This window comes from Phocoena sinus, chromosome 8 (genome assembly GCF_008692025.1).
Source record: "Phocoena sinus isolate mPhoSin1 chromosome 8, mPhoSin1.pri, whole genome shotgun sequence".
NCBI lineage: Eukaryota > Metazoa > Chordata > Mammalia > Artiodactyla > Phocoenidae > Phocoena > Phocoena sinus.
Window position 1 is genome coordinate 8,894,061 of NC_045770.1, and position 103,576 is coordinate 8,997,636.

The following is a 103,576-nucleotide window of genomic DNA, read 5'->3' on the forward strand; positions in this document are numbered from 1 at the left end:
TCTTGTCTCTCCCAGGTCTGGTGGATGCCGGTAGTCCTCGGCATTCTTCGGCTTGTAGACGCATCTCTCCAATCCCTGCCTTTGTCTGCACATGGCATTCTTCCCTGTGTGTGTACATCTTACAAGGATACGAGTCATTGGATTAGGACCCAACCCAATCCAGTGTGACCTCTTCTTAACTACCGAAAAGGTCCTACTTCCAAATAAGGTTACATTCTGAAATTTAACCCAGTACACCTTCTTTTTCTGCTTTTCTTCCTTCCCTTTCCCCCTCTATTATTTCTGATACGCTGCTAGGGATCCTATTTTGTTAGTTTAAAAAATAGTTTTAGGGCTTCCCTAGTGGCGCAGTGGTTGAGAGTCCTCCTGCCGATGCAGGGGACATGGGTTCGTGCCCCGGTCCGGGAAGATCCCACATGCCGCGGAGCGGCTGGGCCCGTGAGCCATGGCCGCTGAGCCTGCGCGTCCGGAGCCTGTGCTCCGCAAAGGGAGAGGCCACAACAGTGAGAGGCCTGCGTACCGTAAAAAAAAAAAAAAAGTTTTATTATCCTAGGCATAATAAATGCTCATGCAAGAATATCCAAGCAGAATAAAAGAGTATGAGATGAACAAAGTCCTCACACCATTCTTATCCTTCTTCAGCCTGGGGTAGCTACAGATGGTTTCTTGTGTATCCTTTCAGATTTTAAGAAAGAGCATATATCTCTCTATCCTTCTTAAAACACAAATGTGATCATATTAATTGTACTGCTTTGCAGCCTGCTTTTGTTAACATCAATATGTGTAGGGTATCCTTTCACATCAGTATATATAAATAGAGCTGACAAGATTTTACTGGTATGGGGAAACCTAAACATATTGTAGAGTTTATGGTTAATATTAGTAAATTAGTTTGGGGCATGTTAAGTTTGAGATGCCTGTTAGAAATCTCAGTGGTGTTATCAAATGGGCAGTGGGATGAACTAGTCTTGAAGTTCAGAGGAGCAGTCTAGGCTAGAGATATGAATTTGAGAGCCCTTCAACTCTATTATTTTAAGATATTGTTGGTCATTTTTATGTACCTTTTAGGTTCAGGCATCATTTGGGGGGGGATTGTTTCCAAAGTAATTAAATAAACTTGTATTGCTTATAAAAAAATTTGAGAGCCTTCATCAAAAAAATGCTATAGAAAGCCACAAAACTAGATGAGATCATCAAGGGAGATAGAAAAAAAAAGTAAACAGGTCCAAGGACTGGAGCTTTGGTTACTTTAATATTTAGAATTTAGGGAGTTGAGGAGGAAGCATAAAGAAAGCTTAGAAGGAGCCAGAGAGATAAGAGGAAATCTGGGAGAGTGTAGTATCCTGGCAACCAAGTGAAGGAGGAGGGAGGGATCTATAGTAAATGGAATAAGGAGAGCTAGAATGAAGACCAAGATGAGTCATTAAATTCAGTAATGTGGATGCCACTGTGACCTTGTTAAAGGCAGTTCTGGTGGTTGGGTGGAAGCAAATTCTGATTGGGGTGGCATGAGAAAATAGAAGCAAAGGAATTAGAGTTTTGCTGAAATGGGAAGATTTGTGGGGAGAAAGTTGAAAAAGAAGTGGGATCAGAAATCTCTTTTAATAAAATGGGAGGGAAAGCCTCCTGCTTCTGTGCTGACTGAAATTACCTAATAGAGAAGGGACATCCACGATTCAGAGAAGAGAGGGGAGCGTGGCTGGAGCAATGTCCTTGACTGGAGAGACGACGGGGTCTCGTGCACAAGTGAACAGTTTCACTTAGGACACAGATCGTTCTTCCACAATAAAAGCAAGAAGAGGGTACGGCGTCCAGACATGAGTAGGTGGAAAGATGTGATGGTGGGAGCCAGTGGGAATTATCTTCTTTTTGATTTAATTTAATTTACTTTAATTTATTTTGGCTGCACCGGGTCTTAGTTGCGGCATGCGAATTCTTAGTTGCAGCACACATACAGGATCTAGTTCCCCAGCCAGGGATCGAACCCAGGCCCCCTGAATTGCGAGTGTGGAGTCTTACCCACTGGACCACAGGGGAGTCCCGGGAGTTATCTTCTGATTGCTTCTCTATTCCCCATGAAATAGGAAGTAAAGGTATCAGCTAAGAGTGGGATAGGGGAAGAGGTGTTGACGGCTTGAGGATGGAGGTGTGTGTATGACATATTCATATAGGAGAGCAGTAGAGTTAACAACTAGGGAAATGCAACATAATCACCAGGCAGTGTTAGAGGCCTGCCTGGGGTTAGTGATCACGAATTTAAAGTGAGACCATTGTGCATAGTTTTGCACGTTTTCCAGGTACCTTCAGTGGCTTGGGTGCAGGTTCAGAAGAGGTGGAGAGTTGGATTTATTCTACTTGGTGGGTTAGTCAAACACACTCAGAGAAGTGAGGGTCAGATAGGAAAGCTGAGCATGTCTACAAGAAACTGACTCTGATGATTGACCGTGGGAATGTAAGCTGAGTAAGGAGGGAAGTAGGGCCATGAGTTGAAAAACTGGAGTGACAGTGAAAAGGAATTGAGATCAATGGGAAAAAAATAAGATTCATGGATTATCCTGGTGGGGCTCTAAGGTTTGTTGGAATTGGAACATCAGAAGAAGCCAATGGGAAGACATAGGAAATGACGATTGGAAATGAGGTTGCTTGAAATTAAGATCATGGAGTAGTTCAGTTACTGGTTATGACAAGGTCTACTAGGGTATGACCACAGGAATTAATGGCTAAGGTAGAGCAGACAACAAGGTGGTGAGAGGAGAGGTCAAGAAACTGAGCAGCAAAGATATTGTTCGGTGTTTTGTTTTTTGATTTTTGAGGTTATTTTTGGCTGAGCTGCGAGCATGTAGGATCTTAATTCCCTGACCGGGTATCAAACCTGTGCCCCCTGCAGTAGAAGCTTGTAGTCCTAACCACTGGACCAGCAGAGAATTTCCGAACAGCAAGAATATCGGATGGATCATCTGAGTGGTTATTAGAACCACCAAGAATTAGAGCAGGGGAAGAGTTGGTGAGAAACATTGAGCCGGAAGCTAAAATCTGCAAGGAATGAGGTGGTAGGACCCAGGAGTCGGCAGTAGGTAGTACTGAGATGGTGGGTAATAGAGTCTTATGACATTAGACTCAAATACGGGACATTTTCAACAACGAGGAGCAAGGAGTATATTGTTCCCCTTCAGGACCAGTGATACATGTTTGTGGCAGAAAACATCTGCCTCATTTTTATGTCCTTTAACAATTCTAAAGTTTCCATGATGTAGATCTTGAATACTTCTCATTTGTTTATTCCTATGTTCATTATTGTTGTGTTACAATTATAAACTGGACCTTTCTTTTGGACTCTTCCTAAATTCTTTATACCTCCCCCCCTTAAACCCTGAACCTGAGGAAGCCAGTCCAGTGAGTCTCTGAGAGCTATTTCATCAGCTCTGTACCTCCTGCCCATCTCCACAGCCACGGCCTTAGTTTAGATTCTCACCATCTTTCACTCTGACTATTGCAGACTAACTCCCTGCGTTCAGCCTCCCATTGGGAATCCATCCCCTACTCTGCTGCTTCAAGGAACTGTCGTATATTTGTTCAAACCCCATTTAGTAAGCAACCACCAAGTGCCAGTCTCTGATGTTCAAACCTGATCATGTCACTCGCCTACTTAAAAATGATAATGGCTTCTCAATTCCTAGAGGAAGTGCATACAACTATCGCCATAGATCATGTGTGCCTCTCCCAGATCTTCTCCGTTACCCCACCTCTCACCCCATCCCTCTGGCCATCTACATCCCACCGCCAAGCTGCCTTTTTTCTTTCACGGGTGGTGCTCTCTCTACTTCTGTACCTTAGCTCTTGCCATTCTCCACTTCCTTTTCCTGAAGTGCCCTCTCCCTTCCGTTCTCCACCTGCCAGGATTCCGTGCAGATTAGTGATTAGTGAAGCCCTCCCTGACTCTCCCAGACCACTTGATTTATTCCCCTACTGTACAATTTAACATGTGATGTTTAAATTATTTGCTCCATGATTAGCTTCCCCATAAGCTCCAAGTTCCCCTTAGGGAGCTGGAACTTATATCTGACTCATCTTTGAACCCTGGGTGCCCGACATGTGTAGCATAGCAGTTATTGTGAACTTACCATTGGCAGGGCTTTTCTCATTTAATTCTCCTAATAACTTAATAAATAGGTACTGTTACTACCCTCATTTTACAGATGGGGAGATATAGGCACTGGGTGGTTAAGTAACTTGCCCAAAGTTACTTAAGTGGCTACTAGATGGAGGATCCAGGATTTAAACTCAGGCTAATCATACACCTTGTGCTTGGTATACCACCTCTCTGTGAAAGACCTGCATCTGAGGATAGCAGAAGGAAGATTCCCCTGCCCCCACCCCACCATTCTTATGTATAATTCATAATTCTAGTAACAGAATGACTTCTACAAGCACATTGCTGAGTGTAATCCACTGAGACCTCCAGATCTTTTTCTACCATTCTGTTTTTAGTTCCGAAATCCCATAGTTCCTGGTACCTATCAGTATTAAACCTGCTGCTCTTTCCATTTGCTCATTTCTATAATTCCTGGAACTTTTGCAGTTTCAGGGAAGTCAGAAATGGACTATGTTTTTTATCACTCTTTGTCTCAATTTCCCAGCCTCAGCCTCTCTCTCTCTCTCTCCCCCTCTCCCCCCCTCCCTTTCCCTCTCTCTCTCTCTCTACATGAGCATAAAATTCACAAAGGAAGAGACCAATTAAGATCTTCAAATCCCCTGCATCCAACAGAGGATGTCTCATTTTTCAATTAAAGAGAAATATTCCCGTGCCTCTAATGATTTACATTCAGAGGGAAATGTTTTTGCATTAAATACATATGTGAAAGGTTCTCCACCTTACGTCACTGAGTCTTTAGTCTCTGTTCTTTGAGTTGCTACTTGTGTTCATAGATTTATTTGTATTCACCTCGAGTACTGGACCTATCTCCAGTGTCTTTCGGGACCCCTCTTCCCTGGAGTCCTTCCTTCCACTGCTCTACATTGAGCTTTGGTTTTCTACACCATAAGGGGCTCCGTTTAACCGACATATCCTGGAGCTCAATTCCTGGGAGTGAAGATGACTCCAAGGTCTCTCTGGGCTTCCATGGTCTGACCTGGAAAAGCCAGCATCATTGTGACCTCATTCCCCATCTACACATGTAGAGAAGTCATTATTCTGACAAGTCACGAGAACCTATTCTTCTTCTTCCTTCCATTCATGTGTCTCTCTCCTTTCCCCATGGCTTTTCTTCCATGTCTCTCTCTCTCCTTCCATCTTCCCTACCCCCATCCTGCTGCCTGTTTATTTTAAAGCCTTACCTCCTAGGTCCTGATTGCAAGGCTCATAAATATTCAACATTTCCTAGAAGCAACCTCTGAATGTTATTTCACCACTCAGTGTTGTTACCACATCCAATCAGAAATGGAGCTAGACTTTACTCAGGGTCACTTGCCTCCACCCCCTGAGCCCTGCGCTCTCAGCATGGGGGCCTTATTTTCCTCTCCAAGATCTTAATCATAAAGGGATGGCCCACTGTGACTTTGGAGCACTTTATGGATTCCAACCTTGACAAGTGCTGAGACCCCCATCCCAAATGTGAGAATTTCCAAATATTCCATCATGAGAGGGTTTACCTATTCCAGAGCAATAACCCTGGCATTAAAAGAGGAGAAGGTTGGGCTTCCCTGGTGGTGCAGTGGTTGAGAGTCCGCCTGCCGATGCAGGGGACACAGGTTGGTGCCCCGGTCCGGGAAGATCCCACACGCCGCAGAGCGGCTGGGCCCGTGAGCCATGGCCGCTGAGCCTGCGCGTCCGGAGCCTGTGCTCCACAACGGGAGAGGCCACAGCAGTGAAAGGCCCGTGTACCGCAAAAAAAAAAAAAAAAAAAAGGAGAAGGAAAGATAGGCACAGGTCTGGAGTTATAATCCAGGTAGAAAAACTATAAGCACTCTGCCTGATGCACAGAAGACATTCGGTAAATACTTTAGTTGTGTTGAGTGATTTCCAAGCATATGATAAAAGAAAGAAAGGAAAGAAAAATAAACCAAAATCTAAGCAATGGTTGGTTAGTTGTGAGGGACTATATGCAGTTTTTTCACCTTTCCTCCATTTAAAAATATTTAAAAATACTGGAAAATATAAAATTATCATTTTAAAGGTTTAAATAGAGGCAGGAGGGCAGGCAGATTACAGGTTGAGGACTCTCCTCAGGACAAAGTGTTCCTGCCTCGATGGGCACCCAAGCCCAGGCAGCAGCCAATCTCTTCTTTCCTCCATTGGTTTGGAAAAAGGGTCAGCAAACCCACAGCTCTTTATATTGGAGGGAAGGAAGGAAGAGAGATGTACGGACAGGAAGCAAGTGCAGGGAATCAGAGAACGGTAGGTCCCTTTGCAAATATCCTCGCCAAACCTTTCTTCTCATCCAGGCTTGGCTTGAATCCTTCCAGAGACAGGGAACTCAAAACCTGGTGGGATGCCTAGGACAAGATGGGCAGCTCCAACAGAGAGAATGGCTCTGGTCTGTAGATACCCGCCTCACCTTTGGGGCTTGGTTCTAGTTCTGCCTCTAAAGAATTGGTTGGGAAGTGGGTAGGAAGAGAAGTAGGATCAAAACCAGAAATGGAGTCCAAGAATTAAGGAAGAGAAAATCACTTGGTGAGATTCCAACATTAGTCGTGTCATTGGAGACTGAAGGCCAAGCTCATCTTTCAACACAGTCTTGAGCCGTCTCTGCCCAAAACCCACACGGGGACTTAGGTTGGCAGAGGTTGGGGGTAGAGTGGGTGGCAATGACTTGTGCCAGCATCCAAAGAAACAGCTTTCCAGCTCCCATTTCAGCACAGCTTAGGTGGGAGATGCAAGTGGGGAATATTCCATGGGGCTACTTCAAAAGGCCAGGGCTGCTGTCAGAGGAGGCTGTAAAAGTGTGTGTGTGTGTGTGTGTGAGGGGGAGGGTCGGTATGGGGACAGGGCCCATGTGTTTTGGGCTCTATTAACTAACTCCCTCCCATCCATCACAGCCTCTCCCTGGGCCTCCGAAGCCCTGGCAGCTGGGTCACCCCGGGGAGGCTGGGCTGAGGGTCCCTAAAGGGAACCAGGCTCCAGGCAGAGCAGCGGAGACACATGTGTGCCTGGCTGGGTTGGGGCTGGCGCCTCATTGAGAAGGGGGCTCTCCAAGCTGGGCTTCATTAGGGCAGTGGCACTAATAGGGGAGGGGGTGCAGGGGGCCGGGCTGACAGCCAATTACTTGCTCGTCTGCATTATGGATTAACCCATCTGGGTCTGGGAGATTGGCTCCGAAAGGGGCACAAAAGGGGGGGCGTGACCACAATCACACACTGAATTATCCAGTCTGAGCACAATTGTCCACCAACAAACAGGGCCTCAGGATGGGTGGCCCCCTTGGGCTCTCTCCATCCTCCACCCCTCGCCCCACAGGAAGAGCCAGAGATAAACCACCGCCTGGTTAAAAGGCAGGGTGTGGGATGAAGAGAACAAGGATATGCCATTCCAGAGAGGCGGGGAATTCAGGGGACAGGGGCTGGGTTTGAGGTTAAGCCAGAGAAGTCAGGAGCCAAGCAAAAGTTCTCCCAACAGACTTTTTAACTTCAGTCCCCTCTACTTCAGAGGCAAAACATGACTTAAACATGCCCATCTGAAATACTGGACAGAGTCAGAGAGCAGAGGGTCTCAGCTGAGTCTAGGGGAAAGGAATGGAAGGACTCTCAGAATCGGGTGTCTCACATGTCACCCATCACCCTTTCTGAGGTTAATTGATTCCAGAAGTGAATAAGGGGCTTTCAGATGGGGTCCTGGAGGACCCCTGCCCTGCTCTGGCATCTCTGATGCTCTCCCAGTGGGAGTGCCCTGCACCCTCCCCCATAACTCCTCCTCTAAGAATAAGCCCACCGTGCAGGGTGATGGAGGAAGAATGGGAGGGGGCGGCAGGCAGGGGGCTTCTCTCCTCTGGCTAATCCCCTCATTACCATCTCATAATCAGAATCACGCTTTCAATGTAAATGGGGCTGTTAAATATTGGTTTCTCTAGACACGAGCTCCTTTGGAGAAAATTATTGATGCTCCCTCTTCTGCCATCCCTGGCTGGCTCCACAGTGAGGGTGGGTGGTGTGAGGTGTTAGTGAGGGCTGGGGGCTTCAGAGCCTGGTTGGTGAGGAAGGTGAAGGTACCTGACAAGCAGGGGCAGATCATTTGTTTTTAGTTGGCCCGGGCAGCCTCCATGTCCCTGGTTCAGCAGAAGAAACTCATCCGGAGGAAACTGGTTCATTTTGAAGTCAAGAACTTCTTGACTGCAAGAAGTCAAGCTGATTGGCTTCTGGTACCAAATCACTTTAGACTGGAGAGCAACGTGGAGCTGTAGATCCCAAAGTGAGATTCCTGGGAGAAGGGAGGTGTATTCATTGGGCAGCTCTGGCATCTCGCCCTTTGCCCATTGCTAGAAACCCCTGGCGCGCCCCAGGGCAGTGACCTGGACTCCCTGGCCAGCCATTTCTAGATACAAAGCGCAACGTAAAGCTACGAGGACTCTTCACACGCGAAGCTTCGTGCTTGTCCTGCTGCAGCAGGTCCTGCGAGACAGCTATGGTGGTTATCACCCCAACCGGCGGATGAAGCTCAGGCCCGTCAGGTGACTCACCAGGTCCACATGGCTGCTCAACGGCAGATTCATATTGGAACATGGTTCTCCCGAGTCCAAACTCAGCCCCGTCCCTTTGTGCCAAGCTCTACCCTTTAAAATTGAGACTACTACTCCTATGCCACCGTGCGGACATGGAGACCATTTGGTGTGTCTGTAGTATGACCGCAGAGGTGTGTGCCTTGAGAGGTGGGTATGCAGAGCAGAGCAGGTCATTTTCTGCTCTGTTCTCCCACTATGGTTAAGACACAAGGCTGCAGACTGTTGGCGAGGCCACCACACTGCCTGTTGTCTCTCTCTGTTCAGGGGCCACATCCTTCCCAGCCATGTCTCGACCCTGGGTCCGAAACTGAGTATGAAAATAATAATAACGACAACAACAACAGTGGCTTCTCACATTTGCTTAGCATTTAACAGTTTACAAAGTCTTTTTCATGTGTTATATGATTAAATCCTCACAACCACCTTGCAAACTAGCACTATTGCTTACTGCTAAGGACATGAGCTCTGGAATCACACCGTAGGTTGACGTCCCAGTGCCACTTAGTAGCTGGGTGGCCTTGGGTAAGTTACCTCACGTTCCCTGCTTCTATGTCCTTCTCTATGGAATAAAGATGGTAAGAATAGAGCCTGCCTCCTAGAGTTTTGGGGAGCAATTAAGGAGATTATACATGCGAGCTGCTTACAGGAGTGTCTGGTACATATCAGTCAACCTTAGCCATTTTGAGGTGGGGTAAGGACTATAATCGCATTTTACAGATGCAGAAACTGAGGCTTAAAGGACTAAGTAACCTAAGTTTAGTCGGTTGGTAACGACAGAGCTGGTTATTAATTCGGGTCGGCAATGAAATCTGCAGGGGGTCTGGGACTCCTGCCCGACAATGAAGAAGGCGGTCTCCTGAGGTCCTTTGTTGGGTTTTAGACGGGAAGGGCAGGTTCTTTCTCTGTTTAGCGAGTTCGGGCACACACGGAGGAAGGAGAAGCAAGTTCTCCACGGCGGCGAGTGTGAGGCGACCCCTCTTCTCCCCGGCCGGAGGCAGCTTAGTGGAAGCCCGGGCACCACGTGGCTCGCGCAGAGCCTCGGCTGAAAAAGAGAGGGCGGGAGATGCCTTCGGAGGCCCCTCCCCCCCAGGGCCTGAGAGTGCTTCCGCTGCTCGGCTCCCTCCGTTTAGCTTTCTCCTCATTAACTCCCCGGCCTCATTAATCAGCCGCGATGAAATGCGCCCCCGGGAGCACTGCCCGCCCGCTCCGCCGTTTGGCGCTTTAATTATCGTCCCAGCGGGAGGAGGAGGGGTGGGCGACGTGCGCGCGCGTACACACACACACACACACACACACACACACACACACACACGTGTCCTCGGATGGACAAGACCAAGCCGGGCCCGGGTCGTGGCTCAGCCAGGGCAGCAGACACAGGCTTGGTCCCCAAGATGCTGCGTCAGCCCCAGGCAACCCTAGCCAATACTTGGCATCTGTCAGTGAGTTTACTGTAGTGGTGTCATTTGCATCAAGCCCCCTCCCTACAACGGAAGGGAGGACTTCCTTCTGTCCAAAAAAGTCCACAAAGCTTCATCTCTCTGGTCTAATTTCATTTACTAACCAAAATCCTCGCTGACCCGCCTACTGTGTGCTGCGCTTCTAGGTGTTGGAGATACAGACATAGCACCTGTCAGGCCCCAGGAAGCTCCCACATTGTCCAGGTGGGAGACAAGTGGAAGAGAAAAACGAACCTAACTTGAAAAAGAGAATACAAGAACAAAAACCCACACAGGAGGCCACAGAAGTGAAGAACAGAGCAGGGAATGCAGCCAGGGCCTGCCCAAAGCAGTTTTCCTAAGAAGATCAAAGCTTGAAGGGGACTTAAACTATAAGTGAGAGTTAGCTGGGGAAGGAGTGGGTGCTTAAAGAAGCAAATAGAAAGTACAGAGGACAAAATATAGACAGCACTGTGTGTGCAGAGTCCTGTGGGTAATTCAGTCTGGCTGGAGGACAAGATCATGACAAGGGGACAGCATGTGGTAAGACGCAGGTCATGGGCAGCCTTGTCTGACGTGCAAAGGAGGCTGACTTAGATCTAACCTAAAGGCAATGAGAAGTTACTGACAGATTTTTAAGCCAGAGAGTGACATGATTAGACTTATGGTTTGGAACACCTCTTTTTGATGAGCAGGATGAATTGGATGGGACAGGAATGGAGGCAGGGAGGCTAATTAGCAAGTAGGTGACTGATTGGGTGTAGAAGGCAAGAAAGAGACAGAGAGGAATTTGGGATAGCCTCAAGTTTCCTCTGCAAAGTGTGTTTTGGGAACTGGGAGGAAGGTTGTCTTGAGGTGTTTCAAGGTCTCTGACTCAGCTCAAATTAAAGGCAAGGCAGAGTCCAGCTGGTTCTCTCCTCTGAGGAGGCGACCAGGAGACTTGTCTTCTAGTCCCAGGTAGGTAAATTACTTCACCAGTTCTCTCATCTGTAAGATGAAATACAGATTGAATCTGGTTTACGAACTCACACCTGCAGTGTCCAGGGAGGTAACAGAAAAGATCTGAGCAGACCAGGAGAAGAATAAATGTCCAGTAACAAGGGCAGTGCCCTTCAACAACAGACTGCTCTAGCCATGTTGGAAAAGGGCTCAGGATTGCCAGATCATCTGCAGGAGAAACCAGAACTCAGAATTTTTAATATGGTGCCTCCTAATTTAACAATATCCATGTAATCCAAACATGCTTGGTGTGAAACGTATCTAATGTATTTAAATCCATGAGTTTATAATGATTTTTTTTTTTTTTTTAGCAGTACGCGGGCCTCTCACTGTTGTGGCCTCTCCCGTTGCGGAGCACAGGCTCCAGACGCGCAGGCTCAGCGGCCATGGCTCACGGGCCCAGCCGCTCCGTGGTATGTGGGATCTTCCCGGACCAGGGCACGAACCCGTGTCCCCTGCATCGGCAGGCAGACTCTCAACCACTGCGCCACCAGGGAAGCCCCCATAATGATTTTTTTTTTTAAATCATTGCTTACCTTTAGAGGATGCTAAGGAATTGGTTCATTATTTTGAGAAATAATAGGTAAAGGAAAAGAATCAAGCCTTTATCCTACCTTTTCTACTTGGATGTACCGAAGAGTAAACAAATAGTTGATGACAGGTTTTCTTTAGAAAAGTATTCCAGCTAATAAATGAAGATGGAATCACAGAATTAGAATGCCACAATTTGGCAATCCCTAATGAAATAATGGATCCAGGCAATGATCTTTACTGGAAACTGGATGCTGATATAACAACAACAAAAAACAGACAAGCAGACATTACTCCTGATACGATTACACAGTATTGCCTATGAAGTACTCTTGCAAAAAAAATATCAAGCATTCATTGATCAAGCCTTTATATCTAACAACCAATTTACAGGAAATATAGGGGCAGAAGAACGTGTTAAATGAAACCATGGGGATACATTCAACAAAATTCAAACTGTGGAAAATTCTACAGAACAAATGACCCAGTTTTGTCATTTGCAAAGAAAAAAGAAGAGAAAGATTAGAGGGGAACATCCAGTTAACAGACATTGCTCTGTACGGATTCATCTGGATCCTAATCTGAACAACAACAATGAAGAAAAATCATTGAAACAACTGGGGAAGTTTGAATATTGATTATATATTGGGAGATATATTTTAGGCGTGACAATGTTATTACTCTTATTATGTTATTTAATGAGACCTTACCTTTTAGGACTACTTTGAAATATTTCCAGAAGAAATATGATTTCTGACATTTGCTTCAAAATCACGAGGGGAGAGAGGTGGGGACAGATGAAGGAAGATTGTTTTTGAATGGACAAGTGCTGAAGCTGAGTGATGGATCCATGGGGCTCATTCTATTAGTCTCTCTAATTTTGTATATGTTTATTATCCAGAATATGCTATTATCCATAATAGAATGCTTAAAAATACTTAACGGGCCAAAATGTGTCTGTCGCCTAGATTTGGTCCACGAGCCGCCAGATTCTGGTGAGCTTCAGCTTCCACTCAACGCTACCCACCCCCACCACCACCCCGTGAGTCCGAACCCTCAGTGGTGGGCGCTTTATCTCTAGACCTCGCTGTCCCTTTTCAGGTCCTTTCCCAGAGGTGCCCATTTCCCAGGGAACGTAAGAGTGTGGCAAAGAGGAGCATGAAACAAAGCCATAAAGACCAGCGCGAGTTCCCTGGGACAGAAGACACCCCAGCATTAGGGAGCAGGGAGCTGGGTGTCAGGGGCCGTCACAACCTAGCACACTTCCTTTAGTTCCCTCCCTCCTCTATCCAAGTCTTCTACCTCAACGTCAAAGGTACACACACCTGTCCAGACGTCCCAGCTTTTACCTCAGCATTCCAAAGCCCAGACAAAGGCTTCCACTGCCCAGGAAAATAAAATAAAAAGAGGGCATCTCTCCCGGAACAGTTCGGGCTAGAGAACAGTTCGTCAACCTGGGGAGACGTAGCATTTGGGGCGCGGGAGGGGAGCGAGTGAAAGTCCCGTGATCCCCAGGCACGAATGAGGGACGGTGCTGGAGGCCGGCTAGTGCTTTTCTGTGCAGCCTCTGCTTCCTGCCTCCCCTTCCTCTCCTCCCCCCAGGCTCCCTCCTTGAAAGACCCTTTCCCCGGCACGCGCCGGCGGCGCTAGCTGCTCTTTTCGAACGGACGGGGCCAGCAGGGAGAAGGAGTTAAAGCCAGGCGAGCGCGCGGGGCGGCGGCCGGGCTCTGGGCGTGGAGGGGACGCGGACAATAGGCAATCAGCAGCCCAGCAGGGCGCGCGCTCCCCGGGCGCCGCCCGTCCCTCCCCAGACCCCTTGGGCCTCTTGTTGTTCCCTGGCTCCTCCTCCCGCCCGGCCTTGGGGGCCCAGATTGGCCCGGGCGTTGGGGGTTTGGCGAGGCTCGGAGCTCGGCCGCAACTGGACCTATGTCCGCGGTGCAGGCCTCGCCCCTCCGCCCTCGCGCGCTCCGGCCCCTGGGTCTGCGCGCAGCGATCTGGCGGCCGGCCCTCCCCCTCTCCCCCATCCTTCAACACCCGCTCCCCGGCCCATCGGGGTAATGAGCCGCCCTCGGCCAGGCCCCGGCCCCATTGTGTGCACGTAGGGAACGAAACCGGGTCTCCGCGGTGCGACGGAGAGTGACCGCGCGCGCGGCTGCGAGCCCCGCTTCACACCTGCTCCCCGCCCCCAGCCCGGGGCGGGCGCGGGTGTGTCCTCTCCCTCCCCGCGGGAGGGGTCTCAGCTGGGGCTGCACTTGGTAAAGAGGCCGTGGAGAGGCCGGCGGCGGCCCGAGGAGGAGCTATAAATTTGGAGCAGATGCGGCCTGACAGGCCCCGAGCCCGGGGAGGTGGGGGGAAGGCTCCGTTCCCGGCCCAGGCCCCATCTTCCCGTCTGCAGCGGAGTTAGACGGACTCCGGGCGAGGTGAGCCGGAACTTTGGAGGTACAGGAACCCGTCCCCCCCACTGCCACCTCCGCTTCGGCTGTTTGTGTACCCACGCGTGGGGAGGAGGACTGGAAGGCAGGGAGGTGCCGCAGGGAGGCGCCGGAATAAGCTTATTGCTTTCCCCTTAAAAAGAGTGGTTTCTTTGGAAGAGACTGGCAAAGTCTGAGCCCCTGGCTCTGGCCTGACACTTCTGGGCAGCAGCTAGAGAAAAAAAAAAAGCAGATAGTAGAAGCATGCTTCGGCTGTTCATTCCACACCATTTAAATGCCCATTTTGTGCTAAAAATGCAAGGTAGGGAGACACAGGCAGACGGGATGGGGGGAGGATGGGAACGGGTGGCAGAAAAATACTAAGGAATGATGCCTGCCATGCTGTAAGTGCTATAGGTGCCGCGATACTGTACATTTAAATAGCATTTCCCTTTAGTAAGTACAGTCCTCCCTGGGTATCCTCTGGGGATTGGTTCCAGGACCCCCATACCAAAAATCGGATACTCAAGTCCCTTACCTAAAATGTCCTAGTATTTGCATATAACCTATGCACATCCTCTTATATACTTTAAATCATCTCTAGATTACTTAAAACTCCTAATACAGTGTAAACACTATGTAAGTACATAGTTGCTCTCCCTCAGCAAATTCAAGTTCTGCTTTCTGGAATTTTTTTTTCTCAGTATTTTCGATCCACAGCTGGTGGAACCTGTGATTGCAGAACCAACGGACCCAGAGGGCCCACTGTAGTATTCTCTCCGTCCAACAGAAGAGGGAGCAAGGTGCCGAGTGCTGCCAGGGGTTTGATGGTAACTCAAACCATCAAACCATTCAATCCAGGTATCCCAACCCCAAGCGGGAGGAGGTGGGAGGGTGTGCTAAGGGGGCTTTCCAATACACTACACTGCCAAGGAGGTGAGGCGGGCCTGTCATGGATCTGGAAGGGAGTGGAGAGAGTTGAAACTGAGTGTCAGTAGCAGTTAACACAGCCCTGATTGACCTTACCTGGACTTGACACTGTGCAGCTACTTCTCTGGAGTGGCACGAATTGAAGGCTGAGTCCGTGTCGCAAGTCTGAAGGTCGTGGTACGGTCACCATTCTAACCTAGGGCGAACTGGGGGGTTAGTGTCCACAACACTGGTGCCAAGCTGAGTTGGCAAAATCCACTGGGTGCAGTGTCATATCCGTTTACAGCTGTTCTCTGCTTCCTCTGCTTCTAACACTCCATGGGGCTAACCAGATTGGCCTGCAGGAACCGTTGCTTCTTCCCTTCCCTTCCCTTCCATTCCTACCAGTCTCCCTGGTCCATACCCACATAGTTTTGTAGACTAATGGTTCTCAAACTTTGGCATGCATCAAAATTGCCTGGAGGGCTTGTTAAAAACACTCCCAGGGTTTCTGATTTATTTAGTCTGGGAAGTCGTAGGGCCTGAGAATTTGCATTTCTAAAAGTTTCCCAAGTGATGGCGGTGCTGAGGCCACAATTTGAGAGAGCTGACCTAGATGGAAGGAGAAATAAGGGCTGGTAAAAGAGGAAAGAACTGATGTGTGTGCAGTGCTGGAGAAGGTTATTGGAAGTTCAAGCTCCCCAGGGTCCTGGGGTATCTTCACTCTCTGTGAGGGGTAGATAGGCTATATCCCCAAGCAATTGTGGGCATATTCCAGAATTAGCCTAGTGTGTGTGTTTCTTGTCTGGAGACTTAGCACTCCCCCTAATGGACTCAAACGATTCTGCGCTCTCCTCAGCCTCCTAATGGAAACAAGAATTACCCTAATTTATTTTCCCAACCTATCTTGGTCATCCATTCATCTCTTTGTCACTAAAGGTGCAGGGATGTTATCTTACACATTTCTGTTTGCAAATTCATTAGCATGTTTTTTTTTCAAGGAAAGGCATTTTATTCTGATTAGCATGGTTTTGGGTGCTCAATGGTGACTCCGTGAATGAATGAATGCTTTCCTTCTTCTTTAGGAGAACCCTAACACCTACCAGTCCCCTCTTCCTCACCTTTGCTTCTCCCAGCTGCTCTAAAATACTCTACAGGTGATTTAAGATCCAGATATTTGCTGAAAAATTCTCCTCGACATGTCAGCATCATTATCACCAGTTACAAGACTTTGGCTGGGGGCAGGCAAGCCCAAGTCAGAGGCTGAGGATGGGTTTTGTAAAAATGTGACAAAAAAAAAAAAAGTATAGCAAAAGATTAGATGAGAAAAGCAGGTGGAATTTTATTTCCTACCACCAGGTGGCAGACCTTGCCCCATTAATGAGAACTAACCCTGGACTTGAAGCCTGGCCTAAACTACTTTTTTCAAATCAGAGCGAGGACAAAAGGCTGTTTCTCTACTTAAATGACTTGGGAGTTGAGGCAGGGAGAGCAGTTACTTGAAAATACCTTTGTAACTGCTGCTACTCAAGGTACTTGAGTAGATCCCTTGAGTTTCCTCAAGGGCTCACTGAGACATGCTAGTTTTTCCTTCCTGAAAAGAGGTTCACCCTCTTGTAGATGGAAGAAAATGGGTTACTTAACTAAGAAAAATGCCAAAAATGTAACTTCAAACCAGAGGTTTCTGGCGCCGCATACACACGTGGCAGCCCTGAACGGCTTTAAGCCCCAGTGCTTGGCTTCTTTTTCCCAGCCCCCATCTGGCAGTCAACCTCTATTTCCTACCACCCGATGGTTCTTTGTTCTCTTGCTTATACTGAATCTTCCTCAAACTAAAAATGAACGCTTTATTTTAACTCTAGAGTCCATTCCAGGGCCTTCTTACTGAATTCCAGTTTGCAGTCTAATGGGCACATGGATGGTCTGTAATCTACCCCTCCCTCAGAGGATCCTCAGTATGTTACAAAACCTAAATCATACAACAACTTGGGCAAGAGTTACAGGCTCACAGCAATAATATACATACATATGTGTTTGTGTGAAAAAAAATATGTATATATATAATGTCTTACAGGAAGGCTCAATGAATGTTTTGGGAGACAAGCAGGTGAAGATTCGGTTTTATGCACCTTTTTCTATCTCAGTTGTATGTGCAACAGATATTGAGAATAGAGTAGTATCCACCACAGTGCCAGGGTCAGAGCAGATCTATACCTTACATAGAAAACAGGAAGTTGTCTATACCATTGTTAAGGGTCTCTAACACAGGTGAGCCATTACCCTCAGTTCTTCGGCTTGCAGCTTCCTCCCTCCCTTGGGGATGTGCAAATCTCAGGTAATACTGACCATCTTAGTCTAAGTAAAACTTCACTGGGCAGTTCCCTACCACTGCAGCAGGTCCCTTGGTGGCCTAAAATGTTTATAGATATCTGTGCTAAAGACAGAGACTATGAGAAAAAAAATAATTGAAACAGTACATATTTGGTTGTTTTGGGGTTTTTTTCCTATGTGAATTGTTAACAGAGTCAGTCAAAACATATTTATGGCATGCCTGCAGGGCACATAGCATGGTACTTCACCCCTCATTGAAAATCCATTAAAACAATTACCAGGCCATGCTAGGAAACTTTTTTTCACAAAGGAATTTGCTTTAGTTGCTGGATTAGCAGGAACTAATTTGAGATGCAAAACTAACAACCCGCTTTGTACTAGGAAGCCCTTATGTAAACTGTCACATACTACAAATAATATATGTGTATTTATTCGTACCTGTGTCTGAGTATATGGACTTAAAAGCTACAAACCTAATGGGATAGTGATATAAGGGGAAAATAATTTTAAAAGTTAGTGAATCATCTTCTACTAATGCTGCAAAGTTAAATGTTTACCTGGGAGGTTGTGCCCTGGTTATAGGCCATTAACAACCATCAAAAAATAAAATCGTGTTCACATCTATCACACTTACGGAATGTCATATTGTCTTGACTCTCATACGAAGAAGCTAGGTTCAAAAAACCCCACTTTTATTGAGATACTGTTGATCAATGCAAATAGTGAGACTCATTCAAACCAACATTTGGTCTCTGAAATTAATTGATAAACATAAGGAGATTTCATAAGTTTGTTTATTGCTTTTCCCCACTACTAACTGTAACAACCTTTATTAGCCTGTGTACATACACACAGTTGGTTCTGTCTTCTTTCAGTTATTTGTTCAACAAGGAATTTTCATGACCTACTTAAGGCACTGAAACAGAACTTACCCCATATCTTGCAAAACCCAAGTTATCTAGTAGAGAGATGCAGTTTGAGGGAGTTGCGGCGTCTTGTTAATGGTGCCCAGTTGTAGTGGGAGCCCCACCATTGCTACTTCTGTCCCATGTTTCCAGTTCCAAATCTTCCAAATGGTAGAACTGTGGTGACTGACACAAGGAAAGTAATATAGGTTTAAAGCATAAGCTGAGGTCATACAGTCCCAGCATCAAAGTTTAGATTCATCATTAACCAGTGATCAGGTTTTGGAAAAGTAAATTAACTGCTCTGAGCTAAGGCCAAACATCTCACTTATAACGTGACAATAAGATAATGCATGTAAAATGTTAGTATAGTGTCTACCAGAATGCATCAGTGAATGGAAGTTCTCGGTATCCACCAAAGCTCTGTGAGAGTAGAAAACTACTTCACCTCTGATGCTTCAGGTGGCTTCTGGCCGACCTTCACCTGTAATCAAGAGAGTATGTACGGGGAATTCCCTGGTGGTCCAGTGGTTAGGACTTGGCGCTTTCATTGCTGGGGCCTGGGTTCAGTCCCTGGTCAGGTAACTAAGATCCTGCAAGATGTGTGGCCAAATTAAAAAATAATAATAAAATGTAAAAAGAGAGTGAGAGAGAGAGAGAGAGAGAGAGAGAGAGAGAGAGAGAGAGAGAGAATGTATGCCCTTGCAGTACAGCAGAAAGCTCACTGATCTGTCAATAAGCCAGGGTACTGCATCATGGGAACATTCAATTTGGGGAAAAGCTCTGTTTGGGGCTAGGAGTCATAGATGAGCAAGACTCTTTTCTTTTTTTCTAATTATTTTTCTAATTATTGGTAGGTTAGTTTGGAACTTCCAGAGATAGATGCTGAGACGAGGATTAGAGTGCAAGGAGTTTACCTGGGGAAGAGGACCACCAGTAGGGAAATAGAGGTGTTTAAAAAAAAGGAAGGAGGGCAATAAAGGGTGAGCGTGGGCAACTGGGGTTTAATCCCGTCAGGGAGCCCTGGGAGATGGTGTAGGACACACCTCAGAGCTACCCCACAGGGAAGAGCAAGAATGTTGGGATATTTATTTACCAACTCTCCATCATCGGTTAAGATCTGCTTCTGGGAACATTAACTGTTACAGGCACAGCCATGCAGCAGAACCCTGGAGGTCTACACTACAGTTTTCCCAGTGGAGCTTGCAAAAACTCTACATGGCATACACATGTACAACTAACACCACTAGCACCAAGGAATCTACTGGTCATAGGTCCAGGCAGCAAGGCCACTTAAACGGTACCCAGAACCTGCTACAGAGTTTGCTCTTGCTCTGGCCCCCCTCATAATGTGTGACCTTTAAAGTCACTAATACATAGATTGGAGTGGTATTCCCTAACATGGTATATGCTGTCTCCAAAATCCCAAGAAGCCTACCAGATCTACACCTCCATGTGGTAGGTGGCGCAAGGTACAGGAACTTGTCCTCAAGCTTGGAGTGGACCTCTTAGGCATGCCCCCAGACAACCGGACCCTAATAGCTACCAGGCACCCCCCAACCATTTTAGGGTGTATATCCTCCCTGCTGGTATTCAAGTGATCCAATTAACTCAATGCTATCAAAATAGGGGAACTTTTTTTTTTTTTTGCGATACGTGGACCTCTCACTGTTGTGGCCTCTCCCGTTGCGGAGCAAGGCTCCGGACGCGCAGGCTCAGCGGCCATGGCTCACGGACCCAGCCGTTCCGCGGCATGTGGGATCTTCCCGGACCGGGGCACGAACCCGCGTCCCTGCATCGGCAGGCGGACTCTCAACCACTGCGCCACCAGGGAAGCCCAAAATAGGGGAACTTTGTGGTGTTTCATGTCACATATACCAAGACAATCAAGGTCTCTGGGGGCAATAATTTGGAGCTACTGCGGGAAAGCATCCTTAAGATTCTCAGAAGCCCTTGCTGAGAGTCCTTTAGGCATTTACCTTAAATCATTCAGGAGTCTTACTTAACAAAGGTTCTCACAGCCACACCCTTGATTTGATTTTTGGCCTTGGACTCTTTCAATGCTGAGAAATATTAATGAGCTGGGAAAACGGGATAAGAGACAGTTATATCAGCCAAACCAGCAAATCCTTGTGCTTCTGCGTCTCCTCCAGATTCTGCTTGTAAATTGCATGGTGCCTTCTTTCACTCACCCTTCTCTTCCTGTGCGTTATTACACTCCCTTAGAAGAAACCAAATGGCACTTTCAACATTCTGTCTGGAGATCTCTTTATCGTATATTTTAAAGTTTATTAGGTACATTTCTTATCTTTCAAGTTTCCACAGGCAACATTTTGGCAATTATTCCATCATACATAACACGTGTTGTCCATTCTCCAGCCTCTAATAACTATTTTCTTACTGCTTTCTCAGCCTCTAGCAACTGTTTGTTCACCATTCCTCCAGGCTTTGCTAACAGCGTCTTTGGTGTTTTTCCAGCTTCTAACCACCAACTGGTCCAAGGGCAGAATTCCAAGAGCATGAGAGGTTAGGCTCTGGAACCCTTCTGCTACATTTTATTGCAAGCAAGCCCCAGGGCCATTCCAGATTCAAAGAGTGGGGAAAACAGATTCATCTCTTAATGGAAAGCATTGTAAAATATTGTGACAGTGTTTTTCAATATACAGCAGACATCTTTACACTAACCAGTGGATACGTTTTTAGAATAAATTCCTCAAAGTGAACTTGCTGAGTCAAATGCAAATATGCATTTGTAAAGTGTTGCCAAGCCCCCTTCACAGAGGTTATACCAATTTTGAATCTCCCCAGCAACACAAGAGGGTGCCAGATGAGGTTTCCCCAGATCTCACAGCACAATGTGTTATCCAAATTTTTTTCTCTGCCAATCTGACAGGTAAATATGACATCTTCTTGTAGTTTTAATTTGTATTTTGCATATTATGAGTGAGATTGGGAATATTTTATTTGCTTAAGAGCCAATTGTATTTTTTTTCTTGAAACGGACTACTCGTATGTTTGCCATTTTCCATTTGGTTTGTAGGCTTGGCTTATCATCTTTCAATGCACTCAAGAACTTTCATATGTTAGTAGTGTGATACAATTCTGGGACAGGCTCTCTCAAGTCTCTGAACTGAAAGTTTCCTTACATACCTAATTTTGGTCTTTCTGAGAGTAACGAATTCTCTCCTCCCCTGGGAAAGGCCAATAATATGAGACCATTATGAGCTCTAAGGGAATATGTGGTTCTCTAACTGGCAAAGACCTGGGTTTCTAGAGATTTTCCCCCAAATTTCACTGCCCCCAAAGAAGAAAGTCACATATGTGGAAGAGGATCCTGAGTCCTAAGTCTGGAGGAACCCAGTTGCCTTTAATTTCCTAACAAGGGCTTAGGCAGAACTGATCATAAAGATACCCCTGCTTATGTGTTATCATTGACTTCTGTAGTTTGTGGGTGCTACTATAAAGAGTTCTGTGTTGAAGTAGAACACCTGTGTTTGAGTCTAGTGACCTTGGACAAGTGTCTCCCCTTCACTTCAGTTTCTTTGCTTCTAAAAGGAAGATATTACCTGTTTAGAAACTCAGATTTGATATTTGCCAAGGTAAGTTGTACAAATATGTGGTGTTATGATGTTCACGTAGAGCCACTGGGTACCATCCAGGATCTAATGCAGGCTGTGGAAACTCAGTAGTTCTAAACCATCATTGCCTGCGGGACACCACTATTTCTCGCAACCTGAGATACTAGATATTGTTGCCTAAATTCTTCTAATGCTACTGTTAGAGCCAACCGAGGTTAAGAGCACAGACCTCCAGACTGCCAAGTGTGCCTGAGAGTAGGCACCAACTGCAAGTTCAGGGATCCCTAGGGCCACCCTTACTTCAGACCAGCTGGCTACAAATTAGGAAGCTTCCATGACCACCTTCAGGTTCTATCCTTTGCTACAATGACTCAACGGACTCAGGAAGTAGTTTTGTTATAATAAAAGGATACAAATTAGAGCCAGTCAAAGGAAGAGATACATATGGCAGAATGTAGAACTGAGAGGGTTCCAAATGCAAACTTTTGTGTCCTCAAGAATGAGTTTCTCTCATGGCTTCAATGTGTGGTAATATGCAGAATATTGCCAACATAAGAAGCTCATCCACACCAGTCCCTCCCATCAGGAAGCTTGCACAAGCCTCTTAGACAGCCTCATCCACCAGAGGGCAGACAGCAGAAGCAAGAAGAACTACAATTCTGCAGCCTGTGGAAGGGAAACCACATTCACAGAAAGACAGGCAAAATGAAAAGGCAGAGGACTTTGTACCAGATGAAGGAACAAGATAGAACCCCAGAAAAACAACTAAATGAAGTGGAGATAGGCAACCTTCCAGGAAAAGAATTCAGAATAATGATAGTGAAGATGATCCAGGACCTCAGAAAAGGAATGGAGGCAAAGATCGAGAAGATGCAAGAAATGTTTAACAAAGACCTACTAGAATTAAAGAACAAACAAATAGACATGAACAATACAATAACTGAAATGAAAAATACACTAGAAGGAATCAATAGCAGAATAACCGAGGCAGAAGAACGGATAAGTGACCTGGAAGACAGAATGGTGGAATTCACTGCCACGGAACAGAATAAAGAAAAAAGAATGAAAAGAAATGAAGGCAGCCTAAGAGACCTCTGGGACAACATTAAATGCAGCAACATTCGCATTTATAGGGGTCCCAGAAGGAGGAGAGAGAGAGAGAAAGAAAGGACCTGAGAAAATATTTGAAGAGATTATAGTCGAAAACTTCCCTAACATGGGAAAGGAAATAGCCACCCAAGTCCAGGAAGTACAGAGAGACCCAGGCAGGATAAACCCAAGGAGAAACATGCCAAGAGACATAGTAATCAAATCGACAAAAATTAAAGACAAAGAAAAATTATTGCAAGCAACAAGGGAAAAATGACAAATAGCATACAAGGGAACTCCCATAAGGTTAACAGCTGATTTCTCAGCAGAAACTCTACAAGCCAGAAGGGAGTGGCATGATATATTTAAAGTGATGAAAGGGAAGAACCTACAACCAAGATTACTCTACCTGGCAAGGATTTCATTCAGATTTGATGTAGAAATCAAAAGCTTTACAGACAAGCAAAAGCTAAGAGAATTCAGCACCACCAAACCAGCTCTACAACAAATGCTAAAGGAACTTCTCTAAGTGGGAAGCACAAGAGAAGAAAAGGGCCTACAAATAAACCCATAAAATTAAGAAAATGGTAATAGGAACATACATATTGATAATTACTTTTAACATGAATGGGTTAAATTCTCCAACCAAAAGACACAGGCTCGCTGAATGGATACAAAAACAAGACCCATATATATATGCTGTCTACAAGAGACCAACTTCAGACCTAGCGACACATACACACTGAAAGTGAGGGGATGGAAAAAGATATTCCATGCAAATGGAAATCAAGAGAAAGTTGGAGTAGCAATACTCATATCAGATAAAATAGGCTTTAACATAAAGAATGTTACAATAGACAAGGAAGGACACTACATAATGATCAAGGGATCAATCCAAGAAGAAGATATAACAATTATAAATATATATGCACCCAACATAGGAGCACCTCAATACATAGGGCAACTGCTAACAGCTATAAAAGAGGAAATCAACAGTAACATAATAATAGTGGGGGACTTTAACACCTCACTTACACCAATGGACAGATCATCCAAAATGAAAATAAAAAAGGAAACAGAAGCTTTAAATGACACAATAGACCAGATAGATTTAATTGATATTTATAGGACATTCCATCCAAAACCAGCATATTACACTTTCTTCTCAAGTGCGCACGGAACATTCTCCAGGATAGATCACTTCTTGTGTCACAAATCAAGCCTCAGTAAATTTAAGAAAATTGAAATCATATCTAGCATCTTTTCTGACCACAATGCTATGAGATTAGAAATCAATTACAGGGAAAAAAACGTAAAAAACACAAACACATGGAGGCTAAACAATACATTACTAAATAACCAAGAGAACACTGAAGAAATCAAAGAGGAAATCAAAAAATACCTAGAGACAAATTATAATGAAAACACGACAATCCAAACCTATGGGATGCAGCAAAAGCAGTTCTAAGAGGGAAGTTTATAGCAGTACAAGCCTACCTCAAGAAACAAGAAAAATCTCAAATAAACAATCTAACCTTAAACCTAAAGGAACTAGAGAAAAGAGAACAAACAAAACCCAAAGTTAGTAGAAGGAAAGAAATCATAAAAATCAGAGCAGAAATAAATGAAATAGATACAAAGAAAACAATAGCAAAGATCAATAAAATTAAAAGCTGGTTCTTTGAGAATAAACAAAATTGGTAGAACTTTAGCCGGACTCATCAAGAAAAAGAGGGAGAGGACTCAAATCAATAAAATTAGAAATGAAAAAGGAGAAGTTACAATGGACACCACAGAAATACAAAGCATCCTAAGAGACTACTACAAGCAACTGTATGCCAACAAAATGGACAACGTGGGCTTCCCTGGTGGCGCAGTGGTTGAGAGTCCACCTGCCAATGCAGGGGACACGGGTTCATGCCCCGGTCCGGGAAGACCCCACATGCCGCGGAGTGGCTAGGACCGTGAGCTATGGCTGCTGAGCCTGCGTGTCCGGAGCCTGTGCTCCGCAACGGGAGAGGCCACAGCAGCGAGAGGCCCGCGTACTGCAAAAAAAGAAAAAAAAAAAAAAAAAGGACAACCTGAAAGAAATAGACAAATTGGTATAAACTTCCAAGACTAAACCAGGAAGAAACAGAAAATATGAACAGACCAAACACAAGTAATGAAATTGAAACTGTAATTTAAAATCTTCCAACAAACAAAAGTCCAGGACCAGATGGCTTCACAGGTGAATTCTATCAAACATTTAGAGAAGAGCGAACACCCATCTTTCTCAAACTCTCCCAAAAAATTGCAGAGGAAGGGACACACCCAAACTAAATCTATGAGGCTACCATCACCCTGATACCAATACCAGACAAAGATACAACAAGAAAAGAAAATTACAGACCAATATCACTGATGAATATAGATGCAAAAATCCTCAACAAAATACTAGCAAACAGAATCCAGCAACGCATTAAAAGGATGATACACCATGATCAAGTGGGATTTATCCCAGGGATGCAAGGATTCTTCAATTTACGCAATTCAATTAATATGATACACCATATTAACAAATTGAAGAATAAAAACCATATGATCGGGCTTCCCTGGTGGTGCAGTGGTTAAGAATCCGCCTGCCAATGCAGGAGACAAGGGTTTGAACCCTGGTCCGGGAAGATCCCACATGCATCAGAGCAACTAAGCCCGTGCCCCACAACTATTGATCCTGTGCTCTAGAGCCCTCGAGCCACAACTACTGAGCCCGTGTGCCACAACTACTGAAGCCTGTGTGCCTAGAGCCCATGCTCCGCAACAAGAGAAGCCACCGCAATGAGAAGCCTGTGTACCACAAACGAAGAGTAGCCCCCCACTTGCAGCAACTAGAGAAAAGCCTGCGAGCAGCAGCAAAGACCCAATGCAGCCAAAAATAAATAAATAAATTTATTTTTAAAAAAATACAGGGCTTCCCTGGTGGCGCAGTGGTTGGGAGTCTGCCTGCCGATGCGGGGGACGCGGGTTTGTGCCCCAGTCCGTGGGGATCCCGCGTGCTGCAGAGTGGCTGGGCCCGTGAGCCATGGCCACTGGGCCTGCGCGTCCGGAGCCTGTGCTCCGCATCGGGAGAGGCCGTGGCAGTGAGAGGCCCGCGTACTGCAAAAAAACAAAAGCAAAAACAAAAACATATGATCATCCCAATAGATGCAGAAAAAGCTTTTGACAAAATTCAACACCCATTTATGATAAAAACTCTCCAGAAAATGGGCATAGAGGGAACCTACCTCTACATAATAATGGCCATATATGACAAACCCACCGCAAACATCATTCTCAATGGTGAAAAACTGAAAGCATTTCCTTTAAGTTCAGGAACAAGACAGGATGTCCACTCTCGCCACTATTATTCAACATACTTTTGGAAGTCCTAGCCACGGCAATCAGAGAAGAAAAAGAAATAAAAGGAATACAAATTGGAAAAGAAGAAGTAAAACTATCACTGTTTTACTATACATGGAGAATGACGTGATACTATACATAGAGAATCCTAAAGATGTCACCAGAAAATTACTAGAGATAATCAATGAATTTGGTAAAGTTGCAGGATACAAAATTAATGCACAGAAATCTCTTGCATTCCTATACACTAATGATGAAAAATCTGAAAGAGAAATTAAGGAAGCACTCCCATTTACCATTGCAACAAAAAGAATAAAATACCTAGGAATAAACCTACCTAAGGAGACAAAAGACCTGTATGCAGAAAATTATAAGACACTATGAAAGAAATTAAAGATGATACGAACAGATGGAGAGATATACGAACAGATGGAGAGATATCCCAACAGATGGAGAGATATACCATGTTCTTGGATGGGAAGAATCAATATTGTGAAAATGAGTGTACTACCCAAAGCAATCTACAGATTCAATGCAATCACTATCAAGTTACCAATGACATTTTTACAGAACTAGAACAAAAAATCTTAAAAATTGTATGGAGACACAAAAGACCCTGAATAGCCAAAGCAGTCTTGAGGGAAAAAAATGGAGCTGGAGGAATCAGACTCCCTGACTTCAGACTATATTACAAAGCTACAGTAATCAAGACAATATGGTACTGGCACAAAAACAGAAATATAGATCAATGGAACAGAATAGATCGCCCAGAGATAAAACTACACACTTATGCTCAACTAATCTACAACAAAGGAGGCAAGGATATACAATGGAGAAAAGACAGTCTCTTCAATAAGTGGTGCTGGGAAAACTGGACAGCTACATGTAAAAGAATGAAATTAGAACACTCCCTAACACCATACACAAAAATAAACTCAAAATGGATTAGGGGCCTAAATATAAGACTGGACACTGTAAAACTCTGGGTGGAAAACATAGGAAGAACACTCTTTGACATAAATCACAGCAAGATCTTTTTTGATCCACCTCCTAGAGTAATGGAAATAAAAACAAAAATAAACAAATGGGACCTAATGAAACTTAAAACCTTTTGCAAAGCAAAGGAAACTACAAACAAGATGAAAAGACAACCCTCAGAATGGGAAAAATATTTGCAAATGAATCAATGGACAAAGGATTGATCTCCAAAATATATAAACAGCTCATGCAGCTCAATATAAAGAGAATTACCATATGACCCAGCAATCCCACTAGTGGGCTTATACCCAGAGAAAACCATAATTCAAAAAGACACATGCACCCCAATGTTCATTGCAGCACTGTTTAAAATAGCCAGGCCATGGAAGCAACCTAAATGCCCATCGACAGACAAATGGATAAAGAAGATGTGGTACATATATACAATGGACTATTACTCAGCCATAAAGAGGAACAAAATTGGGTAATTTTTAGAGATGTGGATGGATCTAGAGACTGTCATACAGAGTGAAGTAAGTCAGAAAGAGAAAAACAAATATCGTATATTAATGCATATATGTGGAATCTAGAAAAATGGTACAGATGAACTGGTTTGCAAGGCAGAAACAGTGACATAGATGTAGAGAACAAACATATGGACACCAAGGGGGGAAAGGCAGGGGGATGAACTGGGAGATTGGGATTGACATATATACACTAATATGTATAAAATAGATAACTAATAAGAACCTGCTGTATAAAAAAACGAATAAAATAAACTTCAAAAAAACATTCAAACAAAAATAGAAGTTCATCCACATGCTTTGTATATTCAAGAAACAGGAAGAAGGCTGGTGTGACCGGAGCTGGGAGCAGCAATAGGAGATGAGGTCAGAGAGGTAACTGGATGGAAGCAGGAAGACCACTTAAGCAGTTCTCTAAATAATCTAGGCAAGAGATAATGATGACTTAGAACTAATACTACTGATATATTATTTCACTAAACTCCGTAGTTTACATTAGAATTGGTTCTTTGTGCTGTAGAGTTGTATGGGTATTGACAAATGTATAATGTCATGTATGCATGTGTGTATGTCAGTATCATACAAAATCGTTTCACTGCCCTAAAAATCCCCCCTGCTCCACCTATTCTTCCTCCTTCCCTTCCCGCCCAACCTCTGGCTGCCACTGATTTTTTTTTTTTACTGCTTCCATAGTTTTTCCTTTTCCAAACTATCATATAGTTGGAATCACACAGGATGTAGCCTTTCTGGTTGGCTTCTCTCACTTAGCAATATGCATTCCTCCATGCCTTTTCATGGCTTGATAATTCATTTCCTTTATCCGTTGAATAGTATTCCATTGCATGGATGTACCACAGTTTGTTTTTCCATTAACCTGTCGAAGGACTTTCTGGGTGCTTCCTGTTTTTGACAATTATGAATAAAGCTATTATAAACGTTCATTTGCAGGTTTTTGTGTGGACATAAGCACTATTGCTGGATTGTGTGGTAAGACTATGTTTAGCTTTGTAAGTGGTTGAGCCATTTTGCATTCCCACCAGCAATGAGTCAGAGTTCCTGTTGCCCCACAGCCTTGTCAGCATTTGACCTTGTCAGTGTTTTAGATTTTAGCCATTTTAATAGTTGTGTGGTGGTATGTCATTGTTGTTTCAATTTGCAATTCCTCAATGACATATGACATTAAGCATATTTTAATATACATATTTCCACCCATATATCTTCTGTAGTGAAGTGTCCATTCAGATCATTTGTCTTTTTTTGTTTGTTTGTTTTTTCGGTACGCGGGCCTCTCACTGTTGCGGCCTCTCCCGTTGTGGAGCACAGGCTCCGGACGCGCAGGCTCAGCGGCCATGGCTCACGGGCCCAGCCGCTCCGCGGCATGTGGGATCTTCCCAGACCGGGGCACCAACCTGTGTCCCCTGCATCGGCAGGCGGACTCTCAACCACTGCGCCACCAGGGAAGCCCAGAGCATCTCATTTTTGACTGGACTCAGACTTAGAAGTAGAAGCTCTCAGGGCGGATAGCCTCTGTCTCATGACAATCTGTTCCTGGCGTTTTTCTTTGGCCTCCTTCATTCTTTAGGCCAAAAGTTTAGCATATCCTGTAGGCTCTTCCTTATTCTTCTTAGTATGCTGTTTCTTCAGAGCAATACACCTATGTTTATGTTGCAGAACACGTGGAGTAACAGGACGCTGAATTTTAGGTGCTTTGGTCCTAGGTTTCCTACCTTCTTTGTTTAGGGGCTTTCTCAAAACGTACGGATGGACATCATGCTCTTTAGAGAGACTGAAAAGTTTGCAGATTCTCCAAGTTCTTTTGGGCCCCAGGCGACGAGGCACAGTAGTATCAGTGAGTCCAAGAATATCCTTCTCCCCTTTTTTTACGATGACCAAATTGAGAACACTCAGACTGGCATCCACAATGCAACCCCGTACAGATTTGTGCTTTCTTTCTCCAGTCCTCCTCGGTCTGTAACAGGAATGCCCCTTATTCAGTGGCAGGCAGACTCGGCCATTGGTCAAGACACCCTGCTTCATGGGGGAAGCTTGTTTGTCGTTCCCCCCACTGATTCGGACCACATAACCCTTCCATTCTTCACCCAGAGCGTCAGCAGCAACTTCCGTGGCCATATGCTTCTCATAAAAGGTATGAAGTTTTCGTTCATCGTCCACTTCATTGAGCTTCTGGCAGTCAGTGGCCGGGAAAGAGATGTTCAGCTTCATCCTGAAGCAGCCGACTGCCTCCAAGGTGCCACAAAAAGAGCAGTCTATTATTTTTATTTTTATTTTTTTTCAGTACGCGGGCCTCTCACTGTTGTGGCCTCTCCCGTTGCGGAGCGCAGGCTCCGGACGCGCAGGCTCAGCGGCCATGGCTCACAGGCCCAGCCGCTCCGCGGCACGTGGGATCTTCCCGGACCGGGGCACGAACCCGTGTCCCCTGCATCGGCAGGCGGACTCTCAACCACTGCGCCACCAGGGAAGCCCTATTATTCTTGATTAACAAAAAATAGTGTAAACATGTCTCTAAGTTAATTCATTTACTACATCATTTTTCTTGTCAGAATAATATTTCATGGAGCGAATATAGCAGTGTTCATTTAACCAGTGTTCATTTAACTGCTGGGTTTATAGATCCATTCTAATTGTTGGTATTGCACCCAGTGTAGAGGTGAACCATCTTGTAACTGAATCTTTGTGTGCAATCTTATTTTCTCAGTATACATTTCTAGAAGTGGAATAGCTAGATCAAGGGGTTCTTATGTTTTTTGAAGATTTTGTTATTTATTAAAATTGTTCTACAGAAAATTTCTCCCAGTTTACATTCTGATTAGCAGTACAGAGAAAGCATCTATTTCCCCAATCTCTTAAGTAGGTTTTATAAAATGCTTTAGAAATGGAAATAGCTTTCTTTTTTCTTCTGAATACAAAAATAACTCATGCTTATGCTATCATTTAAAGCTGTTTGCAAATTGAAAGCTTAAAAACAGTATTTCGTTCTTTTAATTTGTATTTCTTCGATTGTTAATGAAGTTAAACACTTTGTCAAGAAAAATGACTTTAGTCCCGTTTAAATAACATTAATATAATGGATATGTAATAAATGTGCCATGATAGTATTCATAAAGCATCATTTGAATATTTGGTATTCACATAGTACTTTGCTGGGTATTACCTAAATATGTATAGAAGAGTCAATCGCTAACCACTAAGAAATCACAGTCCAAGAAAATCAACAGTCAACAAATGTTTATTGAGTGTCTACTATTTGCCTGGAACTATGTTTTTTTATAACAACTTTACTGAGATATAATTAACATACAATGAACTGTACATAGTTAAGTGTACAATCTGATAATCTCTAACATATGCATGTACCTGTGAAACCATCACCACAATCACCTTGTTTCCTATCTCTTAGGTTCATTCTCCTTTGTTTTCTGATGTCCTTTGTCTTGAATACCACTGTTTCATATATTTTGTCTGGTTTTCTAGTTATTCAAGGGAGGAGGGTATATCTAGTCCCTACTGCTGCATCTTGGTTGAAGATGAAAGCATGCCTGGACTATTCTAAGTGCTGGATCTAGTAGAGGGAACAAAATGGACAAAATCCTTGGCTTCAAACAGCCTACATTCTAGAGCGGGGGTGGCAGACAATAAATATATGAAAAAACTTAATTTGCATAAATAAATGATTTCAGAAAATGTGTGTCAATAAAATAAGATGGTAATGTGATAGAGATGCAGTAAAGGCGTCTCTGGGGAGGTGACATTTGAGGAGATGACTTATGAGAAAGAGGCTGTCACTTGAAGAGCTAAGATAAGAGTGCTCCAAGATAAGGATATATGACAAGTCCAAGGGCCCCCAAACAGAAATAAGCTTGACTTACTTGATAGGACAGATACAAGGCCAGTGCAGTTGGAATGCATCTGAGATGGGAGATGAAGTTGGTGTGGTAGGTAGGCTGAGCTTAGAGTAAAAGGGTCCTGTAGGTCAGTGCTCCAGTTACCAACTGCTGCATAGCACAGAACAACAACAATCGTGAACCATGCTCATGAAGCTGGGGGTGCCTGGGGTGAGCAAGGCGGCCCTTGCTAAGGGTCTTGTGTGGTTGCAGTCAGGTGGTGGCTCAGGCTGGGGTCATCTCAAAGCTTCTTCATCCCCCTGTCTAGAGCCTGGGCTGTTTAGACAAATAACTGGAGGATGGAACATTTCTGGCTCCTGGGCACCCTCTCTCTCTCTCTCTCTCTCTCTCTGGTATCTCCACATGGACTTAGGGTAGCCCAATTTTGTCCATGGTGGCTAAAGGTTTTGAGAGCAAGTATATCAACAGAAACTGGAAGAAGCTTCAGGGTATTTCCAAACCTAGCTTTGAAGTCACACAATGTCACTCCCACCACATTTGGTTCGTCGAGGTAGTCACAAAGATTCACCCAGGTCCAAGGGGAAGGAACATAAATTCTTCTTATTGGAAGAGCATCACATAATGTGTGGATATGTTCTTAAATCACCACACTTATGACAAAGAGTTTGGATTATATTTTTACAGTGGGAAGCCATTGGTGGGTTTTTAACGAGGGAATGATACGCAATGATTTACAATTTTAAAAGACCAATCTGTCAGGATTATTTAGATGCAAAATCAGCATTCAAGCATCGATCGCATTATTATATACCAGCAAAAACAATTAGAAAATAAAATATGAAAACATAATACCATTTACAAGAGTGTTTTAAAAATACCAACTACCTAGGAATAAATCCAACAAAAAAATGTGTAAGACCTTTATGCAGAAAACTACAAACATTTTTTGAGAGAAACTAAAGACTAAATAAATGGATATACTATTTTCCAGGATTGTAAGGCCAATTACTATAAAGATGTCAGTTTTTCTCAAATTGGTCCATAGTTTCAATGCAATAGCAATCAAAATACCCACAGCTTTTCCTGTAGAATTTGACAAGCTAATTCTAAAATGTATATGGAAATGTGAAGGATTAAGAATAGCAAGCCACTCTTGAAGAAGGAGGAGGAAGAAAGAAAGAGGAGGAGGGACTTTCTGTACTTGATATAGACTTATCATAAAGCCAGTGTGACCCACTATTAAGGCAGTGTGATATTGCCACAAGGAACACAAATAGAAAAATGGATACATGGACCAATGTAACAGAAGAGCCCAGAAATAGACCCATGCACATATGGACGCTTGATTTATGTCAAAGAGACATAAATGCCTTTTTTTGGCATTACAAAAAAAGGAAGGAAAGGATGGTCTTTTCAGTAAATGGAGTTGGAGTAATTGTGTATCCACATGGAAAGGAGGAAGGAAAGAAGGGAGGGGGAGGCATATACTCTACAGAAGTACTTGCACATATGCACTGGGAGACATGTACAAGAATGTTTGTAGCAGCGTTATTCATAACATCCTAATTTAGAGACAACCCAAAGATTCAACAGTAGGATGGATAAATAAAATGTGATATGTTCATAAAACAGATTATTTTACAGCAACAAAAATGAATAAACTGCAGCCTCATAGAGAATAGATGAATCTTAGTTAAAAACATAATATTGAATGAAAGAAGCCAGACACAGAATACGTGTGATTTCATTTCCAAAAAATTCAAAACCAGGGACAACTTTTAGCGATGTATAATCAAGTGATAAAACTATAAAGAAAGGCCAGTCAGGATAGTGACTTTATGAGGGAGATAGGGGTTAACATTGGGAAGGGATTGTAAGGTAGGGCTTCTAACGTGCTGGCTATATTCTGTTTCCTGTCTTGGGTGGTGATTATACAGTATTTGTTTCATAAGTCATATAGTAGTTGTACACGTACGTTTTATGTACTCCCCTATATGCACGTTATATCTCACAAGAAAAAAGTTTTAAAATACCAAGTTCACTCTGGCTACTGTGGAAGCAGGCAAGTATGCAAGTGGGAAGTCCAGTTGTCCAGTAAAGACACGATGGAGGCTTGGACCAGGGTTGAGAAGTAGTCAGATTTAGGAAATAGTTTAGAGGTACAGGTAACGGGACTTGATATGGAATTTGAAGGGCAAAAAGATAAAGCAACAAACACACTGACAGTCATAAAACACAGCAAGAGAGTATGCAACAGAATTAACTAAGCTTCTGAAACAGAGAACATGAATGTGAAGTGCTAAGTCGTGTGAATGGGTATTAGATGGAGGACTTCTGTCCAACAGATTAGGGAAGGCTTCATAGAAAAGCTGGGAAAACAAACACTTGACTCAGATTGTGGAGGAAACGGTTAAGGGGTGATACGGTTAAAGGGAGTAGCATATATTTACAGGTGGAAGATTTGTATTGTTGTGCACTCTTTGGCCCATTATTTTATTTTCGAGACGTTTCATATATTATCTCTCAAATGAGATTTTATCTACTTATGACTACCATTTAGATCCACAATGAAAGGTGTAGCATATTACTTCAATCATAGTAGCCATTCCATAAATCCTGATTAAACCATGAAGTCTTGAACAAGTATATCGCACAACTTCTGGAACCCAGGAGCGGCCACAGGAAGCCAACACGATGATCACATGGTCCTGGTGGACTATATAGCAGTGCCTCTGTACTATGGAACACATATTAATAGCGTTTACATTATTGGCTTCGTTTGAACTTCAGGGTGTTAACGGAAATTTCATTATTTTATTTTTAAAATATTTTTTAATAGATTTATTTTTGGCTGCGTTGGGTTTTCGTTGCTGTGCACGGGCTTTCTCTAGTTGCGGCGAGCAGGGAATACTCTTCGTTGTGGTGCGCGGGCTTCTCATTGCAGTGGCTTCTCTTGTCGCGGAGCACAGGCTCTAGGCGCGTGGGCTTCAGTAGTTGTGGCACGCAGGCTCAGTAGTTGTGGCTCGCGGGCTTAGTTGCTTGGTGGCATGTGGGATCTTCCCGGACCAGGGTTCGAACCCTTGTCCCCTGCACTGGCAGGTGGATTCTCAACCACTGCGCCACCAGGGAAGCCCAGAAATTTTATTTTTGATACAAGATTTTCTCATTGGATAGACTGATGGGTGTGGGAATAAAGGGGGGAGTATATAGAAATAATGTCTAGAAACAGAAGTTTGTGGGAAGGGAGACTTCTCAGTCAACCCACTTCATCTAGGAAGGCTTCCTGAATGAGTCAGAGTTGATTTGAGAATCATCCAGAATTAACAGTAGAAGGAGGGAGGATTTTTTTTTCAGGCTTGTGGTAAAATGAGAGCGGGAGAAGCAATGATTTTAAAACTCCTTGCAGTTTCTGATTTCATTATGATTCTAGGCATGTCACTCCCATTCATACACCTCATGACATTAAAAAACTTACTGTTGGGCTGAATGATAGTGAATTTTGCTTTGATAGGTGTTTGAGCTTCCACTAGAGCCCTTAAGAGAATTGGAAATGAGAACACTGAACCAGAAGTGGAGAGAAAGCGACAAAGGGAAGATTCTATTAATGAGAGTACAGGCAAAGTGAGATGACAGCTAATGCTCATACATGTTTATGTGAACCAGGCACCATTCTAAGGGCTTTATCTGTATTAACACATTTATTCTCATGACAATACTGTGAGGTCATCCTCATTTTACAGATGAAGAAACCAAGGCCCTGAGAGGTTAGGCACATAAGTTGGCTGAGGTTGCAGAATTGGAATTTGAAGCCAGGTATTCTGACTCTAGAATTCATACACTTAACTGAGGTGCTAGACTATATCTTTTATTTAGTTATTTATTTTTGGAAGGATGTGAAATATATTTTTTTAATTTTTATTGGAGTATAGTTGCTTTACACTGTTGTGTTAGCTTTAGGTATACAGCAAAGTGAATCAGTTATACATATACTATATATTTTTCTTAGAAAAAGAGGAAGAGATAGCATAAATGTTGGAATTTCTTTGTTTCTTCATATTGCTAACATAAACTACAGTGACATTTTAATATGACATACGGAGACAATTATCTCCTCTACTTCAACCCTATTGCCTATTCTTTTGGCTTTCCAATGACAACCATGTCATTCTCTGGAGTGATTCTGAGTTTAAAATGTAGCTGACCTTAGCTCTATTTAAAAAAAAAAAAAAAACCTAAAATATATTTGCTATTTAAAAAAACATTGCATAGCTTATTCATATTTGAACAAAAAAATCAGCTAGGGCCTTCAAGTTAAAGCTCCAAGATAAACAATTCGATTTTTGGCTTTGAAGAATATTGAAATACCTTACAGTGATGTATTGGACTTGGGGCGTTAATGTTCATTAAACTGCAGCATCTTATGGAGGGTCCAGGCGCGCTTACCACTAATTACCGGAGGTCACAACAGCTGTCATACTTGACAGTTTTCTTTTTAGCCTCCTTACACTTGAGAGCATGAAACACTGTGGCAAAAACATGCAACTCCCAAATTAGGGCGGATGGATAATGGTATTGTAAAGTAACTTTTCTGCTGAGCTCGGCAGTTCCTACCTATTTAAGTTGTAGACAAACCGTGCAAGCGCAATAAAGACATCTAACTATTCTACAAATCGTCACACCCACCCAGATTAACTAGAAAATAGATCGGAACTGGAATCAGAGTTGCTCTTCAAATAATGCGCTTGGATTTCTTGAAAAGCTACGCCGCAGGAACTCTAACCCTGGTCCCCAAATGCTTTTTAAAGTCTTCCCCAGAAACCCTCCCCCGGCAGCCTCGGCGCCTTCCTAGCTGTGCCCTGCGCAGGGCTCCCCAGCCTCCGCCCTGGACGTCAGCCTCTGCACCCCGAGGCCAGTTCCGAGTGGGGAGCGGCAGAGCGGAGGGAGAGAGGCGAGCGAGCGAGCGAAATGGTCAAGTCCTCCTTAACTCTGGGCCCCCTCGCGGGCCTCACCCCTCCTCCCAGGGGCTGAGATTGGAGAGGAAGTGGGAAGGCTTCAATCGGTTCCTCACACCAGCGCCCTCATGCCCCCACCCTACTCCTCGGCTCGGGGCTTCGGCGCGCCTCACCGCCGCCCCTCGCCCCGGGAGAGAAGCGGGCGGCGCGGCCGGACTCGCGGTGAGAGGCCTGGGGCGGCAAGCGGCCTCCGCGGGGCCGCCAGGGCCCGCAGCCGTCCGCCCGCTGGAGAGCCAGGCCCGAGGGCAGCCCCGGAGTCCGCGGCGGCCGGATGCGCGGGCGCGTCACTTCCGGGCGGTGCAGCGGCGGCCGCTTGGAAGATGGCTGCGCCCTGTGGCTCGGAGCTGCCCGCCAACTCGCCGCTAAAAATCCCGAAGATGGAGGTGCTCTCCCCGGCTTCTCCTGGTGGCCTAAGCGACGGAAATCCATCGCTCTCCGACCCTTCCACGCCTCGGGGTGCCTCCCCGCTCGGGCCGGGCAGTGCGGCGGGCTCGGGGGCAGCGGCGTCCGGGGGTCTCGGGCTGGGGCTGGGGGGCCGCAGCGCCGCCTCGTCCTCGGTCTCCTTCTCCCCTGGTGGCGGCGGTGGCGGGGCTGCGGCAGCCGCCGCCGCCGCCTGCCGGGGCATGTCGTGGACGCCGGCCGAGACGAACGCGCTCATCGCAGTGTGGGGCAACGAGCGGCTGGTGGAGGCGCGGTACCAGCAGCTGGAGGGAGCCGGCACGGTGTTCGGCAGCAAGGCCCCCGGGCCAGCCATGTACGAGCGCGTGTCCCGGGCCCTGGCCGAGCTGGGCTACGAGCGGACCCCGTCCCAGTGCCGGGAGCGCATCAAGGTAACCGGCCGCCCGGCCTGGGGCAGCGAACCAGAGGCAGAGAGAAGGCGGGGAAGCGGGCCTCGGGGGCGGGGGCCGGTCTGAGCGCAGGGCTCCCCTCCGGGGCCCGGTGGGCGATTCGCATCTCCTCCGCCTTTTTCTTCTCTCCCTGGGAAGGGGGCTTTTTTCCAGATGGCCGCCAGCCCGTAGGTTTCCTGAGTTTGAAGTTGGGCGTGCCTGCCGCCGCCCCTCTTTCTTGCCAATTGAGGATGTTCTTGCGCTCTGAAGTTGGTAGTTTCTCATTGTGCGGCGGGCGGCGGTCCCCGTGCTGCCCGCGCCTCTCGCCCCCACCGCTGGGGCCCCTCGCTTTGTTCTAGGCCGGGGGCTCCTAGGCAGAGGCTTACCGGCCGGGGCGGGATGGAGCAAGGGTAGAAGAGCGGGGCCGCTGAGCCCCCAGTTTAGGAATTTTCAAGTGAGTGGCAGGGGCAGAGCCGTACGAAAGGCGCCTTCGGACGATGGCCTTTGTGTCAGTCGTCTTGCTTCCGACTTGAGCTTGCTTCTAACTCGAAGAGCGACCAAGTCTTGAGGTGCTTTGGAGAATTGGAAAGACTCGGTTGTAGCCAGATAGTGTATTGCTTTCTTGGAGTTAGGAGCACACAGTTAGCCTGGCTGGTAGTTGGTCTGGAATTTGGAGTGTGATGCTTGCAGAGTTAGGTTGGTTTGAGGCCCAGCTATGTTTCTGACTAAACTCCTTCTTGAAAGCCCGTTTTCCCCTGCTTTAGCTGTTGTGCCGGCTGCGGTGACAAGTAAAGTTCTCACTGTGCATCTGGCCATCCTTGTGTTAATTTAGGCTAGAAATTTCACCTTCAGCCGGGTTATCGTTTTGCTCTTGCTACTGACTTTTAATCTAGGAGTTCAGATTTGTAGTCTTGGCAGATACGGAGTTGTTTTTTAGGTAAGCTGGTTCCCTCTTCACAGTGTCTGCTAAAAGATTCTGGTAGGATTCTTTCTCCCAGTTTTCACGGAACTCCTTCTTGTTCAGAGTTACAGTATCTGTGTGCTTCTGGCAGGGATGACACTTTTTGGGGAACTCCTTGGCGGGTAGAAACCCAGTGAGAACTATCATACTCACACTAGAGAAGGAGATTGCTCCAAAGTTCCAGAGATCTTGGCTCAAGTAGTGCTCATCTGAGGACATTGTTGCTTAGAAAATTTGGTCCAGAGACCAAGATATTTCAAACCTATTAACTGTTGTTCAGGGAATTTGACACCCATTTCTCACTTACAAAACTAAATTGGTTTACTGATAACATGTACCTCTGGGTTCCGTCCCCCCCCTCCCCGCCTTTTTTGAACAAGGATGTTATTAAAGTGATGGTTAATAGGTAGGATTCAAGTAGTAGCTAATAGTAGCCACTGTTCTCTGAATCTCACTTGTTGTTCTGTTCAAGGTTAAATTTGGGGGAGAGTTTTTGCATTGTACTGTTTAGCATCTATCCATGAACTTTTCTTGAGTTTAGAAGTGCACTTTAGGTATTTGTAATTTTTCTAGCTTTATTGATTTTTGTCCATAGAAATTTCCCAATCAAAAGGAAACAGTGTCTTATCTAAAACTCACTACTTATAAATCTCACTGATGATAAAACTGTTTCTCAAATAACCAGGAGATCTTTAGTTGGGTTGCATCTTTGTCTGGTTATGAGAAACATAACCTAAAGCAAGGAAAGGAGATAAAGTGTCTCTGAAGAATTTTTAAAAGAGGATTGTCTTATCTGTCTCCAAACAGATAAGATCAAATTGACCTCAAGCTCTTAGACTATTTTGAGACTATATAGATGATGGTGATGGGTTCTCTGATCCACAGCAGCAGTTGGCAAGGAGGGTAGATAACTGTTTTTTGTTTTCTTTTTTAAGTGCTCTACTCCTTAAGTCTGATTTCAACCAAGGAACCAGACTTCTTCATTAACAATGTAGGTCTTTCCTGCCGGAATTATAAGCTCCGTAAGGACAAGTTCTGGTCTCTCTTATTCACAACAGTATTTCCAGTGCCTAGCACATAGTAGGCACTGGATACATATTTGTTAAGTTCACCAAATAAACTAAGTCTAGAAGGAGGATTTTGGAAAGTATAGAAATCTAGAGCAGTGTTACTCAAACTTTAACCCCAAAACATAGACTTTGAAACCCAATTTGAAAAAACTGCATTAAAAACTAAGCTCTGTCCCTCTAGGAGGCTTAATATGAATTATAATCTTAAGCATAGAAGGACATGTAGTCACTGAAATCATAGCTTTACACAATTATGAGGTGGATCCAAGTACTCCAGATTACATTTATGAAAATAAAAACACAACCTTAGAAAATTCTCAGAGAATCCCAAACCCCTGAAACAAATCTTTCGAGCCTAGTTTCAGAAATGCCAATTTAGAACAAGTAATTCAGAAATCTCCTTCACTTTATCGTGTTAATGAGAACTGCAAAAAGAAATTAAGTAATCCTTTTTGCTTTAGAATTTGAAAAATAGAAACAAAGTAGTGCAGTAAGATATGGACCTGGAAACACATCTTGTTTAGGCTAATGTAGCTCACTTAAGTGTGAACTCATGTCAGAGGCACCCAGGGAAGGAACACCATGTGCGTCAATTACATTTCTGGTCAAATGTATTTAAATATCTATCAAAATTCAATTATGTAGACCCAGTAAATAATTTCTTCTAAATTTGAAAGGAAGCATGATACATAGTAACTTCAGTTTTTCCCTGAAACTTGCCCTTAATCATAGTTTCAATATATTGTTGTAGCATCCTTCACCTCATCATGTGAAGGCAACAGCAAGCTGAGTCCTGTCCCAGCCTCTTCGCAGACCACCTTCCTGGGTAACCTTAAAGCACGTCACTTCCCTTCTCTGGACTGTGCCTCAGTCCTCTTATCTATACAGTGAAAGTATTAAAGTTTTAAATATTGAAATTGAATTAATGACTCTTGGATTTTGCTACCAAAGTACTATTTTTAAATACTCTCCAAGCGAATATGTATATTTCTAAGCACACAGAATATTAACTTAAAGTCAGATATAAACTTTTTTTTTATTGCTGCAAAGACTTTCATTTTGAAGTCTGACATGTCCTGTTATTGGTATTTGTTCAGCCATTTGGATAAAATGGATGTGTTTGAGACTGCCTTGCTACACGTTATTGTTTGATTCTAAAGTTTTGTTGCTTTTTGTTCGTTTGCCAGAAGAAATTTAGTCTCCTAGCAATTTCAGCCTAATTTTGGAGTCAGATTAACAAATAGGTGGTTTTCTGTTCTTTTCTGTAGACCTTGTCTTCATATCTCCATTCGCCAAATACTTGAGTGTTTACTGTCTGCTAGATGTTAGGACGAAGAAAAGAACTGTAATGTACAGTCCGAGAGCCTACAGTGCAGTTGAAGTCTGTAAACACACAACCAAAGTTAAACAGCTGTACAAGACAACACAGGGGATAGTATGCTTGATTGAGTGTCGAATGACAGAAGCAGACAATAAGTGTGATAACTGCAAAGGAGGGAGAGATCTCAGCACAGTCCATGCTGTAGTAGTTGAAAGACCTATCTAGACTTGGAATTCATGAAAGCATTCACTTCTGAGCCAGATGCTGTATTCACAGTTCAGTCAGCTAATCTGATGCACTGCAAAACCCATTCTCAAGTCCCATATTTTTGGGTGCTCTCCAAAAATTTGCCTCTTGAGGTTTGGCTTTATGTCTTTGAAACAGATGTGTACTTTTAGCTCTCCCTCAAGTTGAAATGCAAGGTGATTGTATGACCTGAAAAACTTGTTTTTGCTGGATCAATGCTGGTTGCCCATCAGGTAAATTTAAAAGTGGTAGGGAGTCTTCTGCCTAGCAAGCAAGATGATTAATCTTTTAGGGACTTTGCTTAGATCTGTTCATCATAATTCATCATAATCTTTGGAACAAATATTGTACTTTAGCAGACAAATCACAGTATAGTATATGTGGTCTTCATTTTAGCTATCAAGACTTGTCATTATTTGTCTGTGAGAACCAATAGGGCAAAGATAACTTGGAGCCCAAAGATACCATTGTCCCTGTTTAAGCATTTTAAGATTGTGTATCTCTGAGGACTCTTCTCTGGTGTTTGCAGACAAGACTTTCCTTCTGCGTTATCGTTGAAAGATTTTCCAGAAATACGGTATACCACTCAGAGAGTTCGTAAGATTTAGTGAGATTTGTCTCCTTCCATTTCTGTTATTCTGAAGTCATTGCCACCCGAAAGCTTGTGTGTTCCAGTGTTTTTGTCTGCTTGTGAATCTGACAAAGGCTTGATATGTATCCTAAAAGAATAGACCATCCTAGACTCCTAGCCACACATTTATATTTAGGCTTTCAGTTTTGGAGGTAAGGGATCTAGTAAGCACATGTTAAAACTGCATGAACAGGCAGGCATCTGAGTTTATTTCCTGGCATTTTGGGAAGCCTACTGAAGAGTGGAGTGAAATATTCTGGATCCTTCATTAAGAAGATATATAAAAGGAAAAAAAATTAGAAAATCCATAGTACAAAACAGTGTAGTTCAATAAAACTTCCTGTAATGATGGAAACGTTCTGTGTTTGCTGCAGTTCCGTGTGATAGTCACCAGCCACATGTGGCTGCTGAGCTTTTGGAATGTGGCTAGTGTGTTTGAGGAACTGAATTTTTAATTATATTTCATTTTAATTAATTAATTTTTAAATTATAAATAACTACATGTGGCTGCTAGTGGCTACCATATTGAACAATGTAGGTAAAAAGTTATTATTCAGAATATTAAAGAAGTCTTTATTTTATGAAAGGATTCTCTTGACTACACACTCAAACCTCCAAAAGGAGCTCAAAGTTTCTTCTTCTTGCCCTCCCTGTCTCTTTACCCCTGAGTAGGAGGAACCTCGTAGAAGTCAAGAGATATGGTCCACCATCACAGGAAGAGGAACTTTTCCTGTAAGGAATAAAGTATTATAACCTCAGTTGGCTGGAGCAAACCATGTCATATTCTTGGTTCTCTAGGACAGTGCTGTCCAATAGAACCTTCTGTGGTGATTTGAGTGTTCCGTATCTACACTCTCCAGCAGCCACTGTGCAGTAGCCACTGGCCACAGGTGGTGATTGAACACTTGAAATGTGACTGTGAAACCAAATTTTTAATCTCAATTAATTTAAATTTAAATAGCCATATGTGGCTAGCTAGTGGCAGTTACATTGGCCAGAACACCTTTGGAATAATGGTGATCAAACTTTTTTGCTTATGTACTCCCCAAAGAGTTTTGAAATCCGTGCACTCTTGAACATTTTAAAGCTGACATTAAAATTTTTTCGTCACATGTTTGAAAGTTTATGGGAAATTAACAGGATATAGGACATATTAAATCTAGTATAAGATGAGTAAGATGAGAATTGGCTGTAAAATTTATTGAATAATGTACCCTGAATCTGAAAGATTCACTCCAATTCTTATCTATAGGTTTTATCAAATATACGTTGAAAATGTTGACGATCAGACAGTATTACACTTACATTTAAAAATAAACAATATCGCTAACCTATATTCCTCTGGCTATTCTAAATCCAGCAGCCAAGCTTCATGCCTAAAAAATACATGCAAGACTGAGAATGACAGGAATCCCTAAGGTTTAAGGTGCCTTGATCTGTCATTAAAAAAGGCATATAGGTACCACAATTAAAGACCACTGCTTTAGAACTTTGAGCGTCTTTTCGATATCCTTCTTGGCAGATGTAGAGGGCCTGGGCCCTCGAATTCCACTGCCCATGGGAAACAGGAGAGAGGCGTGGAGCTTAACGGTTGGCTGAAGTCCAAGCACCTGGGGGAGGATTTGGAAATCTTACCCATTCCCTGTCATCAGACTCATCTGACAGATTCATCACAGGGTTTCTTTAAATACTAAGGTCTGAAATAAGGACTTCATTTTTTTTTTTTGTTATTAACCAGCAGGTACTCGAGTGCCTCCTGTGGGAGGCCCTGGAAATACAGCAGTGTACCGTTTACTGCCAAGGCGTCCGCCTTCCAGGGCAGGAGTCAGGCTGCTAAAGCGCCAGTACTGTGACCACGGCCCGGGTGTTGTGTGGACATTAGGCTCATGGTGCCGCAGGCACACACAGGGAGGGCATGTGAATTTAGGCTTTCAGGAGGTGGATCGTGAAGGTGAGGGGGGACTACACTGGGCAGAAGAGAATAGAGATGGATCACTAGTTGGGGTAAAAGCCCAGAGGCAGCATGGCCTAGAGTGGTGCAAACTGCAGATACAGTGAAATCTATTTTGTCCAAGAATCCAAAGTTGGAAGCATCCAAATAATGCAGTTCCAAACATTTTAAGTGATCAGCTATTTAAAAAGTCATGCCTTTCCGTTGAAGAACAGTTTGCCGTAGCGCATGAAGGTATGTTGTAGACACCATGAGTGACTGGTGGTGTCATCAAGGACCTCGTCAAAGGGTGGAGCCGGTAGTTTTGGGATAACTGCGGACATACCAATTCTAGAAATTTATATGTTTTGATAAATAACTTTTATAGTTTGAATTGCAGTTATGTAAATACCCATTATCTAGCTCATTCCTTAATTTATATACTAGAAAGAAAAAACAAAGCAATGCATCTTTTTGAACATACAAGAAGAAGAAATATATTTTACCCTGTGGCCTAGTACTCACATAACATACATATATGTGCATAAATATATACATGTATATGTATAACTGAAACAAATTTCACAAAATAATAATGCTTATATAGCATTTACTATGTGTCATCCACTGTTCTTAGTGCTTTACAAATATTAACTTATTTAACCCACATAATGACACTATACTTAACTGTGCAGTACTCTCTGGTATGTTCCACCCTATGTGAATGCAGATCTTCTAGCCCCAGCGCCTCTTGAGTAACCTAAGTCTGCAGCACGTGCCGGCACCTGGCAGGGCCTCTTTCTCCAGCCCCCACCCGCCCCCACCCCCCCGCCAGTGCTTTTCAGCATTGCCTCCCCTGGCACCCCGGCCCCTCTGGTACGTCATCTTTCCTCTACCCCAGCCACACTCTCAGTGTCTCCAGAAGTTCCCTCACCTAAAACAGGTGCAAAGAAGACCTGGGAGGATGGGGGTGACCGCACCCACTGGTATTGGGCAGCGGGCTTACTCCTTGGGGACTGGCAGCTCAGGGTCACGTTGGTCCCCACGTGGGGCACGCCCCGGAGGCGGCAGGATGGAGGAGCTGGAGGAACTGGGGGAGGGGAGACAGGTTAAAAACTCACATACGGGGGCTAGCGGCTCCCCTCCCCCGCTCCCACACACGGACGCCCGTCACTCTGTTTGCCCCTCCCCCAACCTTCACACTCAGTCTCTTGGGGGAGAGACCTGCCCGACCTCCCACGGGTGCCTCTCACTTACCCAGCACATTGAGTTCTAAAGTCTTGCTGCTGTGACCTCGAACAGTGCCTTGACTGTCTTGCAAGTTCACGGAACAGAGGTAGGGTCCGGAGTCTTTCTCCTGGAGGCCCTGCAGCTGCAGTGACACATTCCGGGAGGGCATGGGGTAGACCAGGGATGCTCCAGGTTTGCTTGATGTGACCCCACTGATGTGCGCCAACACCTGGTGGGCGGGCGTCACACCTCCCCATTATTACTTGTCTGCTCTGTGCCCAGGGCTCAGCTATTCCCCCTCCCCCAAACTGGGGGTCTTCAAATGCCCCTCACCTGCACCACCCCTTCTAACCTCTACCAGCTCTCCATTCACCCCTGTCTCTCTAGCTACCGTCTCGCCAACCCGGGTGCTCTGCACCAGAACAGGTCCTGTTCCCCTGGGCGCTGTCTCTTCATCTCCCACTTGGGGTGTTTAGAAAGGTGCCCGCAGCTCATTAAAATTGCCCAACGTACTGATGGGCCAGAACCTGCAGTTAGATAAGAAAGGAATGGAAGAGAATGAGGTGAGATCAAGTTGAGAGATCATTGTGCTACTTTAGACTTAAGGTATCAAAACTCCAGAAACATCATTAATTTGGAACAGGTCATGTCCCAGATATTCTGGTGAAAAATTTTATACTGTGTAGTTCTAGACAGGTGGAGCCTAGGGTTTGAGGGAAAGGGTGAAAGGAGGTGGGAAGCAGTAAGAAATGAGACGGGAGACATAAACACGAGGTCAGATGATGGGCTAAGGAGTTTGGACTTTATCCTAAATTATCAAAGAATTTTCAGCTGGGGAGTGGCATGGTTCATCTTAGGTTCCAGAACTGGCTGTAAGGTGGAAAATGAATTGGAAAGGGTGAGACTGGAAGCACAGAGACCATTTAGAGGCTCCTTGCAGTGAGCTAGACAGGAGGTGAAATAAAGCAGTCGCAGTGAAAACGAAGAGAAGAGAACGGATTTCAGATATACCAAAACTAGTGGAGCTGTTTCGGAGAATCAGAAAATTCTAATTTATCGGATTTATTAGATCTTAACCTGGCATACAACTCACTATGTACTTCTCTACCAACTCACCCAGAGGATTCTTAGTTGTAGTCCTCAGAGATCATCACAGTACCTCATAGCCGAAGTTTTAAGAATTGGTTCTTTTTTTTTTTAGCCTTGCCACATGGCATGTGGGATCTTAGTTCCCCGACCAGGGATCAAACCTGTGCCCCCTGCAGTGGAAGCGCAGAGTCCTAACCACTGGGCTGCCAGGGAATTCCCTAGAGTTGGTTCTAGAACCCAATGAGATCCAACTAAAGCACTGTTTTAGGGCAGTCCTGTCTGTTACATCCAGGCTATATACAGACTCTCTTGATTGAGATCTAAAATTTCAAATGTTAATTGTCATGCAGGCACTCTGAAGTCTGCTCATATCACTAGGATGAGGTGGAATAGCAGTCCCCTGTCCCCTACCCTTTGGATGGTTGTATCTGTGTAATGTTTACAAAATGTTAAAAAAAAAAAAAATGGGAGAAAAAACTTCTTGAGTTTCAAAAACAAAGACCAGTACCATAAAAAGCTTTAGATTTTAGACAGTTGTTAGGATTGCCCATTGATTATTAGGTAGTCTTTAATTTTATTTCTGTTGTGGGGATTATGCAATGCGTTCTTCTGCCTGCTGTTTACCATTGCAAAAACTCCCTTCAGTGTTCAAAATGAATGCTTAATGACTCTGTACCTCGTGTGCTGCATATGTTACAAATTATCTGGGGTTTGTAATCTAAGTGGCGTCTCCCCCATATTGTTCTGAATAATTGAAAAATGTCTTCATATTGGAATAAGGCATGTATTTAAATCTGTATAATTCTTACCTATTTGTAGTTGAGAGAGTCCTTGAGAGCCAATGGAAATACTTTTTTTTCTTGGCACCAATCAAGTGAGTGTTACCTTGTCACTTAGTGGGTGGGATGTGGTGTTATTTCTTAGTAAAATACAGACCTGTGTTTATTCTCAGACATCTTAGGAATAACAGCCATCATCTTTTTATATATGTGTTCTTGGCTGTATTCATAAATTACATTTTTTGAGCTACCAAATAATACTTCATTCAATATAAAGTGATACAGTAGAATGGAAGTTATTTACCTAGATATGTTTTCTAGTTGCATTTTCTCAGCCTGTGTAAGATGACTTTGTTGTAATAGCCTGAATTTTTGAAACTCACAATGTTGTTTCTCTACTATCTACCTTCAGATTACTTCATTTATCCAAAAAGTCAATTATGTTTGTACTTGATATTAATAAAACCAGAATAAAGTTCATACCTACCAAAACCTGCTTTTATCATTATTATTTAAAATTTACAAATACTTTTCTCTAAATGGATAGAGCTGGTTTATGATTTAGAAAGAAGAGTGTGATAGGTCAAAAAGTACCTTGACCTTATATTTGACCTCTCAACTGCCACATACAGTCTTAAGGAGTTTTCATTTATTCATTCATTTAGTGAAAATCTATTGAGCCACTTCTGGGTGCCAGGTACTGGGAATACTTCAATGAATAAAACTGAAAAAAAACCCCACCTGTCTTCAAAGAGCTTATATTCTGGTAGAAAACAGTATATTTTAAATATGTTAATTCAAAACAACACAATTAGAAAACCGCTCAAATATGATATTCCTTTATATCAGCCTCATTGACCTTAGAAAGTTTGAGCTCTCTACCTTTCATTATGCATAAGAAATACATTTGCCTTGGCTTTATTAAGAATGATTTACATGATTTCATATTACACCTTCTTATTGTGATACGTTCAGTTGTCACTTTTACCCCTCCAAGCAGCAAAGTGCCATATTGTTGGTATTCATGCAGTCATTAGATAATAAGCACGTCTGTGCTGGTCCTGAAGGTGCAGTTTTCAGCAGAAATAGGTAACGTTCCTTCTCTTTTGTGCAAACTAGGAAACATGGTTAATAGTTGGGCTTGAGAAATTAGAGTTGTGCCAATTTTAGAACAATATAAAATATTTTTAATATAAATTACGTAAACCACATTACAAAATTAAGAGAAAAAAGCAAGGGAAGAATTTTACCTTCTCCACTGTAGCATAACTACATATCTGTGAAATGTTATTTTTCAAGAAGTGCTGAATCTGATTTTAATTCCAGTAAAATTTCCATGCACCAAAAATGAGAGGTCTACATGCTTTTTGTTTTATTGAACTCCAAGAAAATGTAAAGGTCATTTATACTTCTTATTTGATTCATGCCTGCCACCTGCTTCTTGCAAACAGGTTGCGCAGTGAGTGAGACCAAATCCTCACTCTGGATGGGTAGTTAGGATTCCTTTTTTCTCCCTTGTTTATGTATCAATGTGTTAGTCACCATATTCTTGCTAAGACTATAAACCTTTGAAAATGGTTAAATGATTGGCTTTTAACTATAAAAGAATAAATATGAAGTTGAAGCTGTGATGACAAAGCCAGGTGTTTATGAAACTTGAATAATGTGTGGCAAAAACATGTTTGTATAACAATGTTACTTAACATGTAACAAACCTAAATCTAAACTTTTACTTATAGATTTCACATGTTATTAAACATAACCAACTTTATACAATATTTTTTAAGTGCTAATAAAACTAAAAAACAGAAAAATCAAGTGAGCATTCTTTTAATATTGGATGGTGTAGTTCAGCTGAAACTTACCTGCTTTTCCAAACACGGTTCTGATACTGACTGCTACAGTAAGGTTCTTTTGAGTTTGTTATTCTTACCATGTGCTTAGTGATAAAACTTTGCTGCTACTTTTTCTCTACTTGAACTGACCTTTACATAAGGCACCTTGGTCTCCAAATGGTCGGACTATCATTTTTGTAATAATAACAAATAGTTAACATTTACTGAGTACAGGCTATTAAGCAAACACTGTTTTAAATGCTCTGCTTGAATTTTTTCATTTAACACAACAAATCTATGATGGAGGTACTGTTTTTAGCTCCACTTTACAGATGGAGAAATTGAGGCAGAGAGAGATTAATTTGTCTAATGTCACAAAGCTAGCAGGTGGTGAAGCCAGACTAAGGAGTGTGACTCCATGCTCTTAACCACTTGATTATACTGTCACCTTGTGAATTATCAGCCCCCCTTTATTAAAATTTGACAGTTGAACTAATATTTTGGCAACAATGAAATCATAAAGTCATAAATGCCAAAAATACCAAAATCACATAGCAACACCCAGATGGACATCATTGTGCTCATACATGCTTCTTGTCATAGAAATGAAAACACAAATTTAAAAAATTCTTGCAGATAATTCATGGTGTCCTAAGATTGTAAACACAGTGAGAAACATTGATTTGGAAGTCCCAAGGAAGAATTTAAAACAAATGTTGAAACATAAGGCTTTTATTGTAGAAGGCTCATTCAGTCATTCATTCAAGCCTTTATGTACATGATGGTATTTATTGGACTACCAGCTGCTCTTAAAGGAAGTAAGTTTGACATTATAGAAGGAGAAACATTTACAAAGTAGAATTACTTTTTGACAGTAAAAGTGGGTAAGGATGTGGCTTACCAAAGGAGGCCACGGAGTGTCCATTATTTTATGCCTGCCATTGTTCACCTGATGTGTAAATGATTTGGATACTCTTCTTGGAGATGATGAGGATGAGACACTGTCTTGTATAATATAGATATACAAATAAGGGAATATGCATATGAAGAAAGCTAAAAATAGAATCAGAAAATGAGAAATCAGAGTACAGGGAGTATAGCAGGTAAATATGGTTACTTCAGCTAAATAGTAAAACGAGCTATGAACTTCCCGGCAACCATGGCAAAAAGGTAAATACAGTGACTTTCTGTACTTTTCAATGTCTGCAGGAGAGAAGCATACCAGGTACTAGTTTTGAAAGCTAAGATGAATTTGCATTAAGGACACTCTGATAGTGACCTTGGATAAGCTCTTACCTTTCTCTTAGTTCTCTTTTCTTTTACATAGCGATGCATCACATATCTTCTGTGATATGTAATATACTGCCCGGACCCCTCCTCCAGGAATGAGACACTGGTGCATCTCCACCAGCTGCCTGGAGCACTGATTGGTGATGGCTTCTGGTTGGATTTCTCCCAGGAATTTCCCGTTGCCCAAGGTTAGGCTCCCTCTCCAGTGGCATCCGGGACCCAGTGATTGGTCAGTGCTGAAATACAAAGGTACAGCCTCCTTGCCTCAATCCAGGGCAACTCTGAAGGGTCATCCAGGTTCCATACCTCACTTTAGGATTAACCGAGGCCTCCGCTGCAACCGTGAGTTACTTCAACTCGTCTTTCTACCCCATCCTGCTCCTCGTTTGCTCATAAGTGCTGTTCTGAAGAGCCCTCTGCTCTAAGCCTCCTGCACGGTCTCCTCAGCGTCTGTTTCCTGGGACCCTCTCTTTTAGCCTTATTGTAAAAATTAGAAATAATAAGTGTAAGCTGCTTACCCCAAATCTCAGCACATGGTAGGCACTGAGAAAATGGTAGTTATGGTTTACTTTCTTTGCATGGGACATTGAGCCACCTGTGGAAATGTTTTGATTTTTGTAGAAGGTAAAGACATTTTTTCATATGGTGATTGCTTTTAGCAGTCCTCGTAAAGGTAAGAGTAAAATATAAAAATGCTACCAAATGAGCTATAAAAAGTGTTATGATTACCTGAATTTCTTTCTAACAACTTCCTAAATAAGTTCAGGTTGCCCAAGGACAGGCGCCTAAACTTAAAACAGGCTTATTTTCAGATTTTTCATAGAAAGTTTATATGTCAGGATGTGAAGATGTATTCTTTTCATGCATTTATTACCTATAGTTTATACCATGTAAATGCAAAAAAAAATTTTTTTAAACCCTTTTAAAGTAAGTTAATATTTACCAGGTTTTAACAGTCGACTGAATCTTGACTTAATGCTTGTACCCAGATATCTTGATGGAGGATTTCTAATAACCTTACTTTTTAGATGATTTTATCTTAGATGTCCAAATTACTTTTTTTCACAACCAAATACATAAAACTTACTAATGGGAAAAAATATCTGTATTGTAAGTTATCTTTGCATCACAGATGGGTAGTTTTTAGTAACAAAATAACTACAAAACAGAGAATCACATGGTCACCATATGAAAGGAATCAAGTGACCTATTTCAGGGGTGAGCCTGCTCTGCATAAACATTGGTCTCATGAGTATAAGAAAGTACCTTGCTGTTTGGGAAGCCATACAATGTTGTAATGGTAAAGGTCCGTGAGGATTTTTGGAATGTGTGTATGTGTGCACGTGTAATGCCTAACCTTTAGACACCGCTGATTACAGAACAGTCATTGCGTGATGCACGGTGTGTGTATGGCAGGACTTTAAAGATGAATGGCTGTCACTGCTATCCTAGATATATTTTAGGTAATTCTCTTGAGTGTGTTTTCTAGTTCTCACGTACTAATAAAAGTTACCATTTTAATATCATCCAAATACTACTTCTAGGTGGTGCCGTGGGATGGGAAGTACTGAGAAAAGATTCAACAGAGATGCTAATGTAGCAACGTCAGAGGTAATATAGGAGGTCAGATGAAAATAACCTCTAATTCAAGTCAGTGCTTTACCAAACAACTGATTTCTTTTCCCTTTTAGGTGGGAAGTTCTAGATACATAGTGTTATCTGACTATGTTTGATGACTGACTACCTGCTGCTTTTGTCTGAAATAGTTAAGTAGTTCAGTAAACCGTAATATTTTTACCTGTCTTGTTCTAAATGGAGAAGCCCTTGAAGATGTCTAGAAGGGTTCTTGTATCCCAAAGAAGCCCTTAAACATGACCATACATACTAGGTATAGATTATCTAGTATTGCTGCCAATATGAGATTTTGTATGAGTATCTGTATGATTTACATACAGAGTAGAGTTAAAAGCTTTATGGCCATATGAATATAGTTCCTTGAGCAACGAAAGGTATTTGGTTCTGACAATTAGTATTGTCCTCCTTGAGGGCTTTTTTCTTCATAATCTGAATGGATTAAGACCCTCAGCTCCTAGCATGGAGGAAGCTAGAAAGCTTAGGAGTTGATACTCAGTGAGAACAAAACTTCCTGAACGATTTGTTCTATGCAAGTATTTCTCCCTCATGAAGACATACTGACCAGTTATAGACACAAAAGTGAGTCGTTGATAGGCAGATTCGGGAAGAAGTGCAGCTGATAGGATTCAATCCTGGACAGTTCCCCACAAAGACCAAGGCTCCAGAGAGGCAGGAGCTCTTGGTTTCTGGTGGTCATTCTTCTATCTGACCCTGTTAAAATCCAGGAAGCAGTTGGATCCTTTTTCCTTTTCTATCTTTGACAGAACTACTGTCAAAGAATATTACATTCTTGAATATTTTATTTATTCAATTTGTAAGGCATAAGAAATAATAAAATTTGGACAGGGTTACAGAGCTCCCTTTGGCAGGTAATCCCGCCCACCCCCGCAAAGAAAGTGTAACATGGTAGATATTTAAAAATAGCCTTGCCCTCTGTTGTTAGTCCTCCTTTGTTACAAAGAAATTAATTTGCTTTGCTAATTATAACTGTAACTGTTTTATACCCTTTAGGGCTCCTACTTTTTTCAAACGGTTTTAGGAGTCCTACCTACCTTGGATTTATTGATTTTTATAAATATAATCCATCGTTGTGGTTAACCAGTGAGTTTCCTGATTTTCTTTGCTAAAAAATTTTTGATCTTCTTGGTAGTGATTTACTACTTTAAAATTACCTCAGTTCATTTAATAAATATATATTGAACAATCCTTATGTGATAGGCACTATTCTGGGCTCCGGGAAACAGCGAACTAGGTAGACATAACCCCTACCTCATGGAATTTACAATCTAGTGGAATAGCTTTCTTAGGATACAGTAACATTTTGTGAGTGGCATTTAGTAATTTTTCTATGCAAATGCCTTTTGAAGGAATACTCACTTGTCTTGGGGCCTCCACTCCGCATTTGTTAATTAGACCTAGATGATCTCTAAAGTTCTTCTCCATTCAAAACTTCTCTAATGTTTTGGAGGTTGGAACCTGGTTTGCTATCAGAGCTTTGGGCAGCTCCACCCGCTCTCTGTCAATCAGTGTATTACAGAAAGTTTTAGAAAAGAGGCACTTGGCAAGGATGGTGACACAGATAGGTAATTAATAGTATTAAGTGCTGCAGGAAAGTCAGATGAGTTAAGGACAAAGTTTGAGGACCGTTGTTCTTAGTAATTAAGAAGGCATTGCTGACCATGACAGTTTCAGTGGAATAACGGATCAGATTTTGATCCCCTTGAGTTAAGGATTGAATTAGTGTAGACATTGCCTATTCCTTTTGAGTCCCTTTAGTCTTCAGGCAGTGTTAAAATGGGGAAATGTTAAGGCTTAGCCATTATCCACTAAGGAAGGTAGTCAAGACTTACTTTCCTATACTTGTTTCTAGGTGTGTGCATTTCCCTAAGTTGTTACCTTAGGTAATTTATCTAGCATCTCTATTGATAAGTTAATCAGATAGTGAATGATCAAGTACTATGTGATACAACTGGAACAGGTGATCAACATGTTATGAATCATTTATTATTGTTTAATTGGCACTTCACAAAAAACATTTCTTCCCCAGCAGGTAGAAAAAAAGCGCTATATTTTTGTGAAGAGTAAGTTGATATCCTTGTATGCTTTTACTGATAGAAATTGTTTCTTTCAAGAAATGACAATTTTGCTAATTTACCTCTTAAAGCAAATATTAATGCTGCTTTATCTAAATGAGCAGGATACTGAGGAAACTGGAGAAGTTATTCTTGAACTGGCCCCAGTCTCCAGACTCTCTTGTGAAACCTATGACACAGACTAAGTCTACCTCATTTTTAGGGTTTCTGACTAATACCTATTATATTTTTTTACGGAAGAAACAACCACATGGCGTAGAGCTGAGTTTCTTAACCGAAGGTTCTTGTATGAGCTCTTCAGAGAGTCCATGTTCCCCATGACATTGTGTGGAACAGTTTTGTATGTGTGTTCTTCTGGGGAGGGAATCCAGGACTCAGAGAAGTTAAGAACCTCTGCTCTGGAGTGGAAAAGGAAAAGGAAATCTTAAGAATAAAAAGGTTTCTCACTTGCCAAAACTTCTGTAGCACTAAGAACTGGGGAGTGTGAAACAAGTGCTGTGTTTTTGGTTTTGGTTTTCCTCTTGGGGTTTTTGGTTGGTTGGTTTTAAAGGATTAGGTGATTGGCAAGTCAGTTTGCCAAATTTTAATGTACAGAAAACCTAAGAAAGCAGGTAGTAAAGCTGCTACTGGCCCCAGATGGATTTTACCTTAAGTGACTTCCTCATCATTAGTTACAGCTCTGTGTCAAAAATATATATAGCAATTTATACTATGTCCTTAATATCCCTCTTACTGTGCAGAAATGTTTTTACAGTTGTCTGCCATTTCAGGGTTTTTTTCCCCCCTGCATTTGTGCTCACAGAAAATAAAACTTAAGAAATCTTGAGTCTTTCTTAGAGATATTGAAATAAACTCAGTATTGTTCTGTTGCCTCGGTTAACTAAGAGCAACTAATTGCAACACAGTAAAGCAGTAGCTTTAGTTTAAAGGAAGAGGATAGATCTGTTTCACAAAGCTTCCTTTGCTTTGCAGTACACATCTGCTTAGGCTGAGGTACTGTTCTTAACACTTATAAACAGTCGCTGGAGATTTGCTCCCAGTGTAATTTCCCCTGTCTCTTGTGGAATATAGTATGTGATTTTTAAGATTTTGTTTGCAAATAAGTATATTCTTTATTTAATCATTTGGGTTAAAGAATTTTAAATTTAATCATATTTAGTTGGCAGAGGGTTAAGATAAACTATAATATGTAAGTCATTTCTCGTATGGCAGTTTGACAACTACATTTGAAAATCTGTTTCACTGCTTGTTTTTTCTTATAACACTGTTTCCTGCTGTTAGAACTAAGCTGTCCTCCCTGCAGTATGACTGTTTTCATCTGACATCTTAGACTGATCATGCCGGTGTTTTCTAAGCAACACGTTTATATGGCAATTATGCCTTATTTCCGTTCCTCCCTGTTATATACCCTGTTCCATCGATAGACAGTTCTGTTAGAACAGTGGTTTTGTCAGGGTGATGACTTTATGATTGTATGAAATGGGGCACATTTTGAGAAAATGATTGAGCCAGCAGCAGAATTGGTTGGCATGTGCTCATATGATTTATTTAGCTTGCTTCCTACTTTGCCATACCAGGGAGGAATTCTATTCTCCCCACTTCTTGAAAGTCAAAGGAGGGATTGGAGGACACTGAAACAAAAGAAACCTTATTTGTATCCCCAAACTAGCTTATATAATATCAGGAAGGGCTTTGATGAAACCACTGGCCCTACTTAAAGATCTTATTTTCCAAGCCTTTCATTATTTTATTTGCCCTTTTCTGAACTCTACAATTTCCCTCTCTTGTAGCTGGTTCGATGCCCAGAACTGAATGCTGTGCTCCAGCTGTGGCCTCACCGGTGCTGAATAGAGAGGAAGAGCCACCTTCATAGCTTACATGTGATTCCTCTGCTTATACAACCCAATACTGGATTTACTTACTTTGGCAAGATAGCTGCATTGTGCACTGTATTTAATGTTACGTGTACTGTAACCCTGGGTCTTTCTCTGCATTGCTGCCGTTAAACCCCCAATCCTGCCAATCTAAAACTCCTGCCTTTGTTTCCCTGCCCCATCCCCTACCTCCAGACTCCCCTTACGTTCATCCACAATGAATGTCATCTTTATTCTCTCATTTTCTTTCACTGTAATCTTAAACTTTGGCAAAACTTTCCCTCTGTCTATAAATTGTCAGTTGTCAGCCATCTGATTTTTCTCCCTGCTTTGGTAATGGGACGTCCTTCATGCCTTTCCTGTGGTACTTTTCCTTTCCTAGTCATTGAACACTTGGCACGGTGGATTTACCAAGCATTCACTTGGCATTTCTTCTACATCAGATCTACCTTTGGACTTCTCTGATCTGACCACGTGGTCAGGTTGTCTCCTATACTTTAGTTCTTCTGTTCAGATTTTTTTGACTTCTCCTGACCTCTATCCTTATAACTTCACTCAGGATATAGTATTATCTCATAGCTCTTGTCCCAGGGAGGAGACAGTAACACTGATTTACCACGGACATTCCTAACAATAAGGAAAGTGTTCTTCTTCACTGTGACTAGAATAGTCTTTAATAATTTCAAGCAAATTCTTTGCCTTCTGAGATCTTAATTTTTAAAAAAATGCTAGAGCTAAGTGACTATAACTTTCTAAGATGAGTGAGGTAAAGGAAGAAGGAAGAGAAACAAGGTTTTTGTGTTGAACAGGAAATGGTTCTCCAAGGAAGCTGAATTGAGGTTCTTGTTGGGTTTGGTACAGCTGTCCAAAATGGGAGGCAAGACTTCGTTTTTCCTAGATTCCAGAGCATTTTCTTAATCTAAGATTTACAGTAGGTGTTACGTTGGTTTATTTAGGACTGTTGACAGAGACACACAATCACTTAGTTATATGCTTTGGTTAATCATGTAGAGTGTGGAAAGTGTAACCTTTTCTGATTTATTATGGATGATAAGAATTGGAAGGTCTCCATATGTCCTTTTTATCCATTTCCAAAGTCCCTCTCGTTTATCTAAATACCAGTGTTTCTTTTTTTTTTTTTTTTTTTTGCGGTACACAGGCCTCTCACCGCTGTGGCCTCGCCCGTTGCGGAGCACAGGCTCCGGACGCGCAGGCTCAGCGGCCATGGCTCACGGGCCCAGCCACTCCGCGGCATGTGGGATCTTCCCGTACCGGGGCACGAACCCGTGTCCCCTGCATCGGCAGGCGGACTCTCAACCACTGCGCCACCAGGGAAGCCCCCAGTGTTTCTTATAGTAGCAGTCGAGCTGACGTTTAAGTTCTTGCTTTTTTTTTCTTAGTTGATATGTGCTATTTAAACAGCCTCTCCTTGGATCTGTGGCCTTTACTGAATCCAGAAGATACGTCTTTTGCATATTTATGTCTTGAGAGAGTTAAAGTCAATTTGGAAATCTTTCAACACATCAGATGCCTATCATATGCATTTAGGAGTTACCAAACATTTTGCATTCAGACGCCTAATAGATATTTTACGTATCAGCATATTGCACTATTAAAGTGTATTTCAAAAGTACACTACAAAGTAAGAGGTGGCAAGATCTGTTAGGCTTTTTTGATGAAATATAAAATATATCGTCTGACTATTCTTCCATATCTAGAACGCTTAGATATTTCTAGTTTCCTTATTCATAATTACACAAGCCAAGTGAAATTTTAAGCTCGATTCGGTGGTTTCAGAGAAAGTAAATCTTTTCTGTGGTTTCCCACCATATATAGTGTCAAAGATTGGTGGCTTTGCTTACGCCTAGGTCACGTCCTAAGTGTGGCCCCTTCCTTCAAAGGAATGTTAATTTTATTCCCTGACTTCTGAAATAACCCTCCATGACAGATCCAGCCGGGCTCTTTTGTGTGCTGAATGCCTTTCTCTAGGCGGCCAGTAAGTAGTGAGCAGTGGCATGGTTTCCATCTCCATTTATGGCCTTGGAAGGGTGACAGGGACATGGCTGGGACTCTCCATTTACGGTCCTTGGAGGAGCTGAGAAGAGTGGCTGGGGTGTTCTTGGAGGGCAGAAAGTAGACATTGTGAGATAAAAATAAATAGGAGATGTTTGCAATTCAAATTCCAGTCCCTGGGGGGAGGGCAGAGGGCACCGGGAAGGGGAGTGTGTAGGAAGTCAGATGAGATCTGCTGCAGGCATTTGTCTCCTTCCATTGGAAGGGTTGCTCATCACACGTTTCCCAGGTTCATTTCTGGTTTGTTCCAGAAAGTTGTGTGTTACGTACTTGTGACTCTCCTTTACAAAGAGAGAGGAGGAACACTAATTAAAGTGTGGCAGAAACCTAACTTCTTTAAGGCATCATTTGAGGCACCAGAAGAAATCTCCAGAAAGGGAGAATGAGGCAGGGGATAGGCTGGCTGGTTTTAGGACGGGGTGACTCTAGCCACTCCTCTGCTTTTGTCAGAGGGAGATCATCATCCGTGTCTTAGGTTTATTATTCCTTTTGCCCATCTGGATTTCTGGCCTCGAGGGACAGATCTGCAAAGTATTTGACAGAGTGTCTTCCTGTAGCTTATCAACTGCGATTTAAAGGTACTGAACTTCCGAGGAGGCCCGATAAAGATTATTCAGAGTTGTCTTTGTTTGGCGAGAATAGAGGACATACTGGCATATGGAGAGTCATCTCACATTCAGGAGAAATTTATAGTCCGGCTAATGTGTGTAAAGTAAGCCTGAGGTGGACTTGTTTGGCACAGCTGAGTTAGAACGTATTTGGAGGCACCAGAGAAAAAGGGTCTTGTCTGTCACGAAAATCCTCAGAGTAAAACCTAGTAGAGTGGAGAGGAGAGTAGAAGGAACAAAAGGAGACAGCGATGGGACAGAGGACGAATGTAACTAAACTAAATTTGGAACTAAGGCACAAGGACTGGGACTAAGTCCTTGATTTATCTTTTGAAATGTCGTGTAAGATAGTGTAAGATGTACCATGAAACTAAGGAAATCATCAGAAATACGCGTTAGAAGACCACGAAGCAAGTTGAAGGGTTGTGCAAGATAATAAAGCTATCCAGGTTTCATCTGTGGATTTGCATAATGATATTTGCTGTGTGCCACAAAAAAGAAGTGAAATAACACCCTTCCACCTCACTTCCCCCGCAAAAGGAAATCATGGGCTTCATTTGTTGGTGTGTTTGGCTGGCGGTTTGAGTTGGTAGTATAGACTAGTATTATCACTGGCTAATTTTTAGATGTAGGTATTAGTGTATTTCTTGATAATTGATGTCTGAGACTGGGAATCTGTAGCATTATTGATTTGATCTCTTTTAAATTTTAGCAACTTCCCCAAAGACAGAGTGAGTTAGTATAGATTATGGACTATGTAAGTAACAAGTTTTACCAGCTGATTTGTTTAGGCAATTGTTTTTACCCTGTATTCCTTCTTATCAAGGGTAAGGAAGGTTATATTCTTTGCTTTGGGAAATTCTTCTTTCTGTCCTCCCTCCCCTCACTTTTTCCAAATTCTGGGCACAAATAGCAGCTCTTTCTTTTCTGTGGCAGGTGTGCATCCTATTGGCTGGCTGGTATTTCTTGTTTTCCTTTTTTTTTTTTCTTACTCTTTTAAAATGGGGGTGGGGGTGTACAAATACGTGTATGGGACACATGCAATAATGTCGTAATGTTTCTTGTTGTTTAATGGATAATTAATTGCAAAGTAATTGTTTGAATTATAACATGTTTGAGTAAATGCTAAATTAGTATTTTTTTCTAATATAATCATGAATTTAAAATCTAGCATTCCTGTAACAATGTGTCTGTGTTTGTCTGTCTGTGTCTGTCTAATAGTAATTAATATCTGTGGTCCGTACCTGGAAGAGGAAGTACAGCTTTAAAGGAATAACAAAAGACTTTGTGTCTTAGACCCTTCGCAGGTGTTACAGTCGGGTGAAAGAACATGGTGTTGGGAAAAGAAAGAGCAGTTACACATTTGAACAGTTGGAACAGGTGTTTGGTCAGGGAGGATGGGATGCTCAGCCCTGCCAGCCTGTACTTATTAACAGTAGTGGCTTGTACCAGGAGCTGGAGTCAGATGGCAGCACTATGGAGGAGTATTCACAGGAGGACTGGGGAAACCACAGTCAGGATCTCCACGGCTATCCAACAGATCAGGAATTGGGTAAGAGAGCCAGTATCTATGTTGCTTGTGTGTGTGTGCACGCACACGTGCGTGCGCGTGCATATACATGTCTTTATGTGTGCACAGGTACTTCATATCTGTAATATCTGCTTATACCGTTCCCACCGACAACACCACGCATATAGCCAGTCTGTTTGGGCATCCTTAAACTACCAGCCTAGTGCTTAGTGACTTGGGTTCCACAAAATTCCTAAAGACACAGAAGAATTCCTAATTCTGAGCTGCACAAGGAAGCTCAGTGACAGGCTACACAATTAAAAATACCCTGCACCTCTTAGTTCTAAGGTGACTGCTAAGCGTGTTGACTCCTGGCTCGACTGGTATAGATATAACTGTCGTTTCCTTCCTTTATCCCCAATACTTTTATTCTTCCTGACTGTGATTTGCAAAAGGTCCCTTTCCAGGCTTCAGTCTGAACAGTCAATGAAGGGAAGCCTTGGTTTGAAAGGAGCTGATATTTGAACATTATCAGGGATCATACTCCTTCACACTCTGTAAAGGATCCCATCCCAACAGCAGCTGGAATGATTTATTCCCAGTCTTCACATTAAAAATGGAAAAAAACACAAACAAAACAAAACACACACACACACACACACACACACACACACAAAATGGAAAACAAAACTGGCCATCAAATCTAAACTTGTGTGGACTAATTAAGAGGGTATATGTAGTTGTTTTTCTTTTTTCTTTTCCATAAATGCTCCAGTTTTAGTTTTCATAATTTGCAAGTACTAATCAAGTTTCTGCTGCAACCTTTGTACATTCATAGCAAGTTGTGTAATGAGTGCTCACTTATAAGTAAATGTTCTTGCTCTCCAGTGAAATACTCAGGTAGCCCCCAAGGAAGGATAAGTAGGGTTGGTACTATAAATGTGCCTCCCTAGCTTAAGACAAAAGCCAATGGGCACTATTTTACAGAACTCCTGATGACAGAGAAATGCCTAATTCGAAAAAAAAAGGATTAAATGTTAATATTTCTTGTGAATGCTGTATCTAAAGGGATCTCTCAAATATCAGAAGAGAGAGGGAGCGAAGAGGTTATAAAACTGTAAGACTAACACAACGTAAGAGAGAGAATTGATGACTAGAAGAATAAGAAGGGCAGATGCTAAGTGATCACTACCTCTTAATTTCAAAACGGTACTAAGATCTAAATTACTTTGGCATCCTCTAACTCTGGTTTTGCTGGAGAGAGTTAAGTCACCTAAACCTTTGGGGAAAAAAATGACATGCATAGTATATATTGATCCTGATATTAGGGGAATAATTGCTCTCTAAAACCTACATAGAAAGTCTAAATGGAACAGAATTATTTTCATTCTCGTTCCTTTAAAAATCATGTTTGCCATGAAATTAAGCTTTAAGCTCCTAGCTAGAAATCCACTGGTGACCTTGAAGAATTTTATACTTGTAGAGCTGGTTTCTGATCTTGCATATAAATGTATGCATCTCATTATGTAAGAGTTATATTTATAAATCTGGCATTGGACAGTGTTTGACACTAGAATTAAGTTCTCGCGTTGGAAAGTATGGAACAAACAGTAGACATATAGCTACTTAGCTACATAAATGTATGCCACCACTTAGGAAAATATAACTTTTTTCAAAACCTCTGTTTTTCAGATGAAATACCTGTCACAAAGAGAACATTAAAAATAAAACAAGAGTCTTCTGAAGAAGCACAGTAAGTAGATGTTCCACCTTTCTACAAAGTGTATTTACCTAAATAATGACCAAAGTCTTGCTGTAATGAAGCATGCTATGAGAGTTACAGCCATGCCACTGAGAAAGCATGTCTAGTTGTTCTTCCTCATCTTTTTAGCCTAAGCTTTCCAGTGGTTAATCCAACATGTTGAGAATGTTGTATACAACAAGAAGAAATAAATATATGAAAATAAGCGTGTTTATGGTATTTTCCTGGGTGTGCATGTGGTATTTGGATGTTTAAATATGATACAGAGATAAGTCACAGGGCCCAGAGTTTGTCTGGGGTTAAGTGAAATGATAGGAGGGCCAGAGGGACACTTAAATTCCTTATAATATTCCATTTTGGGACTCAAAAAGCAAGTGCTTAGGAACTACAGGGGAGGCCCAATTGACGTAACTAGGGATGAACTCAAGCTTCACAGAATTGGTGTCACCAGTCTCAGACCCCCTGAACTTTTCCCACGGTTGGAACTTCAGAAATAGAACAGACAGTTCTCAGGAACTGTTTCAATAACTGGATCTAGTTCTCATTGTGCTCCATAGGTGTGAATAGCTCATCTGAGGCCTGAGCCCAGGGAGCTTCAGGCCGAGATCAGATCAGTGGGGCAGGAAACTGACAGGCTCTGCAGAAATGTCCTGTGTGGCTGCCTCTACTCCAGGTTTCAGCTCACGGGGTGAGAGGGTTCTAAGAGGCAATTCATTTCCCAATGCAACAGTTTCCTCCGAACTGTTCCTTATTGATGATTTAGGGCTATGACAGTGCTGAATAAAATAACTTCATTTGGGCACGGGATCTTTTCACTCTAGGTTTAGGTGGGATTAGCCTGAACTAGCTGATATAGCCTGTAGTCAGATACACCATCCTTCACCCACGAAGAAGAGTCACCACTGATTTATCCAATACCTACTGTATGTCAGGCATAGCAGTACGGCAGTGAGCAAAACAGACAAAAAGCTCTGCTCTCCATCCCACCCCTCCTTAGCCGAGTCCTCCTTGAGATCAGTAAAATATTTTAAAAGAGGACAGGAAGAATGGTAGCTAGGAAAGATAATTTTGCTTCAAGGCATTGACCCATGCAGAAACATGGTCCTATGTCTTAGCCTCACAAGCACCACAATCTAAATATTAGAAAAGTGATCGAGTGCCTTTGTGTACTCTGAGAAGAGAAACAATCTCCAGAAATGCAGTGATTTCATCCTGATGGCCACTTAGATACTTGAGTAGCTTTCAAGACAAACTAAAGTGTGGAGGATAAGTCCAGGGCAGTCTTTGGTTCAAGAAGCAACTGACAACAAAACATTAGCTCTTTGCCATCTTGAAAAGAAAATCAAGGAAAGTAAGAGAGAATGACTATGTGGAAGGTTCCCCAGTTTGTTCCAAAAGCTCTTCCAGAAGGTATGAGCATTTAAGAATAAAGTTTCCAGGATCTGTCGCCTTCCAAGAAGCTGTTAGCAGACCACCATTACACCCTCTTTTCTTGCCTGTGTTTGATTGTATGTGAGTGTGGTAGTTGAGTATTTTTGTAGCTTAAACGTATGATTGATGTCGAGTGTAATTGTTTGTTGCTAAGTTGATACTTAACAAACCTCAGTCTTCCAACATCAAAGTTGTACCCTACCTGAGAAATATCCTCATATAAATGTACGAATCATCATGAAGTATCCGTTGGAATTACATGAATTAAGCAGCACGTGAAACCAGAATTTCCCTGTACTTTGTCTTCTTCTGTTAACTGTCCAAATCAAAACTGAAATAATTTCTATACTTTTGCTTCCCTTTATAAAATATATTTTAGAAAAATCTCAATTCATTATCTGGAATTTTTTTTCTCTTGAAACTGAAGCTTAATAATGGAACTTTTTCATCTGAATTCTCGGATCTTAATTCTGTGCTAAACTGACAGTTCTTTTAAATTTGGGAATAGTAATGTATTTCAGACAAATAGAAGAAAATGTCCTTTTTTCATGTTTTTGTATCAGATCAATAGTCATAATCAGTTGTATATTTTCCTATGGCCAGCATGTATGGGCCAAACTTATTGAACTTTCAGAATTTCCAAGTTAGAAATGAATGTGTTCATTCTTTTAAGTGATACCTACTGGTTACTTTTCTAAATACAGCATCCTTCACCTGCTTTTGGTAGTTAGGTCTGAAGGTCATCATATGCACTATACTAGCCACTTTAAAAAGTACATGAGGGCTTCCCTGGTGGCGCAGTGGTTGAGAGTCCGCCTGCCGATGCAGGGGACGCGGGTTCGTGCCCCGGTCTGGGAGGATCCCACATGCCGCGGAGCGGCTGGGCCCGTGGGCCATGGCCGCTGAGCCTGCGCGTCCGGAGCCTGTCCTCCGCAACGGGAGAGGCCACAACAGTGAGAGGCCCGCGTAACGCATAAAAAAAAAAAAAAAAAAAAAAAGTACATGATCCTTGGTTTCTGAAATCCTGGGGTCTTACGTATCAATAGTTACTAAGTGGAATACAGCCAGACTTTAGAAGTTATGGAAAGCAGTTTTTCACTAGTTCCTAGGGACTTCCTAAGGGTGAGCATGTCTCAGATTTTAATACTATGATTATCTGGACTTGCACAGTCCAATATGGTAGCCACTAGTCACCTATGGCTATTTAAATGTAATTTAAAATTAATTAAAAACTTAATACCTCACTCACACTAGCCACATCTTAAGTGCAATGGCTAACGTATTGGACAGCCACAGACACAGGACATTTCCACCATTGCAGAAACTTCTACTGGACGGTGCCCATCTAGACACCTGAAGAATCTGACTTTCATTTCTCTTTCCAGGAAAAGAGACATCATGCAGAATATCATACAGATTTTGGAATCAGTACAGTTGAAATGGGAACTGTTTCAGAGCTGGACAGACTTTTCAAGGCTTCATCTCTCTAATAAACTGGCCATTTTTGGAATTGGTTATAACACCCGTTGGAAAGAGGATATCCGTTACCATTATGCTGAGATCAGCTCCCAGGTGCCCCTTGGCAAGCGACTCCGGGAGTACTTCAATTCTGAGAAGCCTGAGGGACGGATCATCATGACCCGGGTGCAGAAGATGAACTGGAAAAACGTTTACTACAAGTTCTTGGAGATCACTATCAGTGAGGCGCGGTGCCTGGAGCTGCACATGGAAGTTGACTGGATACCCATTGCCCACTCCAAACCAACCGGTGGGAACGTTGTTCAGTATTTATTGCCGGGAGGCATTCCCAAAAGCCCAGGCCTTTATGCCATTGGCTACGAAGAGTGTATTGAGAGGCCCCCCTCACCCCACATGGAGCGACATTCCCTGGACCCAGGAAAGGAGGGCCGGGTTGACTTGGAAACCCTTTCAGCACAAGCCTCACTACAGGTGGAAATAGAACCTACCCGAATTATCTATTGCTACCTCGGGATCGCTGAGGTCAGGACTCTGCAGCAATGCTTATTTTTACATTTCCAAGCAAATACCAAAACCTTCAGCAAAGATTGGGTCGGTATTAATGGGTTCTTGTCTCAGAACTGTATTGTGGATCCTGGAGTTTCCCCCAAATCCATCTATATCAAATTTGTAGAAGTAGAGAGGGATTTTCTTTCCGCTGGCTCTTTAGTTGAGTGCCTGGAAAAAGCCATTGGCTACCCCTTAAAGTTTAACAACTGAATGTCATCCTTCATAAGGATTTGGGCTCTTACCTCTCTCTTCTCTACTCGCATCCTGTTACCCAGACTGTCCCTCATCCGGATGCTGCCATCAGACTTCATGGAAACTCTTTCCACGATGGGGCCGGTACAACTAAGAAATCATAGTAGACTTTGGGCAGAAAAAACAGACCTCACCTGAAAATGCTCATTTTGAGCCAGCAAGCTATACAGCGGACTTGCATGGTGGGTCAGTTGTTTCTTTTTTAAAAACAAAAATCAATTTTTAAATGGATTTTAGAGCCCTGATGTAAACAAATGTAGGTACATTCCATATTGGACAAAACTTATACTTTGAGTTTCATATGAAATTGAAAAATTGTATTTTTTTCACGATGTTTCATTTTTACACATCTCTATGTCTCTATATAAGTATTATTTACAACCTTGAATAAATAAGCAATAGATAATGGCAAGTTAAATCTTGAGTCACAGTAAATAAGACTGTTTTTCAATATTACCCTTAGCTACTATTGTATATAATTTAGAGTTGCATTTTTTTCACCAATCAAGTGTTTTGCTATTCCCAATCAGTGTTGCCTGCAAAGACCTTTGTTTCTGTGATGTACCAACTTTACGGTTGTGCTGCCATTTAAACTTTTTTTTAAAAAATCATTAAAGTAATTCCTGGCCTCTTGGCGTACTAGTGGAGCTTTTTGTCGCAGAGTGTGGTCGCGCTGGCAGTGGGACTGTGCTCTGACTTTACTGCTAGGGATGAACACAACAGGGTAGGGCAGCTTCCCTTCCTTTCACTCTCTGTACCCCACTGACCAATGTCATTATCTCCTGTCAGAGTAACAAAGGTCATTGGACGTTTCATTTTGTGCTACTTTTTAAAAAGCTACAAAAGGATATTCCTTTTGGCCCTACGTACATGAATTTGTAAGAGACTCTCATTCCTCATCTTGACACTCAGTAATCAGGGGCAGCTCTCTCAGGAGCACAGGTGGAGAATTGATGTCATCATACTTCCTGTAAGAAAGGAGAGAAGATCTAATAGAAACATCCGAACAAAAATTTTAAGTGATCCATAGGATAGGAAACTGTAAGGTATCAGTCCATTAGGAGGGTAATCAGGTTTAGATCTTTCAGTGATTTCTGTGGGTCAACTAGCACTCCAGTTGGAGGTTAGTACTCTTGGCTAAGAACTACCTTACTAGTGGAGTAGTCAAGGGTCACTTTGGTCTCATGACAGGGACTTGTTAGATTGGTTATTTATCTTTAATGATTCCCCCAGCATCTCTCGGGTACTCTGCTTTAAATGGACTGCAAACCCAGGTAAGAGCTATAATTCTCCCCGTTTTTCTGTACTATTGAAGATAAAATTGCATCTTGATTGAAAAAATGTTCTTTCCTGCAACCTGAGTTGTCTTAAATCAGTGGTTTTTCTCATTCTGATCCCTCTTGGTTGGTTGACGCTTATTTATTTTTCTAGTGACTAGAGAGTTATAACCAATGGCATGACTTTTATTAATGTCATTTGAGTCTAGGTTTATGGAGTTGGCTGTTTCCTGATGTGAGCTGCTAAAAGTGGCTGCTAGTTCATGGAGAGTATAAATAAATACCCTGGACTATTTGAGTGCAGCACCTCTTCTCCCTGGGCACAGGCTGTAGGTGTGGGCTTTAGGAAATTCTCATGAGTTTGCTCTTCTTTGGAACTTGGAATTAGAGTCCTAAAGACCGAGGCTTCATTGACCATTCTGTAGCAATAATCTCATAATATTAGTGCCAAGTGCTGCAAGAAAAAGCATTATCACCAGGAGTAGTACATGGCATCCCCCAAACTTTGCCACTGATCAGCCCTGAAACTAACATCACGCTTCATTCATTTCTTCCCCCTATCCCGCTTTTCACTGCTGTTAGTTACTTAGCAGGGGCAGAACATTTGGGAACACTTACTGAGGATGTCTGAGGTCTACCTAACGTTACCGAGAATAGGGCATTGCTAGACCACTGTGAGCGGCACAGGGTGTATGGCAAAGCCTGATCCAATATGTGTTTTCACCATGTGGCTTGGGATGGGTGAGGGGTAGGGGCAAGAGGACAAAGCTGGGCACTGGGAAATGGCGACTTGGAAAGAAAGTACCTCCCTGATACTGAATATCCATTCTCTTTGGCCAGAACAATCTAGAAAAGAGGACAGCAGGGTGTCAGATAACTATATGAGCATTTCTAAAAACAAAAAGACTATTTAGACCTTAATGAAGCCTTATAACTGATTCCAGGAGGATGGAGACACTATATTCAAATGTAAGAATCAGCATTAAAAAATACTGTAGAGATAAAAGATGAGGTATGACTGGGAGAAACACTAGTGAGCTGCAAGTCTCTTAACATATGAAACTATGAACTTAGCTCCTGCACACAACCTGTTTATTCAGGTCACTCACAGATCATCCGCACTAACATTCCCATTTTACACAAGGGTAGAGGGCAAACTGCATCTCAGCAAAAACTTCCAGAAAGTAATAGAAGTGCTCTGCTCACTTCTACCACTTGACTGCCTCAGGGTCAGCAGAAAAGAAGTGGCTGGAGTAGGAGATAGTATAGAAAATTCTTTGATTGGGTGAGAGCAGTGGAAGAGTCCTGAAGGGACTGTTTCAGTGTCACATGGAGAGAAGCACTGCCTACAAATCTTTATTTGTATCTTTACTTGTGATGTTGTAAATTATCTGGGGTGCAAATTCTGGAAGGTTAGCTACTGAGTGAGTGCTGAGGCCCTCCCTGCCTTACGTAGCACTTGATAGGGATGAGCACAGCCTCTGTAATCAGATGCTTTGGTGCTCCTGGGATACAACCAAGAGCACTGTACTGCTGTTTTTGGAAGGAATTACTTATTTGGGGTAACCTAGGCCTGACCTGGAAATAAAGGAGGGATGTTTACAAGAGGTGCTTTGCAGTGAAGACCAAAGTAAAAAAGAAAAAAAGGAAAAAGTGTGTGATAGACTAGACAAACCAAACCAACAGCACCCTCCCCCCCATACATACACACACACACACACACACACACAATCTACTTGACAATTCCAAGTTTGTAGGTCCCTGCATAAGGATATGAGACTAGCAGTTACCTACTCCTGTTGCCTTTGCTGTCACTGAGCCGCCAAATACTAGATTCCAGGGGTTGCATGAGCAGTCTAGTGTTCGCATAGCCATCTCTCAAAGCCACTGCATGGCAGGTAGTTAAAGAGCAGCCAGGCAGGTCACACTAGGAAGAAGCAGCTGAGAGGGTCTACGGGGCGCTGTGTAGAAAAAGACCTTGGGCAGCGCTGGCTCAAAGACCACATTCAGTGTTAAAACAGAGCAGGGCCGTGTGGAGTAAATGGAATCCAGGAGGCCTGGCTGCTTTTCTACCCAGTCAACTGTCACCTAGAGCAGGCAGCGCCAGGGATTCGTTGTTATGCTTTCTGTCCCCGGTGACCTTTGCTCTGTGGTTGCGCCGTGCAGGGATGTTTGAAGCATCTTTATTTTGGCTGTCCGACCGAGAAGCCAGAATGGGTGCGTGCCCTTCTGTAAGAAAGCTGCGGCCGCCAGAGGGCGCAGAGGTGCCTGTGACCGGCTGGCGCGGGGAGGGACGGTTAAATTAAATTTCACCCCGAACATGATCTAGTCCCGGGAATTAAAGGATCAGAGCGGGCCTGAGGAGGGATGGGAGGCAGCGAAGACATGGGGATAAATAAATGGAGGGACTTGGTCCAGTCTACCTTCCCGCAGCTGCCCCCTCCTCCCCAGTCTGCATAAGGCAAAAGCCTTATGAGTTAAGCGGGAAGCCGGGATCTTGTTTCCTCAGTTTCCTGCTCAGCTCCTGGGGTTTCCTTGCGCCAGTCACTTCCCTGCTCGGGTTTGCGGCGCAAGCTCCGGGTGACCCTCGGGCCTTGGTTTTAGGGAGTCTCCGAGAACCTGCTGAGAGGCCCCGTCTTGTCCGGCCACAGGTGAACACGGTCCTCGGGTCCACCGCCGGCGCATCCTCCACCGCAGCCTCGGGGCCACGCGGCAAGTGCAGGGGTGGGCGTGGCCGCCTCCCTTCCTGAGCCTCTCTCCCTACCCGCTCCCGCGGCCCAACCCGCCCCTGGCCCTGGGAAATTGGTAGTTTCGGGCAGCAGAACCGGGCCCGCGCGGCCGGCACTCTGGACCTTTCCTGCCGCCTCAAGCCCCACACTGCGGAGCCCCAGTGGCCCCGGGAAAACGCGGCTCCCCTCCTCTCCGCTTAGGCTGAGAACGCGTTACCCCCAAGCTCGGAGCCGGTTGGTCGGGCGGGAGCCCCGGCCGCTTAGGGTGTCGGGTACGGGTGGCCCCTGGACGTCGGATAATCCCCAAACCTCCCTTCCTTCCTTGCTCTCCTTCCTACCCCACTTAGCGGAGGGGGAAGGCTATGGCGTAGTCTGAGAGTTAGGGCTCTTCTCTTCTGCCCTTGCCCCCGGCCGGCCGTGAGGGCGCCACGACTCACCCGACCCCACCCTGCGTCCTGACCCGGTGGAGGCCGCGGGAGCCGGCCATCGGAGCGCGAGGAGCGTCCCCCTGCGGCGGGTCACCCTCGAGCCCCGCCCGCGAGGACGGCGACCTCTCCGCCCCCTCGAATGCCCCGCCCCCAGTCCCCGTCGGTCCCCACCCCACCACCACCACACGCACGCAGACTCTGGCCAGAGCCGCCCTTGGTGTCAGTGGCCCGGCTCCCGCCTCCGCTCCGGCTGTCGTGCGGCCCCAGCACCTGTCGCTTGGTGTGTCCCGGAGCCGGCGACCCTGACTCCGTCGGGGCCAGGGAAGGCCATGGTTTCCCTGCCCGGGTCCCCTGCGACCAGCTTGCTGCGGTTTTTGTTCCTGGGGCTGACTACTCTCGGTGAGTGAAACCCTGGACCTGGAGGGGACATGAGATGGGAGGGATGAGGTGAATCCGACCCTGAGGGAGGTGGTTTTGGGCACTGATGAGGAACTGGGTGGGACAGGACTCCCGTCTCTGACTCTTTCCCTCCCCGACCTTATACTTCCCCCCACGCAGGGCATCACTTGTGTCCCTGCTGCGTTGGGGAACAGCTCCCACTTTGGGTGCGGTGTGTTTGTGGTCGGGGAGAGGGTTAGGGCACTGCCTGGGGTGAGTTGTTGGAACCATTCCTCACCCCCACTCCCCACCTCCACCCAGCAGAGCCAGATGAGCTGAGCTGCTGGATGAGACACTGGCTAAAGAGCTTAAGGACTTAACTCCAGCCCCCCTCCCGACCCCCACCCCACCACAAACTGATGTGCAAGAGCCCCTGGGGAATTCCCTGGTTCCCGGGCTTGACACACGCACTTCACCTCAATTCCCCAGCCCAGATCCTCCCACTTGCCTCCTCCTCCTGCTTCCTGCCCTGGGAATCAAGGGAGGTGCCCCCAAAGCACGACCATGAGGTCATTTGGGACACAGGAAATGGAGGAGTGCTTTGAATGCCTGGAGGAGCAGAATTGTGACCCCCCCCCAAGAGGTCCACCACCCCCATTGGCTCCCAGAGCCAAAGGGACAAAGGAAATAGAGAAGAGGGCCTTTGAGTCAGAGAGGAAGGGCCCCTCCTTGGAGCAAGTGCTTGAGGAGTGTTTGAAGGGCTCCAGGAGCGCCCAGGAGCTGGGGTGGCCCAGTGCAATATCTGGGAGCAAAGGACCCACAGGAACTAAGCTCATTATAAGCTGTTTCACATGCTGCCTCCCAGGCTTTCTTGCCATCTTTCTTCAAGGATCCCGAATGAGGGTGAAGGGTGGGTTTGTCCAGGTCAGCTTTAACTCCTCATTTCTCTCAGGTTGGAAGTCGCCAGGGCAAGTAAGACTTGGAAAGATGTAGAGTGAAATTCAACCACAGTGATGGGGCCCACCTAACTTTTACCCGTGTCTCCTTTAGCCCAGTCTGTGCTGCAAGGGTGTTGTGGCATGAAGTATTAGGGTCCCCAGACAAAGTGGGGCTCAAGACCAGACCACCAGCCCCTTGGTGGGGCTGCTCCAGGATCCCTTGACTTCTCAGGCCCTCTGTCCCAGCTTCAACATCAACACCTCTTTCCCTTCTGTATTCTACCCCCAACTTCCCCATCCCCCTTCCTGCTGGGGATCTCTGAAGAAAGGGAGAAAAATTCAAGTTAGCAGCTAGGGTGTCTTAGGCAGCTCTTCGGCAACCCGTCCTCTTTCTATCCTAACTCTGAGCCTCAGATTTCATACTGAAGACCCAGGCTTCAGCATCCCTACCCGGCCACCCCTGGGGGGCCACTGAGGGTTAAATGGCCCTCGGGATGGTCAGCACTTTGGGTGGCACAGGCTCTGTTGGGCTCTGCCCGACAGGGTTCTCCGCCGAGGCCCTTCTGCTCCCTTGCTCCTCGGTGGCTCAGCGATGCTGCCCCTGGGGCGTGAGAAGCCCGCGGGGGGAGTTTCTCAGAGAAAGAGGGAGACTAAAAATAGTAGCCCTGGGGAGCAGGCCCATTTTCCTTCTCCTGTGCTCTAGCCTGCCCCACGCTCTGGTCTGGCGTGGGCCAGAAGGGTCCCTTTCCTGGGCGGCTCCCGTCTCCTTCACTCAGACCCAACCACCCCCTTTGCCTCTCCCTGTGGCACCTGGGAGCAAAAAGGGCCGAAGAGTTGAGGGGCTTCTGCTCCAGCAGACGCCCCGGGCCAGGGCAGCGAAGCCTGGGGCCCTCTCCAGCTCCTAGCTGGCCTTTGCTCAGACCCCAATGTGTCCGCATTACTATTGATTTACCACCCCTCTACCTTTGGCAAAGTGACCTCGTAAATGCAGGACCTGAGGGAGGTCGCGGGGGGCCCAGGGAGGAGGAGGCTCATCCCTCTCCCGGGACCGCGGTCGCTTTCTGGCGGGAACTGTGTCTGGCCGCTGGGGGTGAGCGGCAGAAAGGCTGGGCCAGAGCCTGCACCACCCGTAGGCCTCTGTGCGTCCCAGCCGGCAGGCTGGTCCCGAGCGGGTGTCAGGCTCCTTGAGGCAGAGGTTGTTTTTGCCTGCAGAGCCTCCGGTCCAGCGGCGCCCTCCTCATTGTCTTCTGGCTTATCACCGGGCACAAGTTTCCTGCTTGGCCCACAGGGACCTGCCAGGAAATGGGGAGGGGGGGGCTAAGAAGGCCAAGGAATCGGGCTGGGGGTTCTGTAAAGACACGCAGCCAGGAAGCCACGGGGGCGGTGTGCATCCTGGCCGGATCCACTCCTGGGCCCTTAGAGGCCTTCAGCCGGTCTCTAGCAGGCTGGAAAGCCGGACCCGTGCGCGGCCGCTGTCCGAGCGGTGGCCCCCTGCTCACCACGTGGAGGTGGCATCTCAGACTCCAGGGCAGAGTGTTGAGGCCAAGGACTCAGGGCCTCAGTGAGAGCAGGCCCTAGGAACTAGGGCGGCCAACATCCTCAGGCCTGGCCACGGACAAGCCCAAGCTTATTCCCCCAAAGGGCTTTTGACTGGCTGCTCCGTTGCCTCTCCAAAGGGCAATAAGTGAGTGTTCCTGGGCGCCATGATGCAAGCTTTGATTCGACAGCCCCCTCCTTGAAACCAACACCCCAGGGCACCTCCTGAAGGTCAGTCACAGGCAGAGGCAAGCTCTGTACTTGATTGCTTTGTACTTGATTGTCAGGGGACCTTCATTCTCCTCTAGCTCTGCCAGGATTCCCTGCGACCGGCCCAGATCCCCTGGGCCCCAAAAGGGCCCTTGGGAACTTTCCTGGGGAAGCCCACGTGTGGGAACCTAGCGGGAGGCCGGGGAGCACGGGCCGTCGCTGGGCCGGGTTAGCCGCTGGGCCACTCCGGTTTCCCTGGCTCAGAGTAGTTCAGAAGGAGCCGCGGAGTTAAACGGTAACCGATTGACCCTCCCACCCCCCTCCGCGCATCTGTTTGAGAACACAGGAGATGGGAACGCTCTTGATCCCGACCGGCGCCTTCCCGCCCAGGAAAATTCGGGGAACAAGTGGCCTACGTAGAGTGTAGATAAAAAGTATTAACTCTTCCCTTCCTCTTGGATGTCTTTCCCTTCTCGCTGGAAATCTCCCCTCCTCCTCCTGGTGCGCGGAAATCTGTGCCTCTGGGTACAAATAAATGCGTAGACACGGGTCCCTATCCCTGCTGCAAGCCAGCGGGCTGAGGTTGGGGAGAAGAAGCGCTGATGAAATTGACAATGGGATCCCAGGCCAGCGGGCCCTGGGCAGTCTTCGAGGCCTACGGTGGCGGGACCCCGCGAGGTTCGTCCTCTCCTGCCGCCGCGCTGAGCTGGGTCCTTGGGCTCCGCGCTCACCCTCCTCGCTCTCATCCCCAGCGTCCCCCTCGCGGGCCCAAGTGGAGCTGCACGTGCCCGCCGGCCTCACCAAGTTGCGTGCGGTAGAGGGAGCGGAAGTGGTGCTCCCGGCGTGGTACACCCTGCAAGGGGACCAAGCTTCGACCAAGCCCAAGCCTTGGGAGGTGCCCACCGTGATATGGTTCTTACTGGAAGGGAAGAATATGAATATGAGCCAGGTGAGGGAAATCGTCTCGGCCGGAGGCTCGCTACGCCGGAGGTGGGGCGGGGCCCGGGGCGGGGTGGGGAGCAGGGAAGAGCGGGCAACGGTGGGAGGGGTGGCCAGGGGATGGCTGATTCGAAGGAGTGTCAGGGAAAAGCAAGGTCCACCTCACCGGTTCAATTTTTGTTTTGATCTTGGAGGCTTCCCCAGGTTTTTCCCAGGTTTCCCTAGAACTCGAGCACACCAAACACTGACAAGTGGAGAGGCATTTTACTTTGCCGGGCAAGGGGGAAAGTGAGGATTGAGGGTATAGGAAACAGGAAGGGTTAGAGCATGTATCACACAACTTTTAAAAGTTGAGCATCTTCCTGTTTTCACATTATCTGTGCTTTGGACATTGTCACAGGCCGCTTCTCTTTCCAAATGATTATCTGTCCCGCGGCTCCCATATAACCTCCTTGAGAGGCAAGGGTACATGTCCTCCTACAATCTCTCACCTATCTTCCTTCCTGACATCAGACGAAGACTCAGAGGCAAATTTACCCAGAAGCCAAGGAAACGTCATTTTCAGAGCTGCTTATTTGCCGGACTCCTTGCAAGGTCCTAGAAAGTGTGTTCAGGAGGTCATTTGATAAGTAGGGGGTATGTATGAAAGAAACTTAGATTGCAGGGGTAGGGCATGGGCTTATACACTGGGGGGGGGGTGGGGATCTTCAAGAAAAAGAAAATTTAAAAGGATATTTTTTCTCTTGGCTCTGCCCCTGCAGTCTAAGTTTCTTTCATACATTACCCCCTATTTACATTATCCCTCAACGATTTTACCACTTTCTAAACACCCCAAGTGGGAGATGAAGAGACGGCGCCCAGGGGAACAGGACCTGTTCTGGTGCAGAGCACCCGGGTTGGTGAGACGGTAGCTAGAGAGACAGGGGTGAATGGAGAGCTGGTAGAGGTTAGAAGGGGTGGTGCAGGTGAGGGGCATTTGAAGACCCCCAGTTTGGGGGAGGGGGAATAGCTGAGCCCTGGGCACAGAGCAGACAAGTAATAATGGGGAGGTGTGACGCCCGCCCACCAGGTGTTGGCGCACATCAGTGGGGTCACATCAAGCAAACCTGGAGCATCCCTGGTCTACCCCATGCCCTCCCGGAATGTGTCACTGCGGCTGCAGGGCCTCCAGGAGAAAGACTCCGGACCCTACCTCTGTTCCGTGAACTTGCAAGACAGTCAAGGCACTGTTCGAGGTCACAGCAGCAAGACTTTAGAACTCAATGTGCTGGGTAAGTGAGAGGCACCCGTGGGAGGTCGGGCAGGTCTCTCCCCCAAGCGACTGAGTGTGAAGGTTGGGGGAGGAGCAAACAGAGTGACGGGCGTCCGTGTGTGGGAGCGGGGGAGGGGAGCCGCTGGCCCCCGGATGTGAGTTTTTAACCTGTCTCCCCTCCCCCAGTTCCTCCAGCTCCTCCATCCTGCCGTCTCCGGGGCGTGCCCCACGTGGGGACCAACGTGACCTTGAGCTGCCAGTCCCCAAGGAGTAAGCCCGCTGCCCAATACCAGTGGGTGCGGTCGCCCCCATCCTCCCAGGTCTTCTTTGCACCTGTTTTAGGTGAGGGAACTTCCGGAGACACTGAGAGTGCGGCTGGGGTAGAGGAAAGATGACGTACCAGAGGGGCCGGGGTGCCAGGGGAGGCAATGCTGAAAAGCACTGGCGGGGGGGGGGGGGGGGGGGGGGGGGAGGGACGGGGGAGGGGCTGGAGAAAGAGGCCCTGCCAGGTGCCCGCACGTGCTGCAGACTTAGGTTACTCAAGAGGCGCTGGGGCTAGAAGATCTGCATTCACTAGGTGTGTGACTTTGTGACTCCTTCCTCATCTGTAAAATGGGGATATCAATAGCCCTGATTTGAACACACCAGCTATAAAAAACATTGGGGGGCAATTGGAACTTTTTTTTTTTTCAATTTGACTGAGATAATCGATGGGACAATTTTAAAATGGAGTGCTAGATGCTCTTGGAGAATTAGTCTTAATTTATCAGGTGTGGTAATGGTATTGTGGTTATGTCCTTCCTCATTTTTGGAGTTTCATGCTGAAGTATTTACTTTAAAATGTCTCCGAAGAAAGAGAAATGAAATAAGTATAGCAAAATGTTAGCAACTGTTGAATCTAGGTTGTGGGTATATGGATTTTTATTTCGTCCCTCTTTCTACTTTTCATTTGACCATTTTTATAATAAAAGTTTTAAAATTATTTTTACATAGAGCTTATCTCATAGGTTTGTTGTGAAACTTTTCTAAGTTAGTGCATGTGAAGAACTTAGTCTTTGGTGCCGAGCAAGCGGCCAATAAACTTTAACTGTCAAAATCATTAGATTACTTCATATATTCCTTTCAACACAATCAAGTAGGTCGTATGACCCCCATTTTACAGATGAAGAAATTGGGACCCAGAGATAGCAGGTCACTTTCTTAAAGTCAATTGACCAGTCTTCCCAAGGAGAAGACTGGTCAATTCTGGATCCTAGGTTTTCTAATTCCTCACTCAATGTCCTTTCTCTCTCACTCTCCGCCATTCAGAAATACAAGTAAAAATTGGATTTTGGTTTTTCTGGGCATCACTTCCTCTTTAGCCTCTTTTCAGATATCACTTGGGGACACTGAGTGGTAGAAATGGAGAGGGGTATTGAGCCAGCAGTTAGGCAACTGGGAGCAGAACCCAGCACACTGGCTGTCACACCTTTCCCTTCCCTCAGGGAACGGATAGCCAGGGAGTCTGTCCCAGGGAGTCAAAGAGGACATTCCAGAGGAGGGACAGGATGTTTTTTATGGGAAAGAGGATCCCTGGACTGACGGCTAAATTGTGTCCACAGATGCCATCACTGGGTCTTTAAACCTCAAAAACCTTTCCACTTCCATGTCTGGAGTGTATATCTGCAAGGCCCACAATGAAGTGGGCAGTGCCCAGTGCAATGTGACCCTGAAAGTGAGCACAGGTCAGTGAGGGGTAAGTGTGGTTAGGGAGAAGATTGGTCAATGCGGGGGTGGGGTGGGTTTGCAAGAGAGGGGAGGAGGCCTTTCATTATAACAGGACAAGGAGCTTGTCTTGGTCAAATGTTCATGCAGGTGCTTGGTCAGTGACCACTTTCTTCTTGACAGTCACCTTCTTCTTAACAAAGAGAGAAAATGTGTATGGTGGTGGTAGGGCAGTGGGGCAGTGGGGTTGGAAAGGGCCAGGGAATAAGCTGAGAGTCCCCCCTCTGACGGCAAGGTTTTTCCAGGGCCTGAGGCTACGGTGGTTGCTGGAGCTGTCGTGGGCACCGTGGTTGGATTGGGGCTCCTGGTTGGGCTGGTCTTGTTGTACCAACGCCGGGGCAAGGCCCTAGAGGAGCCGGCCAACGATATCAAGTAAGTGTCCCTGGTCTCTGCCAAGATGAGGGCTCTCCTTGGGAATTCAGGCAGCTCTCATCTAACGGAAGGTTGGGCGGTGGCTGAACCATCCTTCCTGTGGGCAGATTTTAAGGAGAGTTGAAGAAGAGGGGAGGTGAGAGTAAGACAAAGCATGTGGGAACTCTCCCCCTTCCCGCTTCCGGCTTCTGACCTCTTATCGCTTCTTTGATGACTAGGGAGGACGCCATCGCTCCCAGGACCCTGCCCTGGCCCAAGGGCTCAGACACAATCTCCAAGAATGGGACCCTCTCCTCTGTTACCTCCGCACGAGCCCTTCGGCCACCCCAAGGCCCTCCCAGGCCTGGTGCATTGAGCCCCACACCCAGCCTCTCCAGTCAGGTCCTGCCCTCACCAAGGCTGCCCAGAACAGATGGGGCCCGCCCTCAGCCAATATCCCCCAGCGCTGGGGGGGTCTCTTCCTCTGCTCTGAGCCGCATGGGTGCTGTCCCTGTGATGGTTCCCGCCCGGAGTCAGGCTGGGTCTCTGGTGTGATGGCCCAGCCACTCGCTGGCTGAGCGTCCGGCTTCTCTTTCCTACAGGGGTCACCCCTAGCACAGAGGCCTGAGCCTTGGGAGGGTGGCCGCCTTCCAGACCTCTGGTCCTCTGCCCCCACCTTTCTTTACTATGGGCAAACTGAGTCTCAGTTAAGACCCAAACTTCGAGGAGGTAGAAGAAGAGGACGTGGACCTAGGATTAGGAAGGCCCCTGCCCCGGGCTCCCTTAAGACTGCAGTGGGATGCTGCTGAGATTGCTACCTCCGCCTCTCACCCTCATCCCCCAGGGCCTGGTAGGGACTGCCAGTCAACCAGTCCTCCAGGCCCCCTTGGTCTGTACCCCGTCCCACCTAACCTCATCCTTCACTCCCCCCTCCAGCTCCCAGCGTTAATATAACCTGTCCTGCTGGTTTGGTTGGGTTTTGTTGGGGCAGGGGATAAGGAAGATATTTTTTATACTAACTTGAAATGCATGGTTTTGTTTTGACTTTGCAAACTTCAATAAAGATACATTGTGTTTGTGTGGAAAGTGAGAGTCAAATCACCTTTTCAAGCTTGGAATTCCCGAGAGAAGCTGAGTCTCAGGATGATGCAAAAAGGACCCTGCCCAGGCGGTGGACCCAGAAGGGCTTCTCCGCACAGCCTCCAGCTTGGCTTACTGGCTCGGGATAGCTCTTCTAGAGTCTTTAAAAGGGTCATTTGCTGTCAGGCAGTGGTGGAGAGGCACAGAGAGCTTGGGGCTGGGAGACCCTCACTCACTTTGAGCAGCAAGGGGATAAAATTGGTGACTCTCTGTGGGAGCTTGAGCGCTCACAGCTCAGGTGTGTGTGCGCTTATCTCCTGTTTCCTCCTCAAGAGCAGAGGAGAAGAACCTGGCTTCTGCTCCTCTCCCAGACCACTGAATCCTTACCTGTCTTTTTGCCCGTCCAGCAGTGACCCCCCTCATACTGGGAGGGAGCCAGGCACAGGATGTGGTGGCGGTGTGTCCACCCCAGTCCTGCCACACCTTTTCCTACCAAGGGTAGGGGCTCCTCCAGACCTCAGTTTCTCTGCCCGTGAAATGGGGTGGCTCTGGGAGGGGGGAGGGCTTGTAGTTTCCACGGAGACTCCTGCCTCAGCAAGTGGTGATAGAGGTGCCAAAGAAGGGATCTCAGAGGAGTAACTGGAAGAGGGGCTGAGGGGCTCAGAAGGAGCAAGGCTCTGAAGGGGGTGGTAGGGCCTTGGCCTGGGGCTCGAGCTCACAGTGTGAGACCCCAAAGTGGTGACGTCATTTGCCAGCTCCCAGGTTATCAGAATGCCTCCCTCTTCCTCCTGGGTCACTCTTTCCCTACAGAGCACCAGTTCTGATCTCTCTCCTGTCCTGAAGTGCCCACCCCAGGCCCAGCCCTTTCCCCAGGGCCTGACTGCTTCAGAAATTGGGGGGAAGGGGACAAAAGAAGGGAGTAGGGCTAGAATGATTCCTGTACTGGGGCATGGAGGAGGGAGGAGCACTTCCTTACCTGAGGGCCAGGCCTCTCCCCTTGTTTGCTCTGAGATAGCCAGTCTCGCTGGGGCCCGGCACCAGGAGGCTGCCCTGTGGGCACTCGCTACCTTCTCCCAGAGCCAGACACCCAGACGGACCAAGAGCCGGCAGGACGCGGCCATGGCCTGGCTCCAGGGGCCCTTCCTCTGCGGAGCCCTGCTGGGCTGGGTCTGCTTGAGTGGTAAGGAGGGGGCCAGCGGACGGCGGTGGGAGGGGGCGGGGCCAGAGCCCGGGAGAAGACGTCGAAGGCCGCTGGGAGGGTGGAGGACAGAGGAGGCCGCTGGGCCAGCAGATAAGTTGGGCCTCTCGGGAGGGTGTAACCACCACCCGACTTTTGTTTCCTTTCCCCGACAAGCACACCCTCAGACCGGGCCCAGTCTTGGCCCTTTCAGGTCCTTCCACCCAAAGAGCCGGTGGTGTGGGGGCTCCTCCCTCCTGGAAACCTCAGGCTTCAGGAAGGGAGGGATGGAGCGGAGGGAGTTGAGCCCCAGGGGAACAAGGACACCCCGGCCGCGTCACCTGAGCGCTTCTCCCGCCGGCCTTTCGGCCACTGCAGCCCCCGGGCTGGCCGTGGAGGTGAAGGTGCCCACCGAGCCCCTGAGCGCGCCGGTGGGCAAGACCGCCGAGCTGACGTGCAGCTACAGCACGTCGGTGGGAGACAACTTCGCCCTGGAGTGGAGCTTCGTGCAGCCTGGGAGGCCCGTCTCCTCGTCCCAACCCGTGAGCTGAGGGCACCCGCGCGGAATGGGGGGCCCTCCTGCCTTTGGCGGGCTTGGCCAAGAGAGGCAGGAACAGGGGACCCACCCAGCGTTGAGGGTGAGGGGGTCGGAGAGGGCGCATTTGTGGATCGGTATGCTTGGATGAAAAAGATCTTTCTAGATCTTCTTAGGAACGCAGTCTCCGTGAGGCTATATCACACATACAGCCCTGTGTATCCAGCCGCCTCCCCGAGTTCCTCCATGCAACCCCTGTACGTTAGTGCCGCTCCAGTGTCAGTTCGTAAACCCACCAAGGCTAAGCTGTTGTGATTAAAAGCAGGATAAAAATGCTGCCCCCTCCGGGAATATTTGCTTCCCCTCCCCCCAGACTGAGAGCACGCTTAGCGGAAAGCAATGACTGTAGTTCATTCAGCACCTGGGAAGGGATGGTATTTGGCGACGGATAGACCTCCCTGGTTCTGGCTACAGAGTATCAGCTTCCCTGGCGACCGTAAGGGAGGGGCTTCTAATACCCGCGTTGAAGAAGGACTACAGAGTTGACGCCAGGTGGCAAAAAGCACATATGTGTCTTCTGCTTCTCCCCAGATCCTGTACTTCACCAACGGCCAGCTGTATCCAACTGGTTCTAAGGCAGAGAGGGCCAGCCTGCTTCAGAACCCCCCCACAGGGGGAGTGGCCACCCTGAAACTGACTGATGTCCACCCCTCGGACACTGGAACCTACCTCTGCCATGTTAACAACCCGCCAGATTTCTACACCAATGGGTTGGGGTTAATCAACCTTACTGTGCTGGGTGAGGCAGGCTGGGGACCCACCAGCCACCCACATAACCTGAAAGATTGCACTGGCCCTGCTAAATCCTCCCCTATCCTGAGTTCCAGCCCAAGGGCACAACTGCACTGGGGATCCCGAAGGAAAATGCCTCCTTCCCAAAGTCCTCCAATCCTACCCCTGCTCCACCCTCCACAAAGAACGCCTCCTCCCTCAGTCGCTCCCACAGATAGGGATCTGAGTCATGCCCCAACAGCTCCATCTTTGGGGGAACCTCCCATTTGTAGCTGGGTTTCTGGCCCTCTCTAGGTCAGGAGCAGAGAGGGGGGAGTACCCATTAAAGGAAAAAGGGCCCCTGCCACTAAGCACTAACTTTGTGTTCAGAGCACCCATCTCACCCCAAACTAGAGAAGAAACTATTAAAGGGGCTGGAGATGTTTAGATGGAAAAGAGAAGACTTAGGAGGTGGTGTATGACAGCTGCATTCAAATATCTGAAGGGCTGTCGTGGGGAGGAGAGTTTTTTTCATTTCTCTTTGTGGGCCCAGAGGGCAGGTATTGGGACCAACTGGGATATTATACTAACAGATTTTTGGTTCAACATGAAGAAGAATTTTCTAACAATCAGAATTTCCAATAGTGGAAATCATTTCCCTGGGATGCAGTGGTATGTGAATAGAGGTGGGCCACTACGTGATAGGAGGTATTGAAGCAGGAAACCTAGCACTTCATGGGGCTGGGGTTAGAAGATGGCTAAGGTACTTCCTGTGATTTTTGCAGTGCCTCCCAATAGCCCCTCGTGCAGTCAGAGTGGTCAAACCTCCGTGGGGGGCTCTGCTGCACTGAGATGCAGCTCTTCCGAGGGAGCCCCCAGGCCAGTGTACAACTGGATCCGCCTTGGATCTTCTCCTACACCACCTCCCGGCAGCATGGTACAAGGTAAGGGCCCACACCACCTTCTTCAAGGAAGAAGGGACTCAGAACCTGGGCAAATCTGACCTCTAAACTCCACACGCCCATAGTACGAGTTCCAAGCTTGCAGGTATGAGACACACTGCTATACCTTTCCCCTGCTTCTTCCCTGGCTTCTGTTATTGTTCCCTCCTGTCTTCCTGTACAGTCTGTGGCTGCGTGGTCCCCGGAGCATTACTCAAGCTAAATGTACTTCTGATATCCTGGAAGAGAGCGGAAGGCAGGGGCATTCTATGATTCCCACTTGCCTATTTTGGGGGTCGGGATTCCTTTTAGATTTCTTGAGGGTCATGAGTCATTTCCAAACTTCCTAGAGAGGAAGCCGAGGAAGAGTAGCATGGACTGGCTTGAATCATTTAGCCAGTTTCTTCAAGGAACCATGTGACTGTCTAAAAGCCTTGGCTTCCCAGCCTCCTCATGCTGGCTCCAGTGCCCTGGTTCTCCTCCCAGCCCCAGCAAGCCCCTTTATCAATCCGGAGAGCCCCCCAGATCACCTCCCAATGTGTGCTCTTCCTTCTAAAGGGAAGGTAAGAAGCAGCTTAGAAGAGCATTTGGGTCAGCTTAGAGCCATCCAGAGGGCACAGTTTCCAGCAATCAAGCCCTTTTCCCCCAACCAAGAACCTGACATCAGCCAGTAGACACCCCACCCCAATTCCACTGTGGTTTCTGAACCCTTCATGTGTGTGCTGTCTCCCCCTTCCCTGAAAAGGCAGCTGTGTAGTGTGGGAAGAGCGCAGAAGTTGCAGTGGTTTTGACACTTCCTCTCTGGGTCGCCTTGGACAATTACTTTCCTTCTGAGCCAGTTTCCCCACTAATAGAATGAGGTTAGTCCCTTCCTGACAGGATTATTGTAAGATGAAATGAAATATGCTTTTGTCATAGTATAGCTTACTGTGAGTTGAATGAATGATGGAACACTTCCTCTTTACCCTCTAGATGAGGTGTCCGGCCAGCTCATTCTCACCAATCTCTCCCTGGCTTCCTCGGGCACCTACCGCTGTGTGGCCACCAACCAGATGGGCAGCGCATCCTGTGAGCTGACCCTCTCTGTGACTGGTAGGGGATGCTGGGCAAAGGCTGGGCTGGCAGGCCTGGGTTGGGGGTCTGCATGAAGCTATCTGAAGCACCAAGGAAGGTCTGCAGCTCTGAGGATCCTGTGTCTCCTAGAGCCTTCCAAAGGCCGAGTGGCCGGGGCTGTGATCGGGGTGCTGCTGGGAGTGCTCTTCCTGTCAGTTGCTGTGTTCTGCCTGATACGGTTCCAGAAAGACAGGAGGAAGAAGCCCAAGGAGACATACGGGGGTAGTGACCTACGGTGAGCAGGAGGGCTGAGGGCCGGTGCAGAGTGGGAAGAAAGGGCTTGGGTTAAGAGTTGGTGACTTCAGGGCTTCCCTGGTGGCGCAGTGGTTGAGAGTCCGCCTGCCGATGCAGGGGACACGGGTTCGTGCCCCAGTCGGGGAAGATCCCACATGTTGCGGAGCGGCTGGGCCCGTGAGCCATGGCCGCTGAGCCTGGGCGTCCGGAGCCTGTGCTCCACAACGGGAGAGGCCACAACAGTGAGAGGCCCGCGTATAGAAAAAAAAAAAAGAAGAGTTGGTGATTTCAGCCCTCAAACTCTGACACCTTTGTGGGGGGGCGGTCAGGGCACGGGGTGCTGCTCAGCCCTGGGCTTTTGTGGTAGGAGTGGCAGTACAGCCCGTGTAGTTGAGCGTGTGAGCGAAGTGTGCAGGGCGGAGGGCTTGGCTCATGAGCTGCCCTCACCTCCTCACACTTAGAAGAATTTTTACTCTTCACTATTTAAGGTCTTTTATACACATCGACAGGATGTGGAGGCCAGTTGTTTGTCCTGAGCACCCAGCTGAGTTTCGTTCTTGTGTGGGGGGCAGTAAGGAAAGGAGGGGCAAAAGCCGCCTGTCCTCAACTTCAGCTGTCAGTCATGGGGTCCAGAATAGGGATCAGAGCAATATTTCTCCAAGTGTGGTCCTCAGATTACTCGAACAGAAGTCACCAGGAGCTTGTTAAACATGCAGATTCAAGCCACTTCCTATTCCTCCTGAAGCAGAATCTCTGTGTGTGTGTGTGTGTGTGTGTGTGTGTGTGTGTGTGTGTGTGTGTGTGTGTTGGGGTGATGGGGCCTGAAATCTTCATTTCAACCAAAGTTCCACCATGATTCCTATGCAGAGTGAAAATTAGAAGTCCCTGGGTTAGAGGATGATGGTGCTCTGAGGGATGCTTCCAGCCTTCACTAAGAATTGCCTATGTTTATCAGGGAGGATGCCACCGCACCTGGGATTTCTGAGCAAACTTCTGTGAGGGCCGAATCTAACAATGGGCTCCTGGAGAGGCCCCCGTCTGCCAGCACTGTGACGACCACCAAGTCTAAGCTCCCTATGCTTGTCTGATTTCTCTCCCGATCCCTGAGGGGGAATATCAAGAAGTAAAGCCTTTGGGTACCATATTGTCTCCTTCTTTCTGCCGGTATAGCCAATTCCTCTAGGCGGCCTAGAGGGTGTTACCGGTAAGGGAAGGAGCGGGCTTGAAGTCCCAGAGGGGATGCTGTAGGCGGGAAGTCTGGTTGGTTCCGAAGGTACGTTCTAACCCAGGTTCCTCTCCTCCCTTCCCCCTCTCCACCTCCACTTTTTGGTTCGGTCAAAGGAGATTGTTCAAAATTTCGAACGGTGGCCTTGTGCACCCAAACTCCCTCCCCCCGGCACCCTCTGAACACTTGGACATTCCTCTTTATTGTTCACATTCCAACCCAGCACGGTCACATGCACACACGGAGATAAAAACCCTCCCGGCCACAGCCCCAGGAGCCCGTGGGGGCGGGGCCAGCAGGAGCAGGGGCGGGGCCGCGGAAGACTCCTCCTACCGAGCCTCCCCCACACTCGGCCTTTGCAGAAACAAGCAGAGAGCTGGCGAGGCGGCTCTCGGGGTGCGCTGGGGAGAGGGGAGGGCAGATTACAGGCAGGTGTGGGGTTGGGGTGTGAAATGGGGACTTCCGATCACAGCAAGGAGTATCCGACACCATAAAAACCCTCCTCCCCTATCCAAAGTTCTGGGACTAAGCTGGGACGTGAACAGCGCAGAGAGGCACGGCGCCCCCTTTAGCTGCGCAGAGATCGAAAGGACTTTTTTTTTTGGAGTGTTTTTGGGCAACGCTTAGGGCGCCCTCCGCAGAGCGCGAAGGGAAGCGCACCGAGGCTGCGGAGGCAGAGCAGCATGCTGGGTGCGGGGAGAGGTGGGAGAGAAGCTAAAGAAGGAAGATTTGGGAGCGCGGAGATTGGGGTTAGGGTCGAAGGGAGGGCAAATGGGGACCATACTAGACTGGAGAACTAACTAAAAGGGCACGGCCTTGGTGAGTCCTCGACGGAGTCTGCCTCGGTGAGGGAGTCTCTGAGGACGCAGAGAGGGCTCCTTAAGCTGGCAGGTTGGTGGGAAGGAGAGGATCACAAACACGGCAGGGAAGTCTCGTCACTGCGAAGGGGACGTGGCATCCATCTCTCTTCGGGAACTGAGGAGAGAGAAAGTCTGAGCACCTGCCCTCTCCCTGTACTTCCTTTCCCCTCTCCTTCCAGAACCAGGAACCAGGGCGGGGAGCACCAGGGAGCCCCGGTCACCCGGAACTGCCCACCCGGAGTCACTGAGCTGAAATGAGCCCGCGGCCGGTACGTGTGAGACGCTGGGTGTTTATGGCCCCCGGCCGGGCTGGTCAAACGCGGGTGACTGGGTATCTGTGTCGGTCCAGGTGCGTCCCCGTCGCAGTCTCAGGCGTCTCCAAGTGTCAGAAAGCCTGCAGGCGCAGGTGCATTTTCCCTGGCTGGGAGGAGGTGAGGGCGGGCGGAGGGAAGGGCTGGGGATTTGGTCCTTTCCTCCCACTCAGGGGTCCCACCCCGCTGCTTCGGAGTCGTATTCATTACCTTCGAAAATGCTCAGTTCTTTGGTCCGGGGCGGGGCAGCAGGCCGGGTGGAGAGAGAGAAACAGGTGAGCGCTCCAACCCGCGGCGTCCGCAGCCTCCTCCCACCCCCCGCACGTCTCAGATTTCTAGGTCCCCATTCCTGACTCCTTCCACACCCCTCTCCACCCCCCAGCCGCCCTCAGTCTTCCTTGCTCCTTCGGAGGAGGGGGTCCGGGGTCGGGAAGGAGAGCCTGCGGCCCGCCTCACCTGGCCTAGTCTCCGCTGGGGCCGCCGCCCGCGCCTCCCCGGGCGCCCCCAGCTCCGCCAGGACCCCCGGGGCCCGGGCCCTTCCGGCCGCGCTCTCCGCTCTTTATCTTCTTCCGCGCCATGTGGCCCCGGAAACTCGCCTGGATTTTGGCAGCGGCCGCGTTGGCACCCGGATCGTCCAGCGGGATGTCTAAAATGTCGTCGTCCGGCTTGGAGCAGGCGCTCTCCTGGGGGGTGGGGGGGGCGTCCTTGTGGGGTGACCGGGCCGAGGCCCCCCGAGGGTGGGGTAGGAGGAGAGTGTTGGGGGATTGAGACGAGGGCGACGCGGGAGTGGGAAGTGCAGAGAAGGGCTAAGGCAGGGCCTGTGTGTGTGTGTGTGTGTGTGTGTGTGTGTGTGTGTGTGTGTCTTCTGGGCAGCGGCAGGCAAAAAGGAAGGTTCAGGGTCAGGTGGACACAGTTGTGTTCCCAACTCAGGAAAGAGAAGTGCACGGTAGATGGGATACAAGACAGCCGGGTAGCCCTGAGTGAGCGAAGGCCCCTTGCCGGCAGCCGAGTTAGGGGAGCTGCCCAGCTGACCGGAGGGTGGGTTTGGAGGAGCACAGTAAACCACAGCAGGGACTCCTGGATGTGGCTGCCTTTCCCCCCATCCTCACAGGGTGCCTCCAGCTCAGAAGGGTCCCTTCTGAGTCCAGGATTCCCTGGGAGAGGGTTCAGAAGAATCAGCAGGCCAGTCCCTTGGCTAAGTAAAATCACACCAGAGCTCAAAGCTGGAGTTAGGGTGAAGATGGGGCTTACCCCTCAGCGACGCAGCCTCCCTCCACCCAGGGCGAGAGGCCAGAGACTGTTTTCCCATTGCCTCTCCATTTTGCACTGCTCCTCAGAATGTACTCAAACAGAAGAGAGGAGATGGTCTGGAAGAAGCTACAGAGAAAAGGCTTCACTCCAAAAAAGGACAAAAGGAAAAGAGCAGGACCAAGAAGCCCTTTCCATGATGTGCTCAAGAGAAAGAAAAGAATTATGACAATAGCTACCGTTTAAGCACTGCCCTGGTTCCCGGCACAGCATCACGGAGTTTTACAGACGTTATTTTATTTAGTCTTTGGCAACAACTCTATGATGTACCTTTCATTGTTATCCCAGTTTACCCCTGATAAAACTGATTGGAGTGTGGAAACCATACCTGAGGTCATACCGGTAGTTATCAGTGGACCAAAGAGTCAATCCTTTGTATGTCAGAGTCCAGAGGATATTTTTAACCCCTACGCTGCAGGTGAGCAAAGGCATTCAAGAAAAGGAACCAAGCTCCACCACTTGCTAACTGAGTGGTCTTGGGCAATTTTTCTAAGCTTTTCCTAACTCAGTTCCTTCATCTGCAATCAGATAATAATATCTACCTCTGGGTTGTGGGGAAGAATAAACAATGCGATATGCAGAAAGCTTCTGGCATGATCTAGTTGGTCGATTAATGGTAGCTATTATGATTCCTTTAAATGATAGTGAGTTGATGTGAAAGAGCTGTTTTTGTAGGCTAAAGTGGTCATATAAAAACAATTTCATAGGGATCAACCTAAAAATAATGAGACCCACCCACAGGCTCCAGGTTTCTGTTTCTCCAGCAGCCTGCCCTAGCTGAGAATAGAAAGGCTTAGGGAATTGATGGGACTCATTTCAGAGTCGAGGCTCTGGAACGGAGAGGGCCTCAGCACCCCCGCCCCCAGCCTGCCTCTCGCTGAGCGTTACTCACAGTGATGACGTGGGGTAGGAAGCAGAAGGGTACTGTGGAGTTAGAAGGGCATTTCTTCTTTGAACTGACCCTCTGGCTTCTAGGAATTTGCTTTTTTTTTTTTTGCCTGAGGACTTCCACTGCTTTCCCTGTACTTTGCTTCTCCGCAGAGGTCTCACGCAGTAGTAGTAATTCAGTTCTATTCCTTTCCCCTCGCTCTATCGCCTGTCCGGTTCACGGAATTGGGATGGATGTGCGTGGGGCCTCAGTGATCACTGCCCCAGCCTGGTCCTGTCCTAGGAGGCACAAATTTACATCCCAGATGCCCTAATCCCAGGTTTACAAATGGCTTCCTCTCATATGGTTCCCAAGGCTGTCTTCATTTCCTGGGCTTCAGAGTTCCTCCGTTTGTGCTCAAGATGTCCACAATTGATTCAGCTTCGGTTAAAAGGAGTTATCAAGGGCCGGTGTGGTTGTGGAGGGGTCTGACACACTCTTTTTGTCTTTTCTGGGTCTAGTGCTCGCCCCCCGACATCTTATCCCCCACTTAGAAACAGAAACAACCCTTTTTGGATCCTTGATTCTCAGAGCTCAAGCCTTTCTTGGGATGTCTCAGGGAATAGGGATGCTTCTTCTCAAAAGAGGACGATGATCAAGAAAACATTCCTGAGCCCCTCTCCTGGGCCAGCAGCTGTAGAGGTTGAGCGGAGGAAGGGGTACCTTCCCCCAAACATGCTAAGGCCCACCTGCGGCCACCACCCACCCCAGCTGGATCCAGGATGGAACAACAGACAGAGCCACCCTCAGCACGCTGCTCCTCCCCGGAATCAGCCCCCTCTCCCTCCAGCTGAATTCTCAGGGCAGAGCTGGAGGGACAGAAACGGAGGGACAGTAAAAGGAATCTGGGAAGGGTCATGGTGCCTGGGTCGGTGTCTTCCAAAGCCAAGATCTGGTGGTGTGTGCCTGAGAGCTCTGCATGAACCGGGGGGTTTGTAGGAGGGGGAGGGGGACAAAGGTGGGCAAAACACGAGCCATGGCTTCTGGTCCCAAATGGTCCCATCACTTCACCGCTGAGGGTCTCAATATCTTCAGCCACAACTAGAACTTGGCCTAGATGAATAAAGTCTCCTTCAGCCCCCAAATCCTAAAAGCTTTAAGAACGATCCCTGCCTACTTCTTGTTATATGCTGGGCCCTGTATTAAGCGCTTTGCACACATTATCTCATTTAATTCCCATTTTACAGGTAAAGACACATCCTCGGAGACATTTTGTAACTTACCCAAGGTCACAGAGCTGACAAATAGTGATGGGATTCAGAAACCTGTGCTGTTAACCACTACCTCAGGGAAGGTAATTATTCCTATGAGTTCAGCTGGACCAAGTCAACTAGACCAAGCAAAAAATGGGTCCAAAAAAATGTTTCTTTGCCTTTTTATATTAAGTGAATTCAGGAAAGTCAGATATAAAGTCAGACTATGTAAATTGGCAACTGATACATCTGAATCAATAGCTCTTGCTCTTATTAAAAAAAAGCGGATCTGTTTTCTTCTTCTCATTTCTGTTTGACCCTCCTTACAAAGGAGAAAGAAGAAAATAAAGCAGGACACCAGGTTGGATGGTCAGCAAGGACAGCTCCAGAATGGAAGGTGAAGAGGGACCGGTCCCCACCCCCCAGATGTGCTCTGCTCTCTATGCATGTCCCAGCTGCTTCCCAGCATTGAGCCGAGCCCTCCACAGAATGGGGTTGGGTAGGAAGATGCTCAGTGCCAGCCCTGCCCCTATGCTCTGTCCCGTTACCTCTTCTTGGCCACCACGCCACCCCTCCCCACCCCCCCACAGCCTGACAATGGTGCTGTCTCTTGCTCAGTTCTTTAGCCCTGCAGACCCAGGACAGGGCCTGAAAGGGGAAGGCTCCTGTGTAGAGAATGTGCTGGAGGAGGTGACCCAGGGTGCTGGGCCACTGGGATAATTGTGCATTTGCCTCTTCTGTGCTGTTTGGGTGGGCAGCTTCTCCTTTTTTTAGGGGACACTTATTCCAACCACGTCTACCAACCCCTCAGTATGGCCTTGTGGGCACCCAGGAGCATGGTCCAGGGCAGACCAGAGCCTACAGGCAGGGACACGACATCCTACTCTAATTAGTCCTGCAGGTACCAGGGGAGACAATTTACATTCCTTCCCTGGCTTCTTGGAGTCTTTGCTCTCTCACCTCCTTCCACTGACCATTCTTCCTACCTTCCCTTCCCCATCATTCTTACCATCTTGGCAGTATTTCCTCTCCCTTACATATGTATCCAGATCCCACCATCCATTTATTTTCTCTGTTTTGTAAAATACTGCTGGGGGTGAGGAGCCCAGGAACCTCCATTAAGAGCCCATTCCTCCTTTCACAACCAAAAACTGCTTCCTGGGGAGTAACAAACAGAGGAGAAAGCCTGGAAGAAAATATGTTATTAGAGCTTTCTCCAGGGGGTGGGATTGTAGATGATTGGTATGTTTCTTTTTTATACTTTTCTTTAGTTTTTAAATTTTTTTGTTATGACCATATTACCTTTATAATGAGGAAATATAGTAAATGTTTATAGGAGAGGTTAAATTACAGCTATTGGAATCAGACAAGGCTAGCGTCCCACCTCCACACTTAGAAGCAGTGCCTCCTTGGGCAAATCATTTAATCTTTCTAAACATCAGTTTGCACATCTGTGAAATGGGGAAAATATCTACTCCACAGGGCTGTTGTGATGATTAAACATAAAATGTTAGGTATGTGGTAAGCGTTCACAAACTGACAACTATTATTTGTATTAATAAGAGTTAAACATCATAACAACAACCACAACCACTTGTCCCTAAGTTCTTTCTGCCTCTTGGTACCCAGACATAGGGAAGTCGCACCTCTTCTAAACTGGTCTATTCTTTCCTTCCAAACCTCACTTTTTTCCCTTTTCTAAGCAGGCAAAGTGATAACCTCTTGTATCATTAGCTGGGTTGACCAAAAGGCTGAGGATACAAGACTTTGGAGTAGGACTTTCTCCATATGTAGGGGCTAAAAAATAAATAAATTAAAATATCAAATAAATGAACAAATAAATTGTATACATGCATGATCACTGCACTCCTCGACTGTGCCAGCAGCCTGGTCCTGTACCAGGCGCTTTCATACCAGAGTACTTTAACAGCAACCCTCTTTGGCATTAGGTCTCCGTGTGGGCGCTGACAATTGCAGACACTTCCTTCCCTCGCCAGCAGGGCTCTCTCGCGGTCACTTCACCCAGCCCCCTCCAGGGCTAGACGGCATTGGAGGTCTGGCCAGTCCCTCCCTAGAACCACACGGACTAGGCTCTTTGCAACCCATCATCGCTACTAAGCTAACCAATAATAATTGACTATCTCACCGGCGCTGTACAGGGCGCGAGGGTCACGAGAGTCAACCTGTCAGCCCACCGACGGCGGTGGCAGTGGGATGGGGAATGGGGTGGGGGACGAAAGCCAGGGGAAAGGAGTCGCGGTAGCTTCGCTAGGCGACGGTTTCCAGCGTCACTCTGGGGGAAGTTCCTCTTCTCGTCTAACCTGCAGCGTCCCTGTTGCAGAGCCTTGCCGAGCTCCCAGACCAACCTAGACTGCCTGGCGGATGCGCGCCCAGACGCCCCCACGAGTTGAGGGACATTCTTCCTAGGGCTTTCAAGTCAGGCGGGCGCCTTCCACCACCCACCACCCACGTCTCAGCAGGCACCCTTATTGCTGCTAGGTCTTCTGCACCCACTTCCATCCCTCACTCGCCCTCCAGGGGCTTCTCGGGTGCCCCTTCCCCCAGGCCAAGCTGAGTGCCCGTCCCCCAGACCCTCTAACTTACGGTGCAGCAGTCCATGCTGGTGTTGGGGGCCCTTGTCTGGGACGGAGGCTGGCGCAGGGTGTCGGTGCGGTGCCGGGTGGGGACTCGGGCAGTGGGGAGGCAGCCGACCGGGGCCAAACCAGCCGCTCAGCTCTTGGGTCCTCTCTCCCGCGCTCGGCCCTGCGGGAGAAAGTAACCTGAGCCCTGCGGTCGAGAAGCCAATCAGGAGAAGCCTTCGGCAGGGTGGGCGGGGAGATTGGAGGGGGACCACGCCCCCTCTCGGCTCCCTCCGGCTCGCTCCCCCTCCTGCCCCAACCCCTCTGCCTACACACTTCCATCCATTCCTCCTACACACCCCATCCTCCCAAACTCACCGCCCCTGCTGCCGAGGCGGCAGACTGCCAGGCAGATGTATGCTGGCGCAGGCAGAAGGAGGACCCCGACCTCCCGGGCACGAATACACTCGCATCTGTGCACAGCACCCCTCCCACCCACATAGAGAAAAGCATGCACCCCTCACCCACCTCCCCACACTTCCACAACCTAGCTAGAGTCCCAAATATGGCTCCCTCTACCTTCCCTCCCCCTCAGTCCTCAAAGAAATGCCCCCTAAGACGTGCGGTTTAAAGGTATCGTCATCACTGTGCTGTGGAATGGAGAAGGTGGGCACACATAAACACAAAAGCTCACGCCTGAGCCCCACATGCCCATATATGATACTCCCCAGGCTCACTAAAACGTGCATTTCTTCAACATTCAGACACTACAGACACAGCCTGCAAAAATAACTACACAGACCTTGTACACACACTGAGCAGGTACATGCAGACTCCCTGTTATGTGCACACACACGCACACATATCCACAGGCAGTCACACTACCTGAAGTGTCTGCATTGCATATCTATCTATCCATCCATCTATCTAAATGCCCTGCACTAAACAGACAAAATCATACATGCACAACACCCAATGGATGTATTTATATGTGGATATGGACACTCTTCCTTCCCACTCACTGAACCACACTCTCCCTAACCTCTTAATCTACTGTTTCTGAATACGACAAAAACTGACCACTCTCACCCTTGCCCCTGGGAGGAAAAAAATACTCTCAACCCCGTATAGGAAAATATCAGATGGATATTTGATCCAGATGGATATTTGGTCCATGATGGAGGAAGGATGTGGGCTTTGTGAGAGACCTGGGAAGGGGAGATAGGGGAGGATCTTCGTGGAGGAGCAGCCTGCCACTTTCATGGTCGCCAGCCTCCCCAGACCAGTCAGGGTACAAGAGCTGGCAGTGTGGCATGTTAGTGAAGAGAGTGGGCCGCCTCTGAGAAAACTAGAAAGCCTTTCTCAGCTGAGGTCCCAGAGGAGGGAAGGAAGAAAGGAAGCCTGCCCTTCAGGCCTGTTGACTGAAGCAGAGGGAGGAGGGGGAAAATGCCCTGTGGCTCTGGTCGGGACAGGAGATCCTGCAACAGCACTGCTGTGAACCAACAGCCCCTGGCCAGTCCTAGCATGGCTGTCACACGCTTCCTTCTTACCTGAATATTTGGGCCACGGTCTTTGCTTGCCAAAGGGAAGGTGAGCGGAAGGGAAATTCCAGTGGCCACTCTGGCTGGGGACAGGTTTAGCCAGCTTGGGGCCCCAAGCTGAGCTGGATGCTGGCTGGGATTCCAGAGCTTGGGGTGTAGGGGTGTCTCTCCCAGCATGTTTGGGACCCACCCACCCTTGTAACTGAAAATCTGTTCCCCAATCTGTCTCTGGCACATCCTCCATCCCCCCACCTCCACCAAGTGACAGGATGTCCTGGGAACTCGAGCCCTTGCCTAAATGATGCGCACATCTAGGGCCTTGGTTTGTGCCAGTTCCCGTTGGATTTCAACTCCAGATTCCAGAGGAGAGAGGGAAGGAGGACACTGGGGGCAGACTGGATATCAGGCTTGGACTCCGTGCTTTTCTCTTCCCAAATTAGAGCTGAGGAATTCAGGATTTAGTGAGTTTGCTGTAAAGTCTCCCAAGTTGCTAGGCAACATCCCTCTGCAGGCTGCACTGCCTCTAGGCCCTTCTTCCTGCTGGTCAGAGCTGAAGAGGGGCTATCTTTAAAATGTGCCCCCCCCCCCCAGCAAACCCCCTCACACGTAGCACAGCCCTTTCGTCTTCCTAAAAGACACCTTTGTGTGGGGTGAGGGTGTCTCTGAACACCAGTGGGCCCAAGGGAGAACAGGTACACGCGCTTATCAGTTCCATGGGCAAAACAACCATTTCAGCGACAGCCCACTTGAGGCGCCTACGCAGAACTGGCCGCAGTGCTTGTCCTGGGGGATGGGCAGGCCCCGAGGTGAGGAAAAGGTAGACAGACAGGAAGGCAGAGACTGGGATAGGAAGACAGACACCCACAGACTGAAATATCCAGAGGCAGGAGCAGCAACACGGATGGCCCTATTTAATGACACCTACACGCAGACACACACAAGGTCCACACATCCACAGAGACACATACTGTGGGCACCTTGCCACACACTCACATCCAAAGACACGCACGGAAGTGGACCCCTTCACCAGCACACATCAAGGGCATGCACTTCCCCTGGTAAGGGGTTCCTCATCTGGACTAAGTGGCCAGAGTTTGTCAGCTAGTCCGGCTGGGTAGAACTCTGAGCCTCTGATTCTCGAACCAATGAGAAGGAAAGGGGACAGGAGCAGTGTGGAATGCCGGGTCTGGCTGGTTTAAGGAGCAGGCTGCCTCACCCTGCGTCTCGCCTGGGGCCAAGGTCAGCCTTTGGAGTGTTACCTAGTAACCTGCTGGGCTTGGGCCCTAGAGTTATCCTCCTTGAGTCTCGAGATTTCAAAAACTCTCCTCTATCTTTGCCCCCCCAACCCCCACCCCAGCTATTGAAGGAGAAGGACTGCAGGCCTGGACAGGAGAAGAACTCCGGAAGGGCTCGGTTAGAGAGGGAGCTGGGACGTGTGGGTGCAGGGTCTGGACCCAGCATGGAGCGTGGAGGAGGAGGGCACAGAATAGAAGGCAAGGCTGGCAGAGGAGGAGATGGTTCAAAAAAAGAGAGGATAAAAGATGGATTAGTGGGAAGCTTCTGGGGTCCGATACAGATCCTTCTTGGGACAGATGGAGGGGGATTTGGAGAGAGTTGGTCCTTGTGAGCAGAGAGAAAAGCCAAACCACATGGCAAGCTATTTGCCAATTCTTGCGGCTTCCCCTCCCGGGAGTGGGCACTTTCTGAACATAACATCCTGGCTCAAGCCCACAGAGGGACTCCATGATAAGACGAGGGTGGGAAGTAGGAGGCTGTGCCTTTGGTGGAGCTGATTTGGGGGCTTCTTAGGTCAGGATTTTACTCATTTGAGTGGAGGGGGTGAGGGTGGCAGGAAATTCAGTTTTCTCGGCAAATATTCCAGCTTTTGCTGTAGTAGTATTTTTAGCAAGTTGGCTGGCAGAGGGGGAGCCCGGGTACAGCTTTAAAGGGGCCTCTGCTAGACAGGAGGCCTCCTCCCACCCTCACCCCACAGGTCATAAAGGAGAGGGGGAGAAAGCACGCTGCTCTAGGGGTGCGTTCCAATTTAAAAGTCAGGCTTGCTGGGCGTTGGACGACCATTAAGTCATCTTCACCGATAGTCGATAGATGTTATCTGTCATCATCGACATCGTTCTCATTAGCAGCTTCATCAAGAAGAGTAAATAGTCCTCGGACTTCTGCTGTGTGCAAGGTACTGTCAGGGACAGGATACAGAAGGCTAAACAGGACACACTTGGTGAGACGAGGGAAGGAACCAAGACTTCTGAGTGAGTGCTGGGTGCTGTGTGTCGTGCTAGCCACGTTATATATGTGATTTCATTTAATTCTTACAACAACTCTGCAAGTTGGGCGTTATCTTTCCTGTTTTACAGGTGAGGAAGTGAAGGACTTTAGGGGCTGAAGAATTTACCCAAGGTTACCCCGTCATGAAGTGGAAGAGTCCAGATTAAAACTCAGAACAGCATAATAATATTATCCTAAATCCGAAGAGTGATTTACAAGGTGCTTCCACATCCATGATTTAATTTGTTGCTTTTGAGAGCTGTGTGAGGAGGTGTTAGTATTTTTAGCCGCTTTTTCTGAGGAGGAAGTGAGGCCTAGAGAGGTTAATTAAGTGACTTGTGCCTTGTTGGAATTAGACCTCTAGTGAACTGCGGTACTAGGGCTAAAACGCAGGAGTTCTAGCTTTGAATTCTGTGTGTGTTCACCTCTTTGGTTCCCAGCACGTGCATTGGGCTCGAAGGAATGGGTTACAGTGGTTAGCAAATCACTCACAGTCTCTTGTCTCTTGCAGATAAAAGTATATACGTATGGGGCTTCCCTGGTGGCGCAGTGGTTGAGAGTCCGCCTGCCAATGCAGGGGACACGGGTTCGTGCCCCGGTCCGGGAAGATCCCACGTGCCGCGGAGCGGCTGGGCCCGTGAGCCATGGGGGCTGAGCCTGAGCGTCCGGAGCCTGTGCTCCGCAACGGGAGAGGCCACAACAGTGAGAGGCCTGTGTACCACAAAAAAAAAAGAAAAAAAAGTATATATGTATGTATGTGTGTATATATCTATGTGCACATATATCTTATGTATATGTAGATATGGATATATATAAATATATCCATATCTACATGTACACGTATGGGATATATTTATATTTCCTAAAGTAATACGTGATAGATGCCAAATGAATGATGTGGACGGTAAGTATTATGAGAATTGAGATGGGGGAGAAATAATTGAGAATTTGGATGATCCAGGAAAGCTTCCTGGATGAGGATGGTTTGGAGGAAGAATAGGACTCAAAGAAGTAAAGGGGCCTGGGAATAGGCAGGGGGACATTTCAGGCAGGGGCAAAAGTGGTGAGCTATGCACTGCATTTAGTGTCACTGTTAGCTTACGCTGTTCCAGTCCAGAAAGGCCCTGAGAACAGCAAACCCCGTCTCCTGCCTCTCACGCAGGGTTTTTGTCTAAAGCTCAGTGCCCTGACTAGATACACCGGAGCAGTTCCGGCCCTCTTAAGTCACACCAGCTGTGTGCTCATGCCTGCTCGGCAGCCCCACTGCTTCTCGGAACTGTAACACATGCTTGCCTCTTGCTCCTGCCCATGTGCCAGGTGCCTGCTTCCTCCACCTCCGCGCCATCTCCTCTGGGTCTCAGTGTAGTTCAAAGTCCTGGATGTGGCTTGCTCTTTGTTCCCATATCACCCCAAACATTTACCTGTTCTCTACCCCTCCACTTCCCTTTCCTCAGTTTGCTTCCCCACGCTTCCTTACGAATAAAAGCTAGTGGTGGGGACTTCCCTGGTGGTGCAGTGGTTAAGGATCCGCCTGCCAATGCAGGGCACATGGGTTCGAGCCCTGATCCGGGAAGATCCCACACTCTGCAGAGCAATGAAGCCTGTGCACCACAACTACTGAGGCTGCACTGTAGAGCCCGCGAGCCACAACTGCTGAGCCCACATGCCACAACTACTGAAGCCCACACACCTAGAGCTTGTGCTCCACAACAAGAGCAGCCACCGCTATGAGAAGCCCACACACTGCAACGGAGAGTAGCCGCAATTAGAGATAGCCCGTGTGCAGCAACGAAGACCCAATGCAGCCAAAATAAAATAAATAAATGTTAAAAAAGCTAGTGATGGCCAGGCAACGTGTGTACCTGCTGGGCCTCACATCCCACCTGCAGACATTGGACCAACACAATCTTTTTTTAATATAAATTTATTCATTTATTTTTGGCTGCATTGGGTCTTCGTTGCTGCACGCAGGCTCTCTCTTCTCTAGTTGTGGCGAGCGGGGGCTACTCTTCCCTGTGGTGTGTGGTCTTACTGCGGTGGCTTTTCTTGCTTTTCTTTTGCAGCTCCAGGCACACAGGCTTCAGTAGTTGTGGCTCACAGGCTCTAGAGCGCAGGCTCAGTAGTTGTGGTACTCGGGCTTCATTGCTCCGGGGCACGTGAGATCTTCCTGGACCAGGGCTCAAACCCATGTCCCCTGCACTGTCAGGCATATTATTAACCCCTACACCACCAGGGAGGTCCCACAACCATTTTTATAACAAGGATACAACCATTTTGCTAATATTTTAAACTCTCACACAAACCTGAGAACCACTTCGATTTTGGTCCAGAAAAATGCCTATTTTAATTGTTTTTTTTTTTTTTTATAAAAAAGGCTTACATGAGGTATGATTTTTCCTTATTCCTTAGTCTGTTTAAAGACCTTTTCTCCTTTTGTGGTTCAGCTGGACAGTCAAATAAAAGAAATTCGTGATTCTTCCAGTAATGTGTGTCATGTGAGGGGCAGGCCATTCTCCCCTGCCACTGTCTACCTTAGGGAAGAAGGGAGAAACTCTTATATAGGAGATAGAGACTCTCAGAATCATCCAGGCTGAGCACCTCTTGGAGTGTGTGTGTATGGCCAGTAACCCAGGTTCACGCTTCTCCACGCTGACACTCTCTATTCTGAGAGCTTGGATGGAGTGGTGGTTTTGATCTGGGTCCATGCGCCATGGCGGTCATTCATTTGGCATCTAGCAACTATTGCCTTGTATTTATACTTTAAAAAAATTTTTGTTTTACTGTAGAAAAATTTAAACACATGCAAAAGCAAATAGAGTAGTATATAAGGAACTCCACTGTATCCAGCTGTACGATAATTCTCAGCTCATCACCAAATTTATTTTATCTATATTCCTTATGATTCCCCCATTATCATTTTATTCATAAATATTCAAGTATTTGATTTCCATTGGTATGGAAAGGTCTCTTACCTAGACTTCAAAAGGAAGGAGACATTGACAGAATTGTCCTCGCAGACTGTCATCCAATATGGCCAAGACACAGGTGAACAGATGTTAGAACTCAGCCGTTGTAGAGCCTGGGTGGCAGGCCTTCTGCAAGAGAAAGCTTCCTCAAGGGCACCACCCAACATGAAAGTCATGTCACACACCCCTCGGATTGGATCATGACACAGGAATTTGGTCATTCAGTCCTATGTAAAGTGTAAAAATGAGAGAAGTTCTACTCAGATTAACCCTGGCTCTAACCTCAGCAAGTGATGTTTGTTCGGTTTGACTTTTTTTTTTTTTCCTTTTTGGTCATACTGAAGCACTGGAAAGTAAAGGATTATTATCTATAAGCTTTTGTTATTCTGCAGCTTGGGTGGAGTGTTTGCATTTAACGAGGTAAGAACTGATAGTTATTTGGGTTGATATACTTTTGTTATTTTTGCTTTGCCTGCCGTGGGATCGTGTGTTGGAGTGGGGTGAGGGTGGGGAGTGCTGGAACATGAGCTGTTTTTGGATTGTGTTGTTAGTGGAAACGTTCCTGCTGCTTAGACAGAAAGTATGTTAGGTAAAACCACTCTGTCCCTTTGACCCTGAAGCCTTAAGGTATTTAATCTTTCCACGGGTGTTCAGTGTTCACACATACCTGGGAGACCGAGTCTCTGTACAGTAGGCACAATCCTATAGCAAACGTTCCTCAGAAGTGAAAGAGTATAAAGCTTGGTTCTTTTTTTTTTTTAATTTATTTTATTGAAGTACAGTTGATTTACAATGTTGTTAGTTTCTGGTGTACAGTAAAGTGATTCAGATATATATATACACACATATATACACACACACACACATATATATGTATACACACATTTTTTTTCATATTCTTTTCCATTATGATTTATTACAGGATATTGAATATAGTTCCCTGTGCAATACAGTAGGACCTTGTTGTTTATCCATCCTCTATATACTAGTTTGCATCTGCTAATCCCAAACTCCTAACCCATCCCTCCCCACCCCGCCCTCCCCCTTGGCAACCACAAGTCTGTTCTCTATGTTTGTGAGTCTGCTTCTGTTTTATAGAAAAGTCCATTTGTGTCAATTTTAAATTCCACATATAAGTGATATCATATGGTATTTGTCTTTCTCTTTCTGACTTATTTCACTTAGTATGATAATCTCTAGGTCCATCCATGTTGCTGCGAATGGCATTATTTCATTCTTTTTATGGCTGAGTAGTATTCCATTGTATATATGTACCACATCTTCTTTTTTGTTTTCTATACGCGGGCCTCTCACTGTTGTGGCCTCTCCCGTTGTGGAGCACAGGCTCCGGACGCGCAGGCTCAGCGGCCATGGCTCACGGGCCCAGCCGCTCCGCGGCATGTGGGATCTTCCCGGACCGGGGCACGAACCCGCGTCCCCTGCATCGGCAGGCGGACTCTCAACCACTGCACCACCAGGGAAGCCCCCACATCTTCTTTATCCAGTCATCTGTCGATGGACATTTAAGTTGTTTCCATGTCTTGGTTATTGTGAATAGTGCTGCTATGAACATAGGGGTGCATGTATTTTTTTGAATTATAGTTTTGTCCAGATGTATTCCCAGGAGTTGGATTGCTAGATCATATGGTAGCTCTATTTTCAGTTTTCTGAGGAAACTCCATACTGTTTTCCATCGTGGCTGCGCCAATTTACATTCCCACCAACAGTGTACAAAGATTCCCTTTTCTCCACACCCTCTCCAGCATTTATTGTTTGTGGACATTTTAATGATGGCCATTCTGACTGGTGTGAGGTGATACCTCACTGCAGTTTTGATTTGCATTCCTCTAATAATTTAAAACTTGGCTCTTAAAGAAGAGAGAGCACTTTCTGTTCTACTGGGAACAGGATGGTGGAGCCGAGCTATGTTATAATTTGCTAAACATATGTCAGATAATAACAACGGGAAAGTTCCGTGTTTGGGATACTGTGTGAGGATGTGTAGATCTTAATAAAACCATCATGGCAGACACTGTTGGTTACCTAGCCAACATCCATGCATTCCCCCCACTTGCTTCCTAACAGAACTGCAGTTTTGTTGGAGCCTGTCATGGGTCCGGGCCTGAGAATGCGTCATCATCAGTCTAAGCTTGTTTCCACTTTCTCAGCTTTTATGACAGCTAGGGCTGATCACACGGCCCAGATATGACCAATAAGATAGAAGCAGATTTCTGCTGAGAAATCTTCTGGGAAGCTCTTGCTCTCCAGATAGGAGGAGACAAAGGCAGCTGGCACCACCAGTCCCTCTTCTTTCTGCCTTGAATACAAACCTGAAGTTTAGAGCTGCATCAGCTGTCTTTTGACCAGAGGCAACAACTCAAATGCTAAAATCATGAAGAAACAACCTCCTATATATTTAAGCCAGTATCATTCAGGCTTTCTGTAAGATTTACACGAAGGAATCCCTAATATGCCATAATAATACAAGAGATGTTTGAGTGCCTCAGATCAATGTACCCAGCATTGTGACAGGACGGGGGCAGCATGTGCAAGCTATTTCCAGGGATTCTTTGATGACAGACCCTGAAAATTCTAAGTTTGAGCACCTAGCATTTCTTTTTTGTTTTGTTTTGTTTTTTTTTTTGGTGCCGAAACCCGAGATCGAACCAGGGACCAGCTAGCATTTCTGACATGAGTTTATGCGATCTCATGCAGCTTGGCCTCATAATTGGTTGTCCTAGATTGGCTCATGCTTAGTTGAGGAACCATTGTAGGATTCTGGGTGACCATTTATAGTTCCTGTAGTCACACTCAAAGCCTTGGTTCCCTGGTCTCTCTCAGCATTTCTTTCTTTCCTCTATTTTTTTAAAAAATAAATTTATTTATTTATTTTTTATTTTTGGCTGCATCGGGTCTTCGTTGCTGCGTGGGGGTTTTCTCTAGTTGCGGCGAGCGGGGCCTACTCTTCGTTGCGGTGCACAGGCTTCTCATTGCGGTGGCTTCTCTTGTGGTGGAGTGCAGACTCTAGGTGTGTGGGCTTCAGTAGTTGTGGCACACGGGCTCAGTAGTTGTGGCTTGCGGGCTCTAGAGCACAGGCTCAGTAGCTGTGGTGCACGGGCTTAGTTGCTCCACAGCATGTGGGATCTTCCCGGACCAGGGATCGAACACGTGTCCCCTGCATTGCCAGGCAGATTAACCACTGCACCACCAGGGAAGTCCCTCTCTCAGCATTTCTATCACATCAACCCCTCACCCTTGTCCCATGTCTGGTGTGTGGGCTTGCTATACTTAGACTTACTGGGGAGGAAGGAAAATTCCTTTAAGACAGAGAAGAGAGCCCAGAGATAGATGAGGACTGGGTGGATCTGGGCATTTTCTTCTCTAGTCAGATGGCTGATCCTTATTGTTTTTAAAAAGGTGATAGGTGGGAGACCTGTACTTCCTTATAATTGGCAGTGACAGGCTGGTCTTTATCCCCCCCCACCCCACAGACTTGGTAGAGAGAAGTCATTAACATACAAACTTTTTCAAATCGGGATCAACCATATCAGACCACCCAGTGAAGAAACTTCCCACCTCTTTTACTAAAAATAAAACCCTCCAAGGTTAACACTGGAAGGAGACAGATTCAAGCAGAGCAGATATTCATTCCGAATCTCTTGTTTGTAGAGCCTTTAAGAGCTCCTTCAGGGCACGTCTCCTCTCCCCCAGCACTCCTGAGGACAGTTCGTCCACATGCAGTTGTCAGTCTAGTTGGGCTGATATTTTTTTGTTTTGAATTGTATTTAATTTATTTTTTTATACAGCAGGTTCTTACTAGTTATCTATTTTATACGTATTAGTGTATATATGTCAATCTGTGCTGATATTCTGAAGGGTTAATCAGATGTCCTTAGGACAAATATTCCTTACCAGTTCTTTGGGTAAAGTAGACTCGTCTCCTTTAAAATAGGCATTACTTTTAAGCACTACGTGGGAATGGCTTGTACCTATAAGCAGAAATCTCTGGGACACTGGGACGGCACTTATTAGTAGACATTATTATTGCTGTAAACACATGTGTATATACAAGGACTTCTGAATTTACCTTAAACTAAAGTAAAAATTTCATAAGTCTGAAAGATCTCAAACCGTTTTCCCGGGAGCACTTTCAAATATGCCAAATGTTTACTGTGAGCATTTATTATGTGCCATCTGCCTTACGTTAGGGGCATCACACATTGTATTGATCAAGAGTCTCTTGGTTGTAAGGGATAGAAACCTGACTTACATCAACGTAAGCATCAATGCACTGCAGGGGCAGAGGAGGAGCTTCACAACCAGATCCAGGAATACAAAATCTTTTTTTTTTTTTTTTTTTTTTTTTTTTTTTTGCGGTACGTGGGCCTCTCACTGTTGTGGCCTCTCCCGTTGCGGAGCACAGGCTCCGGACGCGCAGGCCCAGCGGCCGTGGCTCACGGGCCCAGCCGCTCCGCGGCATGTGGGATCTTCCCGGACCGGGGCACGAACCCACGTCCCCTGCGTCGGCAGGCGGACTCTCAAACACTGCCCCACCAGGGAAGCCCCAGGAATACAAAATCTTAACCAAAACTCTCTTCTTGCCTTTTTAATCTCTCGCCTCTGCTTCCTTCTGCTTAATGCTGCCATCCCCATAATACTAGAATTGTGGCTGCAGGTATCACTGAACTTAAACCATTATAGCCTTGGGAGCAAAGAGGAAATGTCTTTCTTAAATAGCAGCTTCATTAATAATAATTTTTAACTTCCCAGGAGTGGTCTCTGATAAACCTGACGTGGGTCGCCTGCCCATCCCTGCACCAATCCCTGTGGCGAGAAGGATTAAAGTATTATAAGTAACCCAGCCTGTGGCACAACTGTGTCACCAGCTGGATTGTATGATTGGCAGTGCCCTCCAGAACCATTTGGTTCGAGTGTGGGAAGAGCAGTTCCCCAAAAGAAAGGGGGTTGTTCCGGACCGGGCTGACTGAGTGACGCGTGTACATTCTCAGTACACGATGTCCTATCATGCTCACAGTACTCCAGTGACGCAAACACTATTATCCATGTTTTACCAGCAAGAGACATGTGGGGAAAAAGAGAGGTTAGGTAACTTGAACAAAGTCACACAGCTGGTAGGCAGCAGAGCTGGGATTCCACTCAAGTCTGTTTAACCCCAAAGCTCCTCCGTTACCCTGCCACTTCTGCTGCCTAGACGAATTTCTCCTCAATCCATGTATCTTAGAGTCAAAGACAAATTACACTAAATTTGCACGTTAGGCAGCCAGCCACCTTCTGCTCCACTCTAGGAAAAGGGTCTTGGTATTGAGGGCTCTTGTCAGGCTTCTGCTTCCTTCTGGAATTCCTAGTTTAAACAAAACCAAGAATTTCTTGGGCCACTTAACTGGGTTGGCATGGCTGGACCCAGGGGCTTAGAATGGTGTTGTCAGGTCTCTGTCTCCCTTGCCATTTTCAGCAGTGCTTCCCTCAGAGTCTCTCTGTATTAGATTTACCCTCGCATTGGTGAGAAGGCTGCAGTTAGGCCCAAACTGAAAAAAAAAAAAAAAAAAAAGAGAGACCATCTCTCTGTATGTATCCATAT

The 103,576-nt window shown here is 46.3% G+C and overlaps 5 protein-coding genes across 12 annotated transcripts; 3 read left to right on the top strand and 2 right to left on the bottom strand.

The window, feature by feature from the left end:
- Positions 1-29,358: 29,358 nt before the first annotated feature.
- On the bottom strand, positions 29,359-30,003 carry LOC116758256 (40S ribosomal protein S6-like). Its single transcript, XM_032641093.1, has one exon. The coding sequence runs from the start codon at positions 30,001-30,003 to the stop codon at positions 29,359-29,361; it is 645 nt and encodes a 214-aa protein (XP_032496984.1).
- Positions 30,004-36,675: 6,672 nt separating this feature from the next.
- Positions 36,676-65,772, top strand: MSANTD2 (Myb/SANT DNA binding domain containing 2). Of its 8 annotated transcripts, none has more exons than XR_004351118.1 (5): positions 36,676-37,485; positions 55,383-55,472; positions 59,444-59,699; positions 61,350-61,410; positions 64,236-65,772. XR_004351118.1 is itself a non-coding variant. In XM_032640460.1 (5 exons), exons 3-5 carry the CDS (start codon positions 59,624-59,626, stop codon positions 65,086-65,088), a joined length of 990 nt encoding a protein of 329 aa, XP_032496351.1. In that variant the 5' UTR covers positions 36,950-37,485; positions 55,383-55,472; positions 59,444-59,623; the 3' UTR covers positions 65,089-65,772. The 8 variants fall into 8 exon arrangements, 7 of the variants coding, with proteins under 7 accessions (XP_032496349.1, XP_032496350.1, XP_032496356.1 ...); XM_032640460.1 differs by having other exon boundaries at positions 36,950-37,485; XM_032640461.1 differs by lacking the exon at positions 36,676-37,485 and adding an exon at positions 51,336-51,475.
- A 3,974-nt stretch (positions 65,773-69,746) lies between these two features.
- ESAM (endothelial cell adhesion molecule) lies at positions 69,747-77,878 on the top strand. The gene is made up of 7 exons (XM_032641258.1): positions 69,747-69,963; positions 73,379-73,575; positions 74,635-74,836; positions 75,004-75,159; positions 76,419-76,541; positions 76,827-76,953; positions 77,172-77,878. Exons 1-7 carry the CDS (start codon positions 69,894-69,896, stop codon positions 77,485-77,487), a joined length of 1,191 nt encoding a protein of 396 aa, XP_032497149.1. The 5' UTR covers positions 69,747-69,893; the 3' UTR covers positions 77,488-77,878.
- Positions 77,879-79,372: 1,494 nt separating this feature from the next.
- VSIG2 (V-set and immunoglobulin domain containing 2) lies at positions 79,373-83,923 on the top strand. Its single transcript, XM_032641259.1, has 6 exons — positions 79,373-79,731; positions 80,316-80,523; positions 81,281-81,439; positions 82,409-82,528; positions 82,640-82,784; positions 83,739-83,923. The coding sequence occupies exons 1-6, from the start codon at positions 79,477-79,479 to the stop codon at positions 83,869-83,871; spliced, it is 1,020 nt and encodes a 339-aa protein (XP_032497150.1). The 5' UTR covers positions 79,373-79,476; the 3' UTR covers positions 83,872-83,923.
- Positions 83,924-84,191: 268 nt separating this feature from the next.
- Positions 84,192-98,087, bottom strand: NRGN (neurogranin). The gene is made up of 5 exons (XM_032641260.1): positions 97,984-98,087; positions 91,213-91,371; positions 85,636-85,862; positions 85,390-85,407; positions 84,192-84,983 (listed from the first exon to the last, which is right to left on the bottom strand). Exons 2-3 carry the CDS (start codon positions 91,225-91,227, stop codon positions 85,641-85,643), a joined length of 237 nt encoding a protein of 78 aa, XP_032497151.1. The 5' UTR covers positions 91,228-91,371; positions 97,984-98,087; the 3' UTR covers positions 84,192-84,983; positions 85,390-85,407; positions 85,636-85,640.
- Between the last annotated feature and the right edge of the window lie 5,489 nt (positions 98,088-103,576).

What these genes read in the sequence shown, in the direction of transcription:
- LOC116758256 (XM_032641093.1), bottom strand. Translation starts at nt 30,003, where the DNA reads ATGAAGCTGAACATCTCTTTCCCGGCCACTGACTGCCAGAAGCTCAAT.
- ESAM (XM_032641258.1), top strand. Translation starts at nt 69,894, where the DNA reads ATGGTTTCCCTGCCCGGGTCCCCTGCGACCAGCTTGCTGCGGTTTTTG. An exon ending in GACCCTGAAAGTGAGCACAG is followed by an intron (nt 76,542 to 76,826) that starts GTCAGTGAGGGG and finishes AGGTTTTTCCAG; the next exon opens with GGCCTGAGGCTACGGTGGTT. An exon ending in GAGCCGGCCAACGATATCAA is followed by an intron (nt 76,954 to 77,171) that starts GTAAGTGTCCCT and finishes TTTGATGACTAG; the next exon opens with GGAGGACGCCATCGCTCCCA.
- MSANTD2 (XM_032640458.1), top strand. Translation starts at nt 36,724, where the DNA reads ATGCCCCCACCCTACTCCTCGGCTCGGGGCTTCGGCGCGCCTCACCGC. An exon ending in AGTGCCGGGAGCGCATCAAG is followed by an intron (nt 37,486 to 59,443) that starts GTAACCGGCCGC and finishes TTTGTGTCTTAG; the next exon opens with ACCCTTCGCAGGTGTTACAG. An exon ending in TCCAACAGATCAGGAATTGG is followed by an intron (nt 59,700 to 61,349) that starts GTAAGAGAGCCA and finishes TCTGTTTTTCAG; the next exon opens with ATGAAATACCTGTCACAAAG.
- VSIG2 (XM_032641259.1), top strand. Translation starts at nt 79,477, where the DNA reads ATGGAGCGGAGGGAGTTGAGCCCCAGGGGAACAAGGACACCCCGGCCG. An exon ending in CCGTCTCCTCGTCCCAACCC is followed by an intron (nt 79,732 to 80,315) that starts GTGAGCTGAGGG and finishes GCTTCTCCCCAG; the next exon opens with ATCCTGTACTTCACCAACGG. An exon ending in GCTGACCCTCTCTGTGACTG is followed by an intron (nt 82,529 to 82,639) that starts GTAGGGGATGCT and finishes TGTGTCTCCTAG; the next exon opens with AGCCTTCCAAAGGCCGAGTG.